The 144,179-nt window shown below is 35.7% G+C and overlaps 1 protein-coding gene across 1 annotated transcript; it reads right to left on the bottom strand.

Moving 5' to 3' along the window:
- Positions 1–54,140: 54,140 nt before the first annotated feature.
- Positions 54,141–76,435, bottom strand: LOC149780114 (GTP-binding protein REM 1-like). Its single transcript, XM_089936887.1, has 4 exons — positions 75,546–76,435; positions 63,478–63,575; positions 56,513–56,693; positions 54,141–56,072 (listed from the first exon to the last, which is right to left on the bottom strand). Exons 1-4 carry the CDS (start codon positions 76,192–76,194, stop codon positions 55,798–55,800), a joined length of 1,203 nt encoding a protein of 400 aa, XP_089793013.1. The 5' UTR covers positions 76,195–76,435; the 3' UTR covers positions 54,141–55,797.
- Between the last annotated feature and the right edge of the window lie 67,744 nt (positions 76,436–144,179).

Here is a 144,179-nt window from a genome sequence, read left to right as displayed (position 1 = left end):
AATTTGCATCAATGAGTCTGTCAAAAAGTTTCCGAATCGTCTCTAATTGATCTTTCCAGGTGTCGTTATAGATGATGACGTCATCGATGTTAACATCAAAATTATCTAGACCATATGGAATTATGTTCATTAAATGTTGAAAAGTGCATGGCGCTCAATCACAAATGGCATCGCTTTATATTGATACAGTCTATCTGGAGTCACAAATGCCGACATTTCCTTTGCTCTTTCCGTCAGTTGAATTTGCCAGAATCCTTTCTAAAGGTCAACGTTGGTGATATATTTTGCATTTCTAATTTTATCAGTGCAGTTATTGGATCTAGGCATTGGAAATAAATCTGTTTTGGACACATTGTTCACCTTTTTAGAGTGTTTATACATGTGGAAAATATTATCTGGTTTCGGTACAAGTATACATGGTGAACTCCAGTCACTTTTTATTGGTCATGTGAAATCATTCTTCAGCAAATACAGAATTTCTTTTTTCAAACATTCCTGTTTGGGAGGGTTCATGCAGGTGTGGAATGTATAATTTGAACGTCATGGTAGCTTTTATTTGTTCGTGTTGCAACATCTGGAAACATGTGCTCAAATTCATGTAATAGCTGTTTTTGTTCATTCTTATCCTATTTCTGCAGCTGATAAAGTTTCTGATCCACATTATTAATAAGTTCTGCATTCCGAAGATATGGATCCTACAAAGTCACTACTTTTTTTATTGCATTCCTTCGTTTAAATCCTCATGGTATGGGACAGCTACAATTAAAATTGACTGCATGATTAACTTGGCTATATCTATCAACATACTCCTTTAACATATGTATAGGACAAAGTTGATTTTGTTTTCGTCTCCCATGTTTATTAATGATATTATTTTAACCACTTACTTTCTTTTCAAATGAGCAAGGACCAGATTAGCTAGCCTGAAGAGGAGTTTAAGGTAAGGATTATAGAGCCATAACTCTATCACCAGGCTGAAAACTCCTTTCCTTTTTATTTCTGTCATACTTTCATTTCAGTTTTGACTTAGTAGAGTACAGATGAGATTTTTCAACGTCAAAAGTATTTGACAACTTATATCTGAAATTAGAAACATAGTCAAGAAGATTAATTCCTGTATTTTCATTTGAAAGAACTCTCTATGTTAACAACTTCAATGGTCCACTGACAATATGTCTAAACACTAGCTCAAAGGGACTAACCCTCTAAGATTATTGAACTAATTTCCTAACATAAAGGAACATCTTCGTCCTAATCTTTCCCAGTATCAAAGCAATAGGAACGAATTGTATTTTTCAAAATTTGATGAAATATTTATATTGCCTCTTCGGTTTCAGGGTGATAGGCGGAAGACTTAAATTGCTGAATTCCTACTTCATGCATAACTTGATGGTAAATTCCAGACATAAATTTAACTCCTGATTAGATGAAACATATTTGGGAAGATAAAACTGCGTAAAAGAAAACATTTATCAACACTTTTACTATGGTTTCAGATTTAATATTCCTCAAAGGAATGCACTTCATAGAATCTTGTGGACGCACATATTATGGTCAACAAATATTGGTTGCCTGACTTGGTCTTAGGTAAGGGACAGACACAGTATCTCATCATTCTGCTAAATTATTCATCAAATGCAGGAATACGTTGCAGATGAGACTTAGGTTTCTTCTGAGTGGGTTTTCCTACCAATTAACAAGTTTGCCAACATCTACAGTATTTACAAACATCAATTTTATTTTTCGGCCAATAGAAATGATGTACGGTCTTCTGATAAGTCTTAATGACCCCTAAATGACTAGCCCAAGGCGTTTTATGGGACTAAGAATTTCCTCTCTATATGACTTTGGAACAACAATTTGAAAGCTCACTGGCCACTCGTCACCAGCGGGTACCTCAGGTGGTTTCCATTTCCTTATAACCACCCCATTTCAACACAGTAAGAAACATGTACTATTGTGGCTTCATTTTCGCTAATAGCCTTCTGAAACAAACATGAGATCTTAAAATCTTGTTCCTGTTCGATGATAAATGATTGTCGTGTGTCACCCTGATTGGAATAAAGGGAATGAAAAGTAAAAAGATTGCCACTGTGATCAATACTCTTTGATTAATCCATAGCTCTAGTAACTGCACTAGCTGGGTATAAATCAGGGATTTCCTTTACAATAGGATTGGCTTTCTGATTCCAACAATTTTTTCCATGTAAAAGTGGATTAACTACAACCTTATCTCCAGCTAGGTCATTGCCTAGTAATATATGATTACCATGAGTGGGTAATACGGCACAGTTCCGAATGTCACGTGTCCTGAGATTAAGCCTTATGACAAATTTACAATAACAAAGACGCATTCTACATAATGAATAAGAACACTTTCATCAGAAAAAGACTGCTCACAAAAAGGCAAAGTACCTAATAATAAAGGACCGGGAAGCTCCAGTGTCCCTTACAATTTTAATAGGGATGGGATTAGCAGAATCACTAAGTTATAGGGGTTTTTAACATGAATGGTTCATAATTCTCCATAATAAATTTATACTGGATCTTGTTTTGACCCAACAAATGTATTGCTTCCAATACATGACCCTGAACTTGACCTTGACCTTGACCCGTTGAAACAAGGGCATTTGGAATAGCTATGTCTTGATTATGTTGCTTATTTTGTAATCTGAAACAATCTTTCAATCTTTTGCTCATCAAGGTAAGTCTTAACGTCACTGTGGAAGCAGTTGTTTAACTTTTCAACTTTTTCTCTTGCAAATTCGACATGGGTCTTTCCAGTTTCTTTTTTACAGTACCTAAACCTTTGTCGATATGCCTCAGGTACTAACTCATAATCCTTCAAGATAGATTCCTTAACCCTATCATAATCAGCACTTTGTTGTACTGACAGTGAAGTATAGGCCTTACGTGCTTTGTTAATAAGTACACTTTGCAAGAATATAGTTCATTGCTCTCTTTGCCATTTCAAAATTTCAGCAATTTTTTCTTCTTCAAAATTAGGAATATATTTATTTACTTCTTTTTCTTTAAAATGGAGTACTAACCTAATATTTTTTGGCAACGTCAAAAACTTAATTGATGAGTAAAGTGTGGGAATGCTTTCCGCTTGCCAATTCTAATTCTTTTAGTTAAATTGAAATTCTCGTTCTTCGTGTTCTCTTTCTTTCTGTATTTCTCTTTCTTCTTTTTCACTTTTGCATTTGCATTAGCCTGCCTTCTCTCTCTTTCTCTTTCTGCAATTGCAATATTCTTTTTCTTTCATCTCTCTGCAACTGCAATTCTCTTTCTTCTTTCTGTAGCTGTATTTGTCTCTCTGCTCTTTCTCCAACTGCATTTAAGTTTTCGTAACTCTATTTCCGTCTTGCGTTTTAATTTCAATTCCATCTATTTTATCTCAGAACCAGGTCGACACTTACTAATCAAACATAAAGCACTTTTATCAGAGTCTTTTTCTACCAAATAGTGAACCAAAATAATTTTGTTTCTTGCTTTGTTAAAGAAGCCTTCGCCTCAGAGAGATCATATTGCCTAGCAATCTGGAGAAATTCATCCTTTTTCAAGGACTCTAACTCTTCTGGGTAGGATTGAAATAAAGTTCACCACTTTAGATGACATTGTCAAAGCTTATTGATTTCACTCAAATATGTAAAATAATTCCTGGGACTTAGAAAAATCCGAAACAAAGAAAATTTATATCTGAAAATACAAAGTTTTCTGATATATTTTAGAGAAATTCGTATCGCGTACACGAGCTCCATCCACCCACTCACCCACCCCATTTCTATTAGGATTCTACGGTCTTAAACTAAGTAGTAGAAAAGAGCAAAAACCTTTAAGTTTTGTAAAATTCTACAAATCATTTATTTACGTAAAATACAAAGTGGAAATTTAAAAAGAACTTACAATATTGCAAATTAAATCCCAAATAGTCCAAAGGTTATATCACAAGTCCTAACGAATAAAGTTCTAACTAAATTCCATTAGTATTCAAATTAAGATCCAGCGCAAAAGACGTCTTGACTGTACTAATGTACCAGTGCCCTGAAGCGTGATGATTTTCTAACAGTCTACCAATTAATCACAACAATATACTCCAAGATCTACATTCCACCCAGTGTTTAAAACAAAACTGCTATCCTGAAGTTTATTAGAAAATCTATTAAAATGCCTCACGTTTTGCACTTTCCACGGCGTTTATAACTAGGTTTGCAATAGTTGTAAATTTGGACCACTGTAAAGCAGAATTCATTCTTGTAGTTAAGCCAAAAAAAATTTTACGTTGCCAAATTCATTTTACAATAGTATTGTGCACCCATCGTGAGGACAAAACGTGGCTGTGTCAGGAAGTGGACTCATCTCACATGAACACGATGGGGACAAAACGTGACTGTGTTAGGAAGTGGAGTCATCATACATGAGCACGATGAGGACAAAATTTGGTTGTATTAGGAAGTGGACATATCTCAGATAAGAACGATGGGGACAAAACTTGGCTGTGTTAGGAAGTAGGCTCACCTCACTTGGGCACTGTGATGACAGAACTTGGTTTTGCAAGAAAGTGAACTCGTTCCGCATAGAGCACAATTTGACACTTTAGATAAAGGTAATAAATTTAACAAAATACCCCCCCCCCCATGTAGTTAATACATGAACAATTTCAAAATTTCTTACGTAGCTTTATGGGTTCCTTAAACCAGTCGCTGTGTTATTAAAACGTTTGTTAAATTTAGTGAATTTTAGAAGAGGAAAAACTTGTTTATCATAGGAATTATACAGGCTATAATTACATAAGATGCACTGTTAAGGTGTACTGTTTTGAAAAAGAGAGCGCTTAGCAGTGCAAGGAACATAACTCAAACTATGCTAAGAAACTGTTATTATTAGAAAGATGAATTACCTCCCATAATCAAGCACATAAAATACACTTCGAACCAGCGAGTTATAGTATTGGTACCAAAAAGTAACTGTTAAAAGAATGGTAAATATACGAAGCAAAATGATAATAAATAAAAACCAATACAGTAGTTAATTTATTAAAAAAAAAGATTTTTGTTAAAAATTTCCTGATTAGAAACAGAAACTAAAGTGCATCAGGAAACAGCATTAATCGAGCAACTCTACTATTATTATAGAAACTACATAGTAAAAATAATAATAATAATAATAATAATAATAATAATAATAAGAAGAAGAAGAAGAAAAAGAAGAAGAAGAAGAAGAAGAAGTACAACAATAGCACCGCTACCAAATAATACATCTAAAGTATTAAATTATTTCCTGAAGGTTTGTTTATTTTGATTTTTTTAATAAATTTAAATATACAAATATATTTTTTCCGTTCCTCTGTTGGCTGTACATTGAGCATTTTCTAGGATATGACATTGCAACCGAATTTCAAAATTTTAACATCCATGACTAATCATATCTTTACGGTGAAGCTCGTCTGTTCCATTTCGAACAGGCTATGCTGTACTGTTCCTCCCCTTCTCGTCTCAGTAGGGCAACAACAAACTGGACATGTTAAAGCAACAACAACAACAACAACAACAATAATACTAATAATAATAATAATAATAATAGTAATAATAATAATAACAACGGATGATTGATTTTAAACTATGTGGGTGAAATAAATCTAAAATACACTATCAAACTCTAGACAAAACTGCCTGTCAGCCATGACCTCCAAATGTTGTTGTTGTTGTTGTAGGGTTTAACGCCATTTTTCAGCACGCGATGGGCTATACATGGCGGCCAGTATTAATGGTGGAGGAAGAAACCGGGAAATCCCCGGAAAGAACCACCGACCCTCGAGAAGCTACTGGCAAGCTTTCTCACATATCCACATTGGCCGAATCCGAGACTCGAACCCACGCAGACAGAGGTGAGATGGCAGTGATCCGTAACGGTGAGCGCTTTAGACCACTCGGCCACTCGGGGCCCCGACCTCCAAATGAAAATTTTAAATAAATTTCTCAGCTCTGAGCCCCAGGCATAGAAAGCAAACAACAAAAGCAGAAGCATAAAGATTATAAACCAGGGAGTAAAGAGTGATGAGACGAAGAACAGGTTTATCTTAAATGAGCACATTTTACTTTTTAATTATTACTAGGACAATTTAAAAAAAACGAAACGAAAAATTTAAATTTTAAAAAATTTATATTGGCAGTGCATGATCAGACTCTCCTGGTCAACAAGCTAAAATGAAATGTACAAATAAAGATTCCTCACCATTGTGATGAGTACGCTGAAGATGACAAAAATGCACATCCTGAGAGAATTCTGCCAGAGTAATGAAAGAATAATTAACTCGCAAGTTCCTCGTTATAGAACACTGTGAGCAGCAGTTACCTCCCTTTAGCAAGTAAAATTGATAATTTTGCGTACTCCAAGAAATTCGGTTGTTCGAGAATATTCAATGTCTACCACACAAAAATTGTCGCTGATATTTTCTTCAATAGGTTAACACGCTTCACCGTGGATTGGTTAATTAGGAGCAGCGCACATTTGTGTATATAGGTTGTTTAGTTAGGAACAGCGGACACTTGTTGAGTATATGGGATGGTTAGTTACGAGCAGTGCAAACTTTTTGAATATATGGGTTGGATAGGTAGGAACAGTGGAAACTTGTTGAGTGTAAGGGTTGGTTAGGTAGGAGCATTATTCACTTGTTGGGTGTATGGGTTATTTAGGTAGGAATAGAGCATACTTGTTGTGTGTGTGTGTGTGTGTGTGTGTGTGTGTGTGATTTAGATTTTTATTGTAGCTTTAACAATTTTCGAGTCATATCGCTACGATGTTCTCTAGGGTTGCAGTTTAAATTGATGTCTAGCACTTGGGCATCATGCCGCAGACATGTAGAATGATGTCTCACCCAGTCACATTATCCTGACAACAGGCCGACCAGACCTAACACTAACCTCTTAATGCTGAGCGCATAGCAAGGCAGTTGTTAGTACCATTTTTAGAAGTCTTTGGTATGACTCGGCCGGAGTTCGAACCCACGACCTCCCGCATCTGAGGCGGACGCTCTAACCACTGAGCCACCGCAGCGGTCTGCACACTTTTTGAGTATATGGGTTGGTTAGGTAGGAACAGTGGAAACTTGTTGAGCGTATGAGGTGTTTAGGTAAGAGCAGTGTACACTTGTTGAGTATATGCGTTGTTTAGGTAGGAGCAGTGCACACTTGTTGAGTATATGCTTTTTTTTAGGTAGGAGCAGTGTACATTTTTTGAGTGTATGCGTTGTTTAGGTAGGAGCAGTGCACACTTGTTGAGTTCATGGTTTGGTTCGGTAGGAGCAGGACTTGAATATATGGGTGAAGCTGGAAGTGTACGTATAAAAGATACGTCACTTATGTATAGCCAAAAGAAGACTTATTTAGCACACCGGTTTTTCTGATTCAAAAATCACGGAAATGAATATAGAGCACGGAAAAAATAAATAGGAATGCTTCGGATGGTAGATATTTATCGATTTTATCTATGTACAAATGCAGTTTTACGAAGAGGAAAATTATGGTTCATCAAACCTTTTCTGCTGCATATTTCTATACGTAAATCTTAATTTGAATACTTCATGAAATGGTTCCAAATTTTATTCGAAACACGTCCAGTCTCAAAGGTACCATTGATTCGTATTTTGCATGATAATATTGCAACAAATGAAATATTTATGTTAATTATACCAGTCATTTTACTGAAACAGATGTGCTCTTCATCGAATTTCAGAACCGTTGTTGCTAATGGACAGCTACGTGTAACAAAATTACGGCTTTAGTAAGGATGACTACCGAAAGAAAAAGGAACACAGAACAACATATAATTACGGTAGAGTAAATTCTATAAACACTGAGTTTAAATCTACTTCAGAACCTATTGTTATAACAAATGGGACATTTCACATGCAATTTCGGTACATAGTCTTTTTTGTTGTCTTTTTTGCAAGAATCTAATTATATATTTTCTAACTATGTTGTAAAACGTATGCACAGTTTCAATGATTTAACTAATTTTGCGGCACAATAGTACACTGTCAGATCTTTTCCGCCAATCTAATTAAAACAAGTCTATGGCTAAACGTTACGCAGTTATTACAGATGTTTATATGGATTTATTTACTCTCTCGTGATAATAGGAAGATTTCTGTGCTCCTTTTGCAGCAATAAAATTGGAAAGCTGGTTTTGACATTGTTAATATTCTAAAACTTTTAACTTCACATGCAAACTTTAGGCCATCGCGAACCCTCGCCATGTACACATGGAGGTTTTATCTCAGCAAAAGTAAAGATTCATCTCTAGATACCGAACAGTTCAATAAAGCTTTGCCTATAATGGTATTTAAAGAGAAAAAAAACTTTAATTGATAATGGGATTGAAAAATAAAAAAGCTTATTTGTAAATGTGAGCCAAAAGATGACAGTAACCAGATAAAAGTATAGTGCGGAATAATATAAGAAATATAACATCACTTGTCGATGGCAAGCTTGCATATTTTAACTAATGAAATTGCAAATGCGTTTCCAGTTTATTGTATAATTTTGCCGTGGTCTTTTTTCCATAATTATGTATTTATTCCGTCGTCATTTATGGCCGACATATAGACCCTGTCTTGTTAAAGTGTAATTGTATACCAAGTAACTGTTCATTATCACCAACATTCTACAATTTTATCAGGACCACACCAGACTACACAAAATGATTGGTAAAAATCAATATTAAAAGGTTTTTGAGTTCAGTATTGCCACGAAAAGTACGATTCACTCAAGAATTGTGCGATTTGGTCAGATTGACATAATATTTAGAACCATTTCGAGACGTCGCCCCGAAAAATTCATATAAAAACGTGAAACAGGCTTTTTACCACGATCTGCGTTGAAACATAGAGATTAAAATATGTACCCACACAATTCACGTCTTCCCATCCTTTTCTTCCTGTTCTTTGTTCTTTAGCGTGATATTTTTATCGGAGAATCGGTTGTGTTCCTTAAAAATCAAATTTCTGCGCAAGCATCGTGGATGGCTATCGGTTCCATATAGATCCTTCTGTGATCGATATATTTTCATAACCTTTCATGTCATTCTCATATGATGGAAACTCGAGTAATATCTTCATGAGATTAGAAAAGAACATGTCAATAGGATTAACGTTGTTCTTTCAAATGGGATTATCTCAAGTCCGAATCTTGATTTCGGGATAGTGTCTTCTTCAAGCTGATCATTAGTCAACGTGAAATTACATGACCACAATGTCAAATGAGTTAAAAGCACTGTCATACATCTGCCATGATATGGAAGACTTCGGAGTCTTGGGAATTCATTAATAAGAAAGCTTTTCCCGATCACTACTGACAAATATTAATTGTAAATTAATTTCCACCTGCAAATTGTGTTTACCATGATCTTCTTCGGCAGAAGGCACATCTTTAGATATTTTATCATGACTTTGATAATTCTGAGTAAAATCAATGGAATGCAGAACTACGGAACAGAATATGTGACAAATCGTAAGTAAAACCAACTCTCACTCTGTCAGTCTGTGTTCCTCCCTCTCTTTCTCTCTTTCTCTCTCTCTCTCTCTCTCTCTCTCTCTCTCTCTCTATATATATATATATATATATATATATATATATATATATATATATATATATTATTTTTTTTTCTTTATCTAAATAGCCCAAAAAAACAAATAGTTATTTACAGAATGTTCCCATTCGAAATATTGTTATGTATAGCTGTATTTTCTGTAAGTTCTGGTATATAATTCTATTTAATTTTCGTCATTTTTATCCATGGTCGTAAACTGTATAGAATATTATTTTTTTTTATAAATTGTGTGTGTGTAATTTAGTTCTGTTTTAAACGCAAATCACGTAGGATCTATTAATAGTTGTTTACCTACGTGTTTGACAATTAATTATAATAATCGTAATAATAAGACATAAAATGGCGCCTATCCGTAGTTTCTCAGTGACTGATGGGATATGGAAGTTTTGAGAAGAATTATGCGGCTTCCCCGTTGGTTGTATAAGGTCATGTGAACATAGTATGTCCTGACAGTGCGTTGTAAATCATTAGTGCATGTTGTCATATGGGGTCCATTACGAAATACATTCGCAATTTGCGACGTATATAAGGAGAAAGTTAAGTATTCAGTTTCCTTCCGATTCCTGGGGACATTCACAGTTTTAGTGTTCCTGATGTAAGTCTGCTGACATATTCTCTGTTGTACTTAGATCATTTTTGTTCAGTGGCAGTAGAAAGTGTCATTGTTTGGACAATAATATTAAACTGGAACTGTTATAAATTTTTCGAAAGAATTCTGGACAACGTCATCTTGATAACGTCACGGTTCTTGGAGGACCAGTACATTTCCGGTATTGAAGTTATATGGGACTTTTCATTCGTTTAGGACTTTCAAAGACTTTTATAAGGATCAATTTGGGTTCACTTCATTATACTGTAAGTTCCTCTCATATTTTTTATTCATCACTTTATTAATTATATTGTTTGCTAGGTTTTACAAAACTTAGTGGTTTTGTTTCTTTTTCGTTACTTACGTTTGTGACCTTAGAGTCGTAACAATATGATAGAATATCCATGTGCGGTTTCCGTTGAAAACGCTGACATTAGTTTAAGCCGGAGGATGATGAGTTTACGGAAATATGGATAAACATTCGTGTAAAACGCCCAATTTCATTCCTTCTGCGTTGCATTGATCATAACGTGCTTGTAAATATTAATGTGATAGACACTTTTAAGTCACTGAGTCAAAGGTCGTTAGTAAAAGGTTGGCTTGGGTCAAATAATACTGTTTTGGTTTTGTCGCAACAAGACTTGATAGGTAATGGGAGTTATAAGTGGTATTCCTAATGAAGAAAAGTGACATCTGTGACAATTTGCATTTAAAATTGCGTCAAGTTGTAATAATTAAAATTGCTGCATGGCCGAAACGCATAAAAAACAAACTAAATTTAGTTTTACTACCGACTATTACAGCAAGTTATTAATACAAGATCAATTAATCAGCCCTTATTCTACTTCAACGGAACGCACATGCATGCTCTTGGACAAACCATTAAACAAAATCTTACAAAAATAGGCATTCACGCAGTCCGATAATTCAGAACCCCAAATTTGCGTTGATACTGATGTACTTTTTGTGGCAATGATAACACCTATTCATAAAATATTGAAATCGTTTGCAGACAATTTAGACACCTACCGGTATTTCTCGCGTCTCTTGACTTACCCTCGGTCGAAAGTTTTTTTTGGCAAAACTTATGAAGTCTACTCATCACTGTCAATACAACAGAGTGCATATTATGATTTGGTTAAATAATATATCGTCAAACCCACGCCGAATTTGCAACGGTAAATAAGAACTATTTGATAGGCAGTGCTCAACCAAGAAGGTCGATCAATATTAATACAGCCCCAGGCAACTCAATAACTGAAGAGTCCAAGAAATGCATCCATAGTGATATCAAGTCCTTTCTTGATCAGCAAAATTGGAAACTTTGCAAAATATTGCTCGCATAGCTGACAGTTTTTTTCCTCTCTCAAATTCTTCCATTTGTCAGTAAGTCGTCCTCTCAGCAGCGTTTGGTTACCAATAATTTCAGTCTCATACAAGTACTTCCAAATCCCAATCCAGTACAACTATTGGAAATCAACATCTGATGAGACTGATCAGAAATCTTCATCTCTTCCTACGTGTACTTATTGTAAAAAGGAAGTTTACGTAATTTCTACTTCCTACAGGATGAAAAAACAAAGCAACAGAATTAAGACATACGTATTCTAAACACTCTTATGTATAAGAGGTCAAGGTCGTGGTCTTCTATTGAAAGCAATGCATTTGTGTGGAAAAATTAGCACAATCTGTTTATATTTTAGAGACTAATGAACCATTCCTTTCAGAAGGTTTTCTATGAAATATTGATGATTCTGCCAAACCTATCCCTATTAAAATATTTAAGGAGACAAGAGTTTCTCATTGTCTTTTGTGATCAGGTACTTTGTTTACACAGCGGAATCTTCTTCTAGTCGAATTGCTTTTATTTAAGGAACAGAGTGCGGCTCTGTTGTCAACGTTCCTCTGCAATGTCGATTTCACATCAGACTTAGTTTCCGGACCCGTGACTGTTGAATTATCGCTTTCGTTACCTATATAATGCATTCATTTATTACTTGGCAATGGCCTAGCTGTTGTTAAAATCCTGGTTAATCCACTAGTAATTGACAAGCCTTGTATGGATCAAAAAGTTGATCCCACTGAGAGTGAAATCTTTGAGTTGTATCCTGATTGAGGACTTACCGGAGCTATGGCAAGAAGAGCTCTTGAGAATAATGTTAATCAGGAAATTATTCCTTTTGCTGATGAAATTATGGTCAATCTTTTGGTGAGGTCAGTTTTATCATGTTGTTGATATATATATATATATATATATATATATATATATATATATATATATATATATATATATATATATATATATATATATATATATATATATATATATATTAATCACGGTGGACCTCTTTAGCTAATCATTCGATCTATTCTAATCAGGTGGACTAATGACAACCATTCATTGTTGAACAGGAACAAGATCCGTGATCTACTATTTGTTTGAGGGCGCTATTAGTGACAATGAAGCCATATAATTCCAAGTTTGTTACTATGCGGAGAATGGGGTCCTTATGAGAAATGTTTAATAACTGATGTATCTACTGTTGATGAGTGGAAAGGAGGTACCAAGTTGTTTTTTTTCCGAGGTCATATTCTTAGTAAATTCTTAGTCTAGATCACGAAACTCCCTAGACCGGTAATTCATCGGTCAATAAGACTTATCACAAGATTTTGAATCGTCTTTATTGCATGAAAATTAAAAGTGATGTTATAAATTCTTTAGATTTAGTCACACTTGTCAAATGGTAGGAAAACCCATCAGACGATACGCGGAGATCATCTGCCCCCTACTCCTGCATTTGACGAACCATTGAGGTAGACTGTGTTTGTCCCTTACCTATGACCAAGCCAGGACACCAGTACTTGTTGTACAATGTGTGCGTCCACAGATTTTCAGAGGCAATTCATCTGAGAAATATTAAACCTAAAAGCACTTTAAATACTTTGGTAAAGTTATTACATTTGTTGGCCATCCCTTAACTGTCCAGTCTGATCAAGGGTCCGACATTATTTCTGGGTTTTTAAAAAAAGTTATGCATTCATCAGTTGAATCTTCTGCCTATCCTCATGAAATGAAGGAGATTTGGAAAGATTTAATCCAACTTTGAAGAGCATGAGTCAGTTACATTGGTATGATACAGGAAAGTTTTCGGACGATGGTATTAATTTGCTGTTGTAGTTGGTTTTGTAGGCTAAGTTTCATGTTCCTTATACAACTGAAAAGAAAATAAACAAACTAAGCTATATCATTAACATTCCTTTGAAGAGGAAACAGAAACAACTTTGTCATAAAAAATATGTTAAAGGAGTACCTTGATACAGATTGCACAGTTAATTATTCAATCAATTTAGGTGTTCATACTCCATACAGTGAGGATGACTGAAGTTATTTTTGGTCTAATCGGTCTTCGGAATTCAGAAATATTAAACAATCTGGAACAGAAACATTCACATATACAAGAACAGGAACGCAGTGAACTAAAACAGCTATTATACGAATATGAGTCCCTTCTTATTGATTCCATTGTGTAATGTACCGGCTTCCTATCGTAAATACTGCCACTGCAGTCACACCACCAATGTACACCACTAGATTTTAATAGGGACTTTGTCCTTCCAGAGACACTCATTCGGTTTTGACCCTAATTCACTACTAGTGAACCATGGCATCATGGAAACTCACTAACACGTCACTCCGTGACGTTTGCTCTTGGTAACTGGCTGGTTATTTCGGGCGCAGGAATATTTACGTTGCACCGAATTCCAATAATCAGACAAGTAATCACAAAAATCTAAGAATTCCTTAAAACGGGGAGCTATAGCCAAATACGCATACTCCAAAATTTATTACAATACACTTGTTAAACGGCATCCTTACATGTTGAATCCTTGCAAACAGAAATATCTGAAAAAATAAATTCAATATCACTGAAGGATGATTTTACAGAACCAAGTAAAAGTAGCTGGAGTTGGCCATGTAATCTCGTGCTTAAACCAAATAATACATTCCGTATGCGTACTGATTATAGAAAAGACAACAAAGTCATCCAAGCGATTTATTAACAACGCCATGGATAGCCGAATGCATGGACGAAATTGTACTGTTACCATTGAAAAGGATTCTGGCAAACTCCACTCACAAGGAGAGCAAACGAAATTTCGGCATTTGCAACTCCATATGGGCTTTTACAGTATAAAGTGATATCCGTAAAACATGAAACATTATGCGCCAACATTCCACCGTTTAATGAAAATTATAACATCTGGATTAGATAATTGTTACACGTACATCGATGATGCCATCATCCACAACGACACCTGAGGAGATCACATGGTAACTATACAGAAATTCTCCTACTGACCTAGTGATACAAATTTGACGGTTAATTTAGGTAAAAGTGATTTTTACTGTGCATGTGTCACATTTTTAGGACATAATAAGGTCAAGATAAACGTGCGAAACTAAGTCAATACTATCTCTGAATTCCCAGTGGCTTTTAGTAGAAGGCAACTGACGTGATTTTGTGGCATGGTTGGATATTATCGGAACTGTTGCTCAAATTTGTCCAGACATGGTTTGTTGAGTATGAAATCCAGGTTTTACTGGTCTGACAAATCTCAGGAATCTTTTGAAAATGAAAGGCAATACTTAAAAGAGTACCCTTTCTTTCAGTTCCAATGTGCAGCCAATTATTTTAAATGTCTGTTGAAGCAAGTAATATTGGGTTGTTGTTGTTGTTGTTGGGTGTAACGCACAGGATAGACTATACATGGCGGCCGTACTAATGGTGGAGGAAGAACCAGGGGAAACCCCCGGAAAGAACCACCGACCCACGAGAAGCTACTGGCAAGCTTTCTCACATACCCACATTGACTGAATCCAAGACTCGAACCGGCGCAGAAAGAGCTGAGATGGCAGAGATCCGTAACGGAGAGCGCTCTAGACCGCTCGGCTACTCGGGGCCCCCCGTAAGGTTGAGTAGGTGGAGTGTTGATTCACGAAGATAAAAAAGTTGTGGATCATTCAGTGTTCTATTTACTCTCACGTGTACAGAAGTAATATATTGTTATGCTGTGTATATTTTGTTTGATTAAGTTATGTGTCAATGATAAGACATTTTCCAATGTAATTTTGATTAGCATACGTTATGTTTGTCTATATGGTGGGTAACATAACTGTATTTATATTGAGTATAACTTTGCTCACATGTCTGTAGATTGCATTGGAGATATAGATAGGTGTTAACGATCCTTCATATTAATATCAATCATAAAGCTGTGTATGTGTTTGGAAAAAAGAATTTGGTTGGATAGTCAAATCAGGTGATTGAATACTGGGATGTAAGTCGCGTGGGGAGGTATTGTAAAATGTGGGGTAGAGTAGGGAAACTTGTCATGTTGGGTTATATTGCGACATATAATCGTAACAGACTCTTGGAAATATATATAAGGAGAGAACTGAGCAACTAATTCTTAATCTGAGATTCTTATTTCCTATATTCTTAGTTCAATATCAGTCTGCATATTATTTAATGTTGAGTTTATATAGAATTTGAGAGGAAGTCATTTGTTTACAACATTCATTAGAATTAAAAAGTGTTCTTTGTTTTCGGATTAAATATTGATATGCGACTATTGTGAAATTATTCAAAGAAGTTCTGGGCAATGCCATTGTAATACATCAAGACTGTTGGCACATCAGCACATTAGAGGACCTGTAATTCATTCGGATCACTCTATTGAACATGTGTCGAACATTTTAGGATTATTTTGGATCATATCTCGATATTGTAAGTTCCTTTTAAATTTAGATTTTGTAATTTAGAGAATTAAATTATTTGTTACGTTTTAAATTTTTGGTTTTTTTACTTCTTTCTGTTACTTAATTTAATACCATAGAATAGTAACATATAGTATCATATGCTTATTTCACAAAGGTTTTGATTTAATTCACAATAACGGAAGTGTCTTTTGAAGTTTCATTTTGCACTGGAGAGAAATAAATAACTTGTTGATTTTACTGACATTGTTGGTTTCACTTCCTTCTTTTACATGTTTTAAACCCTAGGTTCGTAACACTTTAAATATCATACCCACACGATTAATATTATAATGTTACATTACTTTCAGGTGATTCGGCCTTTGTTTCTATTACTCCTGGCACCTATTCCTTGACGACGTTGTCAGAAAAACGTTTAATCACTGAGGTAAGCACGGTGTTTTACCGTTCGTATGTCACGGAGTATTTATACTTCAGCACAATTTACTCAACGATCGAAATTACCTTAAAGCCGGAACAGCCAAGTTTAACTTGCATTGCAACTAATACAGTTTCGGTAACGTCATCTATGTGTATCGCGCCTTCTACTAGCGTACAGTCAAGTTCAGCAAATGTGAATGCGATGCCCAATGCTTCGGACACGTGCGTGTGTTTCACACAGAATCTCTGGAACGTTAGCAATCAGAATATAGTTGACGAATGGGTTAACAACATTACAAGAGAATTAAAGGTAGAACGACAATCACTGTCATCAACAATACGGCGAAAAATTTCTGCCCCGGACATTCGAAAGTCGGCTGGTTTTATTGGTTACGTCGGAGTGACGGTAATCGTGATTACACTTTGCACAATCATTTTATCGGATATATGTACTTTTCTACACTCCCGAACGATTTGAGAAAGGAAGTAAAGTAACAAAATTATAAACGTTTCAAGTCACTTTCGTCGTATAAAAGCATTTATTATCCACATCTTCGTCTTTCTTCTTATTCTTTTTACATTATTATTCTGAACCTATTCCGGCAAATATGTATATGTGTTTGCCTGAGCGGTTGATTTGTTAAATATTCAATGTGTCGAGCATACACCTAGTATTCTCGCTTATTTTCTGTCCAACGTTTGGTAGCCAAGTGCCAAATACACGTTGAAGATATCACCCTTTTCTTCCATATATATTACGTTCATGTGTTTCTGTGGCAAACATTTTTTTGTGTGCAGGTAGTTTCATGAATGTGAGCGTTAATTCCAGATGTGGTTGCACATAACAATTTCCGAAGTTTTCAAGTTATGACCGTCTTCAAATACGGTTCAATACCTTTCGAAGTTTCCTTCAAATTTTGATTTTGTCACGCCATAAAGTCTAGACTCGTGTAATTTTCAGTTACCTTTTTATAATATTCTTATTAGGATTATATATAAATTACGTGCATGTATGATCCTATATTTAGTTTATACTTGGAAAACATATTAATGACACTTGTAATTTTGTCATCACTTTTTGGAATCGGTCTATTGATAAATAGACGTGTCCGTCATTGATTTATTTAAACAGAAACATGTATACGTAAATATCAAAACTACTTGTTTAGATTTGTGAAAACAATTAATATATTCAGTACTTTGGTCGTAATTATTTGCAAAATGCACACCTTACTGTCTATAGCGTATGTCCCTGGGGGTAGTTATATAGGAACGTTACCACTTACCATCCTATTGGGGGGGGGGGGTCATTGGATTAGTTCATTTTGTTACGTCATTTTTGTCGTTCGCGTTTTTCTAAATTTGTATGCGTGTTTTGTTTACCCGTCGGACACTCATTTTCGGTCGCACTCTCTCTGCTGCTGTGTTGGTGTGGAGTAATTAAATCATTATTATATCAATAATGGAATCTCGCACGGCTAGATTAGCTCGACGGCGACTAGAGACGATTAAAAAATATCTCCCCGTCCTTGATTCTGTCAGACAAAAATTACAAGCGCGTCAGGAGTCTCGGGTAGAATTTGCAGAGGATTCAGAACAATTATTTAAACCAATTGTCGAAATAGAATTGTTACAGCAACTGAGACAACTCAAAAAGCTCTTGAAACATTGCCTGTTGATATTGTTGGTCGTCTTCAAGCAGCTCAACCACCACCCCAGCAGCCTCCTCAACCACAATCTGAAGATTAGCCACAACCTCTGCCAAGAGTCAGAACCAAGATAAAAGATAAATTCACGCCGGAAGGTATTGTCGATGTCGAAGACCCAGAAGAAACTGTTAAGACTGCCGCTTTTGGATATCGGGAAAGAGAAAAATATATAAAACCCGAATATATTAAAACTTTAAAATCTGTCGATTGGAGAAGGGATGTATAACATCGGTGCTAAGAAACCGCAAATCAAATCTGGGGAAGATATTAATAATTTTAGCATCGTTAACCAGAAAGTAGATGCGTATATTGAACAAGTAAATCAAGAAATGAGACAAAGAGAATAAATGAAACAGCAACTTGAAAAGAGAAGAAAATGGAAGATGATTTCACCAATTAGGAAACAAAAGATAAAACAATAATTGAGAAAGAAGGAGCAATTGGGAGTGGTCTTGTTACTCAAGGAAGTGGTCTTATTATTAAATGTCCTAATAATATCCTTGCCGATGTTGAACGACTAGAAATTCTGATTGGCGGAAAACGAGCTGGTAATAATTCCCCAGAAATCATTAATGAAGCAGCTGATATTTGTTAAAGATTATTTACAGACGGTATCATGGACATTAATGTGTATCGGTCTCTCATCGATGAAATCGTTGATGATTATCACAGTGATTGAGGGTATGCAATTAGATCAGTGACAAGAAAATAAGATGATTATACATTATGCTCAACGTAGACCTGTAATGGTCAGGGTGATAACTTCGCGATTATCGACATACAAAGTTACCTACGGAGATGGACTCGGCCATATAGTCCAGGGTCTATTTAGAAGGATAGCCCCAAAAGCAATACCGATTGCAAAGCAAATGGGAATGAAAGCTATTGACGTTGTTAGTGATAAAGGTATTGGTGTTGTTGGTGATGTTGCTAATAAAGCATTATCAGCAGCAAAGGAAAGACTAACACGATTAATACGAAGAAAACCTCAGCCAGTAAAATTACTCAGCACTGAAGTTATGCCTGCAAATGTTAGTAAAAAAATAAATCAAACTGCAAATCAAAAACTAGCAGAGTTGACTGGTGTACCCATATCAGAAGAAAATATAAATACAAGTCTGATAGCAGAAAGTAGTCCTCGTGTTAGACGATAGTAATTATAATAAAATGTTCAAACGTGTATCCGATCCAGCATTTGACACGGAAGCACCAGTTCTCAAAGATGAATCTTTGCGTGATTATCAATATTATTCTTAATAAGCACGACAGCCAGATCAGCGTGGCCGAACTGAGCAGCAAGTTCAGGATAAAAGCAGATATTTCTTAACCGCGGAAATATTTATTGAAGTAGAAAGGGAACTTGTAACAGACGTCGTCGCTAATACAGCATACGGAGCTGATGTCCGAGTTGTTTTTGTCAATAATGGCATTATGGCGTTATTCAGAAGTGCTTATATACATGATTGATGGAAAAGAGATTGAATGAATTCAAGATGATGTTGACGTTACCACAACGATATTAGATCTGATAATTATACAATATCAGCTGGTCCATCAATGATGTTTGCTAAGGATAATTATGACCAACCTGATGATGACAGACAACATCTTAAGGTAAAAGTAACATGGGATAGTACCACTGATCCACAACCAGCTGGAATGATAGACATACCCGGCGCTGCATTTCGGATGTTACAGAACACCAACCCAAATTACAACTTAGGATTTACAACACGTCGATTAATGCTAAAATGGTGATCGTAGAAGATTATCATGCCCAATTCCATTATCACAACTATATTTGGATTTTGCAGAAATGTTAGAAAGGTTATTTTCAAAGCCAAACATATAATTGTACATGTAAGAAAAGGTGATGATAGTGATGCCATCTGGCATGAAGGTGGTGGCGCTGCTGATGGTAAAGTAATATTATTTAAACTTTTGCTGTGGATGCCGGTAAGGACTCCATCGCTTGCTGAAGAACAAAAATTACTTTCTTTTATGGACTCAGGTGGTAAATCGATATTATCATGGCTGACGATGACTACAGATAGTGTTCAAAGTAAAGTTGATGGTTTATTCACATGGCATATAGCATGAGAGCAAGGTGTTTCTGCACCGCGATATATATTAATTGTTTTTCAAAATGTTATACGATTAAATTATCAAGAACATAGTCCAATGATATTTGACAAACTTGGAGTTAATGAATTTTCTTTAGAAATAAACGGAAATCAAGAACCATCTGAAGAAGTGGTATTAAATTTTGATTAAAATCATGTTGCACGTGTATATCATCGTTTGATGACATTCATGGGACGTGATCAAAATGTTGATTCCGGTCTACAAATATCACAGCACTGTTTCTGATTTATTACTTTTTTCACTGGAACACCTGGACTTAATTAGAAAATCTATCGTTGATATACATTTTCGAGCTCGCGTAAACACGGGTGGTGGTGTTAATTACAGAGCAATCACTGTTATACTCTCGGATAAAGCAATGTTACTTAAAGGTGTTGGTGGACGAATGAGAGTTATTGATGCCCCAGTAGAAAACATGTGATCAAATCGCTCATGATATTTATAATGTCATATCATCACGTTAGTTTCAGCCTGAATCCTGGTCAGATGAAAACACTTCAATCAAAATCAACCAAGATTTGTGGCCAAAATAAACAATCATTGTCAGAACGTCAACTCTGTCATTTCAATGACAACAACCAATCAAAAACATGCGTTAAACTTAATCTTTCTGCGAGGGCCATTAAAGATTCAATCAAGACTGGTGGTATATTTCCACTTCTTTCATCTATACCAGCGTTAATAGCCGCTGCGGATCCAGCTGTTGCAAAAGCAGCTGCACTTGGTGCTGTTAGAACTGCTGCGGGAATGGCATAAAAGAAAGCAACAGGATAAGGAATAAAGACCTCTAAAACAATTGGAAAGGGTCTAAGATGGCCAGAAACCATTCATTGGTACGGAAAAAGTCTGAGACTTCCAGGAACACTTCGCTGATTCTTCTTATGTCAAATTTGATTTAATTAATGGTGCTAAAAAATTAAATATTAAAAACTTCAGATGTGTTTTTAAGTGTGATCAATTACCGAAATAACTAATCAATTTTGAAATAGACATTATTAATCTCGATAAAAGTTCCGATAAACGTCCCTAGGAAATGTTTTATATGTCCCAGTATTTTCCATATTTGCATTTCTGACTGCGTAATTACACTCAAATTACACAAAGAACTATTTTTTGGATTTGAGTCAATATGATCGATCATAAGACCGTCTTCGATTACCCCGCGAAAGCATTCGCAGACGAAACTATGGCAAAAATATTTTTCCTCAGCAGTAAACTTGAGATAAACAATATTATTAACAGCACCGACTAGTTTTTTTAGTCGACAGTGCCTGATGATACCATCACGAGATGTCTCGTAATTCTTCATGATAGCATGTTTTATAAATTCATTTTTCTCCGTTTTGTATACAAATAATTTTTTTCTAAATAGTTATTTTAAAATCTGGCGAGATACTCCTCAGCATTTTTTTTACAAGCTTGTCGGTGTTATTTTTTAGCATAATATATTTTCAGCTCTCTGTATTTTTTTACCACCACATTTCACACACAACTGTGTTTATTCTCTAACCGAAACACCACACTTCAAAACATAGTTTTGGTCCATAACTCCCTCCTGGTATACACTGTAAGTAAAGTCTACAGAATTCGTTTATGCAAGCTTTGTTACAGGGAGTTGTAGAAACTATCATGCGCCATTTGCATTTATACTTTTAATCAGTATATATATATTAATTTGAATATATTTGCCTTAATTATAATATGGAGGAAATTGAGAGATTATCTGTAATTGAACCTTCTAAATCTAGGTTTGATCTTGATAGAAGAACCTCTGACTTGCGTAGGCGAGCTCTGGTTGATCCGGCAGAAACTCTGATTAAAAGTATTCGTGACGACAAGAAGGAATTTAGCAAAGATCGCGCATCTCATGTGTAGTCAATATTCAGAATTATTAACAATAAAGGTGTTATTGATGCTACAATGAACGACCAACGTGCAGCGACCATAATTAATTATCTCGATAATCAAAGCTATTTTTTCAGAACAAAATCTATTGTGGGATTAGACGATACTTGGATTATTCGTGACAAACATTACCCTTTCCGCCTTTACACTTGAAATATTGTTACGTTGAATAAAAATTCCAAACCAGGAATATTGACAAACCGTATTGTGAAAGTTCGTATCCTGTGACCGCAGTTATTTTTGCAATATATCAGCTGAATGATAAACCAAATGTTAGTGGTCTCAAACCAATGAAATTTTCGAAAATAAATTGTGTAGCCGAACGAGTAATGGAACATTTTACAATCGCGATACGTGGAAATGGTTTAACAGATCTAAGACGTAAAAAGTAAACAAATGGGCTGAATCAGTCATAGATAAAGGAGCTACAATAAATGATGTTGTTGAATTAGGAAAGAAATTAAAATTCCCAATAACATTAAAAACAATAAGCGGGAATTTGTACGAATTGAAATATAAATTTAAATCAGCTCCGATAAATAGTATTGATCATAATGAGCATGCGTGTACATCGGCTATATTAATATTTTGACGAAATCGAACTGTTAAATTTAAAAAGGATTTATATTTAATTTTATTAACTAAATAAGTAAAAGTGATCCTGTATCAGTATGGTTATTTCAGAGTTCTGAAGAAAATCACAACGACTTAATAAAACCGGATGGAAGTATCAGCATCGGAGAAAATAACTTTGATTAGTTTGTAAGACCTAATGGTGAGATTTATCAAACGAACGAAATGAAAAAATCTTGCACTGAAATATACCAACAATCATGAAAATTTGCTCAGTAATTGTTTTACGATTCCATCAATGGCGCCTCATTTTGCTAGAGAGAAATATTCGTGGAAGCCTATGAGTTTTGATTTTCTCGATGATGTAATATCGAGTTGTGTAGAATACGGACACGGTGGATTATTGAATGATAGATACGATTATAAAGACGTTATCTCGGTTGATATGGTTGCGTGTTATTCCGGAAGTTTTCTTGGAATTAGAGAAGAAGAGTGTTCTACGTATTTTGAGCGATTTGTACATCCAACACATGGGATGACCAGAGAATCGATAAACTGAACATTACCAGATTTTTACCTCACTGGATTCGCTTCTATCGAGTCATAAAGGTTTAAGATCTTCATCCAATTTGTTATGTCTGGTTTGGCAAATACTTTTTAGAAAAATGTGGGCACCAACAGTATTATTACGGTATATGTTTGATATAAAAATAATATTATTGTTAAAAGTAAGTGAAGCAATTATATCATATAGTCTGTAAAAACAAGTTTGGTTACCACAGCAGAAGAAATATTCTGATGATGAAAATCCTGATATAACCGATTCTGAGAATAAAATCGCAAAAGGTCTTGGCAGAAAAATAATTGGTAAAAGTACCCATGGAGGATCCTATGATCATAAACGACATTGTACAAGATCAAGTATAGATGATGCTGAATTAGACTTTGTAATTACCGATACAACAAAGAGAAATATGCTTATAAGTCGATAAACAGTTTTCTTGCCAAATGGAATTAAATTAGGTACAATTATGAGTTATTGATGGTGAGTCACCGCCGTTTACTCATTTAAGATCATCAATGCTTGCTATGTTTGCATATATTTATTATCAATGATAAACAGATTTTCTGAATTTGCCATTAGAGTCGCTACAGATTCATTTTATATCAATAAAAAACATGCAGGCTTGTTAGAACAATTACATATATGCGCTTATGCATCACGGGAAGAATGGAGAATAAAACAGAAAAGATACTTAGTTATTCTGAATCAGCCGACGTTGAAATCAAAAATATTTATTACAACAACAAAAAAAAAATGAAATATCAAAATTATCATCAGTATCATCGGTATATGATCCTGTCGCCAGACATAAGACTATTTATCTTATAGGTCGGGAAGGTTCTGATAAAACAACACGTGTGATTTATTTCGTCAGAGTTCTTCAGAATATATTGATATGGTTGTTTTAAACACACAGACTCGCCAAAGAAATGAACGAACGAGGATGTAAATCTCATACTTATCACAGCTTCTTTCGGTGGAAGGGTGATACGTGGATTCCTGATCGAATGGGTGAAAAATATATTCCAAGGAGTATAATCTGGGATGAAATATATACAGTGCCGTTAGAAACATTAAAAATATTTATTGATTGATTGTTGACAAAAACTACTGTTGTAATAACGTGCGTCGATCATGGCCAACCGCCACCTTTTGTTGGATTGTCTCTACATAAATAACTGAGGAATTTTGTAGATTATTATGAGGAAATAAATGATGATCATAGAGCACTTGATCCAGAATTAAGAGAGTTTAAGAAAGTAATCAGACTACAACCAATAAAATTCAGCGTGAAATAATGCGTGAAATAATTTCAGAAACTCCTATTAACAATATTTGGAATTTATGGAGACCAAATGATTTGATAGTTGCAAGTAGAAAAATAGTCCGTGATACACTTCAACAACAATTATTTATGTTACATAAAGAAAACATTTCAAATCTACCCGTACCATTATGTTATCGACCAGCAGATACGCGACGATAGAATATTGAAGTTTATATACTAAGATCATCAGAGAAACAAGATCTTGTGTTAAATGATATTGATTTAGTTCCTGTCAGTGTTATTAAGAGCGCGTTAACGATGGACAAAACTCCGTGGACTCTAGGATATGCTATAACGATTCATTCATCTCAAGGATTAACTATTTCTAATCTTAAAATTTGGATTGTTAATGATCATATCGAATGGTCAAATTTAGTTTATCTCGCAGTGTCTCGAGTCAGAAGAATATATCATCTGGGGAGGGTTATTATAGACTTTACAGAAACTGCTGGTAATAGCGATAATGTTACTGATAATGATGTAGTAAGAAACAAATTAATTATAAACAATGTAACAAAAATATAAACGTGACTTTAATCTCAATTTTGAATTTATCATGACGCTGAAACAACAGAAATAATAATCGTTGTGCAAGCTGTAACACAGTAATAATTTCTGGCGGTATTCATATATTAATCCAAGACAGTGTACCGTAAAGAGAATTAATAGTAATTTTGGTCACACACGCGAAAATGTGAGGCTGACCTGTCTTGAATGTAATGGATGTCGAGGCGCTAGTTTACAAAAGTGAGCGCGGTGGTAATTGTGTCTTCATGAATTACTTGGAATTGCTCGTGTACAAATCCACGTTGAGGAGCAGTTGAATCTAATCTGTAAATTGCGAGTCTACACATGGATCTTACCACGCTGGAAATTTTATGTGTCGTAATACTCCGAAAAGGATCAGTCGCTCTTTCATTTACCACCTTCAAATTAACCAGGTTCATATAAATATCTGAGTGTCTCAATGCCTAGTACTGTCTGTTTTTTAAAAGGAGTCATGTCGTTGTATTGGTATATCTTTTTTTCTAATTGCATTAATGGGTTTCATAGAAATTGCACGAGTAATTTCATTATTTAACATAGCTATCACACTTGGTAGTCTTGTAACCCATTCACGAGATCTCGTATCTTTCTGAATTATTTCTTTCGCGTATTGATATCCAAACAATCTCTCAGCAAGTGTTCGATTAAATCGTTCAACAATTGCTTGATCGCGATGAATTGCGGTATGTCTTCGTCTGATTTTGACGTTATGTTTTTTCATCAGAGATGATATTGCACCAAGCAATTCCTTGCGCGGATCAACCTGCAGCAACTGTGGCCATCGCAGACCACATTGTACTCCAGATCCTCTTCAATAAATTCGTTCAAAGGCAGATGCAACTTCAGTTGCTGCTTTAGTTGATTGTGGTTATATGTCTTTATACCTACTTGCAACGTCAACGACGGTTAACGCGTATTTGTATGTACGTGATTGACGTCTACCAATTTTAATAGTATCATGTGGTAAAAATAAAATATCTGCTCGATGAACTTCATTAGGAGTGCTGACAACAAAATGTGCATCCTGATTTTTTTTTAGGTGCTGGTAGATAAATTTGCCATGTTGCATGTCGTGCTAACCAATTTGCAGCAACAGAACCTGTAACATTTGCTGCAAGTTTATTAATCGCTGCTCTTTACCTTCAGTATCCTCTTGGGCTATGATAAATTGATTCCATTATAATAATAATAATAGGTCGATTAATTACCGGCCCTAATACTAGTCTACCTTTCATCGTAGATCCTACCAACCAAATAGCTAATGACTCTCTGAGATTATTTTTATTATTATGGAATTTAACGAGTGAATCAACTTCACATCTGCAATATGTCGTTGTTGTAAATCCTTATTTTTATACTCATCATGAACGTGACATGCTTGATCAATAGCAATTTTTGGATACTCTCTAGGTCTTGGTTGATCTTTTTCAAGTCGGATATCAAGTCGGGTTCCAGGACCACAATAATTATATACAGGACGATGTTTTTCTCCAGTTTACTTAACCCATGGAGCTCCTGATAATTTTCCCAGTGAATCAGTGATATCACCACCAGACACTTTGTGTCCTGACTGTGTCAGGGAGATAAATTTATATTTTTGTACTACATTTTACACATTTACCTGTAAGTGCACGTTTTTTTATTTTTTGCTATTACTGTTGTTAATCCACTTGTGGGGATGGATGCTTTGCATCGAACGCAATAAAAATTCATATTATTCATTATATTTCTACAACATGGATGTCATTGATTTCTCAGCAACACGAAAACAAAAGCCAGCAAAACATATTTCTGCATTACCGAATTCCATCAGAATGATAATAATAGGTCCCTCCGGATCGGGTAAAACACAATTACTGCTGAATTTGATAATGAGATGGCTCAAGTGGGATAGATTATATTTAGTGGCACCATCCATAGATGATCAGTGATGCTACGATGTGCTTCAAGATTTTAATGTAAATGCAAAATTATTGGACGAGGATGGTAATGATATTGATTTTTTCACCGATATTGATGAAGCCGCATCTGTAAATGACCTCGATGGATTTATTAATAATCTCGTAGTATACGATGCTGGACAAACAATCAAATCCAGCTCGGATATTTTCTCGAGGCAGGTATAAAACACATGTCATTTATGTTACTCAGTGATATACACAAATATCAAAAGTAATTAGAGATAACTGTAATATTTTAGTTGTGTTTAACGGATTCCATACACATATTCTGCGAAATATTCATTCGACTTGGTGTAGTGGGGATATGGACATGATTAGGTTCTAAAACCTCTTTTCAAAACCACAATCTGCCCACACGGATTTATCACGATAAATTTACACGATCCTCGATTGCGATATCGTATAGGCCTTGATACAAATTTTGGCTGCGAGAAGACAACAGTTTTTCCATTTTTTTAGATTTCTTATTAGTATCTTTATAAGTCGATTAGCTCTATCTGACTCTGATTTAGAATAATTTTGGACTCGTCGTATTATTTCCTTTACATGATTTTCTCTTGCTTCATCTATAATTTTTTAAAATTCATTTCCTGATTCGCGTTCGGGATTAAGAGACATTATACTAATTCTTAATTCAAATTCTTTATCTAAACAGCAGTAGAGAGGGTGCGACCAAAAATGAGTGTCCGATGGGTAAACAAAGCACGCATGAAAACTGAGAAAAACACGAGCGACAAAGATGAAGTAAAAAACTGAGCTAACCCAGTTAGAGAATGGTTCTTCCGTCACTAATCAATGATACTCAAAAGGATTTATGAAGGGTAGATTCATTGGAGGAAATTCTAAATGATTTAGAAGACTATCACTGTAATCTGATGCCGTTCGAAACGATAAAATAAACGAGATGTAATGATTTCTTTAAATACTTCACCTTTATATCTAAAATTCCTAAATCATGGAAAGATGCTCTCAAAAATCATTTAGTACATAATAACTTTGATAAGCAGGAAGATAAAACTATGAGCTTACAAAACAAAAACCACTCAAGTTTATTTATAAATATCTTTTAAAACGGTAAAAAGGCAACATATGCTTGTTTGTAAGGTGACCTTGGGTTGGTTCCCAGACCAGTGGTCAACCTATTACGGGGATAATAAAAAAAAGATTCATCACAAGTGACTAGACAGACTTTTCATAATAGCTGCAGATTTATTACAAAAAAAATTCTTGTACTTTTGTAACAACAAAAATTGAGCCATATATTCATCAAAAAAGGTCTCTGCAAGAGAAAGTTTTTGCAAGAATGTCTCGATCCATTCTTGATTCAAATCGAATCTCTGACAAAGAAAACTTTCAGACTCTGGGTCAAGCAAGACCAAATCACAATACTTTGTAAATAATGCCGGGGGGGGGGGGAGGGAAGTTGAAACAAGCTTATATTCTAATTTCCTAGACATATCCATCGTAACAAAATCTATTTAAATCCAATTAATTATACATACTGCACATAAAATGTGTAAAATGTATTAGTGTTGCGACTTGATAAATAGTTTTGTACTTGTCCGTGAACGTCATAGAGATCGAATACCGGTGACGCCGATAGTCTGCTTTTTCCAAATCCAGCAAGTGGAGCTAATTAAATGATTGAAATTTACATGTAAATTATCCATAGACTTTCAAAAACAAATCTGATAAACTCATATGAAACGCATTTTATTATAGTGACGTTCTTGATCTTTGATTGTCGTGATTAAATTTGTTTACTTCGACACCGTTTCCTTACTTATATGTACATTTCCAGATGTAAACAGCTCAAAGCTACTCTTCCGCATGGCTTTGAAATCCGCCCTGGTTTCCAGAAAATAATACAGGATGGTTCCAATATTAAATTTCGTCAATATCTGCGGCAGCATCGCTTTGGAATAGTCATGTATCGACTCGATAAACGATATGGAAGTAGTTGGAGACGTTGATGCTGATACTGCAGCGTCCGCCATATTTTGCTCACCATCTGTTGAGTGGCTATTACGGTCAGCTGACCACCCACCACGTGATCAAAATGCCGAGCAAATTACGAAGTTTGCCGAAGTCTACATGAAATGGCCTATAAAGGAAACCTATCTCCCCATAAACCAGGAGTTCTCACCATTTCACGCTACATGAGGGTTTTCGAGAGCCGAGCAGAAAAGTACTTTAATCCCCAACCTAAATAGTAAAATGTGGTCTTAAGCTGCTATTAACTATACAATCCTTTCTCGTTGAAACACTAGAGGCGTTTCGCTAAAACTAGTTTTATTAAAATAAAAGATTAACAGTAACTGCATACACGGAAGTCAAATCGCTCTCTCTCTCTCTCTCTCTCTCTCTCTCTCTTACACACACACACACACACACACACTCTCTCTCTCTCTCTCTCGTTCGAGGAATGACAGAATGTCACAGCATGTATGATCTGACTTTTTAAGTAAACGATGACTTCCATAGTACAGAGTATGGGAACGCCGAACCGGGGACTTAACAAAAATACTCTGATACACCGGAGGGTAACCCAATTATTGCCGATGCGAACGATCCAATATTTTGCGCCAGGATGTATCGCTCTACCTTTTGGACGTCTGCATTCGCAGTATGACGATTCGCCGGACTGCGGTTAAAAATAAATTTCCTTGACCATAATTCAATCAATATAACTTAATTTGATCTGGATTGAATTCCCACAAACCTTATATTGATGTGCATCAGATTCGTACCTTTTGGTTTCGTTGGGCTAATCCTGTTTTAAGGTGTTTTCATTTTGTTGGTCTAAGCCCGCTTTAAATTGTTGTCAGACGTCTGTGCTTTATTTTATTGGTAAATATCAGTAAAGTATGATGTCCAGCGGATAACATACGGCAGTGTTAGGAATCAAATCCAATACTCCTAGGTCGTAGTCCATCTTGCTAACAATTCTACTACCCACCTGCCTAATACAAATGATGTGTATCAAAGATGCACAACAACATCTGGGTTTGGTTTGGGTATTTATTGGTGTGCATTATATATGCACAATAACATTTGGGTTTGGTTTTGGCTACTTATTGGTGTACATTATAGATGCACAATAACATTTTGGTTTGGTTGTGCTATACCGGTTTTAAGGTATTTTGGCTAAGCCTCCATTATAGATGTATGGGTTATTAGTGTGGATCAGAACTACAACAACATTACCCCGATTTGGTTAGGTTAAACTCGCTTTGAACTATTGGCCTAACGGCACTGAGTTCGTTAGGTTTCCCCACTTACTACCATAAAGTTGTCAGGTGTTGATGTCCTAAGTCTTTGACTGCACTGATTGATTTGCATTATAGACGTACAACAATACTTCAGGTTTGTTTGAGCTAAACTTACACTTTTAAAGTGAATTGCCAAGTGACTTTGGTTAGACACAGTACTCCTGCAAGTGAATTGCCAAGTGACTTTGGTTAGACACAGTACTCCTGCAAGTGAATTGCCAAGTGACTTTGGTTAGACCCAGTACTCCCGCAAAGTGAATTGCCAAGTGACTTTGGTTAGACACAGTACTCCCGCAAAGTGAATTGCCAGGTGACTTTGGTTAGACACAGTACTCTTGCTTAGGAGTCCAACACGCCAACCACTAAGAGAGGAGCCATATGATCCATTTGTGGACACCGTGCAGCACTGACTGAGACAGCTAGGGAGCTTTAAAGAAATCCACCCCGTCATTTTCTGAATAACAACGGCTCTTGATGTCTGTTATTTCCTATGCCCCCAAATTTGTTCGATATGTTGTGTATTTTCCCTTAAAATGTAAAATTGGGGGAAAAAATGATTTTGTATGATATACGTTGATGCCTCTGCTCCTGTACTTGTCTACCTGGAGTGATTTAAATGTTTGTATTTTCTTCCAATCTCGGTTTATCGGCTCGTACTACCCACCCACCAATAAGCACAAAATCTCATAGGTGAGTTGGTATATATCTGAGCTCTGGATCATTAGACAAATTAATATACATTTTTGTCTACCCACAACAAATTAAACAGAAAAGGATTCACTTGATTATTTCAAAGTGCAGCTCTCTCACATCGCTGCGGCATAATCCTTACTAGCGCATATAACAACAAACAGGCAAAATCATCACTCAACCACTTTTCTTATTACAACCTAATTTTTCTAGATCCGATGCTGCTATTACTACTACCACTACTACTAATATTACCTTCTTTTCTACTGCATGAAAAATTGTCACCACCTCGAATATCCACGTTACTGCTGAGACGCTTAAATGATATTGTGATATTAAAATCTTACTAGAGGTTTAACCAGAATTGTTAAATGGTAAAATTTTTGTACATGATTATCACAACGCAAACTAATGTGAAATTCACTAAACAAGCTAAATGATGCAACAAAGCTACATATCCAACTTCACGGAAGAGATATTAAAACTCAGGAAAGTAATACCTGGTGGTCCATTTGTTCACAAACTGGAAGACATGAATGGGGAAGATACCGAGGATATGTTGCCTAGGAAGAGGTATGAGAAACAGGATGACGTGTATACAGATTTTGAAGACCATGAAACTGAATGGCAAAAGGTATGTACTCGTAAAAAAGCTGGGATGTATCAAGACACATCATATTATTATTAATGGTGGAATAGCAAAACATTGATAGCGGTATCAAGGAATAGGAACACTTTGATTTCAAAACAAAAAAAATATTACTAGCATTTAAAATGCGGCAGGTGTGGTAAAAACTGTGCTTGAAAAATGAGAGGGTTGAACATGTACATGATGCGAATTTGTATTGATTACAAGACCAGAATGGAACAAACACCACGTACAAAAGTTATAGAATAAAATGGTACACATGAAAAATAATTCTTAAGGTGGCAGGAATATAAAACATAACAGAGGTGAGTTATACACAATTTTCGTCAATTTGATAATTACTTAAACTCGTTATTGGGAGCATATTATTTTAAGTTTTCATTTCAATAATTGCAAAACCAAAGTTATATTTACTCCTTAAACATGTAAAACGAACCTGATTATAAAATGTACAGAGTAAAAATAGCATGTCCTTACCACCTGGTAGATATGCCAATTGTGATGAAAAACAAAGGTCAACAATACTCAGCATGTAAAAATGGCAAGAGTATCAAAATTACTTGCTTGTAAATGCTTCACAGTCAATAGCTTGCTCAGCAGATACGACTTTAGACACGAAATATACGATACTAACAGAGCAAAATTCAGAGTTCATTTAAACTAGGACTAAGACACTTAAAGACATTAATAAAAGATTAAGAGAACAATGGATGATCACTCAATACTTCAGCATCCCGGAGATGCAACGTACGGTAAATTTATAATTCGTCCAAAGCGTCAGAATATATCTTACGGATTTAAAGACAATCCCACCCATCACCGTGTCGTTTACATTCACAGCAGTATTAAACTCGAGCAAACATTGCAAGTTATGTACCAAACTCAGCCCAAATTACATGATGGAAGGTGAAGCGATTCCGGCATGCTCATGAACCATACAACCATATAATACGGATATAATACGGAAATGATGATCTTTTCAAGCTAGAAGATTTCTGATTACTGTATCATTTAGGACAAACAATATTTAGAAAAGGTATCTTAAGTGGCAAATATAGGAAAGAAATGCTAAGAGCTGCTAATGCACAACATATTGCCACAGCAGTGTGCAGTTCAAAGGTATGGAAATACCAATAGACTTTCAGGTACATACGTGTCATTGTACACAATATTTCTTCCTAAAGTCTTCCGATTTAGCAATACACTCGTTGAAAGGTTGAACTGAATGAATAAGCTAACCAGTACTACGAACTGGAACACATTTGTTTGCAGTATTAAGCAACTACCTTATAATCAAATGCTCAAACGGTAAATGATAAATATAAAAAGCGGAATCGCTTTCCTCTACGCGTGAGAGAGAGAGAGAGAGAGAGAATACACCTTTAAATAGCATCACTCTTGATTATCCCTTAACGAACCTAAACGTTGTTTTGATCTTGTATGAAAAGACTAGAGAATGCGATCCTCAAAGTTTGCATAACTCGGCAATATAGAAGATCTCGAAGATAAAAGACCTCCCAAACATGTTTTTTTCCCCTACGCTTTATACTGAGATAACACTTTAAGGAAACCGCTAGTAATTTATTCGTTGAGCATCTTTAGCACATCGAAAAGAGTAATATAAGTGTTAGCAATTGCTGACATCTGGCTTGATTTGAGAAGTACTCACCACTAATTGCCATGTACGGGCATAAAATTATCAATGTTCAACAGGATATTGATTTTCAAAATCAACAGAAAAGCGGGTTAAGACGCCCACAAAATGTACATTTATTCTGTTTCAGACGGTCGTGATTGATATGATATTTGCTGATTCTGGCTCACTAAACCTGTCATATCCAGTTTAAGCCAGTTAACTAATTTTTCTATTACTTCAAACCTTATTGCAGATTGTTTGTTTTTTTTTTAAATCATGTGTCTATCAGTCATTTTCAATTTTTGCAATTAATATGGCTCTGTGGTCATCAAATTAGTTGTTATAGCAACAAAAATTCTGACAGTGATCATTTTTTTAAACGATAAACCTTACTAAGTGATCGTCCAATTAGGTGTTATAACAACATAAAATGTAAATTTCTGATCCAGTATACAAATCTGTGAATGAAACACGGAAGATAATTCTTCCTCTGTAATCATTATTGTTCTATTGCTGGATTGGAATACCTAACAGGATCCGTCCTCTTGCAGAGTATAAAGACTATTTTTAGATATTGTGCGATGTTGTGTATGTAGTTAAATGTATAGTATACGTTTTGTTTAGTTCTAAAGAATGTATAGCCTGTATAAATACTAGTTCCCATTGGAGTTGCTATAAAACATACTGATAAGATTTATGTTCATTAGAAGGTTCACAATAAGCCCTAAGATCAAGTACAATAGGTTTTTCAAATCGTACATTATTGTCTGGGTTAGCAAAAATAAGCTGTATCTAAATTACTTAAGTACGGAGTAATCAAACCGATCTAATTTATCTATTCTTACATTATTATCGTTTAATGTTTTAATAATATCATTATTTGAAACAATCTTCCGTCACGCACACACACACACACACACACACACACACACACACACACATATATATATATATATATATATATATATATATATATATATATATATATATATATATATATGCAATTTAGTTAATGATTTCGTTGCATCTGAATTAAATGAATCTGTTCACTCACCTAATGATAAAGTCATTTTGTTGTTAAATTTCGTTCTAAGTGAGTTCAATGTCCACTCATTTGATCTAGTTCAGCTTCCGTATTAGAAAGCTCCTTCCAATTCGGTATTTTTCATCTCTTTATACAACTTGCCCATGTTAAGTTCTAACATATCAATTTTAATAATCAGTATATCGTCTGTTTATTTTAGCATCTATTGCGACTGCTTTTTCTATTTCAGATTTAGGAGCGTCAATTCTTTGACTTAATACTAAAGTCATTTCATATATATATATCATTATTAATTTCTGATTTAATTTCACGTGCTTTCTTCTTAAATTTCGCCTGTTTCTCTTTTTATATTGTTCTATGTGATTAAACTCTTTTTGTACTCGTTTCATCCTTTTGATGAATTCGTGAATTCTTCTTTGTATCACAACAATATTACCAAGATATTCTTATTCTGTATATACTTTACTATCTGTTTGAACGTTTTCTATTCTAGCAGATAGCTCGTTTTTTAGATTTTAATGGTTTTGTTTTGTTTAACTGCAGTGAATGTTATTCAAGTTGTTTTCCATGTTCAAATTTAAAAGAATCTTTTATCTTTTGTGAATGTGCCTTCTTGGATGATTTAGGAACCTACATTTTCTGCAGTTTAACTTTCAAGAACTTGTTCGCTTATATCCATTTTTTTGCAACAAAGTTTAAGGTTTCTTAAATAGTTATTTAAATTACATTTAACTTATTTTCAAGTTACCTTGAAAACTTTTACAAGTTATTTTCAGCGTATCTTCAGTTTATCGTTCAAGTTACCTTCTTCAAGTTATTTTCAAGTTACCTCTTCAGCAATTATAAATTGAACAACGGGTATTCACTAAACTGAAAAGTACCTCTCATATTTTTGGGGTTCACGTTTTACAGGTTTTCAGGTTCACGTTTTACATGAAAAAAAATGGCTGTATTTGTTAACGTTCTCCTTTTTAGCTTCACTGCGCCAGCGTGGTAAAAGACACAATTGCAAACGTTGTGAACTGTGAGTAAAATGTAACTGCTATTTTAGTTTTGGGAAGTGATATATCCATTCAAACGTCATTACAAGTTTAGCTAAACTTATTTTTACGCGCTCTCTTCAAGCCGATACATTTTGAATGTACATTCCATTATTTGAAAGATATGTTGCACCGGAAATACGCCAGTTTGACTGTAACCTCATGTTTGTTTCGTTTTTGGTCGTAGTAAGAATAATCTGTATTGATGCATCTGTACATAAAAGCATTCCACCCTCGTAATCTGATTTTTGCGTCAGACACATGAAAGAATTTTCATTGATATTGGTACTGATTTACAACGATAAAAGTACAAACAGTTCAGATGCCCAGATTTGTCATAGATAGAGAAATAGACATAGAAAAGAAAGGATAGAATAAAGGTTATAAATTGAACGAAGAAAGCAGCAAATCAAAAGAAGAACAGGAGGAAATGAAAATAGAAAAGAATTGGAAATTGAACGCTAAAGGCAGAATGAAGGGCAGTAATAGGTCCTATTTATGTCAGATGCCTTGCAAAAGAGTATTTTGCCCTTGTTATAAAAAAGAAATGAAGATCTTTAATTTTATCTTTACAAGCCTGCTTATGAGATTCAACAATGACATTTATTCCTAAAATTGACATCAAGATTCAATATGGCAACAAAAAAATAACAACAAATCAAATTAAAATGGTAGAATGTGGACAAGTTAAATTTTAATTCTTTCGTGGAAGCAATCAATATATTTCATATATGAAATATTTTACTTCTGCCTAATTTACAAACACAACATCAGAAGTGCTGCTAATACTGCATACTTTACTTTTTTATTTATAATTTCAAGAGATAATAACTAGAGCAAAGCAAATCAAAGAATGCTACGAATCCACTCATTCAGGAATCCAGAAAAGCAAACGGATGTTTCAAGTGAGATTGCACTTTGATGCAAATTTGATGTGGACTAAGAAAGAGATAAAACGACGCCCGTTGCGATCGATGTCCTAATGACTGTTTTGAATATGTTTTTGAATTGATTCTCTGTCTGTGGGCCGTTCATAATTGAAGAATTTACCATGGACAGAGCTTGTAAAAAAATATAAGCAGACATTTTGTTGAAGAAACGAGTAATTTCCATTCTCGTGCGGCTCGGGAAACGTAATTATGCTTGATACAGGCAGCTGACGTTGATAGTGCACTCTGGCTGCCTCAATCAAATGTTAACATACCACATGTGTTGATGGATAACACACATCCGATTGCGAGCAGCTTCGACCCGGATCTATCCGCGTAATTCGCGGAGGCAGATTAGAGTCAACGCTTTTCATTCTGTTCATGATTTCATGGGTATATTTTCGACCCTGTTTTGCTGTCGCATAATGCAATATCGGATAATGGTCTATGCTTTTCCCAGCTAGATGAGGTTTAGACTGAGTACACAAAGTTGTAGTCCGAGTCTCCTCTGACCATTGCTACCCCATTTTTGATATTTGGACATTGACGTTGGTTTGTAGGGTCAGACTCTACTGCCTATCGAAAAGTTGTAATTCGTTGACACCAATTGGTGTCGGCATATGGTAGCTGCTTAGTAGTCGGCCTAGCAAATTTGAACGACCTTACATCGAGATATATCTGCATGAAATCGATAGGAATATGATTTATTTTCTCAGCCATTGCAAGCATAGCATTTGTTAGATCTTTAATCCGTTGAAAGACAAGACGAAAGTACATCGTTGCTGAAATTTGACCTAGATCTCGCCATTTGCATTTCGGGTCACTTGACTATGCAAATCTGGCAACCCACATGTCAATGACATCAGAGGTTATATAGTCACGTGACATCAACAATAAGCCATTTGTAGTGATGCAGTAAGAACACAAATCGAACATAATACACCTGGGGGATCTAAAGCTGTAATCTGATGGATGGTGAGGGTGGATTTTCTCTGTCATAAATTTAACATGTTGTTCATGTCAATGAATATATAAACTGCTGAAAGAATGAATTTAAACACTGTAATGTATTAGAAACGTTCAGATCGCGACTTACCTTGATATCTGTATTAAACCGTTCATGTTGTATGTCAAGTGTGATTGCTGGTCATGTGATAACATGTGTAATCGAATTCAACCTCACACATCGTTAAATACTCACAAAATCTTCTGGAATCATATTTTAGATGAATTTGTCACAACCAAAAATATGTTTATCACACTTAAATTTCCACCCAAATCATCATTTTAATAGCACTAAGTTCGATGACTCCAACAGCTGACATCAGGACATAGAACACAATTAATTTTACTATATGTTCTCTACATTTGTTTCTCAGTACTGACCTTTCCACTGTGTAACAATCAACACAAATCATATGTTAATCTAAAATACCTTCAAAGATGACTTCACGGTGAAGTTCTCGTCAAAGGTTGACCTGCTCTTTTTTGAGATGCTGGACTGTCAACAGAGCAAAATGTAAACAGAACACAGATTTCACTTCCGGATCATCACCAAGGCCTTATTACTCACTGTGCACTGTCGCCGAAATACACACAGACAACATCCTGAGCTCATATTCTCAAGAATAAACATTTACCTTTAAATCCTTACCAAAAAAGCATAAATAATGAGAGAGGGAAAAATGTTCTAAAAATAGACTAGAACTACATTCGTGGGTACTGAACTGGAAGTATTAATTGTGACCCGATTCCATCATGAAAATACCTCTGCAGGCAAGATGGCCGACACTAGATCACATGACTGGTTCCACACAGTAAATTTTTCAAGTTCACATTTTTGATTAAATTTCACTTGTTGATTGTAAATGTTGGCCTTCATTTCTACAATAATAAGTATGTTTTGAATATTTAATGGTGTATTCTTCATTTTTATGCTGGTCAATATAATTTCAATGTTATCAGCGTTCATCGGTAGCTGTATACTCTTCACCAAAGCTTAACAGTCTGGATTACGACTTCAAGTACGTGACGTTTGACGGACACGACATAATACGTAAAGTTTATATATTTGCTAATGACAGAGTGTAAACGGACAAGTGATGACAGTTAAATTGTAAATTAACCATCAGTTTGTGTCGCTGGTTATAGAGTATCGGTTCGGCACCATCAGACCTTTTCAGCGTCCCGGACAAGCAATAATTGGTTAAATTTACGTCACATGACTACTTTCCGAAGAGTATAAATAAGAGTGAAATTCGAAATTCGGCAGATAGCTGTCAACATTAGCGCCTCTATCAACATCTCTCCACCAAATAAAAAGCACGTTATTGAGGTAGTTATAATTATATCTTTATTGGATGACATTAAAAAGCTCATAGATATTGATAAAAATAAGACAAGTCTACAAATATTAATTTCTTCATTTTCAAAACTAGACTGGAATCACACACACACACACACACACACACACACACACACAGAGTACAAAAATAGGAATCAATTCAATTCAAACAAATTCAATTCACTGTTATTGATTCAAGCTTAATACAAAAGTAATATTGTGTCACATAAATGAGCAGCTATCTCCCGCCACACTAAGAATTTAGGGTTAATTTTCAAAATACTTACTCCGTGGGTCGTCCATTTCTCGCTGAATGATTACGTCAAGGTTATGAAGGCCAGCATATTATAGCATTTGTGTATTGCATATGTTGCACGTAATCAAACACATACATGTTTTTGTCATATTTCTTGTATTAAGCATATTATCACCATTTCATAGTCAAAATAAAAAGGTCCTGACTTTATGCATTCTTGAAATTTATTATTACATTTACACAAGTTAGCCCATACCCACACCCCCGCCCATTTTATTACAATATGAATGAAAGTCACGTAATCTTTATAGCAAAATGAAAGAACACAAACTTCTCTAAGTATTTATTTTGAAAAAAAACGACCAGAAGTCTGTAAATTTTAAAGCAACTTGAACTATAACCAGATTCACTAAGCAGAGAGCACATGTCAACGCGGTAGTCACGTGAATCGCTAATATGTTCCCTGTACTTGTTGAACATAGTTTTCTCCACCCTTCTGCGATATCGACAGTTTTCTGGTCGTTGTTCTCAGAATGTATATGTTGAGAATTATGTGTGCATTATATTTATTTGCAAATATTAAGTGACTTCTATGTAATATTTCCAAATTATATGTACAACAACTTTGGAAATTTGTTTACTGTTGATATCGCGTGAATATGACCTCTGATGTTTATTGACATGTAGGTAAAGATACTGTATAGTGACTCGAAATGCAAATGGCGAGATCCAGGTCAAATTTCAACAACGATGTACTTTCGTCTCGTCTGTCTGCATATTAAAGATATGACGAATGCTATGCTCGCGATTTTTTAAAGAAAATAAATCATATTCCTATCGATTTCATGCAGGTATATGTTGATGACGGGTCGTTCAAGTTTGTAAGGCCGGCTAGTCAGTGGCTACCCTATGCCAACACCAAATGGTGTCGGCAAATTTCAACTTTTCGATAGGGAGTGGACTCTGACCCTACACCACAACATCAATGTCCAAATATCAAAAATGGGGTGGCAAGGGTCTAAGGAAACCCGGACTAACAAAGTTGTGATGCAATCTTTCTTACAAATGACAACATTGTATTTTGCTTGATGAAAACAACTTTAATCTCGTAATGTACTGGACTTTCAGACTACTGTAAACGCAATAAAATCAAACTTAAAATGGTTATGGTTACCATATATAGTGAAACCTATAGCAGAGCAATCGTGAGGAGTGTAGGTAAGGAGTGGAGTTAAGGAGTGGAGGTAATGAAGAATATAAAATACAAACGTGAGGTCATAAAGATCTATATTTGTGGATAGCAATGATAAAACAAATCATTCACTTAACCAGAGAAGTCAAAGGCTGTTCATTGCCAAGTACGTTTATGCACCCCAACCTCAAACGTATAAGGGTATTTTACGCTCTTTCTCAATGTGAAATTGTAAAGAAAATACTGTGTTCTAAACAGCTTGGTGCAATTCAAAGTAATAGCCATCCAGTTCCTTTTTGAAAAACACTACTTGTCTTGAATCCACATGTATACTGCTATGAGTGGCTGACTAGTTCAGCTCCCTAGCGTGTTAGTGGCATTTTACTGTCTACAGAATGCGAAACATTCACGAGAGGTGTTTATGCCTCACATAAATATCTGTGTATTCTTCTCTCCCATTCCAATTCCTTCTCCTCTCTTCTACACTTTCTACAAATTCCTCGACTCCTCTATACTCCTCTATACTCCTCCTCCTTCTCCATTTTCTCCTCCTCAACTCCTTTTCCTCCTCCTCCTGGACTCTATACCGACTAGACTTGTCGGCTCCGACTGTTATGCTAGTCGCACTTCCGTCTCCCCTCTTAGAGACTCGAGACTCACTGAACTGGAAGTTCTGTCCCTCAAAAAGCTTCTGACCTTTACGAAGCTTTGTCTTTCCTTAGAATCTCCACTAAGTTTAACAACCAAATTACGAGTGGCTCTCTCGGAGTAACCCTATATTGCTTATCAATCTTCTTAGGCGAGACAACATTTTCGCTTGCTAGTTAGAAGTTATAATTCGGATCGAAATTGTTATCGTACCCTCCGTCTCAGTTCTGATTGGATGTCGCTTTGATTCTAGCCAATCAGATTTAGCCGACAATGTCTTTCTCGTTGTCTGTGCACGTGAGGACGGATTTAGAACTCGCCCCGTTCCCTTGCCGTTCCTCTGATCTAGGACAAAGCTGTCGCACCTAGGTGGGAAGTTGCGCTATCTAACGCCTGTGCCGATTCAAGATGCCGGATCTTCTCTGATCACGGTAACCTTACGTAAGAGGTTAACTCCAACCTGCGGCAGTGTTTAGACAGCAACCATGGCTTGTACCAATACCTAAATTTATAAATAACTTTCGAACTGGGCTGAGCAAAAGTGACATACAGGAATGTTGGGAGTTAAATCTGTGCTCATATTGACCTTTCTTCTAATCTCTGCATGTTATGATATCCTTATAGACTTATGTCATCTATCCTGGGAATTCGATAAAATGCATGAGCTGTCTGTTATGATATCCTTATTCCACCATGCCCATCATTGTGGGACTTTGCTAAACTCATGACCCCATTAGTGTCAAAACCATTCGAATATCATTGCGCGAGTTATTGATCCTGTCATATATGTTTTATGTACGTTCGTTCTTTTCCTCTGTTCAGGGAACACTGAGTTAAAGACACCCAAACGCTACCGTCAGACTCATCCAGTGGAAGTAATTCAATAGCTGGCTTATGTTGGCTAGCAACGACACCTTGCCATTTATTCATTTGAGCACAAGAACTGTACAACTTAAGAGAGATTATAATGCGACTAATTTTGATTACTTTGTCATCTTTGCCCCAACCAAGACACGCAGAAATAACAGTATTTATGACTTTCACGTAATTGCCCTAACTGAAACACACCTAAATAACTGTGTTGATGACTTTGACATCATTGTCCTAACCTATATACACTTCAGTATCAATGTTGATGATGGCATTGTAATGATTGATTATTTTAATAGTTTTTTTTGTGTTGGAAAGATCAATATAACCTTGGAGGGGGTTACTGGTATATAGTTAAAATAAACCATTTTTAAACAATATTCTAATTTACTCGAGCGTGATCTCGACGGTGTAACATTATACTTATCTGCTAAAGGTATGAAATATCTTTTATTAGTACTTAGTATTTGCTACCCACCACCCCTCAGTTTCGTTATTGTTCTTGGATTTGCTTAACGTCAGCTTTGAGTAAGAGTCAAACGTTTTTGACATTTTAATTACGTTTGAATTTAATGGTGACATGCTCAATGTTGAACATAAAACCGCACAGATTTTATTATCCTAACCGAGTTGCTAAATATCATAACTGAGCATACAAGGAGCCTAATCGTTTATCAACTACACTAGATCCATTAATAAGTTCTCGAACTATTGAGGTATTACTCGCTGAAGTTGGTTCAGTTCAAGAGAACAATAGTGACCACAAATACCAGTATACTAACTGAAAGCTCCTTTGAATTACAAACTTATATAATTATCAGACTGTGACTGAAAAGTGTTCGAATTAATTGTTTAAACATTTATACAATCACTTAAATTTAATAGCCCTCTTTATGGATATCAGTAAGGCTTTTTTCCCAAACATTCAATCGTTTCGCCTTTCATAACCTTGTATCATAATATAATATATGCACTTATTTTGATAGAAATATATAAGCATATGTAAGGTCTTCTGTGATGTTTCTAAATCATTTGACCTTGTATTGCATAAAGGACTCATACATAACTTATTACGTTACGGTATTGATATCCCTTAGCATATCGGAACACATACTTTTAAACAAGCAAGGTTCAAACCGTCTTTGTATATACAGCCAAATCTACTACATGGTACGTCACGGCAGGAATCCGGCAGGGTTCTATATTAGGTCCGTTATTATTTATTGTCTAAATGTACGACATAAGTGATATTTTAAACACGACATAACCATTTGCAGACAATAGCTCATCAGCATATGCATTCAGGAAACAGAACGTACTTAACTCATTAACCCCTGGATTTTTTATTTTTTTTTGTCGTTTTCGTCTGAAATGCGAGTAGGAAACACATTTTGGGGGATATTTCTGACTACATCCTAATACATCGACTTCCAAGCGATTATCCATGAGCCTAATATCTAGTTGTGTTATAAACATCCTTTTCCATTGGGGTTATTTTCCTCGCGCATGAGCAGAAGGGGTAAAAGTTGGAGTTCTTTTTTTTTCGTTTTTTTTGCTTAACGGACCCATCATTTTCGTATCGAGACCACTCTTTAGTCCAAATGCCCACCTTATCCTACTTTTTACAAAGGTTCATCTGTCTGTGTGCAGTTCAGACAGATCTGCCTTAGATCTGAGGCCAAAAAGTCTTAAATCCGGACACAAAATCGGATTCCGACCACGGGAAAAATTTGGGTGAAGAAAAAATACGGGTCCAAAAAATTAGGTTTTTCCATCTGTATTTTGTAGTGCAACTAAAACGTCCAGAATATTTGGCATCATTGTAGAGCTACATCTATCTACCTTTCTATAATACCACCCACTTTAGTGTATCTTACATGACCTTGACACTACAAAGCTCAGCAATAGGCTACTACCTCCTGCCACATAAACGCGGCGCCAGGGGTTAATGAGTTAAAGGAGCGCTACTGTATAATATGAAAAAGATATAAATTCCAGAAAACTTTGGAGAATGTAGTCCTTGTAAAAATGCAATTTTCTGGACCATAAAATACTGTCAAACAATTGAGTTTTAATGGATAATCGAAGTAAAACTTTAAGATTTTGAAGAGCGTCTCGCATAGTTTTGATTTTATAAATAGCGCACAAGAAAATGGTATGCATATTCGAAGAAGAAACTGATGATTCCATGTAAACATTAACGTAAAGGGGATCCACATCCCATTAGAGAAAATGTGTTTTGTGGAAAAACCATCTCTAGGAGCTACAAGATTCCAACCTATGGAAAATGACTTGGAGTAAGTTCATACGAGAAGAGAACTTCACAAAACAAATAACTACAAAAGCTCGATTATTACTGCATTATTTCGAAATTTGGAATAAGACGGTAGTCTTTAGATATACGTAGTGGTTTTAGAATTTTCATTATAACTCTTTGGTCGGGACCAGTTTTTGGGAATAGTGATTGTTTGTTAAAATGTAAAGCTATAAAGCCTTCTATGTAGAGAGCTGAAGTTAGCTTGTATCATCTTCAAGGTCATATTTGATTATTTAAACGTATGTTTCATTAACCCGTATAAAATTAACTTTAGTTCTTGACATGTAGTCAAGAGTTGCGAGCTGTTCAAAGTCTTTCCTTTTATACTCACATATTAATAAGCTGACAGTATATGTGATTTACTTTCTCCATCTATGTGCATGGGTTAATCTGTCTTCAATGTCCATGATGTAACTTTAATACATCTTAGTTTATTAACATTAAACTTTCACTAATGGTACACATGGGATTAGTATGTGTTTACCATGTAGATAAATAGATAGAGGGTTCCTGATTTTATTATACTTTTAAGAGAGAGAGAAATTTGATAACGTAAGCTTTCATTCAGTAACATTTTGAGATGATCCCCATGGTCCAATTACACGAGAAATTTACTTGGTCATCCACTGCTCTAAAACTGCATATAACGAGTGATTTAGTTCCAGGAGAATACATTATTATGTATTTAAACTCTTTCATCCGATGGACGACATCAGTAGATACTGTTTTATTATCATACAAGTTATTGTGAAAGCATAAACATCCACTCGAGCCGTTTGCGCCTCAGAGTACCAACCACTTTGATTTGTTACGTACCCATATCACGTAACGTCAAGCTCATAACTTAGACGAGAAAAGCTCTACGTACTTCGAATTTTGGCCGTCTTTAAACGGGATTTTCAGCCTTTTTAGATGGAACATTAGGTTAATTTCATCATTTTTAGAAATGTTGAATCTAATAGAAAAGACGAAAGAAAAGTAACAATTTTAAAATATATGCGTTATCGATCCTTTAACTACTGATTTGCATACCATCGATACTTGGTCAAAGCAACGACTGGTTGACTACGCTCTGACCAAAACGGAAGTACTGCTAGATTCACCCAAATTAGAACCCTCATTTCCTGAACTTCAATGTAAACCGACATTTACCTTTCGTCAATTGTTATAAACACCTTAAAGTTACGTATACTACATAGGTAATTGAGCAAAGCAAATAGATAAATTGTATCTGCCTTAAAAATAAAAATAAAACTTGTCAAACACTAAAGTATAAATTTGCTTAAATACGCCTTCAATAATGCATTTCACTTACATTTTTTACCTTTAATTGATTATGCCGACGTTGTCTCAGTTGGCCGTAAGTACAAAGAGGTTCTGAAATATTATACCAATGTACTTTTAAGCAAGAAGAACTGTGCCATGGTCGAACAAGAAGTGCGTCTGCTGTAGATATAAAGGAAGAAGCCGGATTGACCAATTGTAGCTTTACCAGCACGAGATTCACCAATGAAAGGTGTCTATAAATTCGATATCATGGTTCAGTATGGCAAAAATACAAAATAACAACAAATGAAAATAAAAAGGAAGAATGAAGAGAAATTAAATTCTAAGTCTTTCGAGGATGCAATCAATATACTCATATATGAAATATTTGACATCTTTCTACTTTATAATAACCATATTACTGCATAATTGAGTTTTTATATATTCTCCAGAGACATTATGTAAAGCAAACCAAACCAAAGACTGCTCCAGGTCCACTTATTCGGGAAATCCGGAAAAGTCCGGAATTTGTTAAATGAGATTGCACTTTGATGCAAATTTGACGTGGACTAAGAATGAGATAAAACGACGCCCGTTGCGATCGATGTCCTAATGACTGTTCTGAATAATTTGTTCAGTTGATTCTCTGTCTATAGGCCGTTCGTAATTGAAGAATTTACCATAGACTTAGCACATAAAACCAGTCAAATGAGCTGGCATTTTGTTGTAGAAACGATTAGTTTCCATTTCCGTGCGGCTAAGAAAACATAATTATTCTTGAGACAGTTAGCGGACATTGATGGTGCACTCTGGCTGCCTTAATCAAGTTTTAACATACCACATCCAATTGCGAACATCTTCGACCTGGATCTACCCACGTAATCCATGACGGCAGATTAGGGTCTACGCTATTCATTATGTGCATGATTTTTAGTAGGAACATTATCGAGTATGATCTGATGACGCATTATGCGACGGTAATGCCGTTCGCAGCTGGATGCAGTTTATACCTAGGTACACCGAGTTGAAATCCTCTCTCCCCTACATATGATAATAGCGTGTGTTTCTTGATGTGAACAACTTCGATCGCGTAATGTACTGGGCTATAAAATGGAAAAGGCAAAAAAAGCAGACTTCAAATGTTTATGGGTACCATCTGTATTCAAATGTATACATTTTTAGAACCCGATTCAACACGCATTTATTCATGTTGGTATACTTATTGAATTTATTTGAGAGACCTCAGCAAAGTCACAACTGAAGGATCGGATCTGCGGCGGAGGTGGATTGGTGCAAGCAGGTGCCCTCTCACCCACGCCCACTATAGCTGAGTGCGAAACAATCGGAACGTTTTACATAATAAGTTTTATTTGTGGGGTTTGCACAAAGATCCCCGATTTTTCCGTACCACATACTTTCCCCCTATATGATATTTATGGACCCGTCAAAATAATTGTATGTACGTTTCTAATATAAAAAAAATGCCCATAAGACTTTCAGCTTATGCTTCATGAAAAACTTCCTCATTACAGACGAAGTAACGATTCGTGCATATGAATGAAACTGGATGGGGTTTTTTGTTGTTTTTTTTTTTTTTTACAATGACCTCTCGACTATTGTATAGCAATCATTCCACCTGCCTGCTGACTAAAATTGGATCAATCAGGTAGACGTAAATGTTGACCTAATTACATTTTACATCCATAATGTTGTGGTCGGGAAAGAGTTTGTCCAACAAGAATGGTAACCTAGACAATATGTCTACAAAACAAATACAAGTATCGCATCTCGATAACTTTTGCCACCATTTTGCATACATTATCAGTTTGTTCACATATTACATCAATCAAAATTATGTCTTTTACTTGGTCTAGGAAAAAACGCGCAAGATTTTGATAGAATCTTAAATAGCTATGATATTATTGGGCGAAGCATTCTACTCTAATCAACACAGTCAACGGCTTTCAGTGGTCTTTAATCTCCCGTGTAGATGGCGCCACGGAAAATGCCGGGCCTTATCATTCCGATTATCTCCAAACATGTCATTTATTAACTCAGACAAAACAAACACCGCTTTTATTGATTGTAACTTTAGCTGTAATTTAATGTAAAACGTTGTAACGGACATTTAGATTTGAGATTAGTGTCGCTAGCATCAATATTCATATTTCTATTATATTTAATTTTCTTTGATTCTTTGAGCTGCAAAAAAAAAGTAGAATTTCACATAACAGTACTAGTATCTTTATTGTTATCCTAATGAGCACAAAATCAACGAAAATCAGACAACGGTGTCGCCCTTAAAAAATTTACAGCGTTTAAGTTTTCCCTTATAATCTTCGTGATGGTCCTTTCATATCAATAGTTTACTTTCGTATCAAATGGCGACGTTCAGAGATTAAAATTAAGAAAGGAAAAAAAGTAAGAAACAAAGAAAATTATTTCAGACACGTGTTGTATTAACTTGAAATTAATTTTCAAAATACAAAAGTCAAAAGATGAACATCAATTATAAATTAATTTTACATTGAAAGTCCAGCCGTTATAAACAGGGGGACAATAATCCTTTCTCGTCAAAATCTTGCGTTTGTTTTACGTGGGTTCTTTTTTGTTTTGGTTCTGTTTATGTTTTAATTGTTTTTTCTGGTTGTTGACATCCATCTGGATTTTGAAAGAAAAGTCTGCGTAACAAATATTCGGATTACATTATATTTTAATTAAGAGATTTGAAAACTGCAACAACAGCTAAACCAATATCATCAGCATTATTATCAACAACAGCAAGAACAACAAGAACAGTACATACTATAATAATAATAATAATAATAATAATAATAATAATAATAATAATAATAATAATATTATTATTATTATTATTATTATTATTATTATTTGTCATAGGTGAGGGATATGTGGTATCCCACTCCTTGTTGTTCTTTGGATATTGTTCTAATAAAATAACATATGAAATTGATGGAATAACAGAGATCTGAGCAAGGATATAGAAAAGAACAAGCACCAGCCCCATGCGTATATCATAACAATTTAATCATTAATATAAACAAAATGAAAATGAAAATTTCACTTTTTTCTTTGAAACAGAGTTACACAATTTATGCGAAATTCAATTAGCCGTTCTGTTTCATCATATAATCGAGTGACTGATCGAACTCAAATTGCCGGTATGTCAGCATCACCTGGTAGCATCCGGTCTTTCCCAAATCATTGTTGATGATAGGTCGGCGTTGCCGTATTTATTTCTCTCTCTCTCTCTCTCTCTCTCTCTCTCTCTCTCTCTCTCTCTCTCTCTCTCTCTCTCTCTCTCTCTCTCTCTCTCTCTTCACTGTGCAGTACAGGTATGGAGCTATTTTCCCGTCAAATAAAATATGATGCCCGCATAAATATGTTTAATTTCTTTCTTCTCCTGGGATTGAAAAATATTCCCTTTCTTTTACGTCAGATATCGTCTGTCGTAATTTAATAAACTAAACTATGCTCATTTCGCATAGTAATACTGTTACACACACCTTACCATCAAAATTAATGTTTTTAGCGGGTGCTCGCTTTCTTAATTGCAACTATGTCATAATTAGCCCTCTTAAATAAACCATCACACCCCACCATTGGCTGTACATTACTGATTATGTCAGTCGACACGCGTTCATAATGCTAACACCATCGATTCTTAGTTTAAAAGAATTCACAACTTAATTACACACATGAATTGATGGACTTTACTCTTTGTCCTAATTCCATTACTTTGACATAGACATGGACACATTAATTCTTAGCATGCATGCTATACATCATTTAAGACAGATAAATTAATTATCACAACTCGTATCAGAGTAATGCACACAATTCAGATGATAGAAGGTTTCTATCTCATACATAACCACTAAATTCGAATCCATACACATCAATAAAAGATTGTATGATATTCTTATGATACAAGAATTATATAACACTTAAGTCTACAAATGTACGATTATTTTCTCGAAATAATTGAAGTATGAATTAAAAATGAATAAATTCAAGAAATAAGTACAAGCTTACATCAACGTTTTATTGAGACTTAATCTTAATATGCAGATGAATCTTTCGCTTTCGCATCCTCAACTTTACAATACACGACCCTTGGACAATATACCAAGAAATACTTATTGTTTCCCTGAGCTAAATTATGGCTTGCCACAGAAACTTAGCCTGTCTAATTTCGAGAGGGAGATTTACTTACAACCTTTGAATTCCTGGGAATACATAATCAACCTCGTTTTGCTTAGCCAATAGGGATTACTTTCTCTAAACGCCAAAACATTTTAACACTGAAAGTAAAATTAATCCTCTATAGTCCGGCTTAATCAAAACCTATTCTGGAAAATATTATTTTATGACACATATTTCAAATGGCCCAAGATTTCCCAAAATGTTTGCTCTGGTTTGTTCCAACTCTGCCACTTCTCATTTTATGACCTTACACTGACATATCTGTCCGACCGTTATCGAACGGACTCTAATTCAAGTTCAAGTCATGCCCCAAACAGAGCAAATCACATCCATCGCTCTCAACAATTTATTGCTAACCTAACCCATACGTCAATCCTGTTGGTTACGTATTACTTTAACCATGACAGAATGTACTGTGAAATTATGTTTACAAAATGTTGCACCCTTACATTATTATTATTGAAAATTGTATTGGAAAATTGAATGCTTTAATTTCAGGAAGCAATTGGCCAACTAACTAGTGAACTGTAGGGACATGTAAATCGCCGTATAAATGTTTACTTTAATTTTCATCAAATTTGATAAACAGTATATTCCATTTCGGTAAGCAACTATTAGGACAATGGATAAAATGTTGGTATATTAGTACATTGCATGGAACAAACAGAAAAAGCTATCACATAAGGAAGTTAGCTGTAAAATGTACCAAACTATATAACTGAAAAGGTGTATAAAATTGTGAAATAAAGTAAATATTCAACACCAAAAAGTAGCCAAAAAACCACTTGATGTGAAAATATGAAAACATGGACAATTTTTTTTAACAAACTTAAGAGACTATTGGAAACTTATTCTCCAGTATGCAGGGGGAACATCACAACAATGAATCCGCCACATGTGTGTACCAATGTAGATGTCTCTAATAGGTTTTATCTTTGTTATGCTTAAAGGCCAACTGTTTACATTTCTTTCTAAAACCAAAAGTAAATGTTTGTACACTAAAATTAGTTTTCCAGCTATACAACATGAAAGACGTGAGCAAATGGCTAAGTCTGTAATCACCGAACACTAACCTTTTATGTATTTCATATCTTGCCCAGATGTGAGACTTACAGACTAGATAAAATAGTCCATCACATGCTTCAAGAAGCCGCCATATCTCAAATCATGATACACTGTGTCCTTTATTATATTTCTTTAGACATAAACTCGTGTCTGTCCTTATGGAAAACAGTAAAACTAATGTCAGTGTACTAAAAGGAAAGCACAAGTGAGCCTTCGAATTACAAACCTGTCTCATTACCAGACTGTGCTGGTTGCGTATCCGAAACAATTGTGTTTAAACATTTAAACAATCAATTTTATTCAAATAGCTCTCTTTCTAGATATCAGTCAGACTTTGTTTCCAAACATTGAATCGTTTCGCATTTCATAACCTTGTATCATAATATCGTAATGTATGCACTCCTTTTTAAATAAATATAAGCAGATATATCGTCCTCTGTGATGTTTCTAAATCATTTGACCTTGTATTGACCTTGGGACTCGTACATAACTCAATGAATATCAGCATCAATAGCCCTTTGCAGATCGGATTACAGACTATTTAATTACCACGCAGACCGCTCCGGTGGCCTAGTGGTTAGAGCGTCCGCCTCGGATGTGGGAGGTCGCGGGTTCGAACCCCGGCCAGTCATATCAAAGACTTACAAAAATGTTACTAACAGCTGCCTCGCTTGGAATTCAGCATTAATAGGTTAGTGTTAGGACTGGTCGGCCTGGTGCCAAGATAATGTGACTCGGTGGGACATCATGCTACATGTCTGCGGCATGATGCCCCAGTGCTAGACATCATTATAAACTGCCACACTGCAGATATCGTAGCGATATGACTGAAAAATTGTTAAAGCTACGTTAAAAGTCTAAATCACACACACACACACACACACACATTACCACGCCTCAAACCGGCTTTCCGAATCTACCACCCAGTACATTACGGCAGGAATCCCGCACTTGTCTGTATTAGGCCTATTATTAATTATTATCTTGATCAACGACACGAGTGTTGATCTTTTAAACACGACACAACTCTTCACAAAACAAAGGCTCATTGGCATGTGCATTTATGAAAACATCTGAAATAAGACGTACTTAAATACAATTTGCATACCATCGATACTTGGTCAAAGCAATGACTGGTGGACTTCAATCCGACCAAAATGGAAGTACTGTATGATTCGCATAAATTATAACCCGCCTTTCCTGAACTTAAATTTCAAACAAGATCTTAACCTCTCGTCGATAATCACAAACACGCTGGGGTCACTTACAGTACCCTAGGCAATTGGGCAGATCATATTGATAAGTTGTATATCTGCCTTAAAAACGATCAGTTCGTTTTAAATTCAAAATGTAAATTAGTGAAAAGAAGCCTCGTGCAGTAAAATATTTTACTGATATATTCTACCTTTACTTTACTGTGCAGACGCCGTCTTGGATGGCCGTAAGAGCTATGAGGTTCTAAGATAAGAAAACAATGCATTTTGATGGAGGAAGAAATGTGACTGTTTTCATGAATATCAGCGTGTGTTCTACATATATATTTGACGAAGCTGGCTGGCCTATAATAGCAGACCGTCGTAAATTTCATAGGCTTTGCTACTTCCATGCAGCTCTTTAGGAGCATCTCCCTCGTATCTTTCTGATCTCTTCCTCTCATTGTTTTGTATTCAAACGGATACAATCATAAAATAGTCCAACTTCATGCCAATAAACCCTCGTTTAAATATAAATAGGAAATCATACAAAACTCTACTGTCCATAGTCGGTATTATGTCCCCTATTCGCTATTGGCATAAGCAAACTATACAGTATTTAGAATTATAATAGAGGTTAAGGCCACATATGTGCCGTCTAATTATTTATATTGGGATAGAAACTCGTATACCCCGCATGACCGAAGTAAGAACAAGTGTAATTATCTACCTTATGACTTGTAGACGAAGCAAGTAAGAGATTCTCCTATATGTACATCTGGTGAAAACATTGAAAATGTCTATTTTACACATAGGCATGGTTTAGGTATTCCTGAAAAGCAGACACGCCCGCATGTCGACCCAGCAGCATGTCGTAGGAATCATGAATGAATGTCCACATGCGAGTGTGTCTAGTACGCACAAATGTCTATGTTTGCAGAGTGTAGATTGTATATGGTTTTTATTTTCTTTGTTGTTACAGTCAAGGCTATGATCGCGGAGCCAGGTTCGAATCGTCGCCGTAGAGTAGGAATTAAAATCTCTCACATGTATGTTAATATTATATATTCGTATTTAAAACTTCTGTTGACGGTAGCACCTTCCGCTCTGTTTAGTGTACATTTGTAATTTAATTTCTCTCTCTGTTACGAACAATATCCTATCTTTATTGATAATGTCATACTTTATTTTATGCTAGGCCTTGCATTAATGAATTTTCCAAGTGAAATTAAAGCGATATTTCACTGGAGCGGAATACGATAAATCTTTTTACTGCCGCGTCGATAAGATTATAAACAAGTAATTTTAATTATTTTGGACGCCTGTGTTGTCTAGTGGTCAGTATGGCAAATGAACTTGGTTCAGATCCCATAATGTGAATATACTTTTTTTCTCTTCAAATTTATGTGCTGTTTTGCCTTGAGTTGTAACGAAGAATTGTGTTACTGCTGCTATTTCTGTGAGAACATACACAGGACGCAGCAGAACATAAATAGTACACCGCTGACATCATCGCGCGGATGTAGTAACAGATCTGCTACTTCCGTCCCTTACACAAATTTGCTTGCTTCGAGTGAACAACGGTAAGATTTCGTCGAGTGGGTGTAAATACTCATTTTTTTTTCACCCACTCGACGAAATCTATCCGTTAATTAATCTTTGTATTAATATTGTTTTGCCGCCATTCATGTATAATATTGCAGCCATTGTAGGTAACGGCCATTTTCAAAGCTGTGAGAACTTATAGCCCAGTCATATCGTAACACTTATGAAAATATGATGTTTGAACTTAAACATGAACATTTGATGCAAAAAACATGTTCCATACTTTACGAATGAGTATAAAAAAGAATAAAACAATCGACAAGGGAAGCAAAATGAGAAGGAAGCGAAAAAAGGAAACTTAAAATAAATAATGTGTGCATGAGTAATATAAGTACGGGAGAATTAGTCTTGAAACGCATCTCTGGACTGTTTCTTATTTTTTCTAAGTTTTAAGAGGAGCAAACAATATAATCTTGAACTTGTTCATAATATATGTTTTAATTTTTTAAACTATGTATTTTCAGTCAATAGCCTGTAAAATAAAGTTTTTGAATAAAATGTATTTTATCTTCATTAAGTCTTATAGCAACAATAAAATGTGTATCTGTAAAGAAAACGGGACGTAAAGACACAAACTTCTTTATCTTTATTTGCCTGACCGGGTTTTATTGTGGCATCATCTATTGGATTAAAGGAAAGTAGCGAGGTTCGAAGTCACCTCGCCACGATCACCCCATCTCAGTGTAGATAATCAGGGCATTGTATGAGACTCACCATTTGGTCGGGGGTGGAGGTGGGGGGTAAAGACAAACGCCAAAAGCTAAGCAGAATGTGATGTTTATCATGGAATGTAGCGTTATGGCTCGTACTAACAGAATGGATACACTATTAACAATGTTATTATTTTACACTTCGGCACACATAACGATGCAGTCAATATGATAAAAAAATAACAAAAAGTACAGACATCACTTATACAGTATATAAAAATTGCATACTCCATATATACTTATCTACTTGTGTCACAGTACGAAGTTGATAGATGTACTAACAATGGTACTTCATGAATATTACGTGATGATTATGTATCTCAAGTCTGATTTTATTTTGAAATGGAATATTAATATAAAAGCAAAATATAGAATATATACGTTTGTGATATCTACATATGTACATCACATTTACATCAGTTAGGTATTTATACAAAAGTTTTCTTGTATCAAACACTGAAAATATACAACCACACTGAAAACAGAATATATATATATATATATATATATATATATATATATATATATATATATATATATATATATATATATATATATATATGTCCATCAATCAGCCGACTAAAATAATTAGAAAATCAGCATCTTTCTACCATATAGAAATATTCCCTAAAGTCACTACTATAAATAAAAATGACATAAACTTGTTATATCACAAATAAGAACAAATTGCTATAAATAAAAATGACATAAACTTACTACATCACAAATAGGAACAAATTACTATAAATAAAAATGACATAAACCTGTTATATCACAAATAGGAACAAATAAGGTCAGGACGCCAGTCACTGTTCGTTCTATTTCATGATTCAATCAGTCGAAAAGCGTATAAATAGATCTGCCAGCGCACATCTACGTATATATGTTTTTCTTATGCCCCTCAGCGCCTACTCTCTAAATCTACATATCTATGTAAGGCTAGTTTGACCACTGAGTCGGCTAAACCTTCGTCCACATTCTCCGCGCATTATTATACGACTCTAGCTGAGCCTATCTCACTTTTCTTAACTGAGATTAAAATCCAAAGAAGAACGAGGAAGTTAAAACCGGACTGAATAGAGTGAAATAAGATGCACTTCATTGTGTCGTCATCGGCAGATCGTGACGTCTACCATCGACCGTTTGCTCCATAGCTGCAAATAAAGAACTTTTGACTCTTCTTCCTGCGTACTACACAAACTCTTTATATTCTGCGTGCAAATAATTAAAGAGCAAAGAGCGCAAATAATGCAGTTCTAACTGAGTGTGATAGACTTACCAAAGCATATGGTTTCACATGGTGGCATTTTCCCAAAATTATCCTTTTATATGGTAGATAACCGAATGTGAGGAATCTGTAGTTTTCAAGACTTAGTGAGCGTTACGCAAGCGTTCATACTGTAAACTTAAGATCGTAAAGAAAACGTTTGGTTAAAACTTGCTGTACATTCGAAAAAATGATTGACAAACATTGTGCTCGAATTTAAATCGCAACAAACATTTTGTGGAGCCAAGACTTTAATAACTCGATTTGTATATTTGTGTAGGTTTATTGATAATACATAAATTAAAAAGACAAACTGTCAGAAGAGCCTTGGCTGTCATGATGCCCTATGTATTATTTGTTTAATATTTTATGAGGTAAACTAGACATGATCAATACAGCTATGTGCCTATACATTAGTAGCAAAACACAAGTTTTTTTTTTCTTTCTACAATACAAGAAGATTTTCACAGGCGTGTACAATGTTTCGTGAAGGTGACCTTCGTAAAAGTTTATCTATTAGTTTTCTTGGGCCAGAGCGTTTTCTCTTTGATTTATGTGCTGCTGCAGCATCAGTTATCAGACTCGGAGCTTGCATCTTAGGGGTCAGCTTTAGGCGTATCTGAGTGAGCATTCCAACAAGCAGTTCGTCCACGTGATGGTTTAGAGCAGCCGAGGTTTCGGTGTATTTTGATTCATATTTTATGGCAGCCGCTCTCCCATCTGAAAACAAACAAACAAACATATATATATATATATATATATATATATATATATATATATATATATATATATATATATATATATATATATATATATATATATATATATATATATATATATAACTAAACTTATTTGATTAATATGTAATGATAGTCAAGTGGCACAATGTTTAATAGGTACTGGATATTTTATTTTAATACGGACTCTAAATTTGGATTCATGGCTGTGGTAGATATAGTACACGCATCCTAAGGCATTGGAATTCTAGTCATCATAATGCTTTTGAGAGAATGATTGAGCAAAAGAGGGAGATACAAGGATATAAATAAAGAAACAGACAGACAAATGAATGGATGGAAAGAACAAATAATCAAACTGATGGAAAGACAGTTATAAGAATAACAAAGACAAGCGGTCACAAGACAACCATTCATGAATACCTTCTTTGGGGACTTTTCTCTTTCTGACCAAGTCAATCTTGTTACCAATCAATATTATGGGACGATCTGTACCAATATCGTGTCGGAGACAGTCAAGTACCTCAACAGCGGAGCGGAAACTTGCTTGATCGTTGATGGAGAACACGATTCCAAATGCGTCATATGGCTGCCCGTCCAGGTCCTGTAATTAAGATAGAAAACAAGAACCTGTTAGCGATTATCATTTATCATATGATCTAGATATAGATTCCTAAGTAGTGTCTCTCCGATATACACTTCTATTTACCGTTTGTTCCCATGTAGAACGCACACCAAATTGCGAGTGTGCTCGACCAGATCTGCATATATTTACGGATCAGAGATAAGTAAACCATAAGTAAAACAAAGAATTAGATAAAGTATTCGTAAAAACAATGTCTCTCCAATAATGTCTGAGGCGCAACCGAGGTACATTGCAAAGAAAATGCCTTTCCTTATATAAATTTCACTAGTGAAATCTTGGGTTTTGAAACACCACCACCCATCTTGTAATAATGTAAAGATGACAATATCCTGCAAGAACTGTCCTGATTTTAATATCGATTAAGACACCCACTGACTCACGTCCTTGTTCTTACTGCCTTTTATAATTATAATGTTAATGCGCATGTACTGAGTATTTGTACGAGATCTGAGTATGTGCTCTCTTCCACAAATGCCAGTCACCTCTGTCATTCATATTAATTTTGCATGTGCAAGTTTACACATTTCGGTTCGCATATGGTACGATGTTGCCTTCAGATTTTAGACAGTCTATATATTATATTACCTTCAGATTTCAGAGAGTCTGGATATTGTATTACCTTCAGATTTCAGACAGTCTGGATATTGTATTACCTTCAGATTTCAGACAGTTTGGATACTGTATTACCTTCAGATTTCAGACAGTCTGGATACTGTGTTACCTTCAGATTTCAGACAGTCTGGATATTGAATTGCCTTCAGATTTCCGAAAGTCTGTATATTGTATTACCTTTTGGTTTCATACAGTCTGAATACTATATTGTTTTCAGATTTGCGATATTATTTTTTTCTATTGGAGTTATCATTGCACGTTTGGATTTGCTGCATTCTGGACATATTCGTGACACATGGAGTACATTTGAAAAAGATTGAGTACTGGAGTAACGTTTACCCTACGTCACGTGACGTTTCTTGTGAGGTAATAAATGCTCAAGGTGCAATAAATTATTTGCATAGCCCATGGCATGTTAATTCCTTAAAATCTTGACCCGTATGTCTTAAATGTAAAATGATCAATCATATATCATATCCTTAACACTTTGCATTTTAATGTTTTCAGTCAATTACGTCTCTGCTTGCAGAGAAATTTTAAAATTCTAATTGTTGACAACTAGGGAAATCTTCACGCAGCATCATTGTCGGAGATAAAGAGCAAGAATCACTAGTTTTGTTTTTACTTCTATTATATATATATATATATATATATATATATATATATATATATATATATATATATATATATATATATATATATATATATATATATATATATATATATATATATATATTGCTACTTAATCAGCCTTAATGCTTTTGTTTCATCTTTTCTTTAAATTATGTTTGTAAATCCAAATAAACAGGTCACGTGCAATAAGCGTATACCATTCCCCGTCAGTACGTCTGTTTCACTGATATCTCTTACTCCTAATGAGATTTTTGGGGTAAACTTGTAATTTGAGACGATCACCATTATGCAATTTCTCCTCAGGCCACAAGGCATTCTCCCAAATAATGTCCCAGTGGAAACAATAGAAATGAATTTTAAATTCTGCTGAAATTTCCGATGACATATGAATCTCCGCTATTCGCAACTGTGCGCTTGTTAACAAGGGCAGATACGGTTGAATATTTGTTTTGGCCGCTGTACATAGTGTCTTCATTATACACCTGATTTACGTCAGAGATGGTTTGTTTCACGGTATTGTTAATGTTAATAGAAGTATGTTAAGTGTTATCTTAAAGTCGTGGCATTTCCATTATGTATTAACTTGTGTGCAGTTGCGTGATATGCTAAATGTAGATGCAAATCCCCTTGTCTGATGACAAAATGCCAAATGTAAATGTCAAAAGGAAAAATATAATTGACGTATTAAATCGCATAATTTCGTACTCGCGCGGAAGCGAAGGTGACTTTAGGATCAGCGTAAGAGAATGTTTTCGATAAACTCTGAAGCAACAACAACAATCATTTTCAAGACCTGGCCCTTCATGGTGATTTTATCACAACATGTGCCCGTGAAGAACACTCACCAAACTGCAGCAGCGAGGATCCAGACTCGATGAGGCATTATGCACCGGCAGATTAGGATCTACACTGATTGCGTTATTAACTATTTCAAGTTAACAGCACAGACACCGATCTGCTATTGCATTATGTGGCATATCAGGGTATGTTACGGCCACAACTAGGTGAGAGTTATACATGAAGTTATACATCAAACAATGTATAAGAGGTTATGACTATATGAACGATAGCTGGACTATAATCATATTGTTGTTTATATAATAAAGATGATTCAGAGAAACGACATATTAAGCAAATTTCCTTTCGTCTACTAAAGTTCGAATATGGACTAAGAAATCTGTGAAGACGCGAAGTTTATATAACTAAATGAGTTTCATTCAATCCATAGTTATACTATCATACCTTATTCCTATAGATCTTTTGATTTATTTAATATACGCAATGCTGAAATAGATTTTAGCAGAAATTTGTAATATTACCCCATTAATGATGAAGTCAATCTAAAGCATGTCTTGAAGGTAATTTGGACTAAGTAAATTTCTTCTTAAAAATGCGCTAACGTTGATTTTCGTGCAACGTAAAATTGACCAGGCTCATTTGATCACTTCCGTTGTCAAGTCTTTAGTTTCGACGGTGGGTAGTAATTGCACGTTGTAAGTCTTTTCAACTTCGGTGGATGGTAAATCTTGCCTGTAGTCCGCAATCCCATAATGCCTAAATACAAGTGATCAGTTTTGAAAAGAACATCTGAAATTATGAAGTTTGAGAAACGCTGCAGAAGGCGCCATTTTACATACGTGTACTTTTTAACACCATATGCGCGTAAGCTTTCCTGATGAGCGACTCGACTAAGGAAACTTGGGCGAAACACTGCAAAGTTTCTTTTTTCAAGCATGAACTTACAAGAGAACTTTCTTTTATTTTAGCTATGTAAATATTTTTTTGTAAATGTATAATACGGCATTTGACGTGGTTCTATTTTGCTAGCGTAATTTCGAGGTTCTCCGCCTTTTTTTACCGTCATTTCCCCCTTTTTCAGCTATATTAGTTCATCCAAATATTTCCAATATGGAATTTTGTATTAAAAGAAAAATAGACTAGATCTTCCGCTTGAGTTTCATCCTTTATCTAAGTTATGGATAGAACAACAGACCTCTCGTAATTTGAAACAAGCTAAACGAATCGTTAAAATTTAATTTAAATAATATATTCAGATCGGTACGTTAATTATCTACTATTTTCAAAGACTCTTCAGATCGATGCTTAAGAGTATGTTATTTTTCAGTAATGTTCAGACCAGTACGTATGCACCTACTGTTTTGAAATAATGCTACTGTTTTTAATGAATGCTCTGACCTGTACGTAAGTAGCTAGTGTTTTTAATGAATGTTTTGACCTGTACGTAAGTAGCTACTATTTTGAAATAATGCTCTGACCTGTACGTAAGTAGCTAGTGTTTTTAATGTATGCTTTAAACTGTACGTAAGTAGGTACTGTTTTTACTGAATGCTCTGACCTGTACGTACGTAGCTACTATTTTGAAACAATGATCTGACCTGTACGTAAGTAGCTACTGTTTTGAAATAATGCTCTGACTTGTAGGTAAGTAGCTACTGTTTTCAATGAATGCTCTGATATGTACGTACGTAGCTACTGTTTTCAATGAATGCTCTGACCTGTACGTAAGTAGCTACTGTTTTTAATGAATGCTCTGACTTGTACGTAAGTAGCTACTGTTTTTAATGAATGCTCTGACCTGTAAGTAAGTAGCTACTGTTTTTAATGAATGCTCTGACCTGTACGTAAGTAGCTAGTGTTAAGAGTTTAACGTTGTTTTTTTTTTTATCGCGGTTTAAACTGTCAGTTGCCGACTCACACAGCAAATAACGCCTCAAGGGCGTTATGTAAGCTATGTGAGTCGGCAACTGACAGATTATACCACGATAAACTCCGGAAAAAAAGCAATGTTAAACTCTTATAATTGAAATTTCAATCATTCGTTATGCTATTTTGTTGACATCATTAAAAATTATTTATTTTTTTAAATTGTTAGAATGTTCTTTTCCTTTAATGCTTAATTCGTGTCTGCCTTCACTGGCAGTGTTTATCTTATGCTGTACACGAGACTCTATTTATAGAAGTGGGTATTCTTAGAAAAGTTTTTCTTTTTATAGTTCATACAGAAATAAACGCAATTCATTTTGATCACGTGGTAACATTCTGACTAATGGAAATGTTACTTTCCTTTACCAGCTACTGGCATTGCAAATATTTTTTATTGAATCGTCTGACCTGTACGTAAGTAGCTACTGTGTTAATGAATCATCAGACCGTTAAGCTATAGGTAAGTATTTACTGACTGTAAAAAAACAACAACTAAAGGCTAAAGTATCCAAAATAAATTCGCAAATGTAGCGAAGGAGTGTTTGAAAATGTCATCCTAAGGATAAGACGGATTTAAGATGAACTAACTTTTACCGAACTAATGCGAGCTAGTGACCATTGTATCCTAACAACAAAAAAATTCTCTTTGAGCATGGCATAACAATAATTTTGATTATGGCGTAGTAACATGTTCAGTTTTAGCATGGCATAATAGCATATTCCTTGTGAACATGGCATAACAGTATAGTCGTTCTAAACATTGCGTAATAGCATATTCATTTTGAGCATGGCGTAGTAGTATTTTCATTGTGACCATTGCATAATAGCATATTCATTTTGAGCATGGCGTAGTAGTATTTTCATTGTGACCATTGCATCATAGCATATTCATTTTGAGTATGGCATAATAGCATATTCAGTTTGAACATGACATAATAGCATATTAATTTTGAGCATGGCATATTAGCATATTCATTTTAAGCATGGAATAATCGCATATTCATTTTGAGCATGACATAGTAGCAAATTCATTTTGAGCATGGCGTAATAGCCTTAGCATAGTCGTCGACACTAAAAAGTTTACAAATTTTGTAAAACATAGAGATGCTTCACTATTAAAACTTGCCCTTGATGCGTATTATTTATTGCCTTTTGGTCTCTCCTCCAGTGAAACTGCATCGCCGATTCATCATGTTAGAATGTTGTATGGATCCTCGAGGAAAGGGATCGTCATTTGGCACGGGTCGGTATAGTTAAAAGCAGAGACTGATTCATTGCTGAATGCATAAGTCTTGACTTTTTATGGTTTTTAGTCAAGTATTCTGGATGATCCAAACAAACAAACAAACAAACAAACAAACAGACGAAAGAAACAAACCCCACAAATATAGTTACAACAATGTTATATAATCCCGCCTATTCTTATCAGCGATTGCTGACATTTCGTAAGTTTATCACGTTGGCATAATGACTCATGATGTATGCAGATACCGATAATAGTATATCAGTGTTATCTTAGATAAGCTCAGTTGCGCGCCTTAAGGAACTTTTTTTTAGTTGAAAACCCACGACAAGTCTTTGCTCTTAGATAATTAGAGCATTGGCATGGATATAATGATAACTTACCAGACATATGTTGAATTGTTGAATCTTAACCCTAAGCTGAATGCATCATGTAATAGCTAGGATACTAAATAACTCAAGTGAACTATTACATACGGTCTTCTTTGTTACACATAAATATTTACGTGTCAAAGGTTTGGTTTGCTTTGGTGTTTTAAGGCACAGCAACACAAGTAGGTTACGTAGTAAAGAGGCAATTCGAGTAAAGTGCCTTACGCAAAGGCACATACTGGTAGTAGACTTGGAATAGTCCCAATGTAGGATTCGAATCAGCATTCTTTCGATCGTGATTCCATCATACTGAGCCACTGCAGTTCTGGCCTCCATTATTCCCTTGTTACAATATGCTTGAAACCACATAGGTCCATTATACTTCGCATATTTAAAAAAAAAATAGTTTCAAGTCGCAAAATCTAAAAATGAATAAGAGTTATATTCAACATAAAGAACTGTTTTCAAGAATAATATATTGGACGGTTCTGACATAAGACGTATGTTTTCAATATTCACGGAAATTTTTGATTTGCAAGGCAAATTTATTATTCGTTTTAAAATAAATGTTAACAGGGAAAACCCGACTTCATTTAAAAGTAATGCAAAGACTCGACTAAGGAAACTTGGGCGAAACATTGCAAAAAATTTATTTTTTAAAGCATGAACTTACAAGAGAACTTTCTTTTATTTTAGCTATGTAAATATTTTTAGTAAAGGTATAATACGGCATTTGACGTGGTTCTATTTTGCTAGCGTAATTTCGAGTTTCTCTGCCTTTTTTGCCGTCATTTCCCCCTTTTTCAGCTATATTAGTTTACCCAAATATTTACAATAGTCAAAGATGAACTTAGTAAGGCTGATTAGTCTTCCGCAGATATGATAAAAGAAACTGAACAATTTTGATTTTATACCTCTAAATCCGTTAAACGATGAAACGGTTCGAAGACTATAGGACGTTTATGCTATACAAAAATGAAACGACTTATCAAGCCAAAAAGATATGTATCCACGTTATCTCAAGCGAAAGAAAGAAAGCAAATAAGAAGAAGCAGGGGCAGTATTAAAGACAATAAGAAAGAAAAGACTATAAATATGGAAATACGAAAGAAGAAAAAATAAAACGAAGAAGCAACAATATATAAGATTGAAAACTTACTTTCGTTTCAAGACTCATTTCTATAAACTCGAGAGTAGATTCTTCAGAGTCTAAAAGAACTGTTATGGATCTGACACCTGGATTATCTTCTTTTTCATCTGTAAGGAAGAAAAATGTTTTATATATGTTGTTATCGTAACTATATTCTTCGGCCAATGGTATTCAAAGCAGATACATCGATCAACCTTTGACATCGGGGATCACTAAAATCATTTACGTTCGCAGCAAATACATTTTGTACTGTCTATCAAGTTTGTGGTATTTCATTTCCGGAATAATAAACTATCGTGTATTTCTTTCAATTTTTTAAAAATGTTTTCTTTGCATCTATATGGGCTCAGATCACAATTAGTTTTCCTATAGAGTCTCTATATTTGTTTCTCGGTACGGAACTGTGCACTGTGTTCAAATCCTAATAATCAGTTTTAATCTAAACTGTCTTCAAAGATGAACTCACGGTGAAGTTCTTGGCGAAGGTTATCTGCGACCTTTTTTTGTAAACAAAGCGATGTATGCAAACACTCTAGATCGGTAACAATGCCTCGTTACTCATTGTGCACTGTCGCCAAAATAGATACAGGCAACCACATCATACTGATTATGTTCTAAAGAATAAACAATTACATTTAAATCAAGATCAAATACGCCCAAATCTAATTCTTGTACAACCACAAAATGAGAGAATAAAAATACTAATATAATAGACTGGGACTATATTCGTAGGCTATAAGCCGGAAGTAATAAATGCGACCTGAGTACATCTACTGCAAAATCCGCGAAAAACATTAACATTAGAAAAAAAAGGTTAGTTTACATTATTTTATTATAATACAGCGAACTTTTTCAATACGAACAAATTTGTTCGGAATATAACAATGAGCCGGATTTGGAAGACAATTCAATATGCGAATTTTGAGCGTTTTATTTCGGCTTGGATTTGAGTGGAAATTGGTGGAGTAGGATCAAGGATTTGACAGATGTCACTAAAGTGCTAATATGGATGGATGCAATAATAACAAGTGTTCTACGAGTGGTAGTATTAAGAAAAGTCCATCAGTGGTCAACGAGCGCAAATCCCTGACAATCTGCTACTAAGTTGTTTCTTTTTGTACACAATCGATGATGTGAACGTAAACAGTATGTGAAAATATAGTGCGCCTAACTAGCCCAAGCCTGCGAAAGCATAGTTTGCCTAACTAGCCCAAGCCTGTGAAAGCATAGTGTACCTAACTAGCCCAAGCCTGTGAAAGCATAGTGTACCTAACTAGCCCAAGGCTGTGAATGCATAGTTTGCCTAACTAGCCCAAGCCTGTGAAAGCATAGTTTGCCTGACTAGCCCAAGCCTGCGAAAGCATAGTTTGCCTAACTAGCCCAAGCCTGTGAAAGCATAGTTTACCTGACTAGCCCAAGCCTGTGAAAGCATAGTGTACCTAACTAGCCCAAGGCTGTGAATGCACAGTTTGCCTAACTAGCCCAAGACTGTGAAGGCATAGTTTGCCTGACTAGCCCAAGCCTGCGAAAGCATAGTTTGCCTAACTAGCCCAAGCCTGTGAAAGCATAGTTTACCTGACTAGCCCAAGCCTGTGAAAGCATAGTGTACCTAACTAGCCCAAGCCTGTGAAAGCATAGTGTACCTAACTAGCCCAAGGCTGTGAATGCATAGTTTGCCTAACTAGCCCTAGCCTGTGAAAGGATAGTTTGCCTAACTAGCCCAAGCCTGTGAAAGCATAGTTTGCCCATGCCTGTACAAGTTTGAGGGTAATAATACTAATTAGATCAAATATTAATCGATAAATCAGAATAGATCATGACCTCATGGCATGTGATTTAAAAAAATATATTTCAGGCTTTTGTTTTAAAATACTAAATACACTTCTTGAGAGAAGAACTTATATTGCGTATGAGTACGTTCGTGATTTAGATGGAATTACTTAGACAATTTGCTAGCAGGTTGTTTTCAACTGCAATATTCCACTGGCCAGAAAAGTTAGGTACCTTTATTCTGGACCAAGCACGTTGGATGTTATTAAACACATTTTCATATAGAGCAAGTGCGTGTTTTGAAATATCGCAGGTACCTTACCTTAATTTGTGATTTTCGATTTTCTCTGCTGCATTGTCATTAAATGGTGCGCTTATAATAACTTCCAGTCGTTTAGAAGCAGAATTGTTGTGTTATTATTACCACAGCCACTTAGCGTTAATCTGTGCATATTCGGGTTTACAAATCACATACTACGTATCAAATACGGCCGTTTTTTTCAACATTGAGAAATTAAATTAAATTTGTTTTTTGTGTGGCTTGGAAAAGTTTGGTAATAAAGTCTAATGCGTATTTTAATTGTCCCTTAATATAACTTTTTAAAATAAATGTATGTTCCCAACAAGTACGTTACAAATCCTAATGCTATAAAACGTATTGATTTTATCAATTCTGAAGATTATGAGACACTTGCCAAACTATCAGTAGCTTTCAAAAACAGTTGCATTGGACAAAACATGCAGATAGATGTACTTTTATAGATATAGTACTAACAGCTGCCTCGCTTGGCGCTCAGCATTTAGAGGTTAGTGTTAGGACTGGTCGGTCTGGTATCAGGACAATGTGACTGTGGGGGACATGATGCTACATGTCTGTGGCATGATGCCTTAGTGATAGGCATCACCATAAACTGCCACACTGCAGACAGAGCAGCTACTATGACTCAGATTGTTAAAGCTACGTTAAAAATCCAACTCGCACGCGCGCAAACACACACACACACACACACTAAAGTCACGTGCCTCAATGTCATCGACATGATATAACGAATAAAAAAGGTGTCTTGAAAGCAAACCAACAAGTGTTCAATTGATACTCAGTATCTTGGACGGAATGAAACCAGAGCCCAATTCTATGAAATTGAATCCAAACAGAATTAGGTATTATGTCCAATAAACGAACACACACACATTCATTGTGATACAATCCATATGGTACAATATAAGACGCAAACATACTTTTTTTCGGGGGTGGGTAATTATTAACTCCCACGTGCAAGATGCAATCTGTTACTTATACCATCAGAATCAATAACGTCTGACAAAAATAGGTCTAATATCACTGAATTAGTATTTAACCTTTCATAGCATATGCAAAACTAGATAAAACCGCTTAATATCCGCACGCTGTGATATATCATGCAGACTAATTCTAGGTCAGGTAATTTAAGGGTGCGATCAATTAACTGATTTCCAGGGAACTGAGCTACATTATTATCAAACCATATCTAAGAATAAGACCCGAAGATCCGAAATAAATAAATAAATAAATACCCACCCAACCACCATATACATATGTAGACTTTAAAATAAGAATCATATCTCCGAATTTCGAACTGAGGAATAAAAAATATTGACTGATATCTGTAAATTAAGGTTTCTAGATCTATCATTGAAAGCCTTAAATAACCATGAACAAATTTCAATTTAAAGCCTTCAATAATTAAAAATTGCAATAAACAAAAATATTATTTACCGGACTCGAATAAACAAGCCGTACTAGTTCAGAAATAATTACGTAACATTTACCAATTGTAAATATGTCGGCAGCTCAAAATACAATAATAGTGAGAGAAATGATGTCGGTCGAGCAACTAATGCTAAATCAAAAGAAGGTCTTATTTACAGGATAACGTATATGTGTTGGAAATATTGATTGAATCCTAACTGGCAGGCATGTTTAGGCAGAACAACATGACTTTGATGTACGTAATACATATTAGTGTTTTGTGTGTAGGAATTAAGGCAAACCATTGTTGATAACTGTATTAATGTCAGAGCTGTACAGCTGTTTATATGCCAGGCACATGGTTAGATTGCAACCAAAGACGAATCATACATCATGAAGAGATAGCAATAACGTTCCCCTGGCTGGATCCAACATGCGTTATTAAGCAATAAACTGATTGTATGATACTAGTTTTGTGGATCATAAAAAGAATGACGAAAAACTTTTCATTTTGTTCGTACTGATTTCAGACAGAGATTTGATTCTAACAACCTGAACAATCAATACAGTTTTGGGCGCCCAAAGTAAAACGATTCAGTTCCAAATAAACCGTTTTTAATCGACTTTAGTTTATATATTTTGACGCTATTTATCTGTCTATGCCATAGCCCATTTCATGCAGACTTCGGTGAACTTCGTAATTTGCTAGGAATTTTGATCACGTGGCGGGTGGTCAGCTGACCGTAATAGCCACTGGATAGGTGGTGGGCAAAATATGGCTAACGCTTCAGCATCAGCATCAACTTCTGTAACTACTTCAACATCATTTATCGAGTTGAAAAATGCATATTCAACAGCGATGCTGCCGCAGATATGGACGAAATTTAATATTGGAACCATCCTGTCTTATTTTCTGGAAGCTAGGGCGGATTTCAAACCCATACGAGAGAGTAGCTTTGAGCTGTTTACATCTGGATATGTACATGTAAGTAAGGAAACGGTGTCGAAGTAAATTTAATCCTGATCAAAGAGCAAGTTGTTCAAACTATTTCTGTGCATCCGAAACATCACTATAATAAAATGCGTTTCATATGAGTTTATCAGATTTTTTTGAAAGTCTGTGAATAATTTACATATAAATTTCAATCATTTAATTAATTTTATTTCTGAAATATTCCTAAACATCAATGGACGCCATTTTGTTATGTTCATGTACCCACCAGCGTTTGATTGGCTGGAGTATAAAGTAACTCGGGAGGTTATTCGGATAATTACGGAGCAACTCGGTTAAATTCGGTATGAAATGGGCTATTACAGTTGTATAGTGTCCATCGCCTATGGTCATGGCAGTCGCTTATGAATACAAGTAATACAACTAGTTTATATTATACTTGTGTATGTTGCGGCCCTGTTTGCCCAAACACATGTAGTACATGTAAATCAAGATCATAAGTATGTTTGATGATAAAAGTCTCAAATAATTCATTTACCATCAGTAAATATAGAATCTTGATAGCTTGAATATTTAAAGGACAATATAAGCTGGCTCGAGTGATGGGCGGCTTTAGTCAACATTGTTCCATATAATTTGAAAATAATGCAATTGATTCTAATACTCTATAAAAATTGTGTCGGTTCTGAAATTAGAGTAACCAGTGTGTGTGTGTGTGTGTCTACAAACGCACGCACGCACGTACTACATGTGTATGTATGTACGTACGCTGTATCAATGATATACCACGAGATGTATACATTTTTCATTAAAAGGAAACGAGGCTTGCCGAGTTTCCTTGCAATGAAACATTTATACAACGAGTGGTATATCATTGATACAGCGTATATATTATGCATATATTTTATTTATATCACATACAAATACATATATTTGCCATTTGAACATAGATTGACAAGAGGCAACTGTGTATTGCCTGGCTGAATGAACTTACATCCCTGCCGGACGTGTCCGCTACAAAATGTAGTTCTGTCTTTTTGTGACAATTCACAATCACCTTCTCATATTGATAAGTTGATTGTTTTCATTTTTGAGTTTCTATTTTTATTCACATTGATTAAATCAATATAAGTTACAATAATGATTTACACATGAAAGATGGTTTTATGAAAGAAAGTAGATCACAACAGTAAGCCTACAAACACATATTCTTGAATACTGAACGCTCATCAATGCATTGACGTACAGACGCAATGAAATTAGCGTGGAATATAATCTAAGCGAAACGACGAACCAACAAGAAGTAGTTAAAATATTTTAATATATCTAAAGTTAATTTAAGTAATTATTCTGCTTTATTAACATTACTCAGACCATAAATTTATCGTTCTCTCTCCCCCCCCCCCCCCCACTTTGGTCCGTTTGACTTAACATTTATAGATCCAGAGACGTTGTGGTATTGCACAAGCGAATATCCTCTACTCCCGTCTTTTCATGGATTTTCGCCATTATGTTGATATGATGGTGGGGGGGGGCTTTGGATAATTTCATATTTAATTATTATTAATCGATTTTTAGAACCTTATAATAGGGTTAATAATAGGGTTAAGAAACAACAACAAGATCAACAAAACCTTAAATACATTTTATATGTGTGTCCCGTAACCAAGACATTTACCTTACTGTGTCGACCGGAAATCACAACTTTGTATCATTGATTATATAAACACTTTACAGAGGTCCCAAGGGAAATGTAAACATACCGTTATGAAGAATGATATTGTAGGTTACTTGGTGCAATTTCAGTTTCAATGTTTTTTTTTTATACAGCCCAATTTCTTTTTCTCTCTCACTCCAGATTTCTGCATATTTTGTCCCTTGTGCATGAAAGAGGAGGGGGAAAGGGAAAAAGAAAGGATTGCGATTAAATTGTGTAACATGTTATATTCATTTAGAAAACGGGTGTTATTTTACTTTTCCTCGTTATTTTCATGCGTCATAAATAATTAATGAGTGGAAATTCATTATTGATCTATAGGAATAGACCCAATAGCACACAGTTCCAAGAATGTTTATGTATGCGTATTTTTGCGCCATGGGCGGATCACAATTTCATATACCAATAGTATTGGTATATCATTTGCTTTATACTAACGCTTTAAAAGCCATGCTATTTTAATATATATATATATATATATATATATATATATATATATATATATATATATATATATATATATATATATATATATATATAGTATATATATAATCCCCATGGTTCGAGTATCGTTGACTAGTACTCACTATTGCTTGAATCTAGAATTATATCTAGAATTATATACAATGAACCTCGTTAATCCGGACACCTTCGTTGCCTATGAATATGACCAGATTAATGAGATTTTCGGATAATTGAGTCACGCGTATTTATTATTTTACAATGCAATCATGTAATATGTCTGTACATGTATTTGCTAGCGGTACTTGTATATTAAAAAAATGTTGAAAGAAATTAATGAATACATGTATGGACTTGTGTTTATTTGACTTTATTATAACATGTATTTGTACAAAAATATTAGTTTCAACAATTAATACGCTGGACTGTGTCTTTACTCATCTACGCTTGTTTGATGTAATGTAAAAGGTACAATGCACATCTACTGATATATTGCACAATGCACATCTACTGATATACTGTACAATGCACATCTACTGATATACTGTACAATGCACATCTACTGATATACTGTACAATACACATCTACTGATATACTGTACAATGCACATCTACTGATATATTGTACAATGCACATCTACTGATATATTGTACAATGCACATCTACTGATATATTGTACAATGCACATCTACTGATATATTGTACAATGCACATCTACTGATATACTGTACAATGCACATCTACTGATATATTGTACAATGCACATCTACTGATATATTGTACAATGCACATCTACTGATATACTGTACAATGCACATCTACTGATATACTGGAGTTAAATGCGTTATGGTAAACTAATCAAATGCGGTCATTTTTAACATTTGTATTTTACAACTGTTATGCCGATAATCTAATTCACCTTTTTTTTAAAATTCTGAAATGAAGTTCTATACAGTTAAATCAATAATTTTTATATGTACAGCCATCAACAAACTGTGAGTAATACATATATTTGGGTTACATAGCATTGGTACATTTGGGTTACATAGCATTGGTACATTTGGGTTACATACCATTGATACATTTGGTTTACATAACATTGGTACATTTGGGTTATATATCATTGGTACATTTGGGTTACATAACATTGGTACATTTGGGTTATATATCATTGGTACATTTGGGTTACATGACATTGGTACATTTGGGTTACATAGCATTGGTATATTTGGGTTACATAACATTGGTATATTTGGGTTACATAGGATTGGTATATTTGGGTTACATATCATTGGTACACAACAAAGTGACTTAATTACTCACATAATTTGTTAACTATATATTGTGTCGTTTATTTCTTCTTTCTCCAAAAAGTTTAAAACATATCATCCTTACCTACTCAGCCCAACCCCTCAAAAAGCCACAAACAATAACTTAACCATGAACAATTGGATCAAGCAATCGACTGACAACAATGATCAATTCAATAAGCTCCAAGAGGCAGATTAATAAATCTAGTCACTAGTAGGAATTTCCCATATACCAAGAAATGTGATCGCAAAAACTTCTAATTTACTGCTAATGTACATGTTACACTGCTAAAGATGACGAGTTGCAACAGTTTGTCGATGGTATTGTGCTACACCCAACGTGCTTTACCAAATTATATTCATATCACATGCTACACTGCTAATTATGACGAGGTACAACAGTTTGTCGATGATATTGTACTACACCCAACGTGCTTTACCAAATTATATTCATATCACATGCTACACTGCTAATTATGACGAGGTGCAACAGTTTGTCGATGATATTGTACTACACCCAACGTGCTTTAACAACTTATATTCATATCACAATGCTCCACGTGACGAGACGTACTGTCTATATTCAAAAACTAAAGAAAATAAATTAAAAATGAATGGAAACCCAATATTCAGAAATAATGCGAAAATTCTGAATGCAAGAATCGATTAGAAATATACAACATTTTAAGATTTGATGTTCTCAGTTAAAATTGTTGTCACATTTATGTAAGCCTTGAGTCAAATTTTGCAAACCGGTTGTTCTTTTAGAAATGAAATATGTTAAAATATTGCGACATGAAAACCACACTCTAATTGCTACTCTTGTTTACAATAATAGAAAAGGACAAGCCAAACAACCCGAGAAATCTGAAATCATATTAGTTCCATTGCAAAGCCGATACATTAGTCTACAATTTGTAAAGAAAGCAATAATACAAAAATCTGCAAATGTTTTCAACCATGTTTCATACACATACAGCGCTCTTGAATATCTATTCTTTCTTTAATGTATTTAACACATTAAGTGGATTATATCGTATATGTTCTTAATTTATTGTTTGAATGAAAAGCTTCAATTAGTTCACAGAAGTGACATTGTTCGTTGAATCTTTTAACCCCTGTAGTGTAGTAGCCACACAGTCAACGAATAAACACCTCACGAAAATAATGAATTTACAATAGTAGTGAGCAAGAAACGACAAAAGACATATGTAAATATTTTACTTTAAATTCGCAGTTCGTTTGTGTTATGCCATTAGAAACATTCAGGGAACATACATTTAAATCCATCAGTCTATCCTCTCGATTGATCCTTTTTTTCTTTTCTTGTGTCAAGGGACAAACAATGTCTGCAATTATTTTTAAGAAAAAGACCTGGAAGAAAAGCGGTGCGAATGACACAGGGCCAATACACTAAATAAGCACCATTTCCTACCAATCGAATGCCAAGGTTCGTGCTGCCTTCAACGTGAAGGACTTTTAAGTGACACGCAAGTATCTCAGGAATGCAAAGAAATGCAAAGAATCGGCAGATCTGTTTTAGCAGTCTGCTCCCTTTGATAACAGTCTGTTCCACGGCCAAACAATAGTATCATGTTACATATATTATATTATTTAACTTCCCAAAGAACTCTTTGAGTTAATACAATGATTTCAGACCAAATATTCAAATATATTTGCGGATATGCAGTTAAAAATAGATCTTGACAACCAGTACAAATTGTGTACTCTTAAAGTCATTAAGAATGCTTTGGGCATTTTTAGTCAGAAAGAACTATTAGCATTAGAACCTCAACAATGTCTGTCCACATTGTAACTAAACTGTAATAAAAACTGTACAGAAACATTTTGCGTCTTTTTAACTTTGTACTAATGAAGTATAAATATGTCGAAGGAGACACAGAAAGGGCTAATTATATACAAGTGCGTTAGGTACAGGGCGTTGTTTTCGTGGCATATCAACTAGAACAGTTGCCTTTGCACCGAAAACCTGCTACACTTTGCAAACATGAATCTGTCGGACGAGGACGACCGGTAAGAGTTAACAAACTAACATATAGTTCAGTAACCCCCTGCGGGCTCGGAAATGCGTAATAGAGGCCACTTGCCCATTATACCTAACATGCAGTACAGAAAGGTGTGTGAGTATTAACAGAAAAAACATCGTATCCTTTGGAAATGTGCTGCATGCAAGGAATCAATTTTTATATATTATTTATATTTGGGTGAAATGCAATTGTATATTACACAGTAATCAGAAAATACAGATATGGAGCAAAACAGTCATTTTTTATATTACAAGTGTCCATTTAGCAGGAGTTGATTACAGAACAGCTCATATAATCTTTAAGGTTTTTATAGTAAGCAGTGCTAACTAAGTTAGTATAATGTTTCTAGTGTCATTTTCTATAACAGACCTAAATTTCTCTAAAGTTTGATCTTTATATCCACAACTGTGCAAATGTTCTTCGTAATTCTCCGTATAGTGGACAAGCAGTAATGCAGTGGATTTCATTTTCGATATAAACATTACAAATTTGACAATATTTCTTCATAGCAAATGTTTTCATTTCTCCTGTGTTACATCTGTTGAAGTTCCCCACTTTAAGCACAGTCTTATCATACGATTTTTTAAATCTCCTAACAATTCTAGATATCTTTGACAAGTGAATTATACTCCCAATGACCTTAGAAAAGCAGTCTTTCCATCTACTTAATCTCATCCTGCAGCTTTTGCCTAAAAATATCTCCCTATCTCCGACTAAACAATCTAAGAAATGGTTTTGCATCTTTTACGCCCTGAGTACACCAAATAGTGCCAAATTCCAAATGTAAATAGAAGCTTTTTAACAATGTTATCCCAGCAATCACAATTCCCCCTATCCCAGTCTTAGCTGTAATTGTAACATTGTTATGGATATCTGTCTTCTAGCAATTCTAGAATTATATGCCAATATTTCAAAATATGTTTATATCTTATACTCTGCTTAGTAAGTCGTCCTAATGCATTATGTACGAATGCATCTGGGGTAAACTTAGATGTACCAAAATTACATTTACAAAATGACAAATGAACTTTTTCAATATCATTGACTTCATTAAATCCCCAAACCGCAGAACCATAGAGCTATCTTCGAGTCAAACAGACGAAGAAATCCAGTTTCCGACTGAGTGGGCTGATTTTATTAAATGTTGATTCTGTTTTTTATTAACATCTTCTCAAACATTCATATCGTGGTCGTTTTTCCAACCGTGTTTAAGCAAACGTTTTAATTCTAATATAAACACGTTGTTTTTCAAACTTCCGTTTTAACATATCTTATCTAATTTTCTTTTTTTTTTCTTTTTGCTTTTCTTTCCGTCTCATTTTCTGAGGAATACTATTGATGACAACAAACGACACAAAGTGAAATGAAATTATTTAAGTGTTTGTTTTTTTATTGTATGAAAACGTCCCGTGATCAACAAAGTCTGCCAGAAGTACTCAGCAAATTGACTATTGATCCCAAAATAGTAATGCAATCCCCAAAATAGATGATTCTTACGATCACAAATAAAACCTCTCACATACTGACAAGCATGTGGCTTAGTCAGTGCAAAACAATATAAATTTAATCTAACCTTGTTAAAAAAAATATGTATCGCTATGTTAAAATATATATTGCAACCGATTAAAATGTAATTTTAAAAAAAAAATATTAATAGGCCACGCGATGGAAATTCAATGGTTACATGAAATACAGTAGTATTTGATTAAATGGAAATATATAAAATCATGTGTCCTTCCCAGCATATTTTTTCCGTTGACCAAGGATAATGGTAATGGCACGTGGGGCATTGTTTTGGTTCAGGTTACATTAGAAGATTCGTAAAAAAAAAACAACAAAAAAACAATATTGGTGATGTTTAGTCTGGAGAACGATTTCAACACATTTATGAACTTTTATTGTCCTTATGACATACAAGCTATCAACAATAAAAAATCTAAACAATTTTAAGCAATACATTAATTCAGACCCAACCCTGCTGCATAAATAGTGACTTACACACAAATACACTGAACCTAAGGAGATATAGGGGGATATTTTAACTTTGTAGATAACCTCAAAGAAAGAAATAAAGAAAAATTGTCTTACCTGTGTCATTCTCAAAGGCCACATATTCCGACGTCATGAACTGATTTGCAAGCGACGTTTTCCCCACCCCAGGGGCGCCAATTATGACAATACGGTACTGCGCTGGACATGAAGAACTTGTGCTTACGGCAGTACCGCTGTCTTTAGATTCTGCACTGTTAATTCGAGACCTGGATGAGGAGCGTCTCTGTTCAACTGAAATAGTGTCTGGTATGTATGCACTTCCTGTAGAAGAGATACTATTTGTGCTTTTTTTGAAAGAGTCCCCTCTGTTAATTATTCCCTTCGACGTCGTTTTAAATGATCTTACTCGTCTCAGTGGTTTACCGTTTTCCTCATGCACGAGTATGCTTTCGGTGTTATCAAAAGAAACAGAAAGCAAGTTTGAGCTGGAGGTCGGCGAAGGCAGACTGCGTCTGCGGGTGACATCAATTTCCACATCGAGCAATTTTGGTCTGGGGTGATTTTTAAAAGAACTAGTGCGAGATGTTGGCGCAGAAGACGACGCATTGCCGTTTTCAGTTATAAATCTTTTCATCTGTTTGCTTTTAAATGAGCTCTCTGATACGGAGTTCTGCAAATCTGAATGAGCAATCTCGAGCTGCATCTGACTCCCTACTTCGGGAACGTTGCACGTCGCCTTTGTCATTTCATCAGTGATTGTCTACTGTGAACTTTGCGGCTTTTGATTCAGATGTACAAGTTAGCAGAGCGTTAAACACAGTACCAAAATCAATAGAATAGTATGCACGGTAAAGCTGGATTTTCTGCGATTTAGAATCGTATAACACTGTGTCCAGTGAAAACAAAAAATACTTGCTTTAAATTTTCACCGTGTATCTCGTTTTGTCTTTCGCTTTGTTTTTATATATTATGCCGAAGAAATCCTTTTATATAGACAAGCGCCTGTACCACGTGTGTATTACTCATGGCGGCAATAAAAACTGACTAACGATGTACGCACGCATCCTTGAGAGGATTGGATAGTTCTGAGTGGCGATTGGAGATAATCCAAGAATAAAGCTTACAGAGACAGGCGAATAGCAAAATTGAAACTGGCAAATATCAGTATCAAGAACCGACCCCAGGAATTGATACCTGATGGGGGAATTTCCAGTCCAAACTTAATGCTTTGATAACGGTCAAGGGACAAATACGTGTTACGAAGCAAATGAGTGCTGTTTACCAGACTTTTCCGACTGGCCTCTATTGGTTTTCTTCAGTTGGCAATATGTATCATTAGAAATGGAAGCTGTTGTATTGGAAATTAAGCGAACATGCTCTCTTACGTTACCGTAAATAACACGCTAAGAGGATATAATTAGATACATTTTGTGACTGTAGAGTAACATCTGACAGCGAAAAACATGACATGATTACGAGCATTTGTGTCTCATTATATATACACACATGATAACCAGATTTTCTTCACGATGTTCAGGTTCACATTTCACTACCTTTTGAAGTAAATAAATATGATAAACTTTTGTGGAAATAAATCGTGCAACATTTCCATATAGTCTTGACGGCTTAGCTATCACAAAAGGAATATGTTTGAGGCAGAGACACGCCGTATAATCTATAACCAACGATAGATCTTGCACGAGTTACCGTTGACACTTTCACTTGCCAGATAGACCAAAAATAATGTTTGCAATATTTCATCAAAAATACTAACGTTTTGAATGTTTATTTGTGAGCATATTTTCAACAGAAAATCGTCCACTTTCTTCATTACCAAAGAGATTCCTCTGTATTAATACTCGTGCTCATTTTCTATTTTCTGGTTTGAAAATATCTGAAAATGTGTGAAAGTGGAGAAATTGTCGTAGAACAACAAAATTAACCCCAAAAATCCCCCAATAAAACCAGCCATCCAGTTTAGACCGGCAAAGGTACAAAGTGAACGTGTTAAAGCATAAAGTGTATTGACCATCAATAATCAAGACGTTATAATTTGTAAAATGACATCATCGATGTCTTACTCGCTCTCTAAAAATGAAAGTTCATTGTCGTTTTCTAAAAAAGGTTTAAAGTTAACATTATACCATACATTTTAGAGACTCAGAACTATTAGATCAGAACAATGTTTTCACCATATAATATCACACACACACACACACACACACACACACACACACTTTCCATCGCGGTGAGAGACAGAGTTTTTTTTTTTATTCACGCAGGCTGCCTTGCTGGTTTTCTTTCTGGCCGATATAAACACATAGTAATTGTCTCAATGAATTTGTTATAAATCTGTTTCCTAACAGGTATCCAGAATAAAGTTTTTAATATTTTTCTTTCAAGCAGCGAGCCATCGAGTAAATTCATACATACTTATACTATGAAGACGTTTGCAAAAGATGACGCTTAAGATAACGAAAAAGTGTACAAATCTTTTTTCCGTTCTGGATGATAGATTGAATCAGCTCAGTAGGGTTAACGAAATATTATTTTGGTACTTTAGGTAGAATATTGCATGTCCGAGCTCAATATTGTGTTAACGGTGTATTTATTGTAAGTGTTTTGAGGCCAATATGGGTTGTCTGTCAGATTTCTTCGCCTGTCTTGCGTTTATTGTTAGACGCTGTTGGATTAGAAATATAGATTGTGCATTCTCAAGTTATCTATTATATATGACAGAAAGGAAATATTCTTATATTACACTAAATGTAAGAAAGAACAAAGGCGCGTGTTTGCAAAACATTTTACGTACCAGTACAATACGTACTTAACAGAAATGCAATGCCAGATTATCCATTAAGCACACAAAGCACGTGCTTAGGGTACTAGCCCAACAGGGGCACCAGAAAAAATAAAATTAATAGTTAATGATAACATTGAATGAATTATGTATGACCATTTCGATCCGCATGTATGAATATTTTGATCTGGAATGATGGCAACACTAGCATTTTCACACACTTTTAGTTTATAATGTTGATTTTTTTTTCTTCACATTTTGAAGAGCGCCATAATATTTTCAGTGCTTATAGCCCAAGAAGGCCTTCATCCGGCACTGCTGAGAAATGTAATGGTCATTCTGGCGTTCAGATAAATTACCTGCAGGAGATGATTTTTTTCCGTGTGTGTGTTCGTACATGCATACATACATGCGTGCGTGCGTGCGTACATACACATGAGTCTGACGTTTTAACAATAAAGTACGGCGAAATCTCTGACAATATCAAATCCCCTTATCGGTAATATAAATAAACACAAGGAGTGCAAGCGTGACCACAACCCTTCGCTCGATTCGACTTTTTCTCACGCGTCTTTTATCGCTTCAGAATCGCAAGGAGACTGAAAAACTACACATATACATTCAAAAGACAGTAACGTACCAACGCATGTCTCTTAAATGACCATGTCCTGAATCCAATCCGGCGAATTAACCTTTAGTTTCACCACTACGGTCAAAATTCCTTTCTAGCAAAATCGGCTAGACGGAAGTAGCACATTCTACCAGTTTCTACCCTGCTATAAATATGCTGAATAACATAATGAAAGTAATTTCACAAGATAAAATGTTTATCTTGCTTTGTATTGCAGATTGTATCATTTTATAATTTTATTTAAATTTCCAGAACAGAAATATGTAGTCAAAGTTTTGATAGTAGAAATAATGGTTGATGACGTCATCAACCGTCATAAATTTCCCTAATATTCAAAGATAACACAGATTCTGCGCCGTGTTCGGTACAATTATTAGACCCTAACGCATATTTACTGCAGGGTAGAAACTGGTAGAATGTGCTACTTCCGTCTAGCCGATTTTGCTAGGGTTGTGGTCACGCTTGCACTCCTTGTGTTTATTTATATTATCGATAAGGGGATTTCATATTGTCAGAGATTTCGCCGTACTTTATTGATAAAACGTCAGACTCCTGTGGTACATACATACATACATACATACATACACCAGGAATTTGAGTCTTATTCCTTACTAACTAAACCAGGGAATGTGAAGTAAGTTTGAAAGTGTGGTTACGATATGTTTTCCTTTGAAATAATTAAAACACGTCATCCATAATTTATGATTTTCTGATGTTAAGTTGAGCTGTATCTATCTGGAAATAAGTATAGACAGAAGCTTCTGTCGTATGCTCTGTTAAAAGCTGATATCATTAATTATTTGATTTGCGAAATGCACAACAATTCGTCATTCGCCGAACTGGTATTCTGACATAATTTCAAAGAATAGTTTAATTCCACCAATACCCAGGACAGCTGGAATGCATCCAGTATCGTCGATGGCCCAAAACGAAAGTCCTTTTATGCCTCAAATGTGAAGAGTAATATCACAGAAATGATGCATGTTAATATCAAAACCAGACAAAGTAGTCGGGTTCGGCATGCTCACTTTGTTATTAAGAAAGATAATTAGTTTCTATTTCCTCGCTAAGATATACTCAATTAAATGCCGAAAGTACCGTTCAAAGAAGCCACCGCCTCCTCCACCAACAAAAACAATCGCAGCTAGACATGCGTTGGAAAGGTAAACAATCCCTTTGTACTGTGCATGATTGTTTTGACGGGTTAATGACTCAGAGGTTTTTGGTTTTCTTTTGGGTTCAATTCTCAGTTTGCTCCCAAAAGCGTAATCAAGTGCCCGCGTGGTGTATCCGTAGTCGATGAAAGGGTCCTCGTCGGGTAATGCATGAACAGTCCTCTTAATAGCATGCATACACTTTGTACGGTATTTATATTTGTGTGTATCTATGTGGGGGTGTTCTGGTTGGGGTGGGGTGCTCCCAATATTTTATTTAAATTGTTATAGAAGTCCCACCCAGGCTCGATTTTTGGATGGAAGTTAAATTAGTGAAAGATATATGTAAAGCTCTGAGCCCCCAGTCAGCAATGCCGACGGTTAAATTACTGAATATACAAAAAGTGAAATTCAACGAATAACAATTTAAGAACAATTCAATAGTCAAATGATTCAAGTTTCCCAAGTACTCTCCATCCGCTCGACCCTGTAATAGCCTATTGAATCACTTGATTAGTAGTGTGAGGTAGATTTCCACATGTATTTGTGTTCTACTCATCCGTGTATTCTTCTCTCATATTCCTCCCAATTCTTTCTCCTCTTCCTCCCGACTTTCGTCTAATCCTTATCCTCTTCCTCCCAACTTTCTCCAAATTCCTTATCCTCCTCGACTTTTATATACTCCTTCTCCACTTTCTCCTCCTCGACTCCTTTTCCTCCTCCTCAACCTTCTGTACACCTTCTCTCCACCGACCTGACTTTGGTCGACTCTAACTGCTCTGCTAGTCTCACTTCCGTCTCCACCTCTTGGAGACTCGGGACTCAACTGAACTGGAAGTTCTGACCCATAAAAGGTTTCCTGGGAAAACACAAGGACGGTACAATATTTTTCTTAGCCCTCTCATCTCATACTACACCTAGCCTATCATCAGATAACGGCTACTAAATTTCTTCGGTCAGGCATTCATTCACATCGAAATACTGATACGTTCTTGTATAGTAAAACATCGTCGTAATAAAAGCACGGCATCAAGTACACAAATATTAAAATATCAATGCTCTGATATATCCATACATCCATAGTATCTAATCTTACACACTTCAACCATTTTCCAAAGCCACAATTCAAGCATGTGTAAATTCTAACATAGCACATAAATAAATGCACTAGTTTGCTACGAATAGCCTAACAGCGAATTTCAAAATTAACTCTGACAACAAGCTAACAATCTGCATAATTCTCTATGTAAAGTTCAAGCCCAATTCGCAAATACGCATGTAAATGAAACACTACAAAGGTAATTCTACGTACTAAACGACCCGAGTAATTAAGTGTACATATTACACATAATTACAATTACAATGCCATAATATTCTGCAAAAATCGAGCAAATAACTTACTGACCTTTTTGAAGCTTTGTCTTTCCTTAGAATCTATCTTTGGGTTTTGCCGCCAAATTACTTTTTTTGTTTTTGTTTTTTTGTGGAGGGTGCTCTCACCTGTTTGATCTTCTTATACCAGTTAGGGAGGCCCTCCTGCCCTACTTGCAAAAGTTTGCTATATTGTATATTTGGTTGTGTGGTATATTATTTTCGTTTTATTGTTTTCATTTTTTTATATATTATTTTTGTAATTAAAATGTATTTGTATTTTTAAAAAATTGTTATATTAAAATTTTTATTTTTCCAATTTTTTTTCTTCAATCTCTTATTCATCCTTTTCTAGAATAAGAAAATAATCTTCTGGCATCCTCGATTCTTCCTCTTCTTTTAGCCGTCGTCTTTTTACTCTTCTTTTGATTTTGTCCCTTTCTCTTTTTGAGTCTAATGATTCACTTCTTTTTGATAGTTGTTGTTCCGGATCTTGTGGATTTGCTTGTACTCTTATTTGTTTCTGATTATTAACTATGTCTTTGTTCTCTGTCACTTGTCCTGCTGTTGTTGTTTTTGTTGTTACATTTGTCGCTCCAATCTCTGTTGTTGTTATTGGGGCTTGTGCTTTCTGGTCATTTATTTGTTTCTTTCGTATAGTATATTTCTGCTATTGATGTTTCTGTTTTTCTTGTTCTTCTTGCTGTCTTTGTTGGTTCTTCAGTCCAGCATGTTGTTGTTGCTTTTGGTTTAATTGCGGTTGTTTTTGTGGGTGATGTGTTTGTTCTCTCCGCCGCTGCGTTGTAGTTAGTACTTCTTGTTCTGGTTGTTGTTTCTCAGGTTGTTGTTGGTCTGATTTATTTGATGTTTGTATTTCTCCTTGGTATTTCTCCCTCTGTTGTTGTTGTTGATTTGTCCTTGGTATTCTCGGTCTTCCCTGAATATTATTCTGCTTTCTGTGTTGCTTGCTGTGTTGTTCTTTTGGTTATTCAGACATTTATGAGGTGTGTGTCCTGTCTGTTCGCATTTGTTGCATCTTCGATGTAAATACACCCCTTATATCATGTTTTGGCCTAGAAGCCATGTAGAAAAAACGCTCGTTTCACCTCTGGTAGTTTTCTCCTTTCTATTTCCAAGATTCTCGTTCCATTGTAGATTGACGTCATTGGGATGGTTGCTAGTTTTGAAATCACTCTGATTTTCAGTTTTGTCTCGAACTTCTCAACTGTCGCTTCCAAGGGTATCTCCAGGGGTATGTCTGAAATGTGTAGTTTTCCAGTTTGCTTTTTTATTTTGCATAAGATAGGTGTAGGTTCCTTGATAGTAACTGTTTCTCCCGCAATACTGAATTCTCCTAAAGGTAATATAGGCTGGGATCCTCTTGGGCGTACAATATATCCTTCGTACTATTTCCGGTTGATAGAATATATTCGTTGCAAACATTCCGGGATTTGAATTTTTATTGCAACCATTACTGCCATCGTCCCTGGTATTCTTTCTCTAGGTATTCCGGTCATATCTATTTCCTGTGTGCCTTTTCTATATGTACATTCCAGAAAGGATTCTTCATTTATTTCTACCCGTCTTGTCTGGAAATATTTTTCAAGTTCTCTAACTGGCTTGTTCGCTCTGATGGTGGCCCTTTTTTGTCGTGGGCCCCGTGCTACTAATGAAGTGTGTATAGTACTCATACCTGTAATCTCTATTTCAGTAAATATTGTACAAGTTGTAAGTTTTTATACTTAATGTACTGTTTCCCGATCCTTAGTCCATTTTAGAGTAGCATATGTCCTGGCTATACGTATCCGTGGACGAAATACCAGTGTGTTTGGAGATTCCTCACTGCCATTCGATGGTTTGCTTTGTACGTGCCATTGACGACGATATAACAACAGACTGTACTTCTCAAGAAGGAGTATAAGAATGGTATATACCGCCAAATTACGAGTGGCTTTCTTAGAGTAATCTTATTTGCCCAGCAATCTTCCCATGATAACTACTAACCTTTTGCTTGTGAGTTAGGAAGTTATAACTCGGATCTAAATTCTTATCACACCCTCTATATCATTCCCGATTGGATATCGCTGTGAACCGATCCAATCAAACTTTGCGGGAAATGTCCTTCTCCCTGTCTGTCCACGTGGGGATGGATGAGAACACGCTCCCTTCACCCGGCGGGTTTTCTCTGATCTCTTAGCAAACACTTAACATGTAGGTGTGATACGGCAAGCCTTTGTCCAGTTGGCACGATCTATCACCTGTGTCGATTCAAGATTCCGCAATCTGGCGGGTTACGGTAACCTAGAGTAAGGGATTATCTCTAGCCCGCGGCAATGTTTAGACATCAAACACATGACCGCGGCAATTATACATGTCTTATGACCTGGGCATAGCAAACGTGACACCATGCAAATAATGTAAATTTGCAAACTTGTACTAAATGTATTTGTGCTAATAGTTTTCTTCCATTACACACACAGGTATACATTAATATAATGTTAAACTTTTTTGTTCTATTGTAAATTACTTTCGCATTGGAGTAAATAAGAAATTAATAAAAAGGAATAATATGTTATGTTACGTCCTCATCCTGTCGAATTAATCCAAGGTTTAGTAAAATTTAATAAAGCATATCAACCATTATACTGGTAAAATTTAAACACAATTCCAAGTAAGTGACAAGAAATGTTCATATTGAAAACTGCAGTGTCTCTTGTACACGTTCTTTTTCAGTATGCACAGTGTTAATTGACACTACTTTAAATGATTAATAGTAATCAACACTTTCTCTCTAAACCCAGGCACGTGTGTCCTGCTTTGCTCAACTTACCTGACAATATTTTATATACTTTAAAGTAGATTGTTCTTGAAATTTATTTTACAGGTCGAATATGATAAAATTAAAGGGCAGAAATCATAACTTATTTCGAGACTGGTGTGCTAAATCCGACAAATTGAAGAAAAAACCCACCAATTCATTCAAGCACTGAATTGCTCACAAATTAGATAAATAATTAAATAAAACTATTGCTGGTGTTTGTGTGACACTATTCAGGAAAATTAAACATTATGTAAATGTTGGGATGGAGTATATGAAAAAGTTAAGAATTAATACATGACATCTTTTCGAAAGATGTTTTCAGTGCTAAAATAAATGTATAAACAAAAATAATAACAAAAAATCTACCTATTTGGGAAAATAAAAACATTAACGTTTCAAATAAAGCTGTGTTATGATTTAGAAAGAAATCTTGGTGACTTGCATGAACTCTTTTGTAAGGTAACTTTTTTCAAGCTTATTTGTGTAATGCAAGGGTGAATGTACGGTTTACTATTTTTGTGAAATTCAGTATATTTTATTTTGTTTCAATAATTGTTTTATATTTGTTTACTAAACTGGACGACCTAGTTAAGATGTCTATAATGTTGTTTTTGTCTGTCATTTAAAACTAAATAAATAAAACATCTAAAGAATATTTTATGCTTGGTAAATTATTAAGTGCTATCAACAAGCCAACATGAGGTTCGGCTAAAAGGGTAATTTTATTTTCAGCAATTTCAAAATTTTCTGCAATAATTTCAAATGCATAATTAATTTCAGAGTTATGGCAAAAGTTATTATTCCATTGGCTAATTCAAACAAAACTATTTCATATACTGTGACACCGTGTGGTGTTTAAAATATAACTTTGTTCCCCAAAAATTATATTTCTATTGTTCACAGTCATTTAATATTGACTCTGCGATGCTTACGTGACCTTCAAGTTGTGCTGTACACTTATTTAGCCGTTTGCAAATTTGTATATATTAAAGAACTAATGCCGCCGTTACGTAGGTGCCAAATCATCTAATAATACTGAACCTTCAAAAACATTGCCCCTAAATGTCGCTGGATCCCATTAAAACCAGATAACATAGACGATTTATCACATAATGAGCCATGTAATTTCTCCCTTGAACTGGGAAACCCGGCGTTTTTCACATGCGTAAGAATTAATTTGATGTTGGTCGGCGTCATCCGTGGTTCCATTGAATTCAGTTGAAAGCTGGAACACAAGATTGGATAACGTCACTGATGTAACCATAAGAAGCCAACACTACGCTGTCTGGTACGGTTGGTGATACGCTATTCTCATTTTGCGTCTGATTTGATACATTTCTCAGCATAGCCTTTACGACGAGTAGTGTTTTCTTTAAAGGCATAACTGACGTAATTTTTACAAGTTACCAATTAATATGGAAATCCGAGACAGCTGGGTTTCACCAATATTCGTCTGAGATTGATTTTTTTAAATATCTAATGCGTGCTTTTATTCTCAGATCCGCTTAAAAAGCGGACCTGCCTCTCTTTATTTGTCCGCCGTTTGCGAATATTGTTGTTATTAGATTAGACATTGACAGAATTTGTAGAATGTATCACATCACTATTCAGCTGCACTCGCGAAAAACAAAAAACGAATTACCAGCGACTTCGGCAACTTCGTAATGTATTCCTCTCACATACTGCACTATTTAAACCGTCTTTTCTACCTGTGATGACAACCAATCTGGATGATAGTAAGCATTGAAGTGATTCTGTAAATCTGAATCTTTCCTAAAACATTGACAACAATATTTTACGTTCCAAATCAACAAATCAAACATTTTATTGCCTACATTTTCATCTTTAGCACGCTTTTCACCTTTCCACACGTGTAAACAAGTACATATTATCTCTTAGTGCGAGCAATAATGCTTTCAAGTTGAACTTCTGATTACTGCTTAATTCAGTACGCCGGGTTTGGGGTGGGGGCGTGATGGTCCCCTAATTTTAAAGAATTTGCTAAATATTCTGATAATAGCGATGCTCTATTTCCCTCAGTTAAGTATCCTGTAACAATTAGTACCGAGTGTGTGAAAGGGTAGCGTATAATTGAAATTTTTCCATACACAGACTTTGATGTAGTGTACAGCAATATCGAGTCGAAACATCGTAGAATCCCCGGTAGAAAATAAAAACACATGGATGTCAGTCACCGTTGCGCTATACTTAGTTTAACATTCGCGATTAGTGATAACACATCCTACAGCTATACTAGTTCTCATACATAATCAAAGCCAATATATATCTGATGTGTGCATAAATGTAACGTATATTCATAAGATTTAGCTAATGTTAAGTATTTTTCATTATCTTTACACTGTTAGTAAGAAGATATGACAAATAATACTGGAAGATGTATATATATTTATATATCACGAATGTTTACGAATTTTATTCGCAAACAAGAATACCAACTACAATTGTACTCTCCATTAAAAAAAAAAATTGATAGCCATCGATTAGATGTATGCGTGTCAGGTGACTCTCAGTCATGGGGCTATCATGACTGTATAAAGAACAATATCGCAGCTTCCATTACGATGCAATGTGATGTTTGCCGCATGCGGTGTACGCAAGGCCCCTCTTATATACAAAATGTAACGCTCTTTGCATACTGTTTGGTCTTTATGCAACACCATAATTAAAGTTTCAATAGCTTAGTTCTATCTCAACGTCGTGATCTATTGAACGCAAAATGCAATATCAGAATGAATTTTAGCGCTTCTAAATTTATTTTCCGCAAAAAGATTGTACCTGCACATTTCAGTGACAGTTTTCAAAATTTAAATAATGTAACACTTTCCACTTATTACGTATTATGCATGATATGTGACTACACTCCATCCACCCACCCTATGAAGCCTGTTCACATTACCAATAGCGCAGCAGCAATAGTCATCCCTGAATTCAATATACAAACGGGATCCAGATTACCTGACTATTGCTCCATTTACACCACTGAATTCTGGGCTATACTTGAATCACTACAATGGATCAAAGACAACCAAAATATTTATCAAAAACCAAAAAGAGATTGGATCACCACACACATACCCAGAGTTACTTATGGACTTTAATAAAAAATAAACAATCAGCATATAAAAATATAAATCAATTCATAGACTCAGCAGGACTTAGGAACAAAATATAATTACTATCCCCACAAAACCAAAAGACCCAGTAACTAGCTAAATAAATTTAGAAGCCACCACCTAAAAACCCATAACATATCATTCAATTTTATAAAAGTATTAATAAATAATTCACTTACGAAGCACCTATAAAAAACTAAGGAAACCGCAAAATCGGATGTCCTAGATGTCCTTAACGAACCTAGTAATCAGCTAGGATTCCGGTCCTAGATGTCCTTAACGAACCGTGTAATCGGGTAGGATTCCGGTCTCTTGCTAAATAAAGTATAAATAACATTCAATCTCTAAAAACATTAATTAATAAATAACTTAAAGAGGTAATATCTAAAAACTTATAAATAACATAACGTTGGAAACACACCCTAAACACCTCGACTAGTAATACCATAACAACCTTGAAAATCTCTCTTCATACATGATTTCTACTAAGAACCTCTATAAACAGCATAGAACATCCCCCCTCCTTTTAGAACATTTTGAAGAAGAAAAAAAAAAAAAATAACCAAAAAAAAAAATCGCAAGAAACACCAGGCAAATGCAACAAGAAACCAGCGATGTAAAGCAAGCAGGACCGTTCCCGAGCTCTCCTTCCCACTAATGACAGCCAACCATTCAACTGTAGGGACCTTTATGGACCCACAGATTGAGGCCAAACTATCAGAGTTCCTTGAATCCATAAAAGCCTGGGGGAGGTGGCACCATCCCCTTCCCCAGGAACAACTAGCAGACTGCGGTGCAGTCAGAAAAAAGTGGCACATGCACAATTGTGCGCACGCCACTATAATTAAACTCAACAACAACAACAACCAATAGCGCTTAATTATATTTCCGTGATATCAACGCATGTTGGTCAACTGTCACAACTTGCTCATGATAATATTAATTATACGACATCCTGGAACGAATTAATATGCTTCTGAAAGCTGTAAACCCTTTATTTCATGTGAACCTAACAAGCTTGATTTCCCGGATGTGCCAAACGTTTGTTTACTTGTTGTGCCTGGTTTCAGTTTATTTCAAAGATGATTACTTCCATGGAAGGGTCTATTGGACCGTTTAATCTGCAATTTTCATGTGATCTATTGGTAAAGGTAGGCCATAACATAAAAAGAGTCCTGAAATTTGGTGGTTGTGGTCACATTTCGCCACAGACATACCGTACGCGTAGCGACTCGTTACATGCATTGTTCATGACCCATTTAATATTGTTTTCTTCTTCTTGCATTTGCGTATAACACAAATTCCTAGACAATTATGTATTTATGGTGATGAAAATTGATGAGTGCATTTTTCTTTGTCTCTTATGTTGCCTCTCATAACAGCAAAGTGTGGGTTTTAATGGCCTACTTTTCTTGCTAAAGTGGTAATTCTTTATAATTTTCTATTTCTCCATTTTCAGCATAGACCTTCAAATTGGTCTCAGTTGCGAGCGAAAAGGAAAATCGTTGATTTCAGTTGGTTTCACTAATGGATAACAGTAACAGCCTTGCTTCATGCCATATCGCTAGAGCCCTCTCTTTGTCATTTTTAAACATACATACATACATACATACATACATACATACATACATACATACATACATACATACATACAACCAGCCTGGGTCCGCTACCGTGGTGTGTCCTTTGGCAAGGAACTGTACTACAACTGCATCAGCACTAAATAACCCACTTGTGTTGCTGTGCCGTAAAGCACCAAACCAAAATTACACACACACACACACACACACACACACACACACGCACTCACACACACACATATATCACCTAAATACCAAACCAAATCTGTCTCAGTTCGGTAAGTAGTCTAGTGCAGATTTAATTTGTAACTGCTCATGACATGTGTGATATAAGTCACGCTAAATTATAATAAAAACTAAGCAGTCATGTCAAATTAAAAGATGAGAATATTGAGTAGTGATGATTAGAATCTCCCGTTCCAGTGTGTGATTACTAGATTCTCCCATCTCAGTGGAGTGACTACCAGTTTCACATTGTAGGGGATTGATGACCACATTATACCATTCCAGTGTGTGATTACTAGATTCTCCCATCTCAGTGGAGTGACTACCAGTTTCATATTGTAGGGGACTGATGACCACATTATACCATGCCAGTGTGTGATTACTAGATTCTCCCATCTCAGTGGAGTGACTACCAGTTTCACATTGTACGGGACTGATGACCACATTATACCATTCCAGTGTGTGATTACTAGATTTTCCCATCTCAGTGGAGTGACTACCAGTTTCACATTGTAGGGGATTGATGACCACATTATACCATTCCAGTGTGTGATTACTAGATTCTCCCATCTCAGTGGAGTGACTACCAGTTTCATATTGTAGGGGACTGATGACCACATTATACCATGCCAGTGTGTGATTACTAGATTCTCCCATCTCAGTGGAGTGACTACCAGTTTCACATTGTACGGGACTGATGACCACATTATACCATTCCAGTGTGTGATTACTAGATTTTCCCATCTCAGTGGAGTGACTACCAGTTTCACATTGTAGGGGATTGATGACCACATTATACCATGCCAGTGTGTGATTACTAGATTCTCCCATCTCAGTGGAGTGACTACCAGTTTCACATTGTACGGGATTGATGACCACATTATATCATGCCAGTGTGTGATTACTAGATTCTCCCATCTCAGTGGAGTGACTACCAGTTTCACATTGTAGGGGATTGATGACCACATAATACCATTCCAGTGTGTGATTACTAGATTCTCCCATCTCAGTGGAGTGACTACCAGTTTCACATTGTAGGGGATTGATGACCACATTATACCATGCCAGTGTGTGATTACTAGATTCTCCCATCTCAGTGGAGTGACTACCAGTTTCACATTGTACGGGATTGATGACCACATTATACCATGCCAGTGTGTGATTACTAGATTCTCCCATCTCAGTGGAGTGACTACCAGTTTCACATTGTACGGGATTGATGACCACATTATACCATGCCAGTGTGTGATTACTAGATTCTCCCATCTCAGTGGAGTGACTACCAGTTTCACATTGTAGGGGATTGATGACCACATTATACCATGCCAGTGTGTGATTACTAGATTCTCCCATCTCAGTGGAGTGACTACCAGTTTCACATTGTAGGGGATTGATGACCACATTATACCATGCCAGTGTGTGATTACTAGATTCTCCCATCTCAGTGGAGTGACTACCAGTTTCACATTGTACGGGATTGATGACCACATTATACCATGCCAGTGTGTGATTACTAGATTCTCCCATCTCAGTGGAGTTACTACCAGTTTCACATCGTAGGGGATTGATGACCACATTATACCATGCCAGTGTGTGATTACTAGATTCTCCCATCTCAGTGGAGTGACTACCAGTTTCACATTGTACGGGATTGATGATCACATTATACCATGCCAGTGTGTGATTACTAGATTCTCCCATCTCAGTGGAGTGACTACCAGTTTCACATTGTAGGGGATTGATGACCACATTATACCATGCCAGTGTGTGATTACTAGATTCTCCCATCTCAGTGGAGTGACTACCAGTTTCAGATTGTAGGGGATTGATGACCACATTATACCATGCCAGTGTGTGATTACTAGATTCTCCCATCTCAGTGGAGTGACTACCAGTTTCATATTGTAGGGGATTGATGACCACATTATACCATTCCAGTGTGTGATTACTAGATTCTCCCATCTCAGTGGAGTGACTACCAGTTTCACATTGTACGGGATTGATGACCACATTATACCATTCCAGTGTGTGATTACTAGATTTTCCCATCTCAGTGGAGTGACTACCAGTTTCATATTGTAGGGGATTGATGACCACATTATACCATGCCAGTGTGTGATTACTAGATTCTCCCATCTCAGTGGAGTGACTACCAGTTTCACATTGTAGGGGATTGATGACCACATTATACCATGCCAGTGTGTGATTACTAGATTCTCCCATCTCAGTGGAGTGACTACCAGTTTCACATTGTAGGGGATTGATGACCACATAATACCATTCCAGTGTGTGATTACTAGATTCTCCCATCTCAGTGGAGTGACTACCAGTTTCACATTGTACGGGATTGATGACCACATTATACCATGCCAGTGTGTGATTACTAGATTCTCCCATCTCAGTGGAGTGACTACCAGTTTCACATTGTACGGGATTGATGACCACATTATATCATGCCAGTGTGTGATTACTAGATTCTCCCATCTCAGTGGAGTGACTACCAGTTTCACATTGTAGGGGATTGATGACCACATAATACCATTCCAGTGTGTGATTACTAGATTCTCCCATCTCAGTGGAGTGACTACCAGTTTCACATTGTACGGGATTGATGACCACATTATACCATGCCAGTGTGTGATTACTAGATTCTCCCATCTCAGTGGAGTGACTACCAGTTTCACATTGTACGGGATTGATGACCACATTATACCATTCCAGTGTGTGATTACTAGATTCTCCCATCTCAGTGGAGTGACTACCAGTTTCACATTGTAGGGGATTGATGACCACATTATACCATGCCAGTGTGTGATTACTAGATTCTCCCATCTCAGTGGAGTGACTACCAGTTTCAGATTGTAGGGGATTGATGACCACATTATACCATGCCAGTGGAGTGATTAAAAGACTCTCATTCTAGGGAAGTGATGACTAGATTTTCCATGCCTAGGGAGTGAATAACAGACTCCCATTCTAAGGAAGTGATGACTATATTCTCCAATCCCAGATGAGTGATGACTAGATTTTCCCATGCCTAGGGAGTGAATAACAGACTCCCATTCTAAGGAAGTGATGACCGCATTCTCCCATTCCAGAGGAGCGATGACCAGATTCTCTTATTTCAGATTAATGATGACCAGACGACCAATCTAGAAGAGTGATGACCAGAATTTCCCATATCAGCGGAATGATTACCAGACTCCCATTCTATGTAAGTGATGACCACACTCTCCCATCCTAGAGGAGTGATGACCAGATTATCCCATGCCAAGGCAGCGATTAACAGACTCCCATTCTATGTAAGTGATGACCACACTCTCCCATCCTAGAGGAGTGATGACCAGATTATCCCATGCCAAGGCAGCGATTAACAGACTCCCATTCTAGGGAAGTGATGATCACATTCTCCCATTCCAGAGGAGTGATAACCAAATTCCCTTATTCCAGATGAGTCATGACCAGATTCTTCCATTCCAGAGGAGTGTCGACCGGAATCTCCTAGCTCATTAATTAAGCTTTTTATCTCTTTAGGTAAGTGATGACCAATCGCCCATTGTAGGGGAGTGATGACCAGAATCTCCCATTACAGATCTGTTATCACCAGATACCAATAGTGTGATTACCAGACTCCCATAGGGAAGTGACAGCCACATTCTCCTATTAAAGGGGAGTGATTTCCAGACTCCCATTTTATGGAAGTGATGACCAGATTCTCCCATTTCTAGAGCAACATCATTTTATCTACAAGAACCAAAGCGGATTTAGATCTAGACAATCTACCATAGATCAGCTTGTCCGTTTAGAGGCCAGCATTAAGATTGCCTTCAACGCAAACCGAAAAAGGGATAGACATCTCATTGCAATCTTTTCAGACCTTGAAAAAGCCTTCCACCTGGTTTGGACCAAAAGCCTAATCTCTAAACTAAACCAGTACGGTATAACAGGGCGCATGCAACGATGGATATCCAACTTTCTAACAGAGAGACAAATTAAATCCAGAGTAGGGGACGCACACTCCGAAATATATACATCGGACAATGGAACACCACAGGGAAGTGTGATTAGCCCCACTCTATTCAACCTCATCATTAATGATCTCAGAAAATGTATCGATACCAAACAGATAGACATATCACAGTTCGCGGATGATAGTGGCATTTGGAATGTGGGCAACCCAAACAGCCAGATCACCATTAATCAACTGCAACAAAGCCTAAATGCTATCGGCACATGGGCAGACAACTTTGGATTTAAAATATTAAATACTAAAACAGTAGGTATGCTTTTCTCTCCACGCTACAAATGCATCAAAGTATACCCCAAACTATACCTACACAAAACACCAATAACCTTTGTCGAAGAAACTTACTTTTTGGGGATGCTGTTAGATGAGAACCTCACATGGAAACCACATCTAACCAGTCTCATAACGAAATGCAGCCAAGACCTGATTCTGCTGAAAAACATACGGGGTACAACATGGGGCGCGGATCAACAAACTATGCGAATGCTCTACAGGTCATTAATTAGGGCTAAACTCGACTATGGCTGCCGAGTATATGCGTAGGCAAATAATACTTTACTCCACAAATTAGACAACATCCAATAAAAAGCGCTAAGGCTTTGCACAGGATCCCTGCCCAACATCTCAGTAGAAGAACTACAGCTCCTGACAGGGGATCTTCCCTTACAACTAAGACGGGAAGAACACCTCCTCGGGTACGCCACAAGAAATTCAATCCACAATTAAAACAACCCGACAAAAACCATGATTAAAAAATGTCCCGAAGCAGCCTGGAGCTAAAATGATTCATACGCTATGCGAGGAACTAGGGCAAACTGGGATACAAGCAGAACAACTCCAACTAAATGATCCCAATCCATGGAAAAACAGCACCTCAAACGTCAACCTAGCCGCCCAAAAGCTTGGATCCAAGCTTCATAACCCAATAGGAATTCTAGCAGAAGTTCAAAAGATCATCGTTGAAACATACCAACACATATAAAAATCTATACGGATGGATCCAAATCCAAAGCGCTAAACAGAACGGGAGAGGCAGTGGTCATCCCGGAATACCATATTGAATCGCTGGATGGGCTCCCAGATGAGTGCTCAGTCAACACGGCTGGATTCTGAGGTAGTCAAATAGATAAAAACCCAAACTGCACAGCAATTTTTTGTTATCATAACCGACTCCGTCAGTGTTTTAAGATCCTTGGAATCAGGCACATCCAAAAGCAGGGGAAATCTAATGGAGGAGGCACTACAAACCATCAGGGAAATAGAAACCAAACAACAAAAACTCGATTTCCTCTGGGTACCATCACATATCAACTTACCGGGGAATGACAAAGCAGACCTAAACGCAAAATCCAGCCTCATGAATCACACAATAGAGCCCATACAGTATAGTGCGCAGGAGATATATAGTCAAATCACCCATAAAATCAAAACCAAGTGGCAACAACTATGGGATAATACCACCAGAGACAGACACCTGTATCGATGGCATAAAAATGTCACTAGGAACATCACGTTTCCAAAGAACCTAGAAAGTTCTGAAATTAACATTATTAATAGAATAAAAACAGGAAAAAAACCTACTAAAGGGAAGTTTTGGGAAACATCTCAGTAATGAACCAAATAACAATACGAACTGCACTCATTGCACTGCAAGAGAAACTCTGGACCACGTCTTCAACAACTGTCCCAGATACCACGCCCACTGAATGGAATTTCAGACATACCAAGAAAGGATTGGACCCCCCCCCCCCCTTTAATAGGCAAACTTCCTAGACACCAAGCTAAACACAAACATATAAACAACATATAAAAACATTGTAGTATAATTAAAACAAATATACATAAGAGGATGAAAGCCGCGCTCGAACCCTGGAGTTAAAGCAGCAAGATAAAAATAGGATGCTGCTAGATAAAGATCGAACCCAGTAAGGTCGGACCGATCGTTCTACAGCTGGTCACTTCACCATCAAACTCCCCTCTCGGTGTAACGGGGTGGAGAATTAGGTGCGGGGATAGCATACGGTTTACCGCCCAAGTAAGGGTGTGTACCGCCAAGCGCGGGCTGATGCTGCATGCACCTGCACCTATCACCCACTGTAGCACCCTGAGTTATCCGAACGAATGACCGCCTATATATATATATATATATATATATATATATATATATATATATATATATATATATATATATATATATATATATATATATAGAATACTAATCTAAATATATAAATCAATAAATAGAAAAAAATTGAAAAAACCAAAGAATCATAACCCAATAGAAACAAACATATACATAATAGAAACGAGGGGAAGAAAAAAATTCTCTCACGCTCTCTCTCTCTCTCTCTCTCTCTCTACTCTCTCTCTCTCTCTCTCTCTCTCTCTCTCTCTCTCTCTCTCTCTCTCTCTCTCTCTCCAGACTGATGCATAGGAGAAGACAGAGGGAAGTCTTCACTATCCCTAAAACTGAAGACTGGGAGAGAGAAGCCAGTCAACCTACACCCCCCCCCCCACTGCGCTCCCAACCACACGCATCAATTGGGAGCAGGATTGGAGCCACAGGCGTGCCAGTTGTGCCAGGCCTGGGAGATGCCACCATTAAGAAAAGTGCATTTGGAGTTTTAAAAAGAAACAGCCACGACCCTTCTCAGGGCTAACCAAATCTCTAGAAAAGAGACTATTCAAGTTGCCAATCTGCGTGAGTGTGGAGTAGTGTGATTATAAACACTCACTCATTTACTGATGTGTGTGTGTGTGTGTGTGTGTGTGTGTGTGTGTGTTTTTATGTTTTTTCTCCTTCCCCTGTGTGGATAGTAGTTTTTGTGGTTGTTTTTTTCCTGTTCCCGTGTGTGGATAGTAGAGTGTGTGTTTGTATGCGTTAGCGTACGTTTGTGTGGATAGTATGTTTGGGGTTTGTATGCATGCACTTACGCTGTGTGGATAGTTAATTTGGTGTTTGTTTGTTTTTTTTCTTATTGCCAAGTGTGGATAGTAGAGTGTATGTTTGTATGCATTCGCGTACCTTGTGTGGATAGGATATTTGGTGTTTGTTTTTTCTCCTTCCCGTGTTTGGTTATTTGATTTTGGGTTTCTTGTGTGTGTTGTATGCGTTTGCGTACGTTTGTGTGGATAGTATATATTGTGTTTTTTTCCCTTCTCTTCTGTGTTGATAATAGATAATATGTGAAGTTATTGTAATGGATGATTTTCTTCACGTCCATGGTTGACAAATATAAAGTCAAACATCCTTCATTCGCGCCATTCAACGTTGAATAATCTAAAAAGATCTTGTGTAACACAAAATGAAAACTTTGCAGAAAGCTGTAGACGACCTGAGTATAGTGGAGGAGATGTTGGTCAAACTGAATGATAAACACTATTCTTATAGACCCCATCGAGTGAAGATGGAAATCAACAATTTGAGAAATACGAAGGAAAGACAAAGATGGTTATTAAAACAGGAAAAGAAGGAGAAGGAGCATGAAGAGAAAAAAAAGAGGATGACAGCCTGGAACGAACAAGTAGAAAAAGAAGAGGAAAATGAGAAGAGGAAACAAAAAAGGAGTAGGAGAAGGAGAAAGAGGAGAGGAAAAAGAAGAAGAATGTAGGACAGAAAATAAGACGTTGGTGGAGAAAAAGAAGAAATTAGAAGAAAAAAGAAGACGATAACCAAAGGCCCTTTTCAGGGCCACTCCACTGCCTCGAAAAGATAATTATTCGCTTTGTCATATATGTATTTTGATGTTCATTAATCTATGTCTATGTGTTGTATGTGTTGTTCCTATTGTCCCTATACAACAACCCAACTTTCCCTTGTCACTGTACAAACCCAATATTCCCAATGTTCGATTTCCCTTGACTCTAAACGCGCCCAGGGTGTGCTAAAAAAATTGACCCTAAACGTGCCCAGGACTTTTTTGACTGGGATTTCCATAGACCCTAAACAGCCCCCTAATACTACTTCCCATCCTACATCCTAGTGGAGTGATTACCAGACTCCCATTCTAAAGAAGTGGTGACCAGATTTTCCCATCCCAGGAAATGAAGACCAGACTCACATTCTATGTGAGCGATTGCCAGATTCTCGCAATGCAGGGGAGTGATGACCAGATTCTTTTACTCCAGGGGAATGAAGACCAGAATCTCCGATCCCAGAGGAATGATGACCATAATCTCCCACCCCAGAGGAGTGATAACCAGAATCTCCCACCCCATAGGAGTGATGACAATAATATCTCATTCCAGAGTAGTGATGACCTAATCCTCCCATTCCAGAGGAGTGTCGATCAGAATTTCCCAGCTGATTAATTAAGCTTTTATCTTTCCTGTGAACTAATGTGTAAATAAATGTACTGACGGTCTGTTGCAAAACTATTGTAATAGTCTGGATATTTCTTGAAAACTGTCGTAAATATTTTGTATGCATAATTCTTTTAATCTTTGCTAAAGACTAAATTTTTCAGATCTTCCTCTCGGGAAACGAATAGGAAAGATTTTGGCAATTATGTTCATGTTCTTTGTTTATGTTTTTGTTTTATATTCAGTTGTTCTTTTTCTTTCACTCTCCTTTGTAAAATCAACTTTCAAGCATGTTCTCCTTGAATACTATAATACCACCAGGATTTCAAATTCATAAGCTTTAAATGATATTTTGCTCTGATAATGATATAGACACACACTCACGCACGCACATCCAGATTATATATATATATATATATATATATATATATATATATATATATATATATATATATATATATATATATATATATATATATATATATATATATATATATATATATATATATATATATACACATATTTATACACATATATACACACATATACACACATATATATATACATATATACACACATATACACACATATATACATACATATACACATATATACAAACATATACACACATATATGCATATATATCCACGTATATACACACACACACACACATATATATATATATATATATATATATATATATATATATATATATATATATATATATATATACATATACACATATATATACATAGAGAGAGAGAGAATACAAAATAATCAATCAACGAATAATAAGGTGTGTAGTGCATTGTTAAATGAGTGTAGAAAGTGATATGCTAAGCTACGAATTCACTTGCACCCAGTTGCCTCACAAGGTATAGCGTTAATTGCTCTCAGAGCTGATGCAGTTAATTGCTAATATTGTTTACAGAATGATATATGTTAACTAGTAAAGACTCCCTCGAAGTTAGGTACAACCAGTACAATGTTGTCCATATAGATTCCTAAGATGAATGAAGAGTAAATTGAACATAAAATTATTATTTTTACATCTTTGTTTTCCATCTTCAGGTATTTTCATACAGGGCAAGACGAAAAGCGTATCACTGTCTGCAGATAAATGTATGTTCAGAACTGGATATTCTAACTTCATAAATTTAGAAACTATTTAATTAAATTGTTGTATATTTCATGTGTTTTCTACCATTTTGTTTGTAGCGTGTTGTGGCAGTCAGCAATTTATTTGTACTTCTGATGGTCGTCTTTCATTGCATATGTGCCTGACAATAGACGTACTTCTTTTGTCTACAATATATTTGCTAGAGTCGATATTTATTGTATTTTTATTTGTCCTTTTATGTTGTACTGTTGGTATAAATTTTATAAATTTACTCAGTGATATTTGACCGACTGAAAAGCTTCAGAAACCACCCAAGGGTCCATATATGAAGCACGGTATCATTTAAATACCCTTTTAAGCAAAGTCATCAGAAAATGGATGTTACCTTTTTAAGTAGTCACCAGAAGCCGAATTTTACCTTCAGGGGTCTTATTTATACAACTGGTTTGTACAGTCTGATAACTAATTATTTGTAAGTCAACAAAAGTTGAATTTACAAAAAGCCAAATTAAAACGCAATTACCGTGCATTGCGTGATTATATAAACCCTAATGCACAGACTGTGTTCTGTTCTTACTATTTACGTACAAGCCCGAAAAGGCCTGGTGCTATCTCCACCATGTCGCAGGAAGCGACTAAACAAATCACAAACCGTGGTGGCTCCGCGATTAGCGTGCTTGACTCAGGTCTCACTGGACAGTTTATCTGGGAAATTTGCATCCGACAATGACCTATTGCTGAAAAATGAGAATAATTTTACACTGAAGAAACAAATAAAAACATACTAATGATTTTTGTAGAAAGCATACATGTGAGATTTTGACTGCGGTAATCAGGTTAATTCCTGATGCAACTGGTGGCTTTTATACTGAACCAACCCCTAAATTTTACATTCAGTTTTGACAGGAAATAGCTTTTTTTAATATTTTCATGTGACAAGGCAGCTAAAAGAATCAGTATGCATGAATAAAGTTCACTAATACTACAACAAATTAGCATACTTTTCATCACCCTTCAACCATCTAGATTTTTAGATATTTACCTCTGTAGCAGACACACGTAAATACGTAAGCTAAGTTGGCTGCTCATTTGCAGCCTAAGTTACGCATTTGATCTCCAAAGCTCGTCTAACTGTGACACGCAGTCACCAACAAGCCAACCCATTTCCAAGCCTAACTCAAAGTAACTCTAAACCACATTACAGATTTACCTTCTGTGTGAATTTATAAATGCTAGGTTTGTGATAATTAGGCCCATGCCTTCTACCTTAAAGTGGTGTCAAAATACGAAACTATCCAGTGAGACAAGACAGAAATGGTGTGGCTCAAATCCAGCTATCTAATCGATTGAGTCGGATACCGTTGTGTGCCCTTGGATGAGGCACTTGATTTCAATTTGCACTAAATAACCTCTATGTCTTGCAGTGCCATTAAACACCAAACTAAGTCTATTGATGTATGTTTGGTTGCATTTCCTTCGTATTCAAAACCAAATATATTGATATATGTTTAGTTGCGTTTCCTTGATATTCAAAACCAAACATTACAATTCTTTTTAAATCAATATTACAATTTAGTCCTTTTAATTAACAAATAACGCTAACTGCATGTAAGGGTCGATAGACTCACGTTCTTAACTTCATGTGCTATGTTTGAAGTAGGTTCTAATGTTCTAATTAATTTTCCAAATATATCAATTGAATATTTTTTTCTTATTTATTTCCGCATGTGTAAAACTGAACGCTAATTTTGTTTCCTATGATTAAAATTACCTGTGTTTGTTTGGGACAAGTGACCATTGATCGGTGTTATATATTCCTTAAGCAAAAGTTACGACGGAAGCTAATATGTACTGTTACTTACTGTGCTTTAATTCGCTGAACAGACCTAATCGTACTACTTTTTGTGTCCCCATTCTCAGAATGTTTATATTAAAATGTTATCCAATCAAATGAGGGGAAATTTTAATTTGATGTAATCATTAATGTCACTCTCGTCCAAGGTCGTCACATTAATCCAAGGTCATATAGCACATCGAAATTCGAAGTCGAAAACATTTCACTTTAAACCTAGCAACAACTATTGCATATCTGCAATGTAATAGATGTTGAAATACATCTATGTCAGAAAAAAGCACAGCTAGCTACGAGCTTTCGCAGTATCTATTTTACTTTTTAGACGTTTTCCACAGAACATATAACCTTTAATGTCTTGTATAGAGTCCCGAATATACTGTAAGACATGTTGCATGCAGCCAATGTATGAATTCCATTGTTTTAGAATTTTGATTGAGTAGGATGTCGCCGTGATACGTACTAAAATGTTAGCAGATATGTCAAATTAAGTGTAACATATCTGACGAGATAGTTTCTAAGTAGATGCGACACTGCTTAAAGTACCGGCATATTAACCATTCTTGCACTTCGGCATATCGTCTCCTCAGGGGAGGTGTGCCACGGACGTCCAATTAAAGTCATGTAAAAACTTTATTTTTATAATCTGTATATTCACATACTGTGAAAGGTGTTCTGAAGTTTACTACATCATCCAGATGGCGTATAAATCCTTCTCAAATTAACTAGTTTGGGTTAATTTTGTGGTGGTAATCACGTATGAGCGAAGGTTTCTATGATTGTTGCTTTAAACTTGAACACAGTAAATATATTGTCAAAGAAAAATGCATAAATGATTGAGTATTTATGTGAATCCTTGAGGTGCTTTCTTTTAAAGAAATGTGAAAGAATTATCAATGCTTATCGATTATATCGGCGTCAGTGTTTATCGATTATATCGGCGTCAGTGTGACTTTCATTATCATTATGTTGTTGAATAGCATGTATATCAGTTTGTAGTCTTTAACATTTAATTTGTTTTTCAGCTTCTTGAAATAGAGTGATTACCAACGTCATACATTCACCGTGAACCCTTTTCACATTTTCCGTTATATTATCTATTATCAAGCTTGGGCGTTGTTTACATTTATAGTGAACTTATCACGTTTATCATATTATCATTTCGTGGGTTAACTTTGATGTGTTTTGCATGCACTTTCATTTTACCCGGTTTCGTGATCAGGGCTAATTCGCTTGATGTGTATGCTTTAACGTCAGCATACGTGATGAACCGCTTTGTTTGTTTTTTTTTACGTCTGTCACATTCTATAAACTTGTTCGCTTTCAGAAAGCTAGTTTTCACTCTTCTTCATAATGTTATATATGGATTGTTCTTCAGTCGTCTCAGTAGTAGAGAATGTTTCTATGCAACAAACCTTGTCATGTAATGCATGCAACAACGATTCGTGTCTAGGAAACATTTATGTTAATGGACTCGTGTTTTCAATTGGCTCTCAGCGATTAAATGATTCATATTTCGCTTAAATCTCCAACATCGCGGACGAAAATCTACGCTCTGTATAGGGTTTTAGTATGTATGTATGTATGTATGTATGTATGTATGTATGTATGTATGTATGTATGTGTGTGTGTGTGTGTGTGCACGCGCGTGCTTGTGCGTGCTTGCTTGTGTGCGTGCGTGCGTACATGCTTGCATGTATGTATGTATGTTGAGAGTTCATTTTTCTATGTCTGGTAATGTATGTCAGTGAATCGCTAATTACCAAAGTAACGTATTTAGGACAAGGAGTGAAGTCATTAATTTGTGTGTAATTAAGTCGTGAATTCTCTTCAGTCGAGAATCGAAAAATGTGTGCCGATTGGCCTAGTTCAGCTGGTAATTTATAGCCACGGCGGGGTGTGAAGGTTTATCTAAGGGGACTAAATGTGTCATGTTCCAGCTTGAAGCGAGCAACCGCTAGAAAGGCATAAAAATTCACGTGAATAGGGTAGTGAGTGCATATTAGGTTACGAAATGACTATATCTTAGTTCTGGTCACTTTTGGTAGGCGATATCTGACATACAATACAAGTGGAAATATTAGTTGATTCAAGAAGACGAAAAGATAGGGAATATTGGCTGATACTAGGAGAAAATCTGACACGAATTTAGATTGGGTACTATATTTTTATTTGAAGGAAAACAGCACCATACCTGACTGCACAGTAGAAGGAGAGCGCAATCTACAACCAATAGGTTGATGACCGGAAGAGCTGAGGGTTAAGGCGAGAGAGAGAGAGAGAGAGAGAGAGAGAGAGAAAGAGAGAGAGTACGGAAACGTCGACCTACCACCAACAGTGCCGGATTACCGAGTAGGCACTGGCTTATGGGCCACACGCCTTTTTAAAGGCCCCGGGAAAACGTTTGTTTAATAATATTTAATAATTTTTGTTTAATAACATAAAATATTAATTATTTAATAGCATTAATAATTGTTAAGATTTGTTTTGTGTAATAAAATTGGTTTATTAAAATTGTTGGTTGGTAAAATTAAAAAAGTATTAGGAGATAATTTGCGGAGGGGGGGGGGTGGCTTAAGATTTCGACTGCCTAAGGGCCTCCACGGGGCTTAATCCGGTACTGACCACCAACCGTGATTCAGAAAAGACTGGAAGTACCAGATGATGCTGATATGCCGGCAATTTGAGTTCGAGCAGTCACCAGATTATATGATAAAATTTGTTCTATCAGTATAACAGAATGGCTTACTGAATTTCCGTAAATTTTCTAACTGTAAATGTCATGTTCAATTTCATTTTGTTTATGTAACTGATGAAATTGTTTCATTTTACATACGGATGATCGTATTTATCTTTGCTCAGATCTCTGTTATTCCATCCCTAAATTTCATCTTTTTGAAAATTGTTTACTCGATCATGGCAAATAAAACCATGGTCGAACATCTTCTAGATAATGAAAACCCAAAACCCCAAAAAGTGCAAGAAGTTTGGTGAGAACACACATCTCAATTACCTCGTGACCGCATGTATGTATGTATGTATGTATGTATGTATTCACCCACTTGACTTTTATACTATGTATTGATACATATCTCCGATTCACAACCAACATCGAACTCCAGATTCCGTGTTCAAAACCACACTTTTGAAGAGCCGTTTTACTGTATCAACACTTTTTGGAAAGCCTTGCCCTCGGGGATACGTAATTGTAATTCCCTTGCTTTAATTTTGCATAACAAATTATTTCTTGACCAGGTGGTAAAGTACCCCAATAGAGAACTTTATCATTGTGTCAAGAAATAATAAATGCATGTTCTATTCGATGTATGTATGTATATATGACTTCTGGCATGTTTTTAGTGCATCTAAATAATTATACTATATAGTTCATACAAGTATAGTCGCACGCATTAATTCATTTTAAATCTATGTGAGCATGTGTGCGAGTAAACCAGTGTGCGTGTGACTTTTAATTTTTTAATACAACCTGTTAAAAAACTGAGGACCACATGACAAACGGGTATGTCATGTCCAAATGTTTAATCCTCGTTAAAGACGACGACGACGACGATGGTGATGATGATGATGACGATGATGATGACAGCGAGAAGTGCTGCAATAAAAACATCAAACTAAGAATAGATGTAAAGAGTTGTTTCTTGAACATATTTTTACATACAGGACAGCCCAATGAAATTATCACAGTTGCGCGTGGATGCGTGTGTGTATGCGTGTGCGAGTTTGTATATGTATGTTATCAACAACCTTATAGCTTACAAATCCAATAAACAGAATCAGAAACTAAATAATGATATTTGCTATGATAGTTATGAGCTTGCACCAATTTACCTTAACCACCACAATCTGCTGAAGTTATGCGACGAGCGTACGTAGATTTTTAACTATACTGTCTAGAGCATGGTATAGTTTATTAATATAAGCGCTCGTAGTGCAAGGAGTGTGGTTCAAGATCCGACTAACTTAGCACATGTTAGATTGGTGGAGAATAAATGCCTTGTGACAAACGTGATACTGAAGACGAATATCATACTATATTGCATGCAAACTTAATTCAAACGTACTTCTGGAATAAACCACAAGTACATTGAATTATTAACATCTAGCAATAAGAAAATAATACATTTACTCGCTAAATTTATTTGTGAAGTGTTTAAATTAAGTGACGGACTATTATTTGTGAGAAATTTATTATAATAGATGTGTATATCTGTCCATCTTGTCCTTTCCAACTCTTGACGATTAAAATTGTGAGTTTCCGTTTAAAGCTGTACATATAGTATTTGATAACCACACAATATTTGTAATATGTATTATGTGAACATAGAAATGCTTATGATTAGAGGTATGCGGTATTATCGGTATACCGGTTTACCGCGGTACTTTTTCATTGTAACGGTACATCGGTAGTTTCCGTCAGAATGGAATGTACGGATATTCCCGAGTCATCTTGTTACGAATTTAATATCAACAGCATTGTTTTTCATTTTTCATGAAAAAAATAATTCAAAACAATTGTTATTAAGTTATTTCAAAACAGTTGTATTTGTTACAAATTAATTTTAAATAATACAAATATAATTATACATATGACTCTTTAATCACATGATTGACACGTGTCATATGTCAGCGTGGTAGCCAAATGGGATGTAGTGAAAGATATTTGGGTCAAATCTAAATTTTGGAGAGAAACAAATCTCGGATTAAAAAAGTCATTTTTAGTTATTTACTAGCTTGTAATAATGTGTTAAGTACGCGTGCTCCTCTGTAAGACAGAATTATCCATAGAATTTTAGGAGAGTATTTTTGTTTCTTTTTGAATTTAAGTCTTTTAAATAATTTCTCGGTTTTTGAGTAATTGTGTTTATGTTTTCTGGACCTCTCTGCTAATATTTTGACATCCAATTTAAAGTTTTCCTTCCCTATTATATCAATACTGTGGCAAATGAATTTTAGGCTTAAGTGTCAAGAGTTCCTATGTTTAGCAGAAAGCTCTCTAATATCAGCACGATGTCTTTCACAAGATTAGTGTCGTTGTTGTTGTTGTTGTAGGGTTTAACGCTATTTTTCAGCACACGATAGGCTATACATGGCGGCCAGTGCCAGTATTAATGGTGGAGGAAGAACCCGGGAAAACCCCGGAAAGAACCACCGACCCACGAGAAGCTTCTGGCAAACTTTCTCACATACCCACATTGGCTGAATCCGAGACTCGAACCCACGCAGACAGAGGTGATATGCCAATGATCCGTAACGGAAAGCGCTTTAGACCACTCGGCCACTCGGGGCCCCCAAGATTAGTGTGTGTGTGTGTGTGTGTTCTGATATCATTCATAAGTATATAATAAGATGTACGTTATTCGGAGTTGAAATTATTTGTAAACTTTAGCAGTAGTTTCATATTCTATGCTAAAGCCGTTCTCTCACCTTGGATCCCAAACACAGCATCCTAAGGTCTGGTAACTTCGCTGAAGAATGGTTGTGGTCATGAACACTTCAGAATTAATTTTTCGTTCATGTCTCCTCCTACATGGAAATTACAAGTAATATAGATGTCATTTTGAAATTTACAGGACTGGATCTCGCTGTGCACAGCTGATTAAGTTTGGTTAAGTAGGTTAAGTTTGACTTGAGTGAAGAGAATGGAAGCACCAAATGGGTAAAACATGATTAAAACATTACCTATGCGCAGTTCAGTGTAGATATATTAGAAAAATACTGTCGTGAATTAGCAGTATCAGTAGATGAGATATAATGTGCCCGAGCTTTTGATGATAGATAATTATTACACGCGTTGATGACATTATTTTTTACAAAAGAAACATTGTTTGCCTTTTGGATCGATAAATTAACGTGTTTAAAGTCTACATTTCTTCAAGAATAAACGACAGCAATTGTTAGTCACACATATACAAACATTAAAGCAATATTCAACGCAGGGAGTAAACACGTCTTCGTGATATTCATTCTCTTATCCAAAGCTCTTACTAGCGGAAGGTTACTAATTTGATCAGCCCCCTTCGGCTACCGGTGGTGTGTCCTTGGACAAAACAGTTTACTCCGTTTGTCTGGGCACTAAACAACCTACTTGTGTTGCTGTGCACTGAAACAAACCCAATAAGAAGGTTATTAAGTTAAATGGTATAAAGGAAGTGTCTTCCCCGCCATGAATCTGACATTTTGTACGATGCTATGAAAGAAAATATATATATATATATTGACTTTCATTATCCAGAACACGTGTGAATACGCATTATTATCTCTATATATCATTGCGAGTAAATCCAGATGCAAAAGTGGAAAGAGAGACGGTGAGGGAGATTATCGCAGCTACAATTTGCTTTAATAAAAGAAATAAGCTAAACTACGGTTAAAAACCGGTTTAAAATCTTAAAACTAGAGCAGAGTATCGAAAAAATACTTTCTTAAGCGTACCATTTAGGTTGAGTTTATTATGTTATGATTCCCGTCCGACAGTCTGTTCCATATTTCGCTGCCCTTGACTAGCTATCGGCAGTTCTCTATCCACCATTATAAATCTTTATAAGTTACTTACATATAGGAGGAAGAAAGAACCCTCGATCTCAGACTTAAAAGGTGAAAGGTCAAGATCAGAAGGACTGAAAGAAGTATAGCTGTTTCCATATAATAATGTGATTTTTGCACCATATACTTTGATAAAAAAATTTCTATGACTAGCATTTAAAATGAAAGAGAGACCTATTAATCTTGGGGTAAAAAGTCAAATCTGAAGGTCACATGAACTCTAAGAAGCATAAATGGTTTCCCACAATATCTTAAATTATTTATCACCTACTTTGAGCAAACCATGGCTTGCATTCAAAATGGGTGACATCTTGTTATTTTGAGATCCGATGTTAAAGGCCACGGTCACATGGAATGATAGAAGGAAAAGCGAAAACCACTTGATTTCAGCATCACATCTGCAGATGGAGTGGCATATAAGACAAAGAAAAAACCTGTTCATTTGTGGATTTCAAGATAAAAGGAAATAATTAAAGGGATTCCAAAAAACGGATTCCAAAAACTGTTTCCACAGAACAATTCAAGTTCTATGTTACAAAACATCACCAGATTTTGTGGCAAGCTTGCATTTGAGACAATCAAGACACCCGTGTCTCCTTATGTAGAGTGTACACAGTCAAAGGTAAAAGAGTTGAAGTGAAACAAATATTAAAAGCATAAACAAAACAAAAAAAAACATTTTAAAAAATTGAGAATGTGTACAGTTACGTTTGCGGTATTTTTGCTTGGCTTTTATTTGGGACTGGGGGGGGGGCATGAAATCTTCCTTATTAATACAAAATATTATACTTCAGAATTTGTATAGCTCAGTTTTGTTTGTGGCATTTTACAACATTTTATAACTGGCACTTTTTACTGTGATCGTACCAATTCTCGATAACATAGATCGAAGGACCTTCCGCCAGTTTCCGAAGTTCGTAAGGCTTTGGTAATATTTCTGACGTTTTTAACCTGTCTCGTGAATTGTGAGGCAGTACTCCGAGTGGCAGATGTATTAAAAAAGACGAACAGACGGAAGGTTTAAAAAAATGTTCAACACAGTTCTCGTTTGGTACTAATAAAGCTGTTCAAGTTGACATGTTGTGTCTTAAGTATGTCGTTGCATGACAATCGTTTTGGCAAAGTGACACACTTTTTGCCTGATATATATCAATGAGTCACAGTATTCAAGAAAGTGCTTTGTACTTCGCTGCCCCTAAGAGGTCAATAAGCACAACTAGAACTCCTGTCTTATGTTTGATCCCTCACATCGTAGAGAACGCGGCTCCGTTATCTTGGCAGCAGGCAGCTCGAGAGAAAGCTTAATTTCAGTAACAATTACGATGCATCACTACGGGCACTTTGTGTGCAAGCTGAGAGATTGTACTAAAAACAGCTCGATGAGCATGTTCAAAGACAACAGAGAACGGCAAATATGTTCGATGAATCACCTTAGATGATAGTTCATTATCATCATCACCACCACTGCCACCAACACCACGACTATCGTCATCGTCGCCATCATCATCATCATCGTCGTCGTCGTCGTCGTTGTGATCATGATCTACGTCCTCCTCCTTCTTCTTCTTATTTTTATTATTATTATTATAATTAGTATTAGTAGTAGCAGTAGTATTAGTATAATAATAATAATAATAATAATAATAATTATTATTATTATTATTATTATTATTATTATTATTATTATTATTATTATTATTATCATTATTACTGCAGGATTTTAATAGCATGTTTGATCATTTTATTCTAAACTGTAGCAGCTTCCTGTTTTGCCATTGATTTCAAAGACCTTTAACATCACATCCGAGGTTAGGAGGTGTGTCGTTGTTTCAGTATATTTAGCTTGGATGTCTGTCCTGTTTTCTTCATGTTGTTCTCTCTTTACATTTGGTACGATCTAAGAGTTTCTATACTTCTTTATGTTCTCTGGTCAGATCCGTGTGCTTCATCGCTTTGTCTTTTTACCAGCTTGGAAAGCCAGAGTCCCTTAGTACTACTACGTATATGACGAAGGCCAGATTCCTTACCTTGTCAACAATCACTATGTCTGGTCTCTTGTGTCGTACCTTGTGGTCGCTCTGAACGTTGACATGATACAGGATTGCAGTTTTTCGACTTTATCAGTTTAGTGATGGCATCAAATGTTTGAGCATTCCATATACTATTTAATAGACAGCAGCTAGTATTGATGTTGTTGTCTTCTTTTTGTTTTCTTCTTATCTTCTTCTTCTTTTTCTTAGCAGTGGTATTAGTATTAGTAGTAGTAGTAACAGCAACTGTAGTAGTATATATATATTCTAGTCAAAGGTCACCGTTGCGAGAAACATTGCTATTATTGGAACCTTGCAAAGGACATAGCATCGAAGTACAGGCAAGGACTAAGTTTCTTCTTTGAAGAGTGTGCAACCCCGCTTAGTCTTCACGTGATCACACATTAAATAAACCTACACCTCTGTCTATGAATACCAAATATTCCTGTTTAAAAATATGTTGAATGTACTGAATAGGATTTGAGTGTTCGTCAGTGTTAATAAAAGTGGAATATCCATCCTCATTTTGTTTGCTATTCTGATAACAATTGACCCTCATCCACGCTCATATACCCGCCCTCCACAGGAATCGTATTTAGGACACTGAGAAATAAGTTATTTAAATCGAAGTAAATCATATTTTAAACGGCTTCGTACGAACATAAAAGTTCCGTTAATGTTTGAAACTGTTAGATTAAAGTGTTGCGACTCGATGGTCATAAACTAAGAAAGATGCACAAGCAACAAATTTTGTAAAACTTAAATAATTTAATTATCAAAATTGTAAATTAAAACGTTAGAGTACTACGGTATTGTGAAGTAAATCCAAAATAACCCTGAAAAAGATATAATAAAGTCCAAAAGGATGATAAGTTCCTTATAGATTTCAGAACCGGAAATGTACTGGTTCGCCAAGAGCGGAGACGTTGTCAAAATGGCGTTGTCCAGAACTCCTTTGAATAACTCAAAACAGTTGCCAAGTAATAATGCAGTCCAATGATCACTTTTTATTTCCACTGAACAGTCCAAACAAATGTTTTTCCTCTCTAATAATATCTGAGTACAACATAAAACATGCCTACAGCCTGATGTTACAACAAGAAGACAAGAAATAAGAAAGAACGCACACCAGAAATGAGATATGATTGTTCAGTTCCCTCCTTATATACACCTTCAAGAGGTTATTACGACTACATGTCGCAATGCACACCACATAACAGGTCATACTATTCAATCTAATATTTCAAATGATCTACTCATGTGACATAAGTCATCCAAAAGTAATTAACTTAGTTCTTGTAAGATACCACCTGACAGATATGTCAAATTAATGATTAATAATTTTGTTATGAGTAATTGTCAAGACATAAGTAATCATCTATTTATAGATCCTATGTAATTTTTACGAAGGGTGTATGATGTGTCTGGGGAGGGGTAACATTTCCGGTTGGGGGAAGCAGTGTACTCCTTCGGAGGACGCTCGGACATCTTTGGACCCCACTTGGCACTCTGCTTTCACCTGTGGATCCAAGAAGATGTGGCATGCGCAGTGGCCACATCCCGGAAAACGGCATCGACTGGCCGGCTAAACCAGGCTGAGGGTAGCCGACGGGTCTTAAACCCTCGGTGAGTTAAGCGTTGTCTACCTAGCAAGTGAAGACTGGATTCGGCAGCCTGCGTGGAGGAACCATCAGCTGGTCAACGGGCTGAAAAGCGATTCCCAGCAAAGCACAGTGGAGCGCTAAGAGCTCGACGAGACACGTAGGACGTACTAGTGATCCACTCCATCTCAACTCCGTCTCCGGCGGTCTCGAGTTTGTCATCCTGCTGGGCTCATGTTTTGGGCGTGAGAGTAAGGTCGACGAACTGCGCAACTCCTCCTTATTTAAAACAAAGTCACAGCGCAAGTCGCTCTTGTCATCCACCCATCCCATTTTGTCACCCACTAAAGTCCTGTATCGACAGGCAAGCGACGAAGGGCAGCCGTAGCCGCAAACCTGCATGCAGGCTGCTCAGGCCATTAGGGTCGTTCACCACTGACACAGAACAGCAGTGGAGTCCGGCAGGCCTCTGAGCGACTGAGCAGCCCTCCTCAGGAATGCACTGCTTACCTCCTTGGCATAAAGAAGGGGCTAGAAAAGGTGCCCTAAACATTGCCTGTTATAAAATTACCTAGCCAGCTTACTGCCGCTGGTGGGGACCCTTCTACAGCTGTCAAAATAGAAATAAGAAAATGAGGATTGTTCCTTTTACACTTGGCGCATGGAATGTACGCATCTTACTGGACAAAGACGACGGGTGAAGAACTCGCTAGATACAATGTGCACATTGCTGCCTTGAGCGCGACTCTGCTTGCAGAAGAAGGCGATTTCTGAGAAAGGGGCTCCGGATAAAGTTTCTGTTGAAGCTGTCGAGGGAGTTAAGAGCACCACGAGGCTGGTGTCGGCCTTGCAGTAAAGACAGCATTGATTGGCGAATTGGGAGTAAACGGCAGACTCATGACCATGCCCCCCCCCCTTATCTGGAAGAAAGCACCTTACTAGCATCAGTTGATACGCTCCAACCATGACCAACTCGGATGAAGTGAAGGTCAAGTTCTATGCGGATCTTCACTCTGTCATTGCTGACGTTCCAGTGACAGATAAGTTCGTCATTCTTGGCGACTTTCAATGCAAGGGTAGGCTGTAATGCGATCACGTTGCCTGGGATGGAATGCTAGGAAAGTACGGAGTGGGTCATTGTAACAGAAACGGTCTCCTTTTGCTACAAACCTGCGTCGAGCATGAACTGTTGTTCACCAATAGAGTCTTCCGACTTCCTACCCGAAACCGAACGCAGTGGATGCACCCTCGCTCTAAGCACTGGCATCTCATCGACTACGTCTTTGTCAGAAAGAGGGACATGCAGTATGTGCGTGTGACCAAGTCCTTGTGCGTCGCCGACAGCTGTACAGACCACAGCCTCATCATCACCAAGCTCAATATCCGCATTCATCCCAAAAGATGTCCGCAGGGAAAGAAGGCTCCTAAACGACTAAACATCACCAAGCTTACACGTACCAGTACCAAAAAGTCTCTCGCGGATGCCCATGCAAAACGTCTGAAATCCACCCCTGTCTGGACAATCAAAATTTTGAGATCGACTGGGAGTCATTCAGAAAGCTAGTCTACAACACAGCTTCGGAAATTCTAGGACCCTCAACCAGAAAGCACAAGGACATGTTTGATGAGAATTGCGACGAGCTCAAGCAGTTGCTGGATGAGAAACACCGCCTCCATCAAACCTACCTCAACAACTCCATGCACATCTCCAGGTAAGATGCGTACCAAAATATACGCAGAACTGTACAGCAGAAACTTCGTCAAATGCGAGAAACATGGCTGAGCAACAAGGCTGATGAGATCCAGCGCTACACAGATAGACATGACATGAAAAACTTCTACAACACCCTGAGAGAAGTGTATGGTTCTACATCCCCTTGATCGTCCTCCTCTACTCAGCGCAGACCGGAACACACTAATTACCGACAAAGAGAGGATTATTCAACGATGGGCTGAACACTCTGACAGCGTCCTGAATCGCCCTTCATCCACCAACGATGAAGCCATGAGTCTATCCTAGCTGAAGTCTACAAGGAAAGAGGCGCCATCAACTATTTTTACTGATGTGGCAGCAAGAGACGATCCCCCAGGAATTCATAAACGCTTCGATAATCCACCTTTATAAGCGCAAAGAGAACCACCAGGACTGCGACAACCACCGGGTTATATCCTTGTTTACATTTACAGGAACTGTACTATCCAGAATCCTACTAAACCTCCTACGCACCTTGACCAGGGACTCCTGTCAGAAATCCAGTGTGGATTCCGGAAAGAACGTGGGACCATCGACACGGTGTTTGCTACAAGAGAAATGTCAAGAGCAAAACACCGACCTTTTCTCCATCTACGTCGACTTGACAAAGGCCTTTGATACTGTCAGCAGAGAAGGCTTATAGAAGGTAATGGCCAAATATGGATGCCCGAGAAAATGTATATCCATGGTGCAGCATTTCCACGACGGCATGAAGGCACGAGTCCAGGACAATGGAGAGACATCTGATCCATTCCCAGTAACGTATGGTGTCAAGCAGGGTTGTGTTAAGGCACATATCTTGTTCAGTCTATTGTTCTCCGCCATGTTGATTAATGCTTTCAGAGACGGAGATGTTGGAGTCGTCATCAGGTACCGTACAGATGGAAATCTGTTCGACTCCAGAAGGCTTCAAGCGAAAACCAAGGCTTTGACACACACCATCAGGAAATTTGCTGATGACTGCGCCCTCAACGCTGGCTCAAAGCCGACTTGCAACGCAGGGTTGACAAGTTCTCCAGTTTGTGCACAAGATATGGCGAGCTTCAGGAAGGACAGCGATCCCACGGAGAGCAGAAGAACCGCTTCGAAGACAATCTTAATGCTGCACTGAAAGCATTCAACATAAACCCTGGTTACTGGGAACAAACAGCAAGCGATGGAGTCAATTGTCGTTCCTCCGTGAACAAAGGCTCCAGGTTGTGCGAATCTAGCAGAACATCAGTTGCAGAACTGAAGAGGAAAGCCAGAAAAGCGCGTGCCATCAACCCTCCTGGAGAAGGCCCCACTCATCCCTTGTCCTTTATGCAGACGAACATTCCGTGCAAGGATTGGCATCATTTCTCTGCTAAGTGATTCGTTCACAATCAAAATCGAACGGACATGTAGCAAAATTAATTTAATTAATATGAATACCTTGATTGACGAGATTGACTTTTTAGTGACTTTATAATTCCAAAATATGGCCTTGTGAGTTTTGGCCAAGTCATAAGAAACCCATTTACCTTCATAAATAATTGTTTTAACTAAAACCAAATTACGGGCACTGGTCGCATCTAATACTTTTAGCTTTTGTAAACAACCTCTGCCGGGTCCAGATACCACTTAATTAAGTTTTAAAGTAGACCATTCGGTTTCGTAGGATTAGCAGGATTCCCAAGAAACAGTTAAGTCATTTTCCGAAAGAAATTGCTATGAAAAAGCTAAATAAACCCAGCATACATTAAGATATATGCTGCTAATTATGACTTTGTGGCAATGTACATCCAAACAATTGTAGCAGAAAACACCTCGGCCCCTGCGATTTAAATGGTTACGTTCCAAAATCAAAGGACAAAACGAAACCAAATGTGGAAACCTAATGGCCTTTCCTTTACCAGACCTGTTGTTTGGGGTGCGGGGTGGTAACGGTATGCGGAACTGACTATCTCTGGTCCGGACGGAAAGAATGTCCGACAACAGTTCACAAAGTTTTGGAGCTGTGTCTCGCTGATTCGTCAAACGTTTTCTTGACAACAGGTGAGTCAGTGTTTGAATTTTCAAACAGTCGGGCACGTTTGAAGCTGTTCCCTTGTAAAGTAATTAAGTGCTTAATAGTTTGTACTCCGCCTTGTTTCTTTTACAAAATGCTGCCAAACTCAATAGGAAACTAAATGAACATTCGAATATCAATTTTGTATAATTTTGAATAATTTACAGCTGATTCAGGGGAGAAGATTGCGCCGAATTAGGGAAATTGGCTATGATTGATTTCTCATCATTGAAGTTAATGATGAGAATATAAACCTAATAAGGTTATCATCGATAGAACATGTAAATAGCTTGCTGCCATCAGTAGACCTTTTCAATAGATTACGAAAGAGTTAATCTTACAAACTTCAAATCCTACAACAATTTTTCCAGGACTACCGAAAAGGCCGCTTGATCGGTGTACATCATTATATATAACAAAATTTCAACAGCCAGATGCATTTCAATACTTCGTTACAGGCAATAGCAATTCGAGTGTCCAAGCATAGAACTATTCCTCTTTTATACATATATCTCCTCTCAGCATTGCAGTAACTCAACTCAACTCGACCATCTTAATAAACAGTTATCCTAATCCTGGAACTCTTTGATCTTTATATGCACGCACATTTGTCAACTGCATTAGATCAAGAAGAATGCGTACTATTTAGCGATAGTAGCGCACTCACATTGCTTCGCAAATCTTGCATATTGTTCGGTCTTTTAAATGTTAGTGCGTCAAAAAACTACGCCGTTATACACTACTAATCGATTCACTGAAAGCAATACTATTTTAAGCACAAGTTTAGGCCATTTATAATCATGAAAAATATCCAACATTTTATTGAAAGATGCTGATTTATTAATGGTTCTATATTTTATCTTTGAAAAAAAATTAAATCTTCATTTTTTCACATTTGTTTCTTTTCTTCATTTTGTATTTTTTCAAAACGCTAAAAGAAACATTTATATTAGTACCGTAAATAAGAATATCTAAAATTACATTCTAGAAGTATATCAAATATTGCCATTCAAATGTTTAGAACGGTTGACGAAGGAAAGCAATAAATTATAAAGCCAGTTAGAAACGTCAGAAATCAAGTTGGAAACATTGGTAATCAGGTGAAATGTGTTGGCTAGCACAATATGATTAAAATAAGACAATGGTTTAGAGACACGATTAAATAAGCGATTATAAAACTTTAAACTTCATAACGACAAAACTATTATGCTAAAAACAACACTGATCTTAGTAGAGGAACGACACAATTAACATTTTGAAGAACATACAAATGGCGTTTCATAGTTTCAGATTGCAAAAACGATTAAAATAGATTTAGAAGAAAAAAGAGAAACGAAAACTGCATATTTTTCAAGTTAGCAACGCCTGATTATCAACCACCAACAACTCAGAGAAGCATTAGAGCTTACATTTGAACAAGTAATTGCATATCAGCATGAGTTTTAAGGGGGAGGGGGTCGTGGTCTCGTTGGCGAAATGGGTTTCCAAGAACTGAATAAATTAATATATCTGCTTATAATCCAATCCAGGATGAATTATTAATTTCCTTAAAGAAAATCGTACAGCCAAAGAAAGCTTGTATAAATACTAAAAACGAGAATAACCGATGTTTACAATGGTCAGTGTTATTAACAATCTGCCAGTCTGCAAAGCACAGTGTTAGAGTAGCATATTACAAAGATTATTTAGGTAAACTAGATAATAAGGATATGAAATTTCGGGTTGAGTTGAAAATATTAACAATTTTTAAGAACAGAAATTAGTTGCATTTTTGTCTGAATAATCATATTTGGTTACCATAATAGGCTGTACCCATTAAGAATATCAAACAGCGAAAAGTGAAAAAGACAGCAAATTTGTTCTTGTAACAAACGGAGAAAAATATATTTATGTTTGGATGGATAATAGAGTTGTCTTGCACAAGTAATCATCTTGTTGGAAAATATTATTCTGTTGAAGAAACCCTAATATCTTTTTCATGACAAAATTGATTAGACAAGCGTTAAAATATTTGGAAACACGTTGAAGAGAAAGGGGAGAAAACTGAGATGCTCCAAAAAGGGAACAATTATTTAATGTTTTTCATACTGACACATGCAAATTTCAGTTCCTCTTATCATTTACGCTGACTTTGAAACTGTTATGACTCCTGTACAAATGTCGAAACTAAAACACAAAGCAAGTATCCACATACGAAACAAATAGTTTGAATGTTTTTATATGATGATCATCATTGTGAACCTAAATTATACTGTCGATCAATGGCTATTGAGACATTTCTAAATTAAATGAAAATTGAAATGACAAATACAAGAAAAGTTTTGTAAAAATGCACTGAAATGTGTTTTGTTTACTGATGATGACAACAAAATCTTAAAGATACGAAAAATAGTCATATATGTGATAAACCACGGAAACTCGATCAAGTTCCAATCACCATGACATAACAAAAAAAGTAATCAGACCGGCATCCAATAACTACAATGTAAAATTTAGAAGTTATCAAAACCGAACGAAAATACCGTGGAGTTCGACAGGCAGAGCTGATAACCTACTCAATAGTATCGAAAAAATATAATAACATTTATAATAGGTCAATTGTAGTTCACTGACAGCTTTCAACTTTATATCAACGATGACTCGACAATGTAGCTTATCGACCAGATGACTCGTGCATGATAACACAATCTTGTGCAAACCAGTAATTTTGAGTTACTACGGAAAAAGCTTTTTAGCTCGAAGAGTATATTCACAATTGAGAACGATTTTCAGGAAAGCAATTACCTTCGAGTCAAACTTTGAGCAGCAATGTTAAAGGAAGTTTAATATCTTCACAATTAAGGAGGATTAAATAATTTGGTGATTATCACGATAGTTCTTTTCAAACTGATGTGTTATTACTAGTCAATGTATTCTAACATTTTAGAAATTACCAGTTAGATCCAGCCATTTTTTCTTAAAGTCCTGGATTGAGCTGGAAAATAATATTACAATTATTGACATTAGACTGGAATTGATAACATATATCCATTTACATCTGTTTATTGAAAAAGGCTAACATGGAAGTATTTCAATGGCAAGCAACATATTTTCAAATATGAATAATCCATCACGCAATAAATGTGAGAACAATAACCCGACTACTGGATAACGCATCGCGATACAATTAATTTATATGGATGGGCAATCATTCCACCATTACAGACTGGAAATTTAAAAGGGGTTGACGACTGAAAGTATTTTTCTAGAGATTTTCTTAGCAGTGTTTCAAATACTTCTTACATTGGTTATGTTATAGAGGCCGACTTTTAGTATTCCAAGATTTGCATGATGGCCACGGCGCACAGGGAGTATAACCTTGCTCCAGAAACATAGATGGAAAACGTCGGCTGAATTAGTATCAAGATCACATAGCCGATTGTACTGACGCCAACTTTGGTAAAGGTTAAAATATGGATTTAGACTTTTGATGAATGAAATTAAGTATATTTCCCACATTAGAAATCTTGAAAAACTATTTGGCCTTTGGAAAGACAATAACAAAAATGCATCCAAGTTTCAGTTTAAATAAGAAGCCTGAACGAATCCTGATATTGAATTAATACAAATCTTAGAATGAAATCAACACATAACTTTGAAACAGATATTTGTTCAAACTAATGAACAATGCAGTGTCTGGAATGTTAATATAAATACATTCAAGATGAAAAAGTTTATGTGGATATGATGATATTTATTTTCTTGCACGAAACTTTTTATTGCTGAAGGGAACTTAAAGTATTTTCCAATATCATTGAGAAAAACATTATTGGGATGTTTAAATGACAGGCTTGCATGATCCGTTTATTCGGAATATAATTTGCCTCTTTTCTGACCGATCCGTGTTGACTTTATGCCAAGAACTTTACGATCTGCTGCATCGTTTTGAAGAATATAATTTTACCGAAAAAAATCTATGCACCATTTCTCTTCAAGAATGTAGATTACTGGCTCCTATTTCAGTGCTGAAACACAGGCCCTTAATTGTTATTAAATATCACGGCGGACTTTGCTAAACTGTTTTCGTGACTTATTTTCAATGTGTGCAAACGGAACTGCATCACCATCAATGACTTCATTATATAATCACTTTTATCTGAATTAGAACGTTGCTATATCAAATAAATCAAAAGAGCAGAGTGTACGAAACACCGTTCTCATTACATGTAATTGAATCACGAGAACTTAATTTAGAGATGAAATGTATATGCAATTATGTAGTGATATAACCGTCAGGGGAAAACCAAGTACCCATTTTATCTGATCGACCATTACCAAAAATGATCCCTGGAGTACTTTGATTGGTCGATTGAGTTATTGATTGCTTAATTTATACATGTATTCTGTCAGCTGATGATCAAAATCCATTCCTGATGAGGTAACATAATTTACCATTTATATTTGACATTTTAAATAACATTTATAATACCTGATCCTTTTTGCGAATAATAATTTTCATGGGATGTAACTTTGCATTTTTATTGTTTGTGAAAAAAGAATTTTGTCATTCTGACTAAAAAAAATACATGTACACATTCATCTTGCTTTATTATGTGGATCTCACGCACAAAATATGTATATGTACAAATTCATGTTACTTTGATGTTGTATTCTGTCGGCCGCTATCGGCCATCGTATATTAAACAATGCTAATTTTGCAGAGTCTCCACTTTTGTATTTTGGATATGTCCCTGAACAAAGAATGTTCTGCTGCCATCAAAGGTCATCCCAAATGCCAGACCATGGAAATCAGATTGGCTCTATAGTTTTCCTCATTAACGATTGTATGTTTATTTTATATTGATGAAACCTTACATCACGTGGACATCTTAAACAGTCTACGCTAACTCAACATTCCACCACCATGCGTGTAAAAGATTAGAGGAACACGAAATACGGTATACTAACTTGCGGAGAACATTACTAAATTATTTGGGAAACCTCTAGTTTAGAGGCAGATAGAACCAGAAGTTTGCTAGCATTATATATTGCAAAAGTTATATCTGTAAAGATAAATAATTTGTATGCGGTTAGTAGATGTTAATTCTTCTAACATGTAACGTTATCATAATAAAATGTATGCATTAATAGTGCTTGTCAAAACAAAAGAACGACGATTGATATAAAACTGATTCATTCATTTAGTTTTAGACATTCTGACATAATGTGAAATAAAAAATGTCGCAAACATCTTTTTATTCAAACGTGCGTACTTTACGGAGTTGTACCTTACGGAGTACATTACTAAATTATTTTTATAATGTGTTTGTTTGTTTGTCTGTTTATTTGTGGGGATTTTTGTCAGACAGACATAATCTTAATTTTGCTTAAAAAAGTTTGTTGAGAACAAAAAACTATACTTTTTAAATAAAATGAACAGTTACGCTGTCAATAAATGCCAATTCTTCTAAAAGGTAACTTCATCAAAATACAATATAGTACGATTGCATTAATAGTTAAAACAAAACGAACTAAGTGATGTAAACTAACTCATTTACTGTTAGGCAAACTATCACAAGTGATTGTTAAATTGCATATATTAACATCTTTCGGATGTTCATTGGATTAAAGAAAAACTCTTTGATAAGCTGGTGTTAATAGAGAATTATGGAATGAGTCTTATCTTTATAAAGCACTTGGTCTCACGAGGTCCGTTAGTGCCTTAAAAACGGTTATCTAATCGCTCGTCACTATCATCATAGTATGTTATACTGTATGTAACGGTTTATAAGGTATACCCAACTGGAACAGCTCATACACGTGCCTATCATTACATGATGTGCGAGTAGATTATTGTCTACATTGTTCACTGCTGATAGTTTCAAAGGAACAACGTAAACCATAAGTATACCATATCATATACCAATGTATGCTCTTCACAGATACGTGAATGTGTAAAAGGATATAAACGGCAAGATCACGTTGTAAGCAGCTAAGAATGCAAATAGAAAGCTCTTAATTTGCAAGACAATGATACTACATGCGAAATCGCAGTTAACTCAGTGTATGCCAGATTAAAGATTGAACTGGAAACAGTTGGATGAGTGTACTAAAGACGAAAGAAATCAAATGGACATTTTATGAGTCTTAGTTAAGGAAGCAGTTGTCTTGTTTATTCAGTCGAATGGCGTCATAAATCATTTGGTTGAAATAATATACCGCTTTGTAATACGCCTGTAGGAACAATATGCTCGTTCTTGATTGAAAGAAATATGTTTGCCAAACTGCTATCTGCATCTAATGTAAAGGCATTGCAAGTCACTCATTACGGCGTCAAGACGCAAAAGAAGAGTTACAGAACTAGCTATGCTGAAGAGAATAAAAAGTACCTTCAAGTGCTCAGTCTGGCTTCCTTAGCTGCCTTATGAAAAATTATACATCCCAATTAACAATTCCGATGAAGAATACTTTTAAAATGACGAAAGTCAGGCTTTACAGGTTTGAATCATACCGATTAGAATTTCCGCTGTAAGGTTGCCAAATTCAGAACATTGGTAACGGTATCATAATTTTAACAATCTAGCAAGTTAGAGTTTTGCTTTTTGGACGTTTCGTTGGAACAAGCGAAAACACATTCTACTGGAAATTTGCAATAATGCGAACTCGCGATAATTTTATTAGTAAAGCGATAGCGACGTCAAGTCCCAAATTTTGCAAAATTAAACACGTACCATTTCCAAATTCGTAAATCCGTCAAATTTTATAACGCGAAATTTTCCTCATATACAGTTTGTGGATGAATAAAAGCGTTCTGGTAATCACACGTGAAAGTTTCCTATTAAGTTTTATTAATATTTTGAAAATGTATCTATAAGTTTGTGAATATATTAACTCAACAAAGAACATCGTCCAGTAATTATTCCACGTTTTCCTAAAGGCCAGCCATTACAAATTAATCAGCAGTCTGTCTCTTCACACTAAAATATAGCAATTAGCACTTAGAATGTCTGCATTTATTGAGTAGTTTTGAAAGAAAGGTTTGGCATGTGTTTTTTTTTTTCTTCTCGATATGCATATCTTTCCTGATGTTCACTCAGACACTTTCCAACAGCTAAATAGTCCAGGTCTTTTAGGTGACTATACATCTGTAAATGTGTTAATCTCATCAACTTACTCGTACAGCTTTGTGGCTCTTTGTAATAGCAATGATACAGGCACTCGAGTCTGTACAGGCTGCAAGTCAAATATTTGATTAATCATTTTTTCGAAATATTCATTCGGAAGAAGACATCAAATGGTTGGACTTTCTATCACTGTGGCAAAAATAAAACTTGTCCAATCTATTATACAATTTATACAACGATTAGCAATGCAGCTCTGTCCAATCTCTTATAAAATTTCTACAGCAATTAACAATAAAACTCGCTCCAATCTATTATTTATATCAATTAAAGAAAACTCTGTTTGGTTTCCACATGACGAGGACTTAGATTACCAATTTTTAACTTGTAAATATTATTTAATAATACTATTTTATTGATTTAAATATACTTTGTTACTTCTACATGTCACAGAGATGGAAACTTAATAATGGTTACTGGGACTTACTTGGGCTTTCGAGATCTACTGCAAAACGAAATATACTCAATTTACAAAAGTTTCCATGACAGAAGTAGTGATGTGGCGCTTATGTCAAAATGTTTGTTATATTTGCCTCCTTGAAAACCTTATTGATGCCACGGTGATCAAATATAACAGATCTGTTCCGCTTTGATTTTTTCAGGAATAACCACTACAGGTATGATAGTTATTAAGGATAATAGTTAAATGTGAAATGTTTACTCAACTGATCGGTGTCTTGGGTGGATTATGTTTTGATAATGTAGGATAATGGTCTGCTTTCCACGATTTTCTATGCACGACAAGGATTCTACGTTATTTAAGCATTATTTTACTTTTATTTCAACATTTTGGTACGAAAAATTACCAGTCTCTTTCAGGTTTTCTGGTACATGAGAGAAAGGCCAAGGACATGAGAAAGTTTTTCTCTCCTTTGGAGTGGTGGCAGCATACAATTATTTACTACATCAGGTGCTGTTGATAAAACATAATCCATAAAGAAGATTACCATGTATTATCGTGTGCATGGGGAATGTAAACAATTAAGTGATTTATCTAAAAACTTACTTCGATTATAATTTTCTTCCGTTGCTTTTAGTAAATTCTTTTATAATCTAATGATGTCTTTATTTAGTTTGTTTGAACATATTTTATTGAAAATATTCATAGATTATGAACTTCATGGAGAAAAACAACAAAACAAATATTGGAACAGGCCATATGCCACTCGTATATTATGTAGGGTACATGAATATATAAATTAGATATACACAACATTAGTAGTGAAAACACGTGTGATTAACTGGTTATAAATCGTCGGATTCAGTATTGTTCGAGAAATCTTTATGTGGTTAAATCCCCTTGTTCTTTAAAACACACTTGTTCAAATATTTATTTAGTAACTAGGCTATGTTATTTCGCTCATAACCTGAATGGGGTGTGTGTTTTTCAAGCAGATGACATGCTATACATGGCGGCTAGTGTATTGCAGAAAGAACTCTACAAAATTCCGGATTGAAATTACTGGCAAATGCTTTCTCACGTACGCATGTTGGCCGAGGCGAGACTCGAACCCACGCGAACAGAGGGGAGAAGCAAGTGAACTTTAAAGGCTAGCGCCTAAAACCACTCGGCCACGGTGGTCCCCAAGTTGATCAAGCTGATATACCTTTTATGCATAATTGATTTAGTCATCCTCTTACTGTGTTTCAGCACAGAGTACGTGAAAAGGACATTTTTTCACGTATGAAAACAAATCGGACCTGACTCCTATGCAGTCAATGGACATTTCAAGATTCTCTGTATTAAACCAGTTCTGAATATAATTTACAAAAACAGATTCCCTAAGGTGCTAGGCATTATTACGTGATAGGACTGTACTCAGTGATATTGTAGATTTTTTTTCTGTGACTTAAAATGAGTTTGTGGCCACAAGTGTTTTCTGGCAGTGGTATCAATATTTTCTTTCCATAAAACTTCATATATAATTCTATAATAGATACAATTGAAGTTGATTGTCAATCAATTCATCTCTGACATGGAAATGCCTTTGTCTCGATAACTAGATTCCATTTTTGATTTTTTTAAAAACCAAACATTGCAGTTGATGCAGATCGATGAAATCGTACATACGTGGACTGCCATATACAGTTTTACATCCTTAATTTCCTCAAAATGCAATTTCTTAGTTCTGCAAATCCGAATTTCAGGAGCCATGTCATAGGTTCTAGAGCCTGATTACACATTTCGAATTGTAATGTAATATCGTATACATTCCAAGTGCAATTGCATCCTCCTTACTGCACTCAAAATAAAATGAACAGTATATTCAATAGCGTCTTTTTGATAATTACAATTGACAGAATTCATATTTTTTCGCACGATATGATTTCAAAACTTCAATGGCAGAACAGAAACTCACCTGCAGATGTCAAAACGCTGCTTCGCTGCTGAAATCAGATGTACTTAATGTAGAACTGGCACAGATAAATCCAGTTCATAGTCACGAAATTTCGTAGAATCGACAAAAATATCAAAAGCTATTCATTGCAGATCAAATGGAATAGTTGTTGCAATGCGTATTCATTCACAATATAATTCTAACTTTCAATTTTAAGTAGACCGAAACGCTATTTGCTTTCCGAAGCTCTGTCTAGCGCCGCGCGCGACTAAGTTCATATTTATCTTGACGGAATTATGTGTGCATTAATATTGTTGTTCTTGTGTACTGATGAATCTGCCATTGTGTATTTAGTTTGAAATACAGCATACATTCAGTTACTTTGTTTCTTGAAATGTATTTTTGTTTATAGAATTAAGCCTTAGGTACAATAAGAAAATGAACATATAATGTAAAGTTTACTGCATTAGTATGGGAAAATATGAACTCGTTTTGTCGGATGGATATACTGCACTCCCAAGGTCGTGCATTATTTCCATCCGAAAAACTCGTTCATATTTTCCCATACAAATGCAGTAACCTATAGTAATACCCATCCTGGGTCTATACACTAAGGACTTTAATAGCCTTCCTGGGTCTATTTAATGACCCTAATACCCATCCTGGGTCTATACACTAAGGACTTTAATAGCCTTCCTGGGTCTAGTTAATGATCCTAATACCCATCCTGGATCTATACAATAATGACCCTAATAACTGTTTTAGATCTATAGAATAATGCCTTTAATATCCAATATGAGTGTATGTAATAATTACTTAAATAACCAGCATAGGTAAATGCAGTAAGGACTTTAATACCCTTCCTTGTTCTATGTAATAATGACATCAATACCCTTCCTATGTCTATGCAATAATGACCTTAATACACGTCATCTATATAATAATGACTTCAATACCCAATGTTGGTCTGTATAATAATTACTTAAATACTAAATACCCAGAATGGGTCTATGCAATAATAACCCCAATACATATATTGGGTCCATGCAATAATGACTTGAATATAACCTTGGATCTATGTAATACCGACTTTAATGCCAATCATGTGTCTAGGTAACAATGACCTTAATACCCATCATGGTAAAATCACTTTAATTCCATTTCGGTTCTAACCAATAATGACCTCAATACCCATTTTGGATATATGGAATAATGACTTTAATACCTAGCATGGGTCTAGGTAAAAATGATTTTAATATCCATCTTTTGTATATGTCATAATTATATAATGACTTTAGTATCCACATTAGGTCTGTGTAATAATTATGTAATGACTTTAATATCCATCTTTGGTCTATGTAAAAATTATGTAGTGACTTTAATATCCATTTTTGGTCTATGTAATAAGTATGTAATGACAAATATCCATCTTTGGTTGATGTAATAATTATGTACTGACTTTAATATCCACCTTTGGCCTATGTAATAATTATGTAATGACTTTAATATCCATCTTTGGTCTATTTAATAATTAAATAATGGCTTTAATATCCATCTTTGGTCTATTTAATAATTAAATAATGGCTTAATATCAATCTTTGGTCTGTGTAATAATTATGTAATGACTTTAATATCCATCTTTGGTCTATGTAAAAATTATGTACTGACTTTAATATCCACCTTTGGTCTATGTAATAATTATGTAATGACTTTAAAATCCATCTTTGGTCTATTTAATAATTAAATAATGGCTTAATATCAATCTTTGGTCTATGTAATAATTATGTAATGGCAAATATCCATCTTTGGTCTATTTAATAATTAAAGAATGACTTTAATATCCATCTTTGGTCTATGTAATAATTACGTAATGACTTTATCCAAATTGGGTCTATGTAATAATTACTTAAATACTTTGAATATCATCTTGGGTCGAGTTTGCATGAAACTATCACACTATATCCAAAAGCAGCAGTTAGATATTTTTGATGAGGATAACAGAAATACATTTTTATCAACTGGCAAATAACCTGCCGAATGTGTTGTAGCTCTTTCTGCGGTTCCTACTCATAAGTCAAACCAATTTCCAATTTAAAGTAGGCGTAGTTTTAAATCACAACTACGCAACCCACTGCGTGCAAAACGTCTGTGCAAAGCGATGTCATTTGAAGAGGATCACAGTATGAATATAAATTTAAAACATTTATTCGAATCAAATGGCCAGTCTAATGGATTTTTAATTGTTGTTTTCTCTCGCAACGTAACTGATATAGCAAACACCTCGAAATACTGATATTGCATTTAATTTTCGTAACATATTATAGAAACCTGTTTAGCCAAAATTGCACGAGTCTTATAGAAAAGGAAAGAACACATTTTCACCCAATTGAGCGAAACATTCCTTAGAACTATCACTTGCAGTATTGCAATAGATCCCCGTGGTGTTTCAGTTTTAGTCAGCGAACTGTAAGCAAATAAGGTCACGTAATGTAAGTTAGATAAATCTGTTATAGATTTTTCATCTATTCAATGAACAAAATTTCAGTCAGATGTGTGAATGGAAGTTTCGTATGTTATTTATAAACAAAACAGCACACGAAATAAATTTCATCTCATGTAAAAGTTTAAGCTTAAATGTTGTGCATAAGAACGAGTTCAAACTTCGTCACGTAGTTTTGCTACAAATATCCAAGTTTCGTCTGTATGTTAAAATGATCTTTGATAAAGAATCCGTATTGTTAGGGAACTAAATTAAATGACATCGAAAATCAAGCATTTTATTGTATGAATATTGACAGGCATTTATTATGGGAAAATCAAATAAAGTGTGCTCTGCAGTATCCTATGAATGTCCTTTTTGAACGGACTGTCTTCGAATATGCCATAAGTTATGCTGAAAAATGTTGCATAATGGATATTTATTGCCATTGGTTCATTATGGCGGTACCATGTGGGGAACATTCAATACAACCAGGGCCGGCGCTACCATATAGGCAAACTAGGCAGCCGCCTAGGGCACTGATTTCAGGGGGCGCATAGTTAAAAAAAATTTGTTTATAAAGTTTGAAATTGATATTTTCCGGGAGGGGTGGGGGGTTGGGGGCGCCAGAATCGAACTTTGCCTAGGGCGCCCGATAGTCTGGCCGGGTCTGGCGCCGGCCCTGAATACAACTAATCTAACTCAGATAATAAACTCTAAACACGACCATCAAGAATTACTACATTAAAATACTATCCATCATCTCACGTACTCGTTAATTTACGCTGGTTACCCTTAGTTGTGCAGAACACTAGTTTAAGGCTATTTTCACACAACCATCTTTTTCATAACATGGTTCCAGAATATATCAATGATCTAGCTCCAGCTTTCGGTATCCATTCACAGAATTTGCGGCCTGTTCTGTGCTGTAATCTTCATTTGCATATTTTCAGCAGTATTGTGCCATGTAATTCCCAATAGATGTCACGTTTGCAAAGCCCCAGTTATAGAGTCATGTATAAGCTATAATCTACCTGTCTTGGGAATATTGCCGCCGCGTTGTATTTGATCTCTAAACATTGCCGCTGGGCTAATGTTGAACTCTTACGCAAGGTTACCATGACCAGCCAGAGACGGGAAACCTGAGTTGGAAAGGCGACCGGTTACATCACTTAACAAAGGCTTGCCGTTATCACACCAATCTGTTAACACATTAACCCCTGGAGGTTTTTGTCTTTTTCGCCGAAATTCGAGTAGGAAACACATTTTGAAAGCTATTTCTGAATAGATCTGAAAGCACCAAATCCCAGGTGACCTTTCAATAACATACTGCCAAGTTGTATTAGAAACATCGTTTTTCATTGGCTATTTGGCTCGCGCATGAGCAGAAGGGTAAAATTCTTATTTTATTTTTTTTTATTTTTATTTTTATTTTTTATTTGCTAAACGGAGCCATTATTTTTGTATCGAGACCACTCATTATTCCAAATGCCCATCTTGTCCTACTTTTTGCAAAGGTTCCTCTGTCTCTTTGCAGTTCATACCGGTTTGCCTTAGATCTGTGACCAAAAAGTCTAAAATCCGGACAGAAAATCGGATTCCAACCAAGGGCGAATTTTGGGTAGAAAAAAAATCGGGTCCAAAAAATGAGGTTTTTCCCTCTGTATTTTGTAGTGCAACTAGAAATTCCAGATTATTTGGTATCATTGTAGAGCTACATCTGTCTACCTTTTATAATACCATCCACTTAAGTGTATCATGCATGACCATGACGCTACAGAGCTCGGCAGTAGGCTACTACCTCCTGCCACGTTAACTCGTCGCATGGGGTTAATGTGTTAAAGGTTGGTTCAAGGAATAAAAAGAAAATCCACTGGGTGAACGGGGCGTGTTCTTATCTGTCCCCAGGTTGACAGACAGTGAGCGGGACATTGTCAGCTAAGTTTGATTGGATCTGTCCACAGCAATATCCAATCAAAAATTAAGATAGAAGGCGTGATTACAATTCAGACCCGAATGATACCTTCTGAATCGTAAAGAGTAGTTTAGTATTTGAATAGAAGGATTGCTGATCAATAGGGTTACTCCGAGAAAAGAAGCCACTCGTAATTTGGCGACAAAACTTAGAGTTAGGTTCTAAGGAAAGACAAAACTTCGAAAAGGTCAGTAAGTTATTTGCTCTATTTTTTGCAGAATATTATGGAATCACAAATGTAATTATTTGTAGCATGTACACTTAATTACAAGGTTCGTTTAGTATGTAGAATTACCTTTGTAGTGTTTCATTTGCATGCGTATTTGAGAAATGGTATCGAGTCTTACGTAGAGAAGTATTTGAAGCGAGGTGAAATTATGTAGATTTTTAGCTTGTGGTCAGAATTAATTTTGTAATTCATTCTTAGGTTACTTCGTTGTAAACCAGTGCATTTATTAATGCGTTATATTAGAACTTGAACATTCTTGAATTGTGAATTTGGAAAATGATTGAAGTATGTAAAATTAGTTACTATGGACGTATGCTTATATCAGAGCATGGATATTTGAATATTTGCGTACTTTGTATAAGTTGTAAGGTAAAGAAATGCCTCTGATTGATGTATATTGATTGGTATAGCGGGATTAGGAACATGTACTGATGTGACGGAATTTATTGATGTATGTATAAGAAGTAACTGATACCGTGCTGTATTATTACGTTGTTTTACCATACAAGAACGTATGGGTATCTCGATGTGAACGGATGCCTGGCCGAAGAAATTAGATAGCTGTTATCTATTGATTGGCTCTGTGCAGTGTGAGATGAGAGGGTTACGGGAAAAGACTGCACCGTCCTTGTGTTTTCACAGGAAGCTTTTTTCAGGGGACAGAACTTCCGGTTCCACTGAGTCCCAAATCTTCAAGAGTTTGAGACGGAATTGAGACAAGCCGAAACAGTCGAAATCGACAGAAGTGCAGTCGTGGAGGAGAAAGTGGTGGAGGAGGAGAAGGAGTCTAGAGAAAGTCGAGGAGGAGGAGAAGGAATTTGGAGAAAGCTCGGGGAGGAAGAGGTGAAATGAGATAGAAAGGATACAACAGATGAGTAGAAATACAAGGACATGTAGAAATCAATCTCACGTTTATAATCAAGTGATGCAATAGGTTTTTAAAGGGTCGCGTGGAAGGAGTATAATTGGAAATTTGAGTCATTTGATTATTGAATTGTTATTAAATTCATTGAATTTCAACCTTTTTTTTATATATTTAACCAATTAACCGTAGGCATTGCTGTCTGGGAGCTCGTAGCTTTACATCTATCTTTCACTAAATTTAACTTCCAACAAAATAGAGCCTGTAATAGTTTAAATAAAATATTGAGAACACCCAGCCCAACCATATACTTCGTCACAATGGCATTAAACAAACACCAATGCTCTATTCTTGTTAGCGTGCACTTCACAAATCTCTTTTTTTTTATTATGGCAGGTCTCAGACTTATAGAGATATGTAAGCTAGATACACCCACGACCTTCCTAACTCTGAACTCTACATGTATATCTTACGTGTCTTATGTTACGTGTTTAGGCTCGAATAAAGAGTAATACAAGAAAGAGTGAAAACAACACAAAAAAAAAGAAAATACAATAATTTATTTCCCTGGAAAAATCCTTTTGAATCCAAGTAATGTGAAATAACTCCAAACAGCACAACATACAACTTCCACTGTAACAGCCCAACTAACACTCAGAATATCTCTCCAAAACAAAGGTTATAGCGTATTCTAAAACGAAAAAAGAGGGTCACGTGATCATGTTCAAAACCTCGTAGAAATTATGTGCTTGTTAAAGATCACGTACACCCAGTGTGGCAATGACAAAAACCAATCATTTTACTCCAAGAAATACAATTTTAAACATTTGTTTACATCTTAAAAACATAGTCCAATCATGACCTTGACAACAACCAATCATTTTAAAATAAAAACAGAACTTATTTACGTGGTTACTACTAATTTTGAATCAAGGTCAGGATCTAAATCAACGCCTGGCGTTTACTAAAACAGTCAAGGTCAAACTATTTTCTGGAAAGAGTATCATTTCCGGTGAATACATTTACATTACAACAGCATGTAATGAACAGTAACAAAACTAAAACGGACAACCAATTAAATAGAAATAAATATATATTAAATCAGATATAATTAAATCAAATATACATAACACGTGTGTTTTAATCTAGTATATGAAATATATGCTATAGGTATATTTTATAATTATATCGGCGTGTATGACACTGTAGTAAGTAGTTATGTTTGTCAATATACGTTGCATTTTTAATTTTAATATTCAGTTATAGAGGATTTCGTGTAAGATTAATTCAGAACCAAATGCATTATCCTCAGAAGAAAATAATAATAATAATAATAATAATAATAATAATAATAATAATGATAATAATAGCGTTTATTTGTAATGTAGACCACTGGCTCATGATACATATCTATACTTCATGTGGTACTAAAAGATGTTATAGCGCGTAACAAAAGAAGCAATATACATGAAATTAATAATTATTGCTTTTTTCGGATATAGGTGAGATAAAAGTATATACTGCACAGTAATCAAACAAACGAATTTAGGGTAACCCTAAAACTTGTCTGGAGCAAAATTTGTGATATTGATCTAAAGTCTTACCTAGCAGGAATCATTGATAAAACAGTTTTTCTAATCTTTAAGGCTTTTATAGTAAACATTGCTAAATTAGTCATCAGAACTGTACTAGTACCATTGTGTATAAAAGACCTACATTTTTATAAAGTTGGATTTTTATATACAAAAGTGGGTAAGTATTTTCTTCTTATTTCTCCATATATCGGACAAGCAGTAACAAAACTGGAATTCGTTTTCGATGTTAACGTTACAAATATGACAGTCTTTTCTAACAGCAGATACACTCATTATTATTATTATTATTATTTTTATTATTATTATTATTGATATCGTCCTGTGACACGAATAAACATTCTTACATATGCATTTCAATTATTAGGATAATTGACGCTAAACCCATAACAAAAAACAGCAACAATTAATCTCATGCGTTCAACAAGAGCCGTGAAAATTCTCACCCAGTCACTAGCCACTGAAAAGATTATGTTGCATAATACCTAAATTCCGACAGCAGAAAAAACAAAAGAAAGAAAGAAATTGCCATCACGATGCTATTGCATATTAAAATGGGCAGGTTGCCAAATTAATATACCAACTAAAATACAGTATCGTGATAACCTTATCCAGGGCCGCGAGACACTACTATATTTTGTCGTCATTATCTTCCATTGGAAATTTAACTTTTGTTAACTGTCAGTCGGAAACTGTTATGAACCATTTTATTGGCACAATATTAAAATTTGTTATCGGTAATAAGAAGCGTGCACTATAAACAGAAGCAGAAGAGACATTCCACAATCGAACTATATTGTTAAAGTAAATCTTTTAAAAGCCGCAGTGTGAACTATTACATTATTGTTTATTGTTGTTGGTTTGTTCGTTTGGGGTTTTGGTATATATATATATATATATATATATATATATATATATATATATATATATATATATATATATATATATATATATATATATATATATATATATATCTTAAAATGATGTGTAATACTTTAAAGAAATTTATCTGGATGAAAGCAAAGATGATTCTTAATAAATATATTTTTATTTTTGTTCTGTCCCTCGCATATTGCAGAAAGCCTGAACTTAGAAGAAAGTAGAACACCGAAATATAGAAGAGATTCTTTAAGCTCGTGACTCACCTTTTAGTCTCTCTCGCTGATCCAGCCTGACTATCTCAGTCAAATCAGGGCGAAAATATTCCAATCTACGTCAATTCAAGTACGGTTTGGATTTAGTCAGGATCAAGTTTCTGGACATCTTTCAGACGAAGAGGAACTGATTTTGCTTTAGATTGTGACATTCCTCTTGAACGTATTAAATCACAGGTCAGTTGGAGTATCAACCTCTACGAGAGATATTCATAACCTCTCTTTTGTCTAAGCAAACAAGTTGCTCATAGATGGACTAAGGACACAATTGTTTGCCCTGTATATTCTTTTTCAGTATTGATCTTTCCAGTGTGATCAAGTTCCAAGTAAATCACACGTTTATCAAAAGCATCTCCCTGATAGACTTGAAGTGCAGTTCTTGTGTTTTCAGATCTTTTTTGTAGAAAGCAAGGTGCCATCGATTACAGTTTTCTTCGGGGACAGAACCAACGTCAGATTAATTCACTGTGCACTAAGGCCAAAATACTCAGAGAATGACACCATCATTCTCATATTCTAACGGGTAACACTTTCCTATAGACCAATATCAAGAATACCTTAATCCAAAGTAATGATCACCGCCAAAACAAAGTCGCAAAAATACTCTCAAATGAATAGGGACTACATTCACGGGTTCCAGGAAGTAATAACTGTGCGCTGAGTCCTATCAAGTCTACCTGCTTTATGGTCAGACTGTTATAGTTGCGTCCTATACATATTTCAACTTTACTAACTACATCTGTTAAATATTCATGGCAAACTGAGAGCTTAGGAAGTGATGGAAAAATTGTGTGATGTCGCTCTTGCGACCAAATGCTTTGAAGACCCAAAAATTATATTTGTTTTATCTTCCCAAATTATGAGTTTCTTAAAGCAGTCCAATCTTATTTCTCCTAAAAGACAAGTTATGTCTGAAAATCTGTTTCAAGCAGAAGGGAAAAACCCGTTAATAATTGATTTTATTAGAGTTTACGATATAAAAATTTCAATTTTACAAAGCTTTATAAACCATAAAATAAATTGTAGTAAAAATGTTAAAAAGATAAAATTTTCAAATGCAGGACAGCAATGTAGACCAACGAAATATAATTAAGACAATTGGAAGCTTGCGTCTGTGCATCTTATATAATTTAATCCAGAAGCCGTGATACATGATAACTTAACTAGGCAAAATGCAATATACCTGGTCAAATATGTATAGATGCACGCACTAATGAAATAAAGGCAAGGGTTTGTTCAGTTGTTAGGATAGACAGAATTACACTCATAGTTCCCATTGCGATAAGACCAGTACTATGTCTTATAGCTACAGGGTAGAGCGTTTATAGTCAGTAACAATAAATGGTTGTATTACAACAGGAAAATATAGCTCCAGGGAGGCTCCCTACCTCTTAGATGAAGACCTAAGGCTTCCTAAGCAACGGGATTTGACGAACTTTATCCCAGTGTGGTGCAATGAAGTTTACTTCGCGTCTCTAGCCAGGTACATTGGATATATCGTTTGATATCGCCACCCTACTTCTGGGGAGCATTCAAGCTGAACCATCTATTTCATCTCGTACGAAATATCTTCCTGACCCGAAAGGAGATGGAGTATGCTTTTTAATCCCAACCATTGTGGGTATGTGCTTAAGCTTACCAGTAACTTGAAGTGGATCGCTGGTTCTTACCAGGGTATTACTGGGTTCTTCCTCCACCAGCTATTCAGGCCGCCATGTATGCCCTATCATGCGCTGAAAATGGCGTTAAACCAAAGCAGCAACAACAACGTGTTCGTCAGAGTGTCTTCAAGTATTTATATGCTCAATAACTAATGAGGAACATATGTTGTTATAAAGTGCATGGCGATGATGGAGAAGAGGAGATCTGATTATTTGAACAATAATTAGTACGTAATTCGTAATTGTATACAGAGGAGCTGAGTGGCGAAGTACCAAGTGAGAACTACCATAAGTATCATTAATTGGTTATGGAAATAACTATATAATTCTGGACATTTCAAGTACATACATCCCTCTGTGTGCTTTACGGATCAGTTATTGATACAGTTTGATCTTTAATTCTCAACTAAATATGATGATAAAGAAACTTCTAATAATTCTAAACAAAAATGTACATTGCTTCATGTGGGACATGTATCTTTGTATTTAGTAAGATCATTTACATAAAGGTAATTTAAATGAGGTTATTTGAAATAAAATTCTTATGTCCACAATTATTAAATAAAACGGTTCATGAAAACGCGGTAGCAGCTTTTGCTGCAAAGTTGCATTCTGTCAGTCAAGGTCTCGATCACATTTAAAAGTACAAAGGAGTGCATTCAGTATTATCCTTACTTCATTCTCCTGTTTTACGACATCATAGTTAATAAGCTATGGGGGGGGGGGGAATAGATTCATATCTCTGACATATTTTGTTTTCTTCTCGCGTATCTAATTATCAATCAGTTTAAAATGGCTTAGTAAACAGACTGAGTGAACTGTGTTATGGAGTCTTCATCTACATTTTTTCATTACGCACCACATAACTGTGTTTGTAAACAATTATTGTAAGATATATAAACATATATGCGTTATTAACATATGATCCCATCATAAGTACAGAATTTAACTGCTTGTATTCGTGATAGAACATATGACCTGCAGGAAAAATATCAGCTAGAATGATGTCTACACGTGCTTTGATTAAGGTCTCCATTCTAACTATTATGTGTCACAACTCTTTTTAAATAAAAAATTGTCCGTTTCCTTAGCACTGATACAGCTGCAACGATGCAAAGCTGTAACAATTAAAACAATTAATATTGTTTATTTTTCATTTTAAATGTTTAAACTATACGTTTAATTTTTCTCGAAATAACTCGTTATAGAATTCTTAAACGTTGATATAGTGTTCAAAAAGCATTTGAATTTTCAGATAAATTACTTCCGTAGCATGCTCAAAATGAAATACACAAGGGTCGTGTACTCTTCACACCCTTAGGAACCACTGGCAGAACTCAGTACACAATTTTTTTCCCTAATATGTTCTCTGTATTTCTTCTTAAAATACTGAGTTTTCCAGTGTGTCCAAATCCAAATAAATCTTATGTTAATTCAAAGTATCATGCTAGACAAAGTCACAGTGATCATACTGTCGGAGGTTATGAGACATTTTGGGGAGAAGCCTAAATATAAACAAAACAATGTGTCGTCTATCTCAAATTTCAATGGCGGGGCAGTACGTAATTACTCACAGTGCACCATCGCCAAAACGCACATAGTCACACGAAAATGCTAATATTCTCAATAATAAACCATTTCATCATTAAATCATTACCATGAACGCCTAAACCTAACTTAACTGCATTCCTGGACAACAAGTGTATGTATAGTCCAGACTGACCACTTAAGTCGCTGAACGAATATCATCTTTCATTAATAATTGTTAATGTGAGACTTTTAGTTTAACGTTATGATCTGTGATCAGTAATTGATGTTCATTTTTCCTTTCGTTTATATTTCATTCATTGTTGATGTTTATTTTTCTTCGTCTTTTTTAAAGTACGAATGCGTTCCTGTAATTAAGGTTTAAGTCGGTTCGTTCTGCATAATCATTAACGTTTACCCTACAGTAATTAACGTGTCATCTTTCATCAAATAGTATAATGATCGCATACAAAAATGTCGGTCGTTGCGTAGGTTAAAAAAATCCAATTAGGCCAATTGTACATTCTTATAATGGATTTTGCAGATGCACATCTCGACTTTGTGCAAGTCTGTTTGGTGTAAATGTGAGTATTTGTAATAATAATTTTTCTTTCTTTGATACCTGCAGTATTCCGAACTATGCCTGTCAATTACATTGAGTATTTGATCGTCCTTGGTGAACTCTCTATTGATAAAGAAGGCCTATTATTATATGGACCAAAAGTCTTTGCATGTAAGTTATTATGTTTTCCTTTGGCTCGATTTGTTAGTGTGATGATTCTGCTGTAGATTATCGAGTCATGTCGAGTTTGAACATCACGTGATTCGAAAGATATGAATGAGACACTGGTTAAAGAACACAAGAGGAAAGTTAATGTCAAACGTATCAGGTTACTATTAAACATAAATAACACCGCACTGTTCATCGAGTCTTCTGACTAACTACAATGCTTTTTATAATGTTATAATATAATATTACATTTGTGATTATTTCCAATGAAATTTACGAAACTCGAACAATTTAATTCTTTGAAAACTTGTATAAATTTCATTTGAAATGGGCATTCATGTAAAAACTTCTGCTGAAGGTTATATCTTTATTTTTTATTCTTAAAACACGTAGAATTATATAAAAGGCGTATATTCCTACCGGTACCATATGTACGCAAGGAGAAGACGTTTATGTGACATGGTGTGAACTGCTACTTGGTAAACTTTATGAACGCTGTAACCTTCGCATAATGCGCATGTTTACACCAATAACTAAATTAATCAAACGGTATCTACCACGTTAAAATGAGGGATTCAACCCCTTTTCATGTATATTACTCCAAATACGCGTAAACGATTCTCATATATTACTTTTTTGCGTGACGTTAAATTTAATTGTTATAATTATTCCTAGTACAGACATTTGAAAACTCTTACCGTCTGCACTCGCTCGTAACTAGAGTCACTCTGAAAAGAACAAAGATCCTGATCTGCCGCAGCATATGGTGTTTGTTCTACTGATTACTCCTAACAAACTGCACAGACCAAGATCTGCCGGCGCATGATGCGAGAGCAGATCTTGTGTGCGCAGTTTGCAGTTGGATTCGTGTTATAAGCGAGTATAGACGGTTCTTGGCACTCGATCGATTTTGTACAAAGATAAGCAAATAAATACCCGGGCTTTCTATGAAGAAGTGGTAAAATTCATAATGAAACTACAAAATATAGTCAGGAACAATATTTAAGTCTCAGCTATCATTTTCAAACTATGACTGTTTCGAAGTGCTAGTACAAAAGTGTATTAAGTCAAATTCCACGTTTCTGAGCAAACAACGCGTTTAAAAACTATAATCTCCTGTCCCAAACCAAACCCACATTTCCTTAATTTTCCTATTTACAAGTACTTTTATGATGGCTTGGATTCAGCAAATGTAGGGTTTCTGGCTAACATATCAGTCGAAGGAGAGCTACTTCAGTACTGTGGCCGTCCCCCTGAACTTATTAAACCACAGGGCACTGGTGTAGCAACGCCTACACAAGATAAACAGAACCTTCCAAAGGTCTCTATAAACAAGTTTGCTCGTAGATTAGCTTGAGAGGTCACTGCCCGAGTATCCGAGTTCATTAAAGATATATAGCATTAGAGTTACTATTTTTAAAACTTTCTTTCCTTGTTTCTTTCACTATTTATAGACATTTTAAGCTACCGAACATTTATATGTTAGAGATTTAATTAATGAGTCGAACTCAGCGGGGTTTGACGATTCTGTTTTAGATATGGAAAACGCTGTGTTCCAGCGTGCATCGCTTGAAACTAGTTCGCATTCGACTGTGAGTAATGCTACCAACAACCCTAACGATAAAAACATCATGGAACTGAGATTAATTTTTTGGGCGCCTTTATTTAAAGTTACTATAAAAGTCCGACCTATTATCCAGAGAAATTCTTATCCTTCAGACTACTAGACATGAAATGTCCCCAAGTAGGCAGTGGACCGGATGCAATGTGCTTAATGAAAGATGATGCTGTAAACCTCTAGATCCAGTTATATCATGTATATTACTGCAATCTGCTGATTCTATGGGTCGTCGGTATCTTAGGGTGATCCGATTTCTTTGTCTTGTATGATATGATTTAGAAACAGGGTTTTATTCTAGAACGATGTTTGAGAGAATGCAAAAACCAAAATTGATCTGTTATTTATTGATCTAAGAATTATGAAGATGCAGATCTGGCCCATTCTTATACTACAGGACCTTTGAAATTAACAGTATTTCAAGCAACCGTCATAATTGATGTACAGTACCTGCTGCTAATTTCGGAAAGGGATGATCAAATATATGATTTTATGATTTTCGTCCATACTGCTATCTTCGTTATAATATGAATCCTCGCTTTAAAAAAAATGTGCATATTTCTTTTATGTTATTTAGAGAGCATGTAATTTTATTATGAACAAAAAGGGTGTTAACTTTTTCTGTAAGTAATTTATTAATAGTAAAACCCCTGTCCGTCATTCCCCATTTGAAGCTATTGAATGATTTCAGCACGTTTCCCAATTTCAAAGTCTGATAAATATCCGGTGTACACCACTGAGGTAAATGTTACCTCCGCATGGGGTGCAATTCCTAATAAGCGCCAGAAAAACGTGGGAAGGATTAGCCTTTATTTCTGTGCAATAGAGAATGACTCACGTTCTATACATTACCTCAAAGCAACCGGACAATAAACTCTAAACCGAAGTTTTTTTGGCAGCCATATTAGACTGGATCCAAGAACAAAGTGAAACAAATTTGTCCAAGTCATACTTTGACTGTTTATTGTGGCTAGTGAACACTTCAGGTTTATGCTTAAACCCATTCTACCCATAAGCGGCACTGAAACTTAAACAAGTCGTCTGCTAATAGCATACATCTTTTGCAGTCTTTAAGACGCACGGTTTCATAGTTATTATAATAAGCAAAGTGTAGTGTGCAGTAGATATAATGCAGCAGAAACACGGCAGGAAATATCGATATGAAGAAATACCTGCAAAATAAAGTTATTTATCACGTCATAAAATAATCGATTTATGCCGAGGCGTTTAAGTTTTACTTACTTTTTTTTTAATTACATCATCAATCTGATTAAAAGCAAATCTCCACGGATTACGTCAAAATCTGACAGCTACCGCTTAAGGGTCAAGTTCTGGTGACCTATGCTATTACCATAATAACTAATTTTATCAGCGAATCAGATGAAATCATATATCGACGCGTTTGAGAGACTGAACAGTGTAGATGAATATCATCAATGTGTGCCTAACGATTTGATTAACTTTCAGATTTCTGAAAGCAGCATTTCTCTAGGCTAATCCAAAGGTCACCAGAATATAACCCCTAAACGGTCGCTGTCAGATTTTCAAGACAATGGAGACTTGATTTTAATCAGATTGACACATTCATCCTTTTGAAGTTTCAAGCTGGGATCCCAGTTTCAACACAATTCTAAAACTTTCTCCTCAGGCTGAAATTTTACATTATCTTCCTAATGATAATCAAGACAATGTTAATATTTTTGTCCGAGGTCTAGACGGTGGAAAGGACGCAAAATCACTTTTAAGTTTTACAAGTGAACACACGGAAACGTATTTATTCTTGAAACACGAGTTGACAAATTCCTCATAATTGAAGAAAACCTTAAATTTCATCAGAGGTACATGTTCCAAAATCCCTGTGTAAGGAAGACAATGTACATGTTTCGTGAAATATGGGCAGATTCTTCGCGTGAGATTGAAATCTACTGTTTCGTATTGTGTACAAAGATTGTGTTGCTAAACAAAAAGATAACAATGAAAAATTAGAGATATCTGGAGGGGAGAAGAAAAAGAATGAAATAGTACTGATAAAATAAAAGGCTAAAATTGAGTAATAAATAAGCAAATTATGAAGCATAGGTAGATCATGATACAGGCCATGACTTTGCACAGCAGCATTTTTTCAGGTATTTTTAAAGAATGAACCAAATCGAAAATAATGATTCATAAACACGTCTTCTGGAATGCAAATAAGAAACTAGCCCTCAATTATTTCCACATGTTATCCTACAAAAATGAACTTGAAATTTTATTTCATGAGCTAAGTAGTCGAATCGTATCTGGGGTAAAATTTAAAATTTTAAATGTCAGACTTTTTAAAGTGAAACGAAGAGAAAAAGTATATTTCAGCTCAAGAAATAAAACTGTTGTAAACATATATAAATGCGAAGAAACTTGCTCTGTATTATTGATGAGGGCCTCTCAAAGTGATTTACTTAACATCTGATCTGTATAATTGATGAGCGCCTCTCAAAGAGAATTACATAGCACCTGCTCCGCATAATTAATGAGCGTCTTTCAAAGAGAATTACATAGCACATGCTCTGTAGAATCGACTAGCGTCTCCCAAAGTTAATTTCATAACATCTGCTCTGTGTAATTAATGAGCGTCTCAAGAAGAATTACATAGCACCTGCTCCGCATAATTGATGAGCGTCTTTCAAAGAGAATTACATAGCACATGCTCTGTAGAATCGACTAGCGTCTCCCAAAGTTAATTTCATAGCATCTGCTCTGTGTAATTAATGAGCGTCTCAAGAAGAATTACATAGCATCTGCCTGTAGAATGATGAACGTCCTTTAAGGAGAATTGTTGGCATCTGTTATGTAGAACGAATGAACGTCTGTCAAGGAGAATTGCGTAGCATCTGCCGTGTAGAATCGAAGAACGTTTTTAAGGAGAAATTGTGTAGCAGCTGCAAATAACATTCGCTTTTAGCTCATTCCTTATACTTTATATTATAACGGACACGCGTAACTTTTTGTTTTCCCAGAGAGACTCTTCGTTGTCTGCGATTAGTAACGTTTTGTTTGGTTAATTGTTTGTTTTTTAGCATTAATAACTTCTATCGCATACAAAAACTTCATGATCATCGGTCATGGGACAATGGCGGATCTTCACTGTACGAGGTGTGCCTCCTTCCAAAACATCACAACGTAAAATATTTTTATAACACTACATTTTCTAATATTTGCCGAAATATTTTTTCTCATTTCACAATGTGTGAAAAATCGGTTCTGGTTTAATCTTGCTATTATCGGATTGAACGTCTTAAAATTTTAGTTATATCCCAGACTCTGATATTCTCTTCCATTCCTCTTATCAGTACCCACGTCCTCATCAACATTTTTACCAGTAATTGTTGAAAACAGACGAATAAGATATAATAATTTCGTATTTATTTTTTATTATAAAAAAAGTCATTTCACTTGCAAATGAAAAAATATTATATTACGCTACTGACTTTGTGATCTTTTAGATTTCCTTTTCAGTGATCTAAATGGTATTGTCTCCGCTGGACAGTCACGCAGAGAATGGATTACGTGTGGCTTCAAACACTATATGCCCCGATTCAACTGTATTTGCCCTCTGATTAGTCTTCTGAAGGAAATGCTGACTCTTGTGTGTAAACTGCATTTAAAGATTGCCCAGTAAAATCTTGATTTGCTTTTTACATATACGAAATAGTTTGCAGCATTCTTATACAAAATCAAACCAATTTGTTTCTTTTGGTTTTAATAAGAAAAAATTTTCTTCGAATAACAACAGGGCAAGGTATTTATTTTAAGTTTAAAACATGAATTTCATAGCAACTATTATTGAATCGAAAAGCCATTGTGGTATTTGTATTAGATGTTTTTTCTATATAAAACATCTTCGAATTCAGTGTGCAGTAATTTGAGAAAAAATGCGACAAAAAATAATACATTAATAAGAGAGAACTTCTTATAACATAACAATTAAAAGTATCTAATTCTTGTTGTTTTGTTTTTAATTTTTTAATTTTTGCAGTTTAATATCTTTTGGAATCCGATGAGTGTGTATGGATTGCTGATATTTTCCACCAGAACTATTATTTGGCACATAGAAATGCTACGGATCTTGTTATCTTAGCCTCGTTCTGAGTAAGGAATCTATAGCATGCATCCAATTAGAAAGGAATTCTTCTTCTTTACTTATCCTTCACACTATTTTATTAATGCGTGGTTTATCCTGTAGACCATTCATGCAGGCTACATCTGAACCTCGCGTGATTTCAAAGACATTGGTGGTATCACCCGTTCATGAACATGAGGAGAAAGGGAAATGTCCTAGGAATCCGAGTTTTCTTATCTGTCAATATCATTACACAGTGATCATTGAATATTGAAGTTTATTTTTATTTTTATTTTTCATGTGAATTTTTCATTAGTGTAAATTAAATTTATGAAACTCGTCAAACAATTCAATACTTTCCCAATCTTCTTTGATTTTAATCTTCTGTCTATGCTCTCATGTCTATCTCTATTCTTCCTTCTACGAAGAAGTGGAATAACATAGATTATATCTTCCAATGGATCCCATATGCATGCAACAATGGAGATGTTTATGAGACATAGCATAAATGCTCTCTGATAGTCCAGACATGGCATCAACATCTTAATCAACGTATAAGGCATCTGTTTACTTCAACAATTTAATTAATCAATCAGCTTCCCCGTCGAAGGAATATAGGATTCAACCCCTCTAAATGCCAAGTACTCAAAGTCACGTAAATCGAGTCTCATGCACAAAAATCTGCATGGCGTAAATGTAATCTGTATTATTAGACAAATGCCTAGGTATAGACTTTTCAAAAAACAAAATTACATGGTTTACCCAAAATAAAATAGATTTCTAGAAAATGTAAGCAAGTCAAATCAGGGACTTTCTTATCTTGCAAAATTCACTTTACGTGAGACTTCAGTCTTACATCAGTCTAAAATAATTACAATTGCTCTATTACACACTTGTGGTGTAGCAAGAAAATTATGCCCCCACCCCCTAAAAACAAGTAAGGTTCCCACTTCCAACAAAAAAGAAAAGTTGTTTGATGAGAATGTTCGACTCCTACAAAACCTACCCCCTCCACCCTCCACCCCCCCCCCCATCTGGAGGGGAGGGGTTGCTACACATGTTCTGTCCATAATTACAGGCCCAATCGTTCAATGATAATATAATTGAATCTATATCATATTTACTGCTGTCTTGTAATGCTAGTTTGTGTCGCAATACATCTATAATATTCCCTGGTTCTAATATGCACCGGGGCCCCGAGTGGCCGAGTGGTCAAAAGCACTCACAGTTACGGATCACTGCCATCTCACCTCTGTCTGCGTGAGTTGGAGTCGCGGGTTCGGCCTATGTTGGTATGTGAGAAAGCTTGCCATTAGCTTCTCGTGGGTCGGTGGTTCTTTCTGGGGTTTTCCCGGGTTTTTCCTCCACCATTAATACTGGCCGCCATGTATAGCCTATCTTGTGCTGAAAAATGGCGATAAACCCTACAACAACAACAACAACAATATGTACCAATTTCTCTAGGGCTCATCTACACCTGAAATGGCTCGCACCTGAAATGGCATGAAGTTTAATCTATACCTGAACTTATTTGTGTGAGTCTGGAGAAGGCAAAGCTTGTCGGTACCCTAGCTGTAGCTATGCCTTTCTTTAAACTGAGGACACTGGACTGTATCTTTTTCCTCATTAAATGTGATTGACCAGTCTAGAGTTTTTTTTTTTTCTAGATTACTATAAGATACATGTTTTTGTGTTGTTTCACTAGCCCAAAAGTAGTCTGTTAAGTTTCCATAGCTTTATTTTGTACGTTGAGAAATTTGAATTGACAGTTTTCAGTAAGTTTGATAGTGAAACCACATCTCTGGACATGAAATTGTTGTCTACAATTTGCATGGTCCTGCAGCTTTGGTAAGTTTCTAGTGCATCGCAGTTTGATGTACATACATTAACATGGATCGATAAAATTAGTGCTTTGCGTTACGTTTAACGGTTGATAGACTCATATATGGGGATTATCGATGTATTTACCCTCATGCATTCTCCTTCACAATCATACTGAATTAAGAATGGAATCGCAAGTAATAGATCTTTCCGGGTTTCATCGTAACTGTTGTGTCATGTTGTGACTGACAGTGCAGCACAGGTTACCCGCGTCCTGTAAAAGTTACATGTTAAAAGGGGTCTTTAAGTGAGAGTTCCTCTTTTGGACCTCTGAAACGGCAGTCTATAGTCTTATCAAATGCAAAATAAAGTAGCAGAACCAATTGTCCCTCATTATTAGATGGAATTTGTTTGAGTTTTTTGTTCGGTAAGAAAATGCTATGTGAGAAGTCTGGAATGTTGCGATGGGAGTGCTGACAAATAGTTCTAAAGT

This window comes from Sinohyriopsis cumingii, chromosome 16 (assembly GCF_028554795.1).
Source record: "Sinohyriopsis cumingii isolate HCF-2022 chromosome 16, ASM2855479v2, whole genome shotgun sequence".
In the NCBI taxonomy this organism is placed as follows: Eukaryota; Metazoa; Mollusca; class Bivalvia; order Unionida; family Unionidae; genus Sinohyriopsis; species Sinohyriopsis cumingii.
The sequence above is the reverse complement of the archived record's forward strand: the minus strand, read 5'-3'. Positions and strand labels throughout refer to the sequence as shown.

Coding starts and splice junctions, on each gene's coding strand:
- LOC149780114 (XM_089936887.1), bottom strand. CDS start 76,194: ATGACAAAGGCGACGTGCAACGTTCCCGAAGTAGGGAGTCAGATGCAG. Junction 63,576..75,545: donor GGCCTTTGAGAATGACACAG/GTAAGACAATTT, acceptor TCTTCCTTACAG/ATGAAAAAGAAGATAATCCA. Junction 56,073..56,512: donor GAGAAAAGTCCCCAAAGAAG/GTATTCATGAAT, acceptor GTTTGTTTTCAG/ATGGGAGAGCGGCTGCCATA.